This window comes from Epinephelus lanceolatus, chromosome 2 (genome assembly GCF_041903045.1).
Source record: "Epinephelus lanceolatus isolate andai-2023 chromosome 2, ASM4190304v1, whole genome shotgun sequence".
Taxonomy (NCBI): domain Eukaryota; kingdom Metazoa; phylum Chordata; class Actinopteri; order Perciformes; family Serranidae; genus Epinephelus; species Epinephelus lanceolatus.
In genome coordinates this window covers 50305967-50430000 of record NC_135735.1, presented here as the reverse complement: position 1 = coordinate 50430000, position 124034 = coordinate 50305967, and the positions used below count along the sequence as shown (strand labels likewise).

General features: G+C 40.1%; 5 protein-coding genes and 1 long non-coding RNA gene across 12 annotated transcripts in view; 3 read left to right on the top strand and 3 right to left on the bottom strand.

Annotated features, from left to right (window-relative positions):
- hypk (huntingtin interacting protein K) overlaps positions 1-2236 on the top strand; it is a 21531-nt gene extending 19295 nt beyond the window's left edge. The window contains exon 4 of the mRNA XM_033638377.2: positions 1943-2236. Coding sequence (XP_033494268.1) covers positions 1943-2038 — 96 coding nt within the window. The 3' untranslated portion in view covers positions 2039-2236. The remainder of the gene's footprint in view (positions 1-1942) is intronic.
- Positions 2237-2255: 19 nt separating this feature from the next.
- Positions 2256-14406, bottom strand: mfap1 (microfibril associated protein 1). Its single transcript, XM_033638367.2, has 8 exons — positions 14212-14406; positions 12310-12526; positions 12071-12209; positions 11742-11929; positions 6753-7022; positions 6499-6658; positions 5448-5537; positions 2256-2885 (listed from the first exon to the last, which is right to left on the bottom strand). Exons 1-8 carry the CDS (start codon positions 14291-14293, stop codon positions 2706-2708), a joined length of 1326 nt encoding a protein of 441 aa, XP_033494258.1. The 5' UTR covers positions 14294-14406; the 3' UTR covers positions 2256-2705.
- Positions 14407-33437: 19031 nt separating this feature from the next.
- On the bottom strand, positions 33438-45065 carry hddc3 (HD domain containing 3). 3 transcript variants are annotated; one of them, XM_078162369.1, is made up of 5 exons: positions 44926-45062; positions 43208-43291; positions 34242-34297; positions 33918-34158; positions 33438-33666 (listed from the first exon to the last, which is right to left on the bottom strand). In XM_078162369.1, the coding sequence occupies exons 1-5, from the start codon at positions 45035-45037 to the stop codon at positions 33536-33538; spliced, it is 624 nt and encodes a 207-aa protein (XP_078018495.1). In that variant the 5' UTR covers positions 45038-45062; the 3' UTR covers positions 33438-33535. The 3 variants fall into 3 exon arrangements, with proteins under 3 accessions (XP_078018495.1, XP_033499394.1, XP_078018500.1); XM_033643503.2 differs by lacking the exon at positions 43208-43291 and having other exon boundaries at positions 44926-45065; XM_078162374.1 differs by lacking the exon at positions 43208-43291 and having other exon boundaries at positions 44896-45037.
- Positions 45066-45109: 44 nt separating this feature from the next.
- vps33b (VPS33B late endosome and lysosome associated) lies at positions 45110-84767 on the top strand. Of its 2 annotated transcripts, XM_033643461.2 has the most exons (24): positions 45110-45247; positions 45556-45652; positions 50652-50732; positions 50851-50912; positions 51015-51064; positions 57217-57284; positions 57391-57436; positions 57528-57622; positions 64964-65068; positions 65186-65276; positions 65365-65442; positions 66344-66417; positions 72152-72238; positions 72326-72416; positions 72500-72574; positions 72709-72773; positions 72870-72924; positions 74428-74474; positions 77027-77159; positions 77308-77381; positions 77497-77598; positions 77704-77779; positions 83212-83331; positions 84518-84767. In XM_033643461.2, exons 2-24 carry the CDS (start codon positions 45557-45559, stop codon positions 84595-84597), a joined length of 1851 nt encoding a protein of 616 aa, XP_033499352.1. In that variant the 5' UTR covers positions 45110-45247; position 45556; the 3' UTR covers positions 84598-84767. The 2 variants fall into 2 exon arrangements, with proteins under 2 accessions (XP_033499352.1, XP_033499361.1); XM_033643470.2 differs by lacking the exon at positions 45110-45247 and having other exon boundaries at positions 45533-45652.
- Positions 84768-84895: 128 nt separating this feature from the next.
- On the top strand, positions 84896-123793 carry prc1b (protein regulator of cytokinesis 1b). Of its 4 annotated transcripts, none has more exons than XM_078162302.1 (15): positions 84896-85783; positions 86000-86132; positions 88777-88899; positions 89003-89236; positions 94921-95091; positions 95238-95387; positions 95516-95663; positions 98498-98634; positions 107303-107398; positions 107498-107644; positions 107731-107841; positions 107961-108074; positions 113715-113817; positions 114018-114048; positions 123053-123793. In XM_078162302.1, the coding sequence occupies exons 1-14, from the start codon at positions 85773-85775 to the stop codon at positions 114035-114037; spliced, it is 1698 nt and encodes a 565-aa protein (XP_078018428.1). In that variant the 5' UTR covers positions 84896-85772; the 3' UTR covers positions 114038-114048; positions 123053-123793. The 4 variants fall into 4 exon arrangements, with proteins under 4 accessions (XP_078018428.1, XP_078018420.1, XP_033499377.1 ...); XM_078162294.1 differs by having other exon boundaries at positions 113715-113894; XM_033643486.2 differs by lacking the exon at positions 114018-114048.
- Positions 89126-91159, bottom strand: LOC117267548 (uncharacterized). The gene is made up of 3 exons (XR_004502575.2): positions 90966-91159; positions 90507-90637; positions 89126-89264 (listed from the first exon to the last, which is right to left on the bottom strand). It is a non-coding gene; the product is annotated as an uncharacterized LOC117267548 (long non-coding RNA).
- Positions 123794-124034: the final 241 nt, after the last annotated feature.

Genomic DNA, 124034 nt, shown 5'->3' with positions numbered 1-124034 from the left:
GGGACCTGCTGCCCAATATTCATGGTCTCGATGTGTCCTGGGATGATACATAAACTACCAAACGCTGTGTAACTACGTTAGAGGATTTCCCCCCTCTGATCAACAGGACAGTGCTGAATACCTTTTTTCATGTGCCCAAAATAAATTGGAGGAGGCGGCCAAAACCACAGGGACCAAATGGTCAACTATCCATCAAGTACCATAAAACTTGGTGTATAAGTCGCACTTTTTTTCCCTCTTTTTTTCATCTAAAAAGTTGGGTGCGGGTTATAGACCGGTGCGACCTATAGACCAAGGTAAATGCTGACATAGGTAATTTGACCCACAAGATGGTGCTACGTTAGGCTGACCAAACGTCCTCTTTTGCCCGGACATGTCCCCTTTTCACGTCCCGTCCGGGGCGTCCGGGGGTCTTTTATAAACTGATGATAATGTCCGGTTTTCTGTGTGTTTGTGTGTGTGTGTGTTAGAGTGCGGCACAGGCAGCATATTTCTGCCCGAACCGAGCCCGACATTATTAAATGACCAAAGCACTGAGTTTGTGTCACACAGTGGTTACAGGCTATTTAACAGGCTGGGCGTGCGCCGTGGGTGCTCAGCTGCGGAGAGGGAGACCTCCATGTTTGAGACGGGAGCGGGAGGCGGGAGGTCCGACGCTTATAGCGAGAGGAGAAGGAGAAATAAAACAAAATAAGATAAAATAGGAAAAACTTGTCTCCCTCTTTTATTTTATTTTTAGCGTTTAATCAAGGCGGAGACGGGCGGCTGGAGGTCCGAGACTTTATACCGTAATTTTATTTCATGAAGAGGTTGTTTGGAAAATTGCAATCTGAAAAGTAACCAAAGCTGCTTAAGAGGTTATTGTGTTTTGAATGTGTTTCAAATTAAAAATAAAGGGAAACAGTGTAGGAATAACTTGTATAACGTTTTTATTAACAAACAGTAATATAAAACCTTGTTTTCCCTGTTTGAGACCTTAAAAAATAGACTGCGACTTATATGCCAGTGCGACTTATATTCCGAGTTTTAGGGTAAGTATAACTAATGTCTTTATGCATGTAATACTGATACCTAGAATTGTCTCCGAGACGCACATTTACGGTTGCATACTTTGCCCTCGTATATATCGTACCGTTTTCTTCCGGCAACAAGCAAAGCTCTCGCGAGATGATGTCACAGCCGGGAGGAGGTGAAGGGTCAGGGAAACGCTTAGTATGCTATTTACAGAGATAGCACTGGCGATCTGAACCGTCAGTGGCGAAAAAAGCACTTTTAATGCGCAAACTTATACGGGACGCATTTGCCCCCATATCTACCTCGCGGCTGCCAGCTGCATCCGTCTCCCTCAATACTGAACCAATTTTAAAAAAAGTTGTACCTATGAATCATATACACACATACACATGGGGAAATAGAGCCCAGGTTGAAAAATACCAAAGTTATCCTTTAAGGGTCAAACAATCAAGCGGAAGTTTACACATGGGTGTGAGGCAGCCGAAAAAATAGTTCCACAATTGAGATGAATAGCGAAAACACAGATGGAAACCACAGTTTGCTACGATTTTTATGTCAGAACATCAACGAACACCACTGACCATTCGGTGAGCTCATGGCTTTGAAAACGAACGTTTAGGGTGGTTTTAGGACAGCTTCACACATGACCATAGGCAGCAGTGTTAAGCCAGGCAGGGGAGAGCCAAATTCTTAGAAAATGAGCATTCATCAGTATTTTGATCTTAGCCATTCTATTTCATCATAAACAACCCAGAAACGGGGCTCAAAGTGCAAAAGACCAGACTTCTTCTTTAAATTTCTAATCTAGTGAAGTTGAACTGCATTTTTATAACCAACTAAATACTTGAGGCTTAGTGTTGTAGTTGAAGCTATAATCTGATTCTCTAACAGCACATGTGGTTCATACTGTGATGTTGTTGCTGTGCAGATGTCAGAGATGGAGATTTCAAGGGCCGTGGCAGAGCGCAGTCTAAGGGAACACATGGGGAACGTGGTGGAGGCTCTGGTGACACTGACCAATTGAACAAAGAGCATTTACACAATGGACTGCTTTAATTGCTTTTTGAAATACCAGAGTTCATCAAGACAGAAAGGCTGAACTGATAACTCAGTGGTTAAACTGTTGTGATGTACTCTTTACCCCAAACCCTCTTCCCCCATGTTAAAATAAATGTTGACCTGCTTCCCTCTGTGTTTGTGATTAAAGCAATTATAAAACTTGTTTTTCTCTCAGTGAAAGATTTTAAAATGACAAAAATACAACTTTTATTCATCACAAAGTCACAATACCTGTACTATTACAAAAAAGGTAATGCAGGAAATCAGTCTACTAAATGTTGTAACTAGCTGATTTCTAAAAAAAATACAACAGACTGCTTTAAAAAGACAATGTATGACAATATGCAGCATTCCTCAAATACTGTAGGAAATTTATGCTACATTGTATTTTTACAGCCAAGATCCCATGTTGAAGGGATATTTTATGTATTGACAAATTTAAAAATCATCTGCATTTTAGGTAACTTTAAGAAGCCAACATTAAATGAAGGATCATCAAAGTGGTGGAATCAGTTTGTACTTGCTCCTTTCCCTCCACAACCTAAAGTCAGGAAAGACTCAGTAGGATGCAGCTCTGTCTCTGAGCAGTCTCTAAAGCTGCGGCATGTCTGGTGAAGCCCATTCCACACATCTTAAGTCTTCCTCTTCTTCACTGTGGGTCGGTCAAACACGTCCCTGACACCTGCTGCCTTCTGCTTGAAGAACTTGCTGTTCTGAGCACTCTCCTGGGCCCAGGCTGAGTCAAACGACGTGGTGTCCTGGTCCACCAGATGGGTATACTTGGTGCGTCCAGACCGACCAAAGTTTTTGACCTTACAGGGTAAAATGAACCGTAACGGGTCAAATCAGAGAATTTAATAACTAAACCTTTATTGAGGGTAAACTGCATATCCAGTTGGAAAAATTCCACCAAACAGCATTCAAGTATGAACAGCAAAAGTTGCATCCATTTTCTTGGATTCAAGTGTTTTACTCAAAAATCTTACTATGGCCTCATTTAAACATTGAATTAAGAAGGTACAATATATGTACAGTACAGGCCAAAAGTTTGGACACACCTTCTCATTCAATGCGTTTTCTTTATTTTCATGACTATTTACATTGTAGATTCTCACTGAAGGCATCAAAACTACGAATGAACACATGTGGAGTTATGTACTTAACAAAAAAAGGTGAAATAACTGAAAACATGTTTTATATTCTAGTTTCTTCAAAATAGCCACCCTTTGCTCTGATTACTGCTTTGCACACTCTTGGCATTCTCTCGATGAGCTTCAAGAGGTAGTCTGGAATGGTTTCCACTTCACAGGTGTGCCTTATCAGGGTTAATTAGTGGAATTTCTTGCTTTATCAATGGGGTTGGGACCATCAGTTGTGTTGTGCAGAAGTCAGGTTAATACACAGCCGACAGCCCTATTGGACAACTGTTAAAATTCATATTATGGCAAGAACCAATCAGCTAACTAAAGAAAAACGAGTGGCCATCATTACTTTAAGAAATGAAGGTCAGTCAGTCCGGAAAATTGCAAAAACTTTAAATGTGTCCCCAAGTGGAGTCGCAAAAACCATCAAGCGCTACAACGAAACTGGCACACATGAGGACCGACCCAGGAAAGGAAGACCAAGAGTCACCTCTGCTTCTGAGGATAAGTTCATCCGAGTCACCTGCCTCAGAAATCGCAAGTTAACAGCAGCTCAGATCAGAGACCAGATGAATGCCACACAGAGTTCTAGCAGCAGACCCATCTCTAGAACAACTGGTAAGAGGAGACTGCGCGAATCAGGCCTTCATGGTCAAATAGCTGCTAGGAAACCACTGCTAAGGAGAGGCAACAAGCAGAAGAGATTTGTTTGGGCCAAGAAACACAAGGAATGGACATTAGACCAGTGGAAATTTGTGCTTTGGTCTGATGAGTCCAAATTTTCTTTGGTTCCAACTGCCGTGTCTTTGTGAGACGCAGAAAAGGTGAACGGATGGATTCCACATGCCTGGTTCCCACTGTGAAGCATGGAGGAGGAGGTGTGATGGTGTGGGGGTGTTTTGCTGGTGACACTGTTGGGGATTTATTCAAAATTGAAGGCACACTGAACCAGCATGGCTACCACAGCATCCTGCAGCAACATGCCATCCCATCCAATTTGCGTTTAGTTGGACGATCATTTATTTTTCAACAGGACAATGACCCCAAACACACCTCCAGGCTGTGTAAGGGCTATTTGACCAAGAAGGAGAGTGATGGAGTGCTGCGGCAGATGACCTGGCCTCCACAGTCACCGGACCTGAACCCAATCGAGATGGTTTGGGGTGAGCTGGACCACAGAGTGAAGGCAAAGGGGCCAACAAGTGCTAAACACCTCTGGGAACTCCTTCAAGACTGTTGGAAAACCATTTCAGGTGACTACCTCTTGAAGCTCATGGAGAGAATGCCAAGAGTGTGCAAAGCAGTAATCAGAGCAAAGGGTGGCTATTTTGAAGAACCTAGAATATAAAACATGTTTTCAGTTATTTCACCTTTTTTTGTTAAGTACATAACTCCACATGTGTTCATTCATAGTTTTGATGCCTTCAGTGAGAATCTACAATGTAAATAGTCATGAAAATAAAGAAAACGCATTGAATGAGAAGGTGTGTCCAAACTTTTGGCCTGTACTGTACATGCATCTGGTATTTAATTTGTAAATATCTTTTCCCCCTTTTTTCAGAATTCAAACACACTGAAAGGTTCTGTATGTAACTTTGAGGAAAATCCTTGTTTAGTGACCCCTTTCGCTGAGGCTGTAAGTCAACTGAAGTCACTCTGCATCCTCCATAGCCATGAGGGAGCACCTGCATCGGCCACAACAGTGACTAACAAGAGACTGACCGGCATCATGTTGATAGAATACTGGAATATAAATTAGAATCATATTTAGCGTAACATTACTATCTGTATGTTCCTGTATTTCATTTGGACCATTGACTCCTTGACACTAACAAGCTTACCATTTGCAAACTACATCATCAGCTGACATTACAAAGCAACTAATGGCAGACCCATGCAGTGTAGCTTTACAGTTAGCTGGCTAACCTTAGCTTACGGTCATTGGCTGCTCAGCTAGCCGTGACTTAGCCACACTGCACAGATCTAGCTTGGTTGCTTCTAAGCTAATAAAGCAATTTGTAGACCAGCTCCCGGAGGCTGAATGAAATAGCTGACGTTATCCACTCAATACAGTATTTTGCCACATTTGCTAGCTAGCATTTCATCTGTCTGACAAAGCAAGCCATGTGATGAATTGATCGCAGGTGAATGATTTAGCTATGATAAGTCTGTGTAACAGCGTAGGCTACAACAGTGTGTGTAACACATGTAACATGAGTAGAAGCTGCTAACCTGCATGACTTTGGGTAAGATGGTTTTGTTGAAGTGATCCTCCAGAGTAGGTGCGCTGAAATCTCTCTTGTAGACCTCCTCCTCCTCATCCTGTAACAGAAATCATGTCTACAGTCACAGACTGCTAATGATCCTACCCTTGTCTGCTGCTGATGCACACAGTGGGCGGCTGTGGCTCAGAAGGTAGAGTTGGTCATCCACTAATCAGAAGATCAGTGGTTTGACCCGGCTCCTCCAAACCGCATGCAGAAGCATCCTTGAGCAAGATACCGCACCCCAGATTGCTCCTGACGGCTGTTCCGACGGCATGTAAGTGTGTTAAAAACCGAGTTGCAGGTGGTACCTTGTATGGTAGCCTTTGCCACCAGTATATGAATGTGTGTGTCAATGGGTGAATGTAATTAGTAGTGTAAAAGCGCTTTGAGTGGTCAGAAGGCCAGGCATGGGCTATACAAATGCAGGTCCATTAAGCATTTAACATCAAATGATCATGCTCATTTCTACAGTGACGGACCGCTGAGGAACCTGCACCTGTCAGCAGCTAATGATTCACTGTAACACTACATCTGATGACTTTGTGAGCTTCTTTGTTGGGTAAAAACAACTGGCTGAAACAGATGGAGCCAGACATTTCACAGTTGTCTGCTCCCGGGTGGAGAATCTACACAACAGAGACTGTTTCTACATTTCAAACTTATATGGAGCATTTCTGTACTACAAACACATACACAGTATTTGTTATCATGCCATTTTAGTTATATGTAACTGAAAACAGAATTCAGATCATATTACAAGCAATATTAGAAGGGACTATGGTATATCAATGTAATATGCTTTTGCACAAAATTGGCAGAAAGTTCAGTCATCACAAAAGCAGCCCTACGCTTCTCTTCAAAGTCTCCATAGTGTTTGAAAGACGAGACTGACTAAACATCTTTAACTGTAAACTACAGTCACCCTGATGTTTCATGTGGACCTGATGAATCTGACAAAGCTACGGTCAGACCAAACTGCAGTCATGAATTAACTATTCACCTCTGTACTGACTTACCATGAAGAAGGCTCCTCTGTGGTAGTACTTCTGGAGGAACTTGTATTTGCCTTTGCTGGCTTTGTTGGTGACTTGTTTACCGCTGTTTCTGAGCTCAGCCCGACGCTCCTCCTCTGTCATGTTATGGAATCTCTCGATTTCAGCCTTCTCCTTCTCCATGCTGGGGACAGAACACCACACATTCAGTTCTAAATCCGTCAAGTTCATTTTTCGTGACATCAAGTCATTTCAGGGAGTCGTATCTGTTCACTCACACTTCTCGGGCCTCTCTGTCCCTCTTAATGCGTTTCAACTCTCTGACTTTCCAGGCTTCGTATTCCTCCTCCTCATTCTCTCCATCAGTGTCCAAAGCATCCAGAGCTGCCAATGTGCGCCGGTTCTCCTCAAACTCCTTCTTAGCCTCCTCCTCCACAATCTTGAGGGTGTAGCGCCGTCGCTCCTCTGCCTGCCTCTTGGCCTCAGCTTCCAGCTCTCTTTGCCTCTGCTCCTCTGCTTCACGCTCTGCCACTGTGACTCTGTCCTTTCTGTGGTGCACACAGAAAAAAAGGAATACAGGTTAAACATACCATGAAGTGACCATTTTTCTGTCAGTCAAATCAGATTCAGCCACTTAATACAATATTCAATGATTTGTTTTTATTTCCACATAAAGTTTTAAATGGGGCTCAGTGGGTTCAGTGTGAAAGCAGCACTCATGTATTAAAGCAAACAAGCTAAATACGTTAACAATAGGGTTGGGTATCGTTTGGGTTTTTTCCGATACCGGTGCCCTTAAACAGTGCCTGAACCATGTTTTTATTTATTTATTGCTGAGGAAAATTAGAAATACCTATAAATAAATAGGTATATGAACTCTATTAACAGTTTTAAAATATAATAAGAAACACTTAACAAATTAACATTACAATAATATTAACTTTATTAAAGTCCAGTCTCTGTAGGCAGCCCAGGCTCCGCAAATGGCAACAACAATATTTGGGTCCAGGCTATATCAACCAGCCAGCGCGAGACCAGCGAAAGTAAGCACACACACATGAAGCCCACGGCTAAAAACAGAATTCAAATGACGATTTTCCAAACAACTTTTTATGTCGGGGCTTCACTTGGATCACTACGGACGAGCAGTATGGAGATATTTTGTGGTTTCAATTATGTGTTTTTTGGATGTTTGAATCTGGGGGGCTGTAATCCTCCATTAGAGGGGTATTCCAGGTAGGAGGTTCAACAAATTCTGAATCTAACCCTGAACTCTGAGTTGATTTAACCTAAGATGGGAAACTCTGAGTTACCGGTTCCAGAACAGCTGATCTGAGTTAGTTCAGTCAACTCTGAATATGTTCACTCTGAGTTAAGCCGACAATAAAAAGCCATCATCAATGGAGCTCCGACTCCACGATTCACCATGGCAACAGGTAAATAAGACAGTGCCTCCATTTTAATCCAGTGGATGCAGAGATATCAATGCACGTGTAGCAGACAGTGCACGTTTAAAGAAGAGCCTGAGTCAGAGCGAGGAAAGTGTAAATAAGTTAACCATAAAGTTAATAAAGTTTTATTCAGTGTTGTCCGTTTATCCATCATTTATCAGACTTACATAATTCTTAATGAAGATAAAGTGGTGGAATCTGACTGTGTATCAGGCTGTAGATACATTAGGCTACATTATATTAATTATATACAATAATATATTTGTTCAGATTTAATCTGATGGGGAAAAACACAGGAGGCAGCAACTGAAAAATAGGAAGATTTAAAACATACAGGCTATAGATCAAAGCAATAAAGACATGACTGTAAACTCACAGTCTGACTCAGTAATAATATGTTTGGTAATTTGCACTTGAAAAGACGTTGAGGTTAAAATACAGTAGATTTTAAAATGTTGGACATCTATTTGTATCTTGACTCAACAGCATTCAGTGACTTTATTTTAGCTACAAATGTAGTAAATTTAAAGACACTGAAATGCTGCACCATTGCTCACTCAGAAATATGAACATGTAATCCCCAATATTAGGCTATAGGAATTATGTTCCATCAGTGCGACCAGTGACATTAGTGATAGAGATCATTAGTCATTGATACTATGTGTCTAAAGCTTCATACCGATTTTTAAAATTTAAATAATTAGACCTACACATTATGTGCAATAAACATTTTGGAGCTGCTCTAACAGACTAACTGACAGTCTGATCCTTGTGCAAAGTGTTATAAAAATAATACATATAAAAAGGACAGAGGTTTGATTCTGAGCTGAGGGTGAATTCTCGCTGTGTAATATTTGAATGTAAAGACAAAAACTGATGTCCAAAGAAGTGATTGATGTGCATAAATTCAGTAACTTAAGACAGTCCTGAGTAACAAACTAATATCCAGCAGGATTTAGACTGTGAGAGACGGTAAATCTCCACTAATTAATGTGCTTCGATACAAGCTTTGACATGGACTGAATAAATGAAGAAATGAAACAGCATGTAAGAGGGAGGAGACAGAGAAAAACTCAGGGTTTATTGAAGAAAACCAGCGAGCAGGTTATATTCATAGAGTCTGTTACCATGGTGACTGACTCAGAGTTTCAGTTACCTCTCTTTCTGGAACGGATAACTCAGAGTTTCCCTCATCTCAGGGTTAACTTACTCTGAGTTTTCACATAACCCACTTTCTGGAATACCCCCTAGGTGTTGTGTTGCTACCTCCTCTCCCCTTGGATCTCCTCAAGTGTTGTGAGGACTCTAAAACTTCACCTGAGCCTCCATCAGTATATGGGTGAGTAGATAATGGGTGCATTTTCATGTTCATGCTTCATGTATCCCTTGAACAGGTGTGTAAATCCTGGGTAACTAGCAGCCATTGCTTGTTTATGACAGAGTCACTGAGGCCGAGGGGCAAGCTAGCTCCGTTGTGTTTGATATCACTGTTGAATGTAAACAGAAGTGACGCTCAATGGTGCTTAGTGTGCCTTAAATAATAATATACACTCAGTAAGTGAACACATGAATGAATGAATGATTCTGTTACGTGTAACGTCCAATAGAGGGAGACATAGCATTAAAAAAAAGCACCAAAAGGAGGCCATGTAATGTGCATTTTGTTTCGGTCCGGTAGGTATCGGTTGTATAGGTACCGGTTCCATACACTAGATATCAAACGGAAACCACAGACTGTGTGGTATTAAGTATCAGTAAGCTGTAAATTCACCACTTCCAGGCAGAAGAGAAAACATTATGTTATCTCAGAGCCTTACAGTGGAACATTTCTCCTCCTCTGTGCTGCTGCATCATGTCCCCAGCTGACTGTACTAAAGAAATCCGTGTACCCTTTGTTCTTTTGTTTTTCCGTTTCAAAACCAAATCAGAAAAACAATCTCATTTTTCTGTTTATCTGATTTAAAACCAGAACAGAAAAACGGGAAAAAGATCTGCGGAGGAACTTTTGAGCTTCACAGAGGAGCGCTCCATTCTCAGCTACTTGTAGCCTAGTTATGGCTGCACTCCAGCCTTATGCAGACCTTACCTGTGAACTTTTTGAGAGTGGCAAGACACACGCAGAAATCAGTGACATTTTGCAGCGTTAAGGGGCCACGCAGTGTTCTATAATGAGCGTCAGGAGATTCTGCATGGACCACAACCTTTGTCAGAGAAGTGTTGTTTCAGAAGCCAAATTGAAAATGGCTGTGGTTTCTGCAATAACGGTGTGTGTGTGTGTGTGTGTCCGTCCATCCTTATAATACGGGATCATCCCTTACCTACTAAATCAATACGGGACACAGTTGGTGAGAGTAATTGATGCTGACTAGGTGTGTGCGATATCTAGGGCTGTAGTCAACCAAAGAATATCCTGGTCGACTGAAGTCGTACATAATCTTTAACTAATCCATTGGTCGTGAGGAAAAAATAATCTGCATGTTATTATATCTAGATTGACTAAATCAGCCACAGTGCGCTTGTTGCACTCTACCTGGTAGCCTTATTAGCCTGAATGAATTACAAATAAATATAAAAAGCTAGTATTTGCAGTATATTACATAATTTTTAACTTAATCATTTTATACTTAAATGATAACAACAGACAATTATTGAGGAATACACAAAAATAAATTTAAGATAAATGTTTTTGTTTTACTTTATTAAAATAAACAGGACCCTCCACTATTGTTCCAGCCCGCATTGTGTGATATCGGAACATAGAGCTGCGCAGGTGTGATCTGATCTCAAAAAGACAGTTGCGCCTGCAGTTATAAAACCATTATTTGACCAAACATTTTGAAATATGCCAGTGCTGATTGTGTTCACACTCAAAGCTCACGGAGCATCCTAACGCAGACAAGTTTGCCTACCATTTTTAGATGATACGCCATGTTGGATATTGAGCTGTGATATGTAAACTCCTGTTTGCAAAGTTTACACGACTTTTTTTGGTCATCTGTTTTAATAAAATGTAGCCATACCGAGGACTTCTTTGACATGGTCTAGCCAGCTCCAATTACACGTTCAGTAACACTCAGTCAACATGCAGTAATCAACCAGTCGACCAGGAGACTACAGCCCTAACGATATCATATCATTAACAGTAATACCTGCATAATTTTCAATGATAAAAAATGTATATAATGATAATGACAACATTTTGTTAAACCTAGTTCAGACCAGTGATTCCCACCAAGACAAAACCATTTTAGAACGTTGAAGAAAAGTTGCAGTGGTGTGAACTGGGTGGTCTGAGCTCGACTCAAGCCGGCTGAAGGTGACACCTGCAACTCACTTGTTTCTACAGCCAATTGGCTTGTAGTGAAGATCGCAGATAACGTGTTCCGCTGTCTGGTGTCGGAGGGTGAGTCACTTCTGCTCTCGGTATGCTCTCTTACACATAATAAAGTTCATTTTGTTCTCTGAATTTTCTACACTTTGGTCAAACTGCTCCCCTCTTTTTTTTTAGATCATTTTTGGGGTATTTTGCCCTCACTCAATATTGAAAGCTGAAGGGAGACTGGAAAAGGATAGTGAGGGGGATTACATTCAGCAAAAGGCCCAGGCTAGACTCGAACCGAGGCCACTGCAATTAGATCCGAGCCTCAATGGTATGCACTCTACTAGATAAACCACCAGGCACCCCAAATGCTTCTAAATGTTGTGCATACTGAGGCCATTAAACTTTGATTGGGGAGTGGGGGGTTAAAAGCCAGAAATGTGAGGAACCACTAAGCTACAGTTGTAAGGTAAGGAAACTGTTGCTTGAGTTCATACTTGCGAATGAAGACAGGTTTGAGCCGGGGCTCTGCTTCATCCTCGCTGTCTGTGTATTCTTCATATTCAGACTCTGACTCTGACTCCTCCCCTGACTTCCCTTCCTCCTCCAGCTCCATCACCTCCATCTCCTCATTCTTTCGTTCAGTGGCTCTCTGCCTCATCATTGCTCGTCTCCTCTCAATTTCCTGCACAGAAAGAGAAAGTCCGCCTTAAAAACTTTTCTTAATATAGCTTGGAAGGAAAAAAGAGAAACACTGTCATAACTTCTTCAGTGACTGGGAAAAGCCCAGATCACTGAGGTCAGATTAAACAGCATAGACAGTAACCTCATCATCCACTTCTTCCTCTTCCTCCTCCTCTTCCTCACTACTCTCCTCACGCTCTGGGTGCCATGTGCCTTCATCCGAGTCCTCGCTGCTCTCAGCCATAACCTCAGGCTCTGCAATCTGTCTGTGTCGTGCGAGCCTGAAGACAAGATAACAGGAAGCAACGGGGGCAAATTAACACTCTAGCACCACAAACTTAAATGATCATATCAGTCAACTCAAATCAAATAATGTGAAACCTCTCCTCCACGTCCTCAGACACACGGTTGAGCAAACGTTTGAGACGTGGATCAGAGACCTCCTCTTCTTCCATCTCGAGCTCTGCCTCCATTTCCTTTCCCTTCTTCACAAACTGGAAGTCTTCTTCTTCCTCATCAGAAGACTCCATTGGTGCGTAGTCAGGACGTTTACCTGACACATACCTCTTCACCTTCACCTTCTCCATGGAGAGCTCACCTGGAATATGCAGAGACAATGATGAGCTTAGTCAATCTAGGCTTTCACATCAGTGATGCTGAAGGTGTAGATGCTTGCTTGAATCCAGCTTTTATTACAATACTTTAACTATAAGTTAATTATTTAACAGCTTCCCAAAAGTTTAGAACTTATTTTTGCTAAGACTGAGACACAATGATGACAATTCAGTACTATTCACCTTGTTTTTTTTTATTTTTGGAATGCATTAGTTATGTTTTTAAAGCTGATGCTAAAATCCAACAGAATCAACAAAATGCCCCCAAAAACTGACAGTTCCAGTTCCAGCTTCTAAATATGAGGATTTGCAGTCTTTCTCTGTTTTACATTACTGTTCATTTGTCTTGTTCATATCTCTGGATTTTGAACGGTTGGTTCTTCAAAGCAAGCAATTAAGTGATGTTGCCTTGGCTTCCAGGAAAGTTACCGGTATTTGTGAAAAATAAATAAATATAATAATAAATAAAAATAAGCCCTAAAAATCCAATATTTTTCTGCCCATACCAGCTCATGATGACATGGGTTTTGTTGAGAGTCTTGGTACAAATTTGCTCAAACCCATAAGTAGGGTTTAAGCTCTAATATTGTAGATAAGCAAATGTAAATGGTATGATGACCATCAAGTTTTACATCACGGTATACCTTGAAGCCAGTATACCCATGGCACTGGATTATGATGATTTGCATTTAAGTACAGGTGTTTTTAGCGCTTGATGTTATTTACTCATCTACCTTTTTTTGTTTTGTTATTATGTTTGGTGTATAATGTTGATTTGTTTATGTACTATGTTGTATTTTTATGGCTGCAGTTTAGGTGAAGACCCCAAGACAAACTGCAAGTTTTTTGTGAATCTTAGTATTTAGATCCATCTCTTCAATAATAGTACTAATACTACACTATAGTATGTGTTTGAACTAAAATTCTGCATTGAAAATTTTAGGAGAATTTTCTCAACACAAAGGAAGTTTATCACAAACATTTACGATCATCATATCTGGAGATACACGATTTTTACTGCACAGGAAAAAGATTAAAAACTTTAGTAAGAAAAGCTGTCGGGCATGTGGTGCAGTAAAAGTACAATATTCACCTCTGAGCTGTAGTGGAGTATGAATAGTATGAAGTAGCATGGTAAAATGGAAATACAGAGGTAAACTGCAACTACGTTGACTTTATACTTGAGTAAAAAAAAAGCACTGAAGGCTTTTCAAGTTGTTGCTGAATCACTTTACAGGTATCCTGCATCGTACTTTAATTTTATTGATTAACTTGTAACACTCTGTGGTCACTTTTGAGGCCGTAATAAGTATTGATTAACTGGATTATATGTGATTATGTGATTACTGGAATAATGAAATTTTGCTCCGCTAGACTCCACTATATAGTCACACGTATGTTGGCACCCAGACATCACAAGCATGTGTGTGCTGAGCATCTCATTCTGAAATCACTGGTATTGATATACTGCTGCAGCCTGTAGGAATATGCCAATTTGGTCCCACTTATGTTAGTAACGTTAGTTAATTCTTTATTTAGTCAGCATAAAGTGGTGACTAATTTCAGACCGACCTAGCGTTATTTGTGTCAACAGTGAGGTTACGTTAAGATAGCTGGCTAACTTAGCACGCCGCTAGCCCCCTGCTTGCTAACCGCGAAAGCGTCTCACCTTTCTCGTTCCGGACCGGCACGGCTCCGGCCGTGGACTGGATCGGAGGGAGCTTCATGTTGAGGGCTTCACGACTAGACATCACTGCCTGGTCGATAGTTTTAACTAAATCAAATTTCAAATGAGTAGCTTAACGTTACTCAGACAAACTCAGCCTGTCATTGTCTCGATCAAACGGAAGTGAATTTGCTAAAGAACGAGGGGACCGGAAGTGGGAGGGACCTGGGAGCTAAATTTTTTATAAAAGGTTTATAGATGTCAAATCAATCATCAAAACATGTTAGCCAGAAAATGGTCACGGAACTGAGGTTCTGGACCCTACTATAATGTATTTGTCTGATTTGAAGGTTTATTCGGTGAACAGAAAACATGTTGTGTGACTGATGGTGAAGTTTAGTTGTCAGAGACTAAATACATTCATCATAAACTATAGGCTACAGAGTCTACTGTATATTAACACTGGAGTTTTTTAAATTATTGAAGTATTTAGCAACACAGAGACTTGTGGTCAGTGGGATGTGAGGATTCTTAACATCTGTACAGATGTGAAGCCCTGACTGTATCTGACTGAGCCTTAATGAAAGCTGTTGTCTAGTATTTTTTTTTCCCTCTGAAAATATGAAACGAAGAACAAACAACTCGCACACCACAGGGCTCCAATGCTGAAATGTTTATTATACAACAGTTAGTTCCGGCCCTGCAATCTGATTGGCCGAGAGACAGTAAAACCGTGACGATATTGGAGTACAACCAGAGATATTGGATGAAGCGAGATGCCCAACTCAGCTCATTTCCTGATTCAGTGACGTCAGCGCCACAGATGAAGCGAAAGTTAACTTTGTTTGAGCAGGCCTCAATCTGGAATTTCATTCCTCAGTACATCTTCTCTCGCTTTGGTGGTTTAAACTTTATTTTCAGCTGTAATTATAATGTAGACAAACTCCCTGTAAAATTGTCAGCTTTTCATAGGCAAGTTCTCCTATCCTGGTCCCTAATTTACAAACATAACTTCTCACCTCACAGGTACTTAATATGGAATAACAGAGACATTCTTTTCAAGAATAAATCACTTTTTATGGAAAGATGGGTTCAGAACAAAATTCTTCTGGTAAGTCAGCTGTTTAATGAAGAGGGACTTTTGCTTTCCTATAGAGAATTTTTATCTAAATATGATTTTCCTGTTACTCCTAAGGAATTTGCTATAGTGTTTGATGCTATCCCCTCAGGTACTCTAATACTTTTTAGAAATCTTCCTAACCCTCTCCCCTCAGTCTCCGTACCTAATCCAGTTGATTCTCATATAGGAAAAATCTGTTTTTCGACCCTTTCTCGTAATAACAATAGACATATACGTGCTTTATTCCAGAAAGATGTTGTCTCTGTTCCACATGTTATCTCATATTGGAATCGTTTTGTGAATGATATTGATTGGAACAAGGTTTGGATGATTCCAGACAAGTATCTCATCAGCAATAAGGTGAAGGAAGTTTCCTTCAGAATTATTCATAAATACTATCCTGCAAACCATTACATGGCAAAATTCAAAAGGGACATAAATGCAGACTGTTCTTCCTGTGAGGACCACCCAGAGACTTTGTTGCACCTATTTTGGCATTGCCCTCATACAAAAAAACTTTGGAAAGATTTCAGCAGATTCATTATAGACTATGTCTCCAAAGACTTTACCTTATCTTGGGAAAATGTTGTTTTCTGTTTTTACAAGTGCTCTAAGAAAGAGGAAAAGGTTTTTTTTCTTATAAACTTGTTAATAATTTTGGCTAAATTTTTTATTAACAAATGTAAATACAGCAGCAAAAAACCTAATTTTATTCATTTTCTCAAAGATGTCGAACAATACATACAGCTTATTGATAGCTCTGACAACAAAAAAGCTGTCAAGACCTTAAACATATGCTCTGCTCTAGATGTTTTTGTGTAATGTAAGGACATATGGACATATCCCCTGGCTACTCTGTTCTTGTTCACTGCTTGTATACTGTTATTGTATACTTTACTGTGTTTTTCAATAAATCTTTGGAAAAAAAAACAAAACTTTGTTTGAGCAGGCTCTGATTGGAGGGAGACCTAACCACGCCCACTTAGGAGACAGGAAGAGTAACCGTTTTCTTAACATTGGATAAGCATACAGTTGGGTATCTCCCTTCATCCAATATCTCTGGTACAACATCACGGTTATTTCACTGTGTATGTATCACTCCGCCTCACAGCTGATTGCAATCAATAATCAAATCAAAACTGACGGTTAGTGTCAGTTAGGTCAGCAGTTGCGTTGTAGGCTAATTAATTCATCCACTGTCAAACAGCCAAAAATATGGATTTATTTCCTAAAATAAGTTTTGAATTGAACTATGAATGGTCATCGGAGGGAGATGAGGGAGAGGAGAAGCTGAATCCATCTGAGCACACATCCAGGTTTGACAGTGTTTCATCAGCGGAGCTCAATGACTTGGAGAAAAGCAACATACTGTCAGATCAGAAGGCAGAGTCGGCTGTGCCTGTGAAGCGACAGTCCACCATGCAGTCACCAGAGACTTATTTCACCGGCTGCACAATTAATGGAAACATGCAGATAAATGTGTATAAAGAGTAAGTGCCTGGCGCACCATGTCTGCGTTATATAGCAACGGTGACAGCGGAGTCCTGAGGGAACTATTTTTGTTGGCGGAAGACAAATAAAATGCTTAAATTATCTATTTCGTCCTCATTTTTCAACATTTCTTAATCAGCCTTGCTTATTTAACTATTGTATAAAAGCAATATCACACTCGAGCTCGTGATGTTGTACTGTGATATCGTCACGGCTGTGATTTGGTCGTAGGCACGAGGTCGCAGGCCGAGTGCCTACGGAGCTTCGCCTCTTGGTCAAAGAACATGGATACCAAGAGGCGAAGCTCCGTTGAATTTTTGCCAACAGCCACTAGGGACGCTGCCGCCATTTTGGACTGTTGAGCTTGGACTGTTGCGCCCAGACAACATGCAAGATGTCAAGGAGAGAGGAGAAAAAAAGTAAAAGAAAACAGTCTAGTGCAATTAACTGCAACAACTATCAGTGGAACACCCCGCACCTGGCCTTCCACCGTTTCCCGAAGGATCCCGACAGGTAAGAACTCCTGAGGTGTACGTTTTAAAGTGTTTTAATATCAATTTAATATGCCAGTTTTGGAGGGAAGGTAACACACACACACACACACACACACACACACACACACACATATATACATATATGTATATATGTATATATATATGTGTATATATATATATATATATATGTATGTATGTTTGTGTGTGTGTGTGTGTGTGTATATATATGTATATGTGTGTATATATATATATATATATATATATATATATATATATATATATATATATATACATATATATATATATATATACATATATATATATATATACATATATATAGAAAACGCATTGAATGAGAAGGTGTGTCCAAACTTTTGGCCTGTACTGTATATACATATATATATATACATATATATACATATATATATATATACATATATATATATATATATACATATATATATATATATATATATATATATATATATGTATATATATATATATATATATATATATATATGTATATACAGTACAGGCCAAAAGTTTGGACACACCTTCTCATTCAATGCGTTTTCTTTATTTTCATGACTATTTACATTGTAGATTCTCACTGAAGGCATCAAAACTATGAATGAACACATGTGGAGTTATGTACTTAACAAAAAAAGGTGAAATAACTGAAAACATGTTTTATATTCTAGTTTTTTCAAAATAGCCACCCTATAGCCAGTTACAACGAAACTGGCACACATGAGGACCGACCCAGGAAAGGAAGACCAAGAGTCACCTCTGCTTCTGAGGATAAGTTCATCCGAGTCACCAGCAAGTCGCAATCGCAAGTTAACAGCAGCTCAGATCAGAGACCAGATGGATACCACACAGAATTCTAGCAGCAGACCCATCTCTAGAACAACTGTTAAGAGGAGACTGCGTGAATCAGGCCTTCATGGTCAAATAGCTGCTAGGAAACCACTGCTAAGGAGAGGCAACAAGCAGAAGAGATTTGTTTGGGCCAAGAAACACAAGGAATGGACATTAGACCAGTGGAAATCTGTGCTTTGGTCTGATGAGTCCAAATTTGAGATCTTTGGTTCCAACCGCTGTGTCTTTGTGAGACGCAGAAAAGGTGAACGGATGGATTCCACATGCCTGGTTCCCACTGTGAAGCATGGAGGAGGAGGTGTGATGGTGTGGGGGAATTTTGCTGGTGACACTGTTGGGGATTTATTCAAAACTGAAGGCACACTGAACCAGCATGGCTACCACAGCATCCTGCAGCGACATGCCATCCCATCCGGTTTGCGTTTAGTTGGACGATCATTTATTTTTCAACAGGACAATGACCCCAAACACACCTCCAGGCTGTGTAAGGGCTATTTGACCAAGAAGGAGAGTGATGGAGTGCTGCGGCAGATGACCTGGCCTCCACAGTCACCGGACCTGAACCCAATCGAGATGGTTTGGGGTGAGCTGGACCGCAGAGTGAAGGCAAAGGGGCCAACAAGTGCTAAACACCTCTGGGAACTCCTTCAAGACTGCTGGAAAACCATTTCAGGTGACTACCTCTTGAAGCTCATCGAGAGAATGCCAAGAGTGTGCAAAGCAGTAATCAGAGCAAAAGGTGGCTATTTTGAAGAAACTAGAATATAAAACATGTTTTCAGTTATTTCACCTTTTTTTGTTAAGTACATAACTCCACATGTGTTCATTCATAGTTTTGATGCCTTCAGTGAGAATCTACAATGTAAATAGTCATGAAAATAAAGAAAACGCATTGAATGAGAAGGTGTGTTCAAACTTTTGGCCTGTACTCTGTGTATATATATATATATATATATATATATATATATATATATATATATATATATATATATATGTATATACACATATATATGGGGCATTCGACTGATTTTGTGCAAAGTGCTGTCCCTTACCAAAAAAACAACAAAAATAATAAAATATCATAGATATTTACAAAGATTATGTTATGGCCTATTTAAACCCAGGACATTAAATGAGAAAGTGATAAGCTAAATATATACAAAATCACCATTTATAGGGTACTTTCTATTGGGAAGTAGCTGTCCCCAACCCTGACCTCTAAAATTCAATTGATGTAAATAACACTTAAAACATTTTTCATATTTTTTTCAAAAGTCTAATTTAAAACATCTTTGTGATTAAGTTTAAACAGAAGTTGAAAGATTTAGATGTATTGTGGGATTATTTTTTAAATTAAGAAACTATGCTAAAAAAACAGTGTCCCTTGTTTTCATGTCACTACCGAAACACAAGAGTTTTAATGCTCTGGTTGAGTCTGGATTTTAGCCACAACCCTGAATTTCTGAGAAGGGGGGTAGTACTGCACCCCCGTCCCAGATGGCTGCATGGTAAGTCGCTGACTCCCATCATTTTTTAAATAAATGTCTTCCAAAGTCTGAAAATCAGTGTGTAACTTTTAAAGTTGTCACTACCAAACACATGTTCTCTTCAATTATGTAAACATTTTTGGGGGTTATGCAAAATATTATGTTTTTCTGTGTGAACAACTCTTCAAACATGTGCTTGTTAGCCATGTGACTGCTAGCATTCTTTAGTTATCCTGAAAAATAGCTAGGAATGTCACTACCGAAACAGTCACTACTGAAACCTATGGTAAAGTTTCGTTAGTGAATATGCAGCATGCAGAATGGTATTGTGGTCTGTATCCTTGCGGAAGATTGTGGTGTGCAGATTCCCAGAGGATGATTTTGTTATTTTAAGAACTAAAAAGTTTATTTCACTCTGGCTGTACTCCAGTGAGAGTTCAACACTGTCACTGCTGGAGTAGAGGCGGCTGTGGAATTCCTGGAGATCGTGTAAGTCACCATTGTAGAAGAATATTAAGTCATCTATGTACCTACCATACCAGATGATCTTGTTGCGATGGGGGTTAAACACTAACTATCCTATGGCTGTTCACTATGATCAAGCAGGACATGGAAGTCCTTCCTCCCTAAAAGCAGTGGCTATTGATGTTATACCTAACCATATAAGAGGTGGTGACAGACTGAAAAAACTCCTTCAGCGAGAAACATTTTGGATTGTCACTTTAAAGGCCACTGAGACCCCTGGTCTTAATGATGAGATTGATTTTTTGCCATTTCTCTGATTCCCAGTATTGAAACTGATGTATTGTAATTTGTGTATTGAAAATCCTTGTCATATTTTGTACAGCAGCCTACATTAATGTATATAAGGTACGGTTAAAAAACACAACATTATTGCTTTGCTAAAATCACTTCTGGCAAAACATTATTCATGTAAGCCCATCTATTTGCTTTTTGGATATTAGACATTACTATTATTAGACATGATTTATTGATATGGGGGATCTTTATCTCCTTGTTGTGTTTTTTTTCCCTACATGCCTACATGTTTTCTGTGATTTTTGTTTTTTTTGACACACCTATATTGCCTACACCTTTGGCGCCCCCTGCTGTTTACATATTTGTGTCAAACAGAATGCCAATCTCACCTGTATATAATTGAGATTGATTAGTTGTTTGTCAGACCCTGAAGAAGACTTTGGTCGATACGCGTAGGTCTGTCTTGTTGCCTTTGCTCTAATAAAAGTTACTTTATATATATTTTTACCTGAAGACGGACTGCCTCAGTTTTTTTCCTTGGTTGTCTTTTTTCCTTGGGTTTTTTTTTTTTTTACAAACAGCAAGACTTCCTTGGTTTTTTGTTCAATATCAATTCACCTACTTCACTGAAGCGCACCTGTCAAGTCAGAGCCTTGTTTACCCAAGCAGCGCTTTCTTCTTTCTTTCTTTTTCAATAAAAGTTTCGTTAGTGACATGATCATTTCGGTAGTGACAAAATGGAATGGTCAGTAGTTAAACCCCATAATTTTGTGGTCCAAAGTCTTGCTGTTCTCTGCTCTGCTCTACTATACTATACTCTGCTTTACTCTGCTCTGTTCTGTTCTACTCTGCTCTACTATACTATACTATACTCTGCTCTACTCTGCTCTGTTCTGTTCTACTCTGCTCTACTTTGCACTAATCTGCTCTGCTCTACTATACCCTGTTCTACTATACTCTTCTCTACTCTACTCTACTATGCTCTACTCTACTCTGCTCTATTCTATAATCTGCTCTACTATGCTCTACTTTATTCTGCTCTGCTCTACTCTGGTCTACTCTATTCTGCTCTGCTCTGCTCTATTCTCTACTCTACTATGCTCTACTCTATTCTGCTCTGCTCTACTCTGGTCTACTCTATTCTATTCTGCTCTGCTCTACACTACTATACTCTGCTCTATTCTATACTCTACTCTACTATGCTCTACTCTATTCTGCTATGCTCTACTCTGGTCTACTCTATTCTATTCTGCTCTGCTCTACTCTACTATACTCTGCTCTATTCTATAATCTGCTCTACTCTATTCTGCTCTACTCTGCTCTACTCTACTATGCTCTGCTATACTCTATACTCTGTTCTACTCTGCTCTACTTTGCTCTACTCTCCTCTGTTCTACTCTGCTCTACTTTGCACTACTCTGCTCTACTATACTCTGCTCTACTCTACCCTTCTATACTCTATTCTACTCTGCTCTACTCCACTATGCTCTGCTCTACTCTGCTCTACTCTACTCTACTCTGCTCTGCTCTGCTCTGCTCTACTCTACTATACTCTGCTTTACTTTATTCTGCTCTACTCTGCTCTGTTCTGCTCTACTCTACTTTGCTCTACTCTATTCTCCTCTACTCTACTCTGCTCTGTTCTGCTCTACTCTGCTCTGTTCTACTCTGCTCTACTTTGTTCTACTCTTCGGTACTTTTTAACCCTATGGGCCCTAGGCCTTTTTGGGGTATTTTTATTGCCTTTACTTTTAAGCTCATATCACAGTCATTATAAAGGCTACATGCACATGCTATATTTTGTTTTTTTCAGGTCAATCAGGGCTAACCAGATTTGCCATCATTTCATGTTCTTCTATGTGCCTGTATTTTATATTAATTTTTATATCAATGAAAAAAACAAATCTGTGTGCCTAAATTCTTACATTTTTACATGTATCTCACCATAGCAAGTTGGAAAATGACATATTCTGCAATATATGAAGAGGGGAGACTCTCTGGAATCTGGCAATATAAGAACCATGATGCTGGGACATTCTGTCACTTCACAGTTGTCCAAAACATGTGGTTTGTGCCAGGCGTGATTGACAGTATTTTTTCATTATTGCAAGAAATTCCATTGACTCATTCACAAGTCAAAAATGTGTTTTATCTGAAAGAAACATGCAATATTTACATCTAAGGTCATAGAAAAATAGTCAACCAAGTGCAATGATGTCCTCCAAGATAATATTTGTTTCTCAGTTTCAGTTATATATTGGGGAGACATTTTGGGCATTGGTGGGGGGCACGTGTCCCCCTCAATGTATATGGTGACTACGGCCCTGTCAGCATGCATTAGGCTGCAGTTGTCTGGGTGCACAAAGGTGAAGTGGCTGGTCTTGTCATACAAAGTTTGATGGAGTGTCAGCTGGACAATATGGAGATATTTTCATCTTGAAAGCCGGACTACAAATGTGGATAGACAGGGAGAAACACACGCAAGCCTAAGACGTGGTAAGATACGATATTCCTCACTATATGAAGTGACTGATAACAAGATCTGTATAATGGATTGTAAAGAAATTCATCAGGTTTTTATTTTGTAGACAATTGATCTGTATTTATAGCATGATGGGATGACAGCACAATGATGTGTGTGGTCCTGCGCTTTCATGTGATGTGCATGGCATTTCTGTGCGAGCCTGCGTTCGCGAGTAATCCATCTAAGAGTAATGTGTGTGCAAAGCTGTATGAAAGCTCTGTTATACATCATTTTATTGTAATTTTTCGCTGTGAAAACATTGGATTACTGACATGGCCTTGTCGGAAAGCTACAATTCTGCTGTTTCCGCTGATATGCGTGGCTTCTCGCTATGACGCACAGTTGCGGAGAAAATCCACAGAGAAGAACGGGTGTGAATTTGGACGCACTATGCGTCGTTTGGGCCCATAGTCTAAACTTCTCAGTTTCAACATTTTATTGAGAACATTTAAGAACAGTGCTGCACGTTAACTTTTGTCTGCACATTGTTTTTGTCGCCATTGTTGCTGAGTCTGAGGTGTGAGTCATGCGCTCTCGCTCCGCCTCCACCTCAGGTACCGAAATTTGGCACTGTTTCATTTTAAGTGAATCGGTACTCGGTAGTACCGACGTGAATCGGTACCAAGTACAAAAAGTACCGAGTTTCGGTACCCAACCCTAATAATCTGCTCTACTGTACTCTACTATGCTCTGCTCTACTCTCTAATCTGTTCTACTCTGCTCTACTCTACTGTGCCGTGCTCTACTCTATACTCTGCTCTACTCTACTCTACTCTGGTCTACTCTGTAATCTATTCTTCTCTACCCTACTCTGCTCTACTCTATACTCTACTCTTCTCTACTCTATTCTGCTCTACTCTGCTCTACTATACTCTGCTCTACTCTACTCTACTTTGCTCTTCTCTGCTCTATTCTGCTCTACTCTGCTCTACTTTGCTCTACTCTGCTCTGCCCTCTCAAAAATTAAACTGTTTTATTGACCACAAAACATTTGTCTTTGAATTTGTAATTCCCACCATAAGGCATACATTTGAGGAAATACGATGCAACCTTAAAAACATTATAATGGTCACTACCGAAACAGGACAGTCACTACCGAAACAGTGCAGTCACTACCGAAACACTGGGTGTTTTGTAAAAAATAAAGTATACTGAGTTATCAACTAAAGTATTATGATGCTAATCGGTTACATTTATGTTCTGTTTCATCAATTATTAACTCTGAAATCAATCTGATCAGCGTTATGCATTTTACAAAGAAAGATTGCATTTAGATTTTGAAGAATTCTATAATTTGAACTTCGAAATTTGTTAAAATATTATTTTTTTATAGATTTAACTGTGAAAACCTTCAGCCAAAATTTGTAAAAATTTAAATCTTTAAACAAGGGAAGGAACAAGCATAACAGGTTGATAAATATTTTTTTGTGTAATATTATACTATATGTTTCAGTAGTGACAAATTTTGGGAGAGGAAAAACATTCCAAAACAGTCTGAAAATACACACATTCGGTAGAATGCCCCATATATATGTATATATATATATATATATATATATATATATATATATATATATATATATATATATATATATATATATATATGGCCTCTTGGACCATTTATATCAGAACTGATTACTGCTTTAGCATTAAAATATATCATATAAAAATAGCCTATATAGTATTATTAATATTATTATTATTATTATTACTGTTCCCTTACTATACAAACTGTAAATAAATCTTTATTCCTGACTATGTGACGTCGCCATTAATGTGTTTCTAGTTAAAATATTGATTTTTTTATTTATTTTTTGGTAGATTGGCTTATGGGGTGATTTTGAAGGAGTAATTAAGTTAATCTTCTCATAAGTGGATGTAATATGTAGAGATGCCATCTAGGCCGTTTTTCTTAGTTTTTTTTTTTTTTTGAAAAAGTCTATATTTTGCTTTACAAAAACGTGAAAAAGCAGCTGTGACCAAGCTATCACAAGGTGAGTAGCACTGTAAGCATAATTAATAGCGCTATACTTAAGTTTGTCTGTGTGTTTTTGTATGCAAGCGGGTCTGCTGCGGTCTGCTGACAGTCCGAAATAGTGGTGGTAGGACGAAACCATGGGCGAGTCTGTTGCTATGGGGCGTTCTATAGAGTGTGCCAGGGCTGACATCAAAACCCGGAAGTTCAGCATCGCGCTGGTTCCCAGAAGAGAAAGTGAATGTGATTTTTGCATTGCGCTTTGGATTATGTCAGAAAATAAGATCTGTGGCTAACACAAGTTTATGATACTTACAGGTTTTGTTCAGCGAGATAATCTTCACATATGAACACCTTTCATCCCACATTTGAAGCTTAAAGGCGATCGCTAGAAGTAAAAAGCTAAGGTTAGGCTTTAACGGACTACATGACTACTCCACGGTCGCATGACTCTTGATGTCACCGCCACTAAGCTTTCAACTGATTTCGGAAGCTTTATTTTAAAAACATTGTATAATGGGGAAATCGGACTGTTTAAGCTAAATAAGAAGCTGTAATAGCGGACTGCCAGCACTCTCGCCTGTTCGGGGGTGATGACATTTAATGTCCCTGACAGGGTTTGTAGTCGTATTGAGCAACTTGTTAGCAACTGCCTTTTTTACGACACGTAAAAGCTTCAAAATTCACAAGGGTATTTACTGACGTGTTTTATGTCGTAGAACAAAACCTGAAACTCGCTTAAGCTTTTGTTAACCACAGACCTTATTTGAGGCATTTTACCAAAATCCCATTCAAAAAACGTACTGACTTTTAGACGAGAGAACCGGAAGTGCTAAAAGCACTAACGGAGTTCCGGGTTTACTGGCACACTCTATTGAGCTTCGTCTCTTGGGGTCCGTCCCAAGTCTCTTAAATTACTAATGGTGAGAGCCAGGCGGTGCAGTTGGTGGAGAGCAACTGCAGCGCCTGGCTCTAAAAACTGCGGCCGCCTCGCTCTCGCGGTTTTATCACCGTCCACTTTTGTAATACGTAAGAGCAAGTTGGGATGAAGTCGGACACAAAACTAACCGGCATGCATTGTGCACCGATCTCCGGTGATCGAATCTGCGCAGGCCTGGCTCATCTCCAGGCTTTTTTTTTTTTTTTTTTAACCTTTATTTACATATTAAGGTACAAACAAAAACTATTTGTACAAAACAAAAAGCAAAAACAAAACTAACAAATGAAAGGATATTCAATACCATTCAATACAGTCATCAATCTTTACAATACTTATCGAAAATAGAGTCAGTTTTAAGTGCCTTCTTGCTCTTAAGGCCTTCAATAGTTGTGCAATATTGTTTCAGATCATGCAGAAAATGTTCAAAGCTTGGTTTGGATTCTGCCCATTCCTTCTTATGAATGTGAAATTTTCCTAGAAAAAGAAGAAGCTGTACAAAAAAAAATAAAGTCTTTCTCTTTCTCCTTGTCTTCAAAACAAATAAAAATGTCCTTTTCTTTTAAGTGGATTGCTTGTCCAGTTTTTCTGTTGATGTAATTTTGAACATCCATCCAGAATATTCTAGTGTATACACAATGATAAAACAGATGACAAATTGTTTCGTCCTCATTTCCACAAAAAACACAAGAATATTCAATATCGATCTTAAATCTCTCTAAAGTTTTCTTTGCTGGATATATTTTATGCAATATTTTAAAAGAGACCTCTTTAACTTTATTATTCAGACAGAATTTATTACCAACTAGCCACATTTTTTCCCAATCAATTTCACCATAAAGCGAGGTCCAAAAGAATTTTGCTGAAGGCAGAGATATTGTATGCATGTGATTCCTGATGAATTTATTCGAACATTTATTCTTAGTAATGTCATTTACTCCGAGGAACAAACCACTACTGAGTGGAATAGTCATAGAGATCTCACTTGTAGAACCTCTAAGCAGCTGCAGTACACTCCTCGGTAGAGCATCAAAGACAAAGCAGCCTGAACTTAGAGAGGAATTCATCATACAATAGTAGCTGTCCCTCAGCATTCAAAAGTTGTTTAACTAATACAATACCATTTTCAACCCACATTTTATAATAGAGTGATTTATTTTTATATTGAATATTCTTGTTATTCCAGATGTAATATCTCGTTGGCGAGAAATTATGTATGTACACCATTTTCCAGGACAGCAGCTCTTGTTTATGAAAGTTTGCTAATTTTACAGGTAATTTTTCAATCTTATAATCACATTTTAACAGAAATTTAAGACCACCAACTGAGTTAAATATATGTTTAGGGAAAGCATTCCAAATATTGTCTTTTTCTTTAATCAGATTAGTTAACCATTTTACTTTGAAAGTACTATTTAATGTTTCAAAACTTACGACCTCAAGACGACCATCTCTTCTTGTATTACATAGAATATCTTTTCTTAAATAATGACATTTGTTCCTCCAAATAGTTTTATCTAATTTTTTGTATATTGCCGCAGGCATTTCAAGTGCTAAAGACACATAGACAGCTCGAGATATCCCCTCAGCTTTAGACAACAAGACCCGACCATTCAATGAGAGATCTCTCATCAGCCACATATTGAACTTTTTTGTTATTTGTTCCACTATAGGGTCAAAATTTAAGTTACTGCAAAGTTTTTCATTTTTATCAATGACAACACCTAAATATGTGACCGTATTCTTCACAGGAATACCATTCACTTCAGATTGATCACAGTCCTTTAGTGGAAATAACACAGATTTGTTCAAATTCATTTTTAAACCTGACACAGCAGAGAACTCCTCAATACAATTAACAGCTTTGATCACCTCATGCCTATTAGACAACAAAACAGTGGTATCATCGGCCAGTTGTGCTAATTTAAATTCTCTAAGGCCTTTATACCTTGAAATAAACCTTTCTTAATATGCACAGCCATAATTTGAGTTACAAGAAGGAATAAAAAAGGACTCAGGGGACATCCTTGTCTTATTCCCCTACAGATGTCAAATCTAGGAGTAGTACTGTAGGCTATCTTAACAGAGCTGTTACATCCACTATACAATGTTTTAACCCCGTTCAAAAAATGGCTTCCAAAATCAAAACATTTGATAGTTTTAAACATAAATTGGTGACTTATTGTATCAAATGCTTTGTAAAAATCAACAAATAAAAATCCATTATATATTCATTATAATCAACCATATCTAATATTAATCGTACATTGTTACATATGATTCTTCCAGGCATAAAGCCAGACTGTTCTTCGTCAATAATATCATCTAATCCTGATTTTAATCTTTTAGCAAAGACCATGGCAAATATCTTTGCATCGTTATTTAACAGACTAATTGGTCTCTAATTCTCAATACTTAATTTATCTTTTTTTGGTTTAGGGATCAATTTGATAAGACCTTGACGAAGAGTTGGCGGAAGTTCTTCTTTTTCTATGGCTTCTTCAAATACAGCAACTAAAAATGGGGCTAATGTCTCACTAAAATCTTTATAGAATTCACATATTAACCCATCAATACCAGGATATTTGTTATCCTTTAGAGAGCCAATACATTTTTGTACCTCTAATAAGCTAACCTTCAGGTCACACACAGTTTTAAAACCGTCATCAATACATTTAATGTACTTTTCAATACTTTTAAGAAATAAATCAATGTTGTCTTCATTTTCACTGTCAGCAGCATATAATTTCTGGTAGAAATCAGCTACATATTGGGAAATATATCTTTCATCTTCACATACCTGGTTATTAATTTTAAGTTTACATAGAGATGATAGCTCAAAATTCCTTTTTTCCAAATCAAAAAAGTATTTGGTGCACTTTTCCCCTTGTTCTAGCCATTTCCTTCGAGACCTAACAAAGGCCCCTCTGGCCTTTTCCTCATACATTTTGTCCAATTCAAGTTGTAACGCTGACAAATCTTTCAGTTCTTCTCCAGACAAGCTTAATTTCTCTGATAGTCTTACTATTTTTGTAATTATCTGATCCTCTCTTTCTCTATTTGCTTTAGCAATTTTTCCCCAGATGCAATAGCTGACTTTCTAATGTCATATTTCATCAACTCCCAATAGTTTCCAAAACTGTTAAGTGAATTTGCTTGCCTCCAATATTTTTCAATTATTTTTTGGACTTCATTTTTAAATTGCTTATTTTGTAATAATGTTCTATTCAATTTCCAGTACTCTCTATTAGAGTTATATCTAGTTGCTGCTGCCATATTGTAACAGCCTGATGATCTGTAAAAACTGTAGGTTCTATTAGCACAGACTCCACCTTATCATCTATGTCTGAGGAGATCAGCCAGAAGTCTATACGAGATTGTTTAGATCTGTCCTTATTACTCCAGGTATATATTTTTTGGTTTGGATTTCTCTGCCTCCAGATATCAATAAGACCCATCCTGCCACAAATATTCTCTAATTCATTCATTACTCTGTCCTTAGGAGGCCATCTATCCAAATTTTCATCCATCACTGTATTAAAGTCTCCTCCTCATAATACTTTGGCTGTAGGAAATGTTAGTAACAACTGGTTAATTTTGTTTTCTATTGTTGAGAATATAACAGCATTATTTTGTTTATTGTTGGAGGCATATGTATTTACAATGATAAACTGAGAATGGTCAACATCTACCAGAAGGATTATCCATCTACCATTTGTATCTGAGAAGTGATTGATAATATTACCTTTAAATTTTCCCTGTAATATAGCGACCCCTGCTGACCTGTTACTACTGAAGGAAAACCATACATTTTTCCCCCAGTGACTCCTCCAAAATGACACATCTGCTTCTGAAGCATGAGTTTCTTGGATAAAATAAAAATCTGCACTTTTATTCTGGCAATATAAAAATAAACATTTTCTCTTCAGTTGATTTCTTATACCCCTGGCATTGACAGATAGAACACAAATTGACATAAAAAATAACTAAGAATGAAAAATAAAGACACTCAGAATCCTCTTTTAGGATTTGAGTAGTACTGTTGCGTCTGCGACAGACCAGTACATTTATATTTTAAAGGGCTTATTGGAAGTTTAATTTAAATTTTTGATGTCGGCTGGACTACCCAGGCTTTACCAGATATCATAACAAGAGACAAGTTATTATCATAACAGAAAGCATACCTCTTAATTCAATTAACCCTTCTAAACCATATTAATTTTAAAGCCTTTGCCTAATAAGCCGACACAGTCTGGTGTAACAGAATAAACGGCCTGATACAGCAGATGTTTTATCACCTATGTGTTGTTCACTGTCACTTTTTTCCCCTCAATGTAAGCAGCTGGACCTCTGAAGCCTGCTCTCTTCCCCTCCTTCCTCGCCTGCTCGACCATCGGCCACAGTTTGTTCTGGGCGTCCTTGGCTTCTTGGGTCAGGTCTTCCATTATTCTTATTTTTCTTTCATTGAGCAAGGCAGAGGATTTTGCATCCCTTCAGATCTTGTCCCGGTGAGACCGCGACAAGAACAGGAAGATGATCCGGCGGCTGGACCTCACCTCCCCGGAGCGGGGACCCAGTCAGTGAGTGATGTCCACAGAGATGTTCAGTTGGTCGGTGATGTCGGGGGAGACCTGGCTGAAAAGGTTGATGATGATCCTCTTGATGTCTTCTCCTGGTCGTTCAGGGATCCAGGGCACTCGGAGATTCCATCTTCTCTTGTAGGTGTCCATGTCGTTGCACTTTTCACGGAGCACAGTGTTCTCTTTCTCCAGGGTTTTGACTCTGGTTTGGAGAGTCTCAACTTGTTTGGTTACATTTTCTATCTGTTTCCCCAGGATTCAAGAGAGTCCATGACACTTTTTAAGGTGTCTGTGTTCTCTTTAACTGTTACTTCCACTGACTGGAGCCATCTAAGAGACTCTTCTTGCATCTTCTCAATTCTTTCCATGACTGACAACAGATGTGAATTAGTCACCAACTGCTCGTCCCGCTCCTCAGTCAGTGTCTTTGGTTTCTTACTTGGTCTCTTTAAAGTTTCTGGAGAAGACTCTGAGGATGGCTCTTGATTGAGTAGCTCATCCATGAGTTCCAGATGGGTCTCCAAAGATTTGCGTGCATATGCATGCTCCATGTTCATGACCATAAAATAGTCCAACGCACACACAAAGAGGTTCGACCTCGTGGTCAGTTATCTGGGTGTTAGCTCGGTGAAGGTGGAAAGGTGAGGAAGACGCCACTCTTAATCAATCCTTTCCTTTCTTCACTGTTTGGGTAGGTGTATCAAGCCCTTAGGTGAGTTTAGCCGCTCAAAAATGTTCAGAAAACTGTTCAAAAACTGAACTTCTGCTCGTCATGTCGCAGAGCTGCACGCTACCGTCTCACCTGTAAAACGCCATTTCTGAACTACGGAAACCAGGATCTTGGCCGTACGTGAGGAGCCTGGTGACACGAGGCTAGCTCAGGCAGCAGAGCCACGCCTCAGCTCTGAGCCCTGGAATACAGAGGATGCTGCTCCAGGTGGACAACAGGAGGAATGACACAACCTGGAAGTGTCAGACCTGTGATATGCCCCTCTGTGTTGTGGTGGAGGGGCACAGGAACTGTTTTTCAGAGTGGCACAAATAATTTGTGTGGCATCTGTTTGTTTTGTAAATAATTGTTCAAAAAACGCCTGAGGCATTGCATGCATTTTAATGTAAATAGTTATATAACTTTGTTGTTTGCTAAATTAGGACATAAGTTTTTGAAGTTTACAATTTATATTTCCATCCTAAGTTACAAAAATGGTTCGTTAGATATGTTTGTGGTTTTCACAGTAAAAAATCAAACTTTTTCCTCCTCGGATTTTATGTTTTTTGTGTGATTTTAGGTCCAGTGTATTAATACAGTATGTCAAAATGAAAAAATAACTGTAAAGTCACACAGGTGAGGTTGTGCTGAAAAGAATGATACCAAACAAGGCAAGGTAAACAGTTTTTTAAGGTGAAATTTAAAGGTAAAGTCAAAAGTAGTCTAAAACGGCCAATTATCCCCTAGACCCCAGAGGGTTTTTAATATTGCACAAGAGTGAATGAATACCTCTGCTACGTCAAGACCATAGGTCAAGACCTCCGAAATCCTTCAGCCTTTACTATTAATATAGTAATTTGGTTATAGTTATTAATTTAATTATCAATCAAAATTCCAAATTGACAGTTTAGTAAACTGTATGAGACTGATATCTTTAACTGGCTATCATTTTTCCCTTTTCGGGAATGGTGCCCCACGAAGTGATTTAATGTAAATTAAGTCACATTGTTTAACATAATTAATAATTATTAAGAATTATAAATGATTTCAGATAGCCAATTTGATACTTTAAATGGAGATCTATTATGAGGTCAGGCCTGTGTTAAGGCTTAAGTCCCAACAAATGGTGCAGCCATGTAAACAAAACACTGGTACCTAGATCACAACATTTTGGGCGGGTGATCCAAAGGTGGGATTAGGGGTGATGCCAAGTCTTATCGACTCCACCTTACCAGCACAGTGCAATAGAAAGTTCTCGCGGTCAGCATCAGAGTCTAGTATCAGAGTCAGCGGGGGCAGAAGGATAGGCTGGGTTTACTAACTGGTCAACAGTCTTGAATATGAATCTAGGGTTGTGTTGATTGGCAGCAATTAGTTCAGAGTAGTACTGAATTTTTGCATTTTTCACCATCCTATTGTTAAAGAGTAGTTGCTCTTTCATAGCAGCAAAGTGAACCTGGAGACCTGACTAGATCTTGTACTTCAGGATTAATAGATGTCACTTTAGTAAAAGTAAACATAATCAGAAAAAAAATTCTCTAAGTACTAAGGTAAAAGAAATCAATGCAGAGAAGATGTCCCCTGTGACTGTTATGCTATTATATAGGCTATCATAAGATTATTATTATTATTATGAATGGTGAAAGATGCTGTAGATGACGCTGAGAGCAGCCAGGACAATGTTCTGAGTATATGGGGACTTTTTCTATTTCAGTACGTAGGACACTACAATAGAATAAAGCTCATTTTGGTTAAAAAATAAATAAATAAAAAAAGAGTGGTTTAGTGGTGTTCCCCTTTAAAGTAGGATTTAACTGTGACGTTTGTTAGGGTGAATCTAATTTTGAACTATTGACTGATACTTTCACTACAGATTAATCTGCTGATTATTTTCTCAATGCCACAATGCTACCACAATTACCCAGAACCCAAAGCAACACCGTGGCCAATAATAATACACTGTGCATTGTCATATCTTCTAACATCCTTGTCTTCTGACCAAATAATAACTGACATATATCTTGGTGTTAAAACAGTAATGGATCTAATGCAATCTATTTATTGTAGCTACCTCCTCATCAGTGCTAAACTTCTGAGCATCATGCTGTATGTCACGCCTTTCAATCCTGCAAACAGGAGCTTTTTTGTTTTTGCTTCCGCAATGTCAGAAAAAGAATCAGTGTTTAACCCTGTGTGTGTTTCTATAGAAGTTATAGGCAGCAAACCCATCAGCATCACATCCTTTAACTGATACATAAATGGAAGACCACATATGTGAAATATGATTTATTTCCATATTTACAAATGAAAATGCATGTCATTTGCAATCTGAACAGCCTGCTCTCTGCTGTTGTGTTGCATCCATGTTGTCAGAGCTGGACCCCTTTCTGTTTAAACAGCTCCTCCAGCTTCTCCTCCAGGGCCAAGTTGGTTCCTTTAAGGCCTTTCACCACCTCACAGGCCCATGCAAAATACTCCTGCACACGCTCTTCTGTCCAACCTGCACACACAGAGAGAAGATATGTAGTTAGTAAATGTGGCTTTTGTCAAGTATTGACACCTGTGTAATTACATTTGGTGAGACAGTACTTTACTGGGATGTGTTTTAAGTTTTACTCCACTACATTTGTCCAACAACTGCAGCTTCTAGTCTCGGAGATCATGCCATTTGTTATCCTCCTTGTCCCCCCACCCCCACCAAGCGACTCATTTACAGTATGAGAGCAGTGACAGTGAGAGAGAGGCGCTAACCGGCAGGGGTGCAGCGGTTCAGATCCCTCAGGTTGTAGAGTTTATCAGCCAGTTTGACCAGTTTGGCTTGGCGGCTGCAGTGAGGTGCATGTTCCACCTGCAGACGCTTCCTCTCCTGTTTGGGCAGGCTCTTGTCATCCGTCACCTCCTGAACAATATGGGCCACAATTGGTCCAAAATTTGCTTCAAGCTCTGCAGTAGAGGTGTCCGTGTCCTCCACTGTGTCATGAAGCAGAGCAGCCTGCAGGGAAACACCACACAGGCTCGGTAATACAAGAAACACTGCAATTGACAGTAGCCAACTGATAACAACTGATAACATACTTGCAAAACCTCAATGTCTGTGATGCCTCCCTCATGACTTAGGATTCTCGCCACTCCTTAAAAGTACACACACACACACAGCTGTGAGTATCAGTCAACAAGAGGTGCTGCTGCCAGAAATATCAGGAATATAAACTGAGTGTTGACGGAACATTCAACAAATTCATTAATGCAATGAGGAAAGTGCCTGTCATGTTATACTCATACTACCCTCAGCTGTCTATTAACTGCAGACAGTCACCACATTTAATATAAAGATGTTCAACAATTTTTAAATATAACTCTTTAGCCCACACTTTATTATAATTTATAACAACTCCTTTCAGTTACTTCTGTTCTCATCCGCCAATATGTCCAGAAAACGTGTGTGAAACTTTGGAGGTTTCTGTTCCACAGACAACTGAGCATCATTCTCTACAAATGCTCTGTGTATTCCTGCAAGTACAATGAAATTTTAACATAAACTTATTTTTATTTTATAAAAGCTTATAAAAAGCTCATTAAGTTGAATGCATCTTGCAATGAAAACTATTCCTTGATTAGCACTTTTTTATTAAAGTCACTTGTGATAAAATCATTTTGGTATCATCAGAAAATAAACTGGGAAAAGAAGATTGATATAAATAAGAAATAATTAATGTACTTATGGTAGAACAAGTGTTATTTGTCTTTGTTATAAGCACTACCTTTAATAGGTAAACACTAGTTTTTATTTTAGATGAGTCAATTCGAAATGCTGTGCAATGTTGCTTTATTACATAAACAAGATTACTATAGCCCAACCAATTATGCATTTTTTAAGTGCAATACAATATCAATATTCGAGTTTTAAAAATCTGACAATGATATACAGTGCCCTCCAAAAGTATTGGAACAGTGAGTTCAATTCATTTACTTTTGTTGTAGACTGAAAACATTTGGGTTTGACATCAAAAGATGAATATGAGACAAGAGATCAACATTTCAGCTTTTATTTCCAGGTATTTACATCTGGATCTGATACACAACTTAGAAGATAGCATTATTTGTAATGGAACACAAAATTTTTAGGTGAGCAAAAGTATTGGAACGTATAAACTTAAAATAGATTAAAGTGAATGAGACTTAATATTTAGTTGCAAATCCTTTGCTTTCAATAACTGCATCAAGCCTGTGACCCATTGACATCACCAAACATTTGCATTCTTCTTTTGTGATGCTTTTCCAGGCTTTCACCGCAGCCTTTTTCAGTTGTTGTTTGTTTTGGGGGGTTACTCCCTTCAGTCTCCTCTTCAGCAGGTAAAATGCATGCTCTATTGGGTTTAAGTCTGGAGACTGACTTGGCCAGTCTAAAACCTTCCACTTCTTGCCCCTGATGAACTCCTTTGTTGTTTTGGCAGTGTGTTTTGGGTCGTTATCTTGCTGCATGATGAAGGATCTCCCAATCAGTTTGGTTGCATCTTTCTTTAAATTAGCAGACAAAATGTTTCTGTAGACTTCTGAGTTCATTTTGCTGCTGCCATCATGTGTTACATCATCAATGAAGATGAAAGAGCCCGTCCCAGAAGAAGCCATGCAAGCCCAAGCCATGACATTACCTCCACCGTGTTTCACAGATGAGCTTGTATGTTTGGGATCATGAGCAGATCCTTTCTTTCTCCAAACTTTCGCCTTTCCATCACTTTGGAAAAAGTTAATCTTTGTCTCATCAGTCCATAAAACTTTTTCCCAGATTTTTTGAGGCTCATCTCTGTACCTTTTGGCAAATTCCAGCCTGGCCTTCCTATTCTTCTTGCTAATGAGTGGTTTGCATCTTCTGGTGTAGCCTCTGTACTTTTGTTCATGAAGTCTTCTGCGAACAGTAGATTGTGATACCTTCACTCCTGCCCTCTGGAGGTTGTTGCTGATGTCACTAACAGTTGTTTTAGGGTCTTTCTTTACAGCTCTCACAATGTTTCTGTCATCAACTGCTGATGTTTTCCTTGGTCTACCTGTTCGACATCTGTTGCTTAGTACACCAGTGGTTTCTTTCTTCTTCAGGACATTCTAAATGGTTGTACTGGCTATGGGCAATGTTTGTGCAATGGCTCTGATTGATTGTCCATCTTCTCTCAGATTCACAATTGCTTGTTTTTCACCCATAGACAGCTCTCTGGTTTTCATGTTGGTTCCACCTCTAAATGCAGTCTGCACAGGCAAAACCTATCGTACCCAATCTGAAACTGAGCTCAGACATTCAGTGCTATTTATTGTTTGAATAATCAATGTAATTGGGAGACACCTGGGCAACAAAACACACCTGTCAGTCACATGTTCCAATACTTTTGCTCTCATGAAAAATGGGTGGGTTCAAACAAAAGGTGCTATCTTCTAAGTTGTGTATCAGATCCAGATGTAAATACCTGGAAATAAAAGCTGAAATGTTGATCTCTTGTCCCATATTCATCTTTTGATGTCAAACCCAAATATTTTCAGTCTACAACAAAAATAAAGGAATTGGCCTCACTGTTCCAATACTTTTGGAGGGCACTGTATCATTCACTGGTTACTTGGTTACACTGGTTAGAGATTCAGATCCCTTGGATTTCTTTTAAGACTTATGCCAAGATATACTGTATGCTGAGTGGGACATTTTACAGTGGAAAAATAAACATATTGATTTAACCAACTGGCTGACAAATTATAATAAACAGTGGCATGCAAAAGTTTGGGCACCCCTGGTCAAAACTTTGTTTACTGCGAGTAGTTAAGCAAGTAGAAGATGAACTGATCTCCAAAAGGCATGAAGTTAAAGATGACAAATTTCTTCAATAGTTTGCGCAAAATTACTTTTGAATTTCCATCTTTTACAGTTTCAAAATAACAAAAAGGGAAAAGGGCCCGAAGCAAAAGTTTGGGCACCCTGCATGGTCAGTACTTAGTAGCTTAGTAGCGGGTCTTTCATTTCTTGTTTGGGGAATTTTCTATCATTCTTCCTGTAAAAGGCTTCTAGCTCTGTCAGATTCTTGGGCCATCTTACATGTGCTGCTCTTTTGAGGTCCATCCACAGATTTTTAATGATGTTAAGGCCATGGCAAAACCTTCACTTGCTCCTCTTGAGGTAGTCCATTATAGATTTCAAGGTGTGTTTAGGATCATTGCCCTGTTATAGAGACCATTCTCTCTTCATCTTCAGTTTGTTTGCAGATGGTGTGATGTTTGCTCCCAGAATTTGCTGGAGTTTGACTGAATCCATTGTTCCCTCTACCTGTGAAATGTTCCCTGTGCTGTGCCACTGGCTGCAACACAAGCTTAAAGCATGATCAATCCTCTCCCGTGTTTAATAGTTGGACAGGTGTTCTTTTCATGAAATTCTGCACCATTTTTTCTCCAAACATACCTTTGCTCACTGTGTCCACACAGTTCAATTTTAACTTTATCAGTCCACAGAACTTGTTTCAAAAAAACATCAGGCTTGTTTAGATGTTCCTTTGCAAACATCTGATGCTGAATTTTGTGGTGAGGACACAGGAAACGGTTTCTTCCAATGACTCTTCCATGAAGGTCATTTTTGTGCAAGTGTCACTGCACAGTAGAACAGTGCACCATCACTCCAGAGTCTGATAAATCTTACTGCAGGTCTTTTGCAGTCAAATGGGGGTTTTGTTTTGCCTTTCTAACAATCTTACAAGCAGCTCTCTCAGAAAGTTTTCTTGGACTTCTAGACCTCAACTTGATCTCCACAGTTCATGTTAACTGCCATTTCTTAATTACATTACAAACTGAGGAAACAGCTACCTGAAAACACTTTGCTATCTTCCTATAGCCTTCTCCTACATTATGGGCATCAGTTAATTTAGTTTTCAGAGTGCTAGGCAGCTGGTTTAAAGGAGCCCATAGCTGCCGATTGTTGGGACAAGGTTTCAGGAGTCAGAATATTTATACAGCTTTGAAATCTGCATCACCCGACCTTTCCTAATGATGTAAAAACAGGTTTTATGGCAGTAAGGGAGGAAAATGATCAAATTCATAAAAAATCTATTTAGAAATGTACGTTAATTTTAAACCTTTCAAAATACACATTTAAATTCTTGTCCTTTGTGGGGGACAGTGGGACTTACTTCTCATTTTCAACCATTTTCAGTAAACAGAGTACTGAGAAACGCAAAAAAGATTTTGTTGAAAATTACTGAGCAAGAGACATAGATCAGACATAGATTATTTGTCTTGTACACACAAGCAAACATGTATGACCTGTCAGTGCACAAAGTGAATCTAATTATATAATGTAAATGTACTGTATTTTCTGTAGAAAAGAACGACACGCTGTCCACTACAAGGGACATGTTATAAAAATGAAATACAATTTTACAGAAAAAAATAAATAAATTGTTATATGTTTTAGCATCCCAATTACTTAAATAATGTAAAAATAAAAATAAAAAATTAATTCAATTTCCATCACTGCTTATCCTGTCAGGGGTCGCGGGGGGCTGGAGCCTGTCCTGGCTGTCACTGGGGAGAAGTGGGGTAAACTCTGGACAGGTCGCCAGACTATCACAGGGCTGAAACATAGTTTCCAGTTAACCTGCATGTCTTTGGACTGAGGGAGGAAGCTAGAGAGCCTGGAGAAAACCCACACTGATACAGGGAGAACATGCAGGCTCCACACAGGGGGAACCCAGCCTGCCAGTGGATTTGAACCCAGAGCACTTTTGCTGTGAGGTGACAGTGCTAACCACTACACCACTGTGCTGCCCCTTCCCTCCCCCCAAAAAATCAAAAATTTTAAAAAATAAACGTAAACGTGGGATTAGTCAATGGTGCTCTATTTTGACATTTTTGTTTCTAATTGCAGCTGAACTTCTTAATTTCTTTATTGTCCATTGTGTAAATGTAGAGGGAATTAAGATAGGTAACAATGTTCTAACCATAAGCCAGCTGGCTGAAGATACCTGTTTGTTTTTCAAAAGGAAGTTCAACTACCCGCTACTGCTCCAATTGATTCTCAAACCTTTCAGGAGCAATGGGATTCCGTCCTGGTCGTGGAACAGTGAACCAGCTCTTCACCCTTGTGGGGCTGCTGGAGGGGTTGTGGGAGTTTGCCCATCCAGTCTACATGTGTATGTCTTCTTCTTTCGGCTGTTCCCTTGAGGGGTCGCCACAGCGAATCATCTGCCTCCATCTAACCCTATCCTCTGCATTCTCTTCTTTCACACCAACTGACTTCATGTCCTTTTTCACTACAACCATAAATCTCCGTCCCTCTGGTGTACTCATTCTTGATCCTATCCATCCTCATCACTCCCAAAGAGAACCTCAACATCTTCATCTCTGCTACCTCCAGCTCTGCCTCCTGTCTTTTCCTCAGTGCCACTGTCTCTAAACCAAACAACATCACTGGTCTCACCACTGTCTTGTACACCTTTCCTTTTAATCTTGCTGGTACTCTTCTATCACACATCACACCTGACGCTTTTCTCCACCCGTTCCAACCTGCTCGCACACGTTTCTTCACCTCTTTTCCACACTCTCCATTGCTCTGGACTGTTGATCCTAAGTACTTAAAATCTGCCACCTTCTTTATTTCTACTCCCTGTAACCTCACTGTTCCACTTGGGTCCTTCTCATTTACACACATGTATTCTGTCTTGCTACGGCTAACCTTCATTCCTCTCCTTTCCAGGGCATACCTCCACCTCTCTAGATTTTCCTCCACCTGCTCCCTGCTCTCACTGCAGATCACAATGTCATCTGCAAACATCATAGTCCATGGAGATTCCTGTCTAACCTCATCTGTCAACCTGTCCATCACCATAGCAAACAAGAAGGGGCTCAGAGCTGATCCTTGACGCATTTCCCACTTCCACCTTAAACTCCTCTGTCACACCTACAGCATACCTCACCACTGTCCGACAGCTCTCATACATATCCTGCACCACTCTAACATACTTCTCTGCCACTCCAGATTTCCTCATACAATACCACAGCTCCTCTCTCGGCACCCTGTCATATGCTTTCTCTAGATCTACAAAAACACACTGCAGTTCCCTCTGACCTTCTCTGTACTTCTCCATCAACATCCTCAAAGCAAATACTGCATCAGTAGTACTTTTTCTTGGCATGAAACCATACTGCTGCTCACAGATGCTCACTTCTGGTCTTAGTCTAGCTTTCACTACTCTTTCCCATAGCTTCATTGTACGGCTCATCAACTTTATCCCTCTGTAGTTGCCACAACTCTGTACGTCTCCCTTGTTCTTAAAAATCGGCACCAGCAGACATCCTCTCACTCTCTAACACCTTGTTGAAAAACCTAGTCAAAAACTCTACTGCCACCTCTCCTAGACACTTCCGTACCTCCACAGGTATATCATCAGGACCAACCGCCTTTCCACTCTTAATCTTCTTCAATGCCCTCCTCACTTCATCCTTACTAATCTTTGATACTTCCTGCTGCACAATGGTCACCTCTTCTACTCTTTGCTCTCTCTCATTTTCCTCATTCATCAACTCTTCAAAGTGCTCTTTCCATCTTCCCATCACCTGTCAATACATTTTCATCTCTATCCTTAATCACCCTAACCTGCTGCATGTCCTTCCCATCTCTATCTCTCTGCCTCGCCAACCTGTATAAATCAGTCTCTCCCTTCTTACTGTCCAACCTATCATACAAGTCGGCGTACACCCTTTTTTGGCCTTTGTCTTCATTTACAGTCTGTATGTGTAGGTGAATTTGAAAAAAGCTTACAACTGTCCCCCACATGTAGTCCTATGTGGGGATACTGTGGGAATACAGTGTACCAGAATTGTTGCTACGAGCCATCCAGTCCTTGTATAACCAAATGAGATGTGTGTCCCCATAGTTGGCACAAAGTCAAACACATTTTCTGTGGGTGCTGGCCACTGCAGATGATGTGATTCTGTGGGGTAATTTTACGGGGCCAGGGCCGTTGGTGCGTGTCTCCACCGCAGGAACCACCCCCAAAGGACAGAGTTCCGGAACTTTTACAGGGGCTAAACAAGTCCCTGCCTCAGAGTAGGTACTCAGAACGGCCCCGAGAGACTCCTGGCTGGGGCTTGGGGATTACTTGGTGCTAATTGGATATACTCAAGGCGGGATGTGACGTTTTGTAAATAACAACATGGTTATCGTAGTTTAGCTAGGCTAACCGTTAGCTGTTAACGGTGTCTGTAATAACTCAATAAACGGTCCGTGAAAAAAATATTTTTTCCAGCGGATATCTTAGTTACAACATGATTGAGCTAGCAAAGCAGTTTTGTGTTGCTGTGTGTGGTATTTATTCAGTTTTGGGAAATCATGATGTCAGGAAAGCATCAGCTGACAGGGACAGCTAACAGCAGCAGCAAAGCTAACATCAGGACGTCATCTGTTAAAAGCCTCCCGTTGTCGGATACGACATGAAACTACTCCAGTTAGCTCAATTTTGTTGTAACTAAGACATCCGCTGCAAAAATTTTTTTTTTTCACGGACCGTGACCGGAGTTATTACAGACACCACTAACGGCTAACGGCATCCCTACGCCCTCACGTCGCCCCGGTCAAAATGGTCGCGCAACGATTACATCACATACAGAGCCCAGTAACTTTACAGGAACCTTCCTCCTACTCCGCTCTCTCAGTGGAGACACGGCGGTTTAGAGGGCCGAGTGAGAGGACGTTCCTGTAGTAGTTCCTGTCCCCCAAATACTACCAGGAACTTCTTCAGTGGAAACGGGCCTTTAGAGATAGGGTGAGGAGGTTGGACATCTGGAGGGAGCTTGGAGTGGAGCCGCTGCTCCTTCGCATTAAATAGGGGGTTGCTGAGTGCGGGCATATGATCAGGATACCTCCTGGGACCTTCCTGTTAAAAGTGTTTCAGGCATGTTCAACTGATAGGTAGGGATGGGTACCGAACCCCAGTATTGAACGAGCCCCGGGGCTACATTCTTCAAGACTGCAGTATTGATAAGCTCTGACCTTAACGGTTCTGCTATCGGTAATGGAGCAGTCGCGTTTTTTTTTTTTTTTTTTTTTTTTTTCTTAAATACAAGTTAAACCTTATCATGCACATTTATCTCACCAACTCTGTCAATTATCCGTCATTGTATCATAATTTTCGCTATTCTCCCTGAAGCTCACCCTGGCTGCCTGCTGTGTGTGAGTGGAGAGCAGGGGGGCGGGGCTGTTGTTCCAGTGACACACACACACACACACACACACACACACACACACACACACGACAGCGCATACACCAACTCAAGCTCGTAGCCTATCTTTAGATAGATAACGATGGTGGAGAGAGCCAAACATTCAAAAGTGTGGCTTTACATGACAAGAGTTGATGCAGACACAGCGCGTTGTCACAAGTGTGACAAATGTTTTTCATGTAAGGGCAACAACACTAGTAATTTGTCAAAACACCTTGCGAAAGTGCATTATATTCAGACAGAAAGATGTACAGTTTTGACTGCCCTAGCACAGCTAGTTCATCTGCGTCCAGTCCAGGTTTGTAACATTATGCTAGCAGCCAACACGTGGAGTTAATAACCATTACCATTACCACCCTAAATAGGGTTTCAGATTTGGGACTTTATTTGTGTATTTTTCAGATACTTTTAAATACATGAATATAACCATAATTATAGCCTGGGCTGGGTGCGTGGGATTCCCCCCCCTCTGGTCTAGCCATAGTGATTAATGTTACATCACCATATAAAATACCTAGAATACCTAACATACCTAGAATACCTAATATTTTTACTTGTAGGCTAGATTTGTTTATATATGCTACAGTGATTTGTTTTCGGTACGGTGCGAGCATTTTACTGCATTTGCGACTAAAAATAGTGTTGTGCAAGTAAAAGAAATCATTCAGGAGCACACTGTGCGAGTACAGATTTCAACCAGCAGCACAATTGAACAGGGGTCACAGACACAGACAGGAACACGTATTCCTGTCAAATACGGCGGCCATAGTGTTCCGCGGAGCAAGATAACGGCTTACCGGCGATGGAGAAGCCTGGCTCCAGGTCCAATATTTTCCTCTTTGTTGATGTCATGACTGCCCAGAAATACCTGAACAGCCGAGCTGTGGCGGCACACAGGTATGTGACGTGTCAGAGGAGAAACGAGCTGTTCACATTTCTCTCTTTGTGGCAGGTAACGGTCTACAAACCTGAGCACACTTTAGGGACTGTTCTTTACTTGTCAGGGGAGGAGGGTGGCTGGTTGATTTTTATTTTATGTATTTATTTTATTTTGATCCCCCCTATGTTAATCACTTATTGATACCGTTTTTGAAGTATGAATAAGTCAATAAGTAATTTATTCCATTGAAATATCATTGATGTATTATAGAAAAGTGATTTATCTTTTAATACATGACAAAAGGCACATCTGCCTAATTTTTGCTGTGGTATTGTGATACTACTCAGAACCGTGATACTTTCACTGGTATCGTACCGTGGGTCCCAATTTTGGTACTGTGACAACACTATTATTTTATGTATTTTACATTTCAAGTTGTAAAAAGTAAAATGTTTTGTTAAAAAACTATTTTGTTGCATAATGAGAATTGAGAAAATAAAGCAATTTATGTTCTTGATTTGTTTTTTCTTCCTCAAAAAGTATCGATAAGAGTACCTTTAAAATACCGGATCGATAAGCAGTACCGATAAGAGTAGTAGTACCGTTAAAATCTTAACGATACCCATCCCTACTGATAGGAGACCCCGGGGCAGACCCAGAACATAATGGAGGGATTATATATCTTATCTGGCCTTGGAACGCCTCGAGATCCCCCAGGAAAAGCTGGAAAGTAGGGAGAGGGACATCTGGAGTACTTTGCTAAGACTTCTGGCTCCTCGACACAGCCTTGAATAAGCAGAGTAAAATGGATGGGTTTTGGGCAAGTATGTCCATAAGGCCGGATTTCTTGAGATTCATCCTAATAAAAACATGTTTTATGCTGAATTACAGACATTCCATGATTCTGTCTGTAGAGTATGTAAAAACAATAAAGCTTTAAAAGCATCCCATATTAGGAGACAGTGTGTCCAGTATTAGGGACAATATTGCCAGATGATTTAAGATGGCTTGCAATTTTGCTTAAAGCACCTTGTTTTTAAAAGTGTTACTTTTTTTCTCCTTTCCTATTATTTTGTGTATTAAGGCTGGGTATCGCTTCTGATTTCCTGAATCGATTCAATTTCAATTCACAAGGTCCCAGTTTGGTTCGATTTCCAATTTAATTCAATTGGATTGGGGATATTTTGTTACAATACCAATTTTTGCTGGAATGTGAAAGAGATTCTCAGAGAACTAACACTGTGAATTTTACAAGGAATTTTTCCTTTAAAAGAACAAATTCAGAGCAGGATTAAAACTGAATATTTTATACCTCACTGGAAACCATTCTTAAATGTCAATAAAATAAATCATATTCCATCACAATATGTTCTTTTAAAAAAAAAAAAAAAATTAATGTAGCATCATTTTTTTTTCTACTTGTTGCTTTAGGTGTGTTAATTTTCCTTCTATACTCCCTGTACTGTAATTGTTTTGTGTTATATTATTTCTGTGCTGTTAATAAAGTGTTTTTGGAAAAAAATATACACATATTATTATAAATGTACTATTTAGTTTGGTCTCACCACTTGTCAAATTCCTACATGACAGATTTAAGAGCAGCACCTGAAGGCATCACAACAAAAGGACTCCTACCGACGGGGTGATTAATGTAAGGCGTTCCCTCTGGGTCTTTACGACGCTGGTTACGATGTTTCTCTGCGGCAAAATTAACTGTCTCTAACAATAAAACTGCGTCTGAATTCATGGTGGAAAAATATCATGTAGTGAAAGAAAACGGGGTCAAGTGACTTCAACGGCGCTCGTCTACGCTACGCTCAACACAGTCCGTTTGCTCTTGTGTCCGGGGGGAAACAGCGGATGAGTATGATGGGATCAATTCCGCTTTTTCTTGGTACGGAAGGAAGGAGTTTGGTTTAATTATCAGCGAAACGCCCTTTTGCCGATGTTCTGACAGGTATTCCCTGCTTGAGTTCTGTTGTTTACTAAATGTGTTTGTGAAATTATATCTATTCAGCGCTTGGCATTTTGACGCTAGTCTTTAAAATGGTGTGTTGTGAAAGGTGTGTTTTTAGCCTACAAGCTAACCTAGCTGGTAGATCAACCACAGCACATAGTTTTTATTTCTGTGTGTTTCTGTTGCTTGTAGCCTTTCTGTCATGACGTGTTCGGTTTCTGAAATAGTAACGTTAGCGTTATAGTAGTATTGTTTCATCTGTGCAGTGGATGAGTGATAATTGTCTTGTCGCCATTGTCGTGGCCCAGCATGGCTCATAGTGGCAGGAGAGATTCCCCAGAGCTTCCTGACTTCTCTCTGCTCAAGAGGCTGGCCAGAGATCAGCTCATCTACCTGCTGGAACAGGTACAAACAAGTCACAGCATGTACAGTTTTAGGCTGCAGCTGCACACTATACCACCACTAATTAGAATCGGAATCTATTTTATTAGCCCAGTTAGTGTGTAACGTTACATGAACAATTTGATGCTGTTTTTTATTGTTCTCAATGTGCATACTTTGGCATTGACAAAACAGCTAAAAACAAGAACAACAAAGCTGAAGGAATCTCTTGCGCTTCAGCCGCTCCACAAGCAGAGGTCGGTGGGTCACTTCACAAGGACTGCATGGTGCACCCAAATTAAAGATTGGAGCACATAGTTCACTTAGATGATTCAATACAACAAAGTTTCAACACACACTGAATCTTAATCAGAGTCAAACAGTCATAGTACAGATGGAAAAAACTCAAATAACCTCCTCTATACAAAGAACAATGTCTCAATTGGAAAATCAAGATGGGGGTACTCAATCAATAAGATAAGATACATCTTTACTGATCCCACAATTGAGAAATTCCAGTGTTACAGCAGTCAAGGGAAAAGAGTCAGATTAAAGATTTAAATATTTAAAAACTTCAAAAACTAGGCATGCAAAAAAGTACAAAAAATACAAGAAACAGCAATAAATAATAATAATAATAATAATGATAATAATAATAATAATAACAAAAATAATAATGAACAGTGGATAAAAAGTGAGCAATGGATTAAAATGAACATATTTAGTGCAAATAAACAACAACAAGGGGGGACAGCAATGCTTATAGTGGTGTTTATAAAGTGTCCATAGTGCAGTTTATTGTGAGCAGTGCTGGTTATGTAGCCTGACAGCAGCAGGCAGGAAGGACCTGCGATAGCGTTCCTTCACACACTTTGGGTGAATCAGTCTATCACTGAAGGAGCCTATATAAGAACAGCACTCAGTAAACAGAGAGGTGTGATATTATGAAACAATCAAATATATATTGCCTAAGAACAACAAAGCTGAACAAGGTTAACATTTAACTGATAGTATGCAGCACTGTATAACTGTATGAATATAGTGTTATATAAAAAAGTATACAGTGGGTAAAGAAGTATTCAGACTTTTTACTTCAGTGAAGTTGTAATACCACAATGTAGAAATACTTTATTACAGGTTTAAGTCCTGCATTCAAAATCAAAAGTGCTGCGTCTAACTCTGGAGAAAGAAGTCTCTAGTGAGGTCCTCAAACACAGACACTCTGGATTGGTGTTAAGTAAAAGTACACTAGTGTTGATATCAATATACTAATAGGATAACTTAGGTATTTTTCAACCTGGACTCTTTTTCCCAACATTTGTGTCTAAGTGACTCAAGGGAACAGCGATTTCATTGAAGAGGCCCCACCCTCACTTCCAGCAAATAGTGTACTGTGCAAAGCATTGTGGGGATTTTATACCTGCAGAGGATCCACACATGCATCCTTAGAATTTCTCTGAAAGAACGACTCAGTCCTTCGTGAAACTCGGAAGGATCCTTGACATTGGCACAGTCCTTCGGCGGGGTTTGATGATGTAACGTCCTTCAAATTTGGCTGTTTGAGGATCCTTCCTTGACACTGAGAAACACCTACTGAACCCCAAAATACTCCCGATGGCTGTTCCATTGGTGTGTAACTGTGTGTGAGTGCTTACTGGGTAGCAGGTGGCACAGGGTATGGTAGCCTCGGCCACCAGTGTGTGTTTGAATGGGTGAATGTGACATAGTGTAAAAGTGCTTTGAGTGGTTGAAAGACGAGAGGGGCACTATATACAAATGCAGTCTGTTTACCATTTACAGCTGCAGCGTTCTCACTCAATACTGGACCAATTTAAAAAAAAAAGTTGTTTCTTTTAGTCACTTAGACACAAAAACATGGGAAATTAGGGTGCAGGTTCAAAACTACTAAAGTTATCTCAAACAAACCACTTACCTAGCAGCTGAGGTCCCAGATTTACTTGAAAGATGGGTGAGTATGTTTCCTTATTGTTCATATTCACAACACTACTATAGCAGGTAACTTATAGTTATTGTTGTAGATACCATGCTATATCAAACCATCATCTAAACTTTGTAATACAAGCCAGCTTGCTAACATCCCACACAATTCTTACCAAAAATGTACATCTCCCTCCAGCCAGATGCTAACTTAGGTAGATTATTGTAGTGAAATAAGATGGGATCCTGTAGGTAATTCCTCATTTAAACCTCATGAATCAGCTGTTCCTCATCCATTGTGACACACACAAGCGACAGAATAAAAACGGGAGCGGGGTGTTTCACAAGTTCAGCTCAAAACGGCACACTGCGGTGAGTCGTCTCGCTTGTGGGCAGTTAGGGCAGTCCAACAGAAAACAATGCAATCAAACTGATTTAGTTGCTGATCACTTGCCTCGCATCCAGTTAGGACATGGTGTTATGCAGAATATCATGTTTTGGAATAATATATATTACTGAATTCTAATTAGTGATGCATTATTGTGTTCATCACTTGAGTGTTGCAGGTGGTAAAGGTGGAGCTCAATTTCATCTATAATAATACATTAGTTGGTGATGATTTATATTACTTATCTAAATCTTCAAAGTAACTAAAAACTGTCAAATAAGTGTAGTGCAGTAAAAAGTACAAAATCTATATAGATATAAATCTAAACATAGAGTTCATAAACAACAGCTCTGGTGGACATTCCTGCAGTTAGCATGCCAATGGCATGCTCCCTCAAAACTTGCAAGATCTGTGGCATTGTGTTGTGTGATCAAACTGCACATTTTAGAGTGTCCCTTTTATTTATTGTGTTGGCACACCTGTGTTGTAATGATGCTATTTAATTAGCATCTTAATATGTCACACCTGTCAGGTGGATGGATTATCTTGGGAAAGGAGAAGTGCCCACTTATGTAGATTTTAACAACTTCACCACCAAAATTTGAGACAAATAAGTGTTTGGTGTACATAACAAATTCTTAGATCTTTAACTTAAACCTGTGAAAAATTGGAGAAAAACAATGTGTTGCAATTACATTTTTGTTGAGTGTACAGAAAAACATCCCAATGAAATTTGTAGACAGTAAGGCAGTAGAGTTGGCCGGTATACAAATTTTGTTACCGTTAAACCTTCCCCACATTTTCCCGGGGTATACGGTATTATCGTGACTAATTAAAAATCACTTTGAAGGGCTCAGAGGGAGTCGCCAAAATGTCTGCTTGTGCTTATACTGATCAGAAACAGAATAGCAAACATTACATAGGCCTAAGAATACTGAAAAATAACAACAAAGCATATACAACATTAACAACTTTTATTAACAAATATTTAAAAAAGTGCAAATGCAGCAGTCAACCAAACAGAATGAAATAACAACAAATTGTTAAAAAACAAGGCATAACTGAAAATGGGCTTATATAATCCTATCAACGGGAAATACTGTTCATTAGTTTATTTTTTTGAATCTACCTTTAGTTTGAAAACTTCACCCTCTCCAAGTCCCAACCTTTCTGTCCGTCAGAACAGGCTACTCCTCATTGAAAATGACAAATAAACAAACTATAATGATAACTATAACAGCATCCTATGCTTCAAAACTATTCAAGGTTTTCAAGGTTTACTTTTTCCAGCTGGAGCAGGGCACATAGTGGATTGACAACTTTGGCCATGGTGCTAAACACCCGCTCTGATGGAGAGCTTGTGGCACAAATGCACAGGTACTTTTGGGCAACCCTCGACATCAGAGGAAAACGCCTGGCTCCATCACATTTCCACCAGAGAAGGGGATCTTCGTCTCCCTGAATAACAGGCTCTGCTCCTGCTCGCTCCTGTATGGTACGGACCTGCCACCACATCGGCTTTTCTTTGAAGGAGACTGCCCAAAGTCATCTGTTTTTGGGTGGTTCGGGTTGCGCTTCTCCCTCCTCCACTCTGATGGCCACTGGACCTGCTGCTGCTGCTGTTTGCAGAAGTTGTAAAGTTGTGTTTATTTTGCAACCAACTGGCTTGATGTGTGGCTTGCCATCTTTTCTTCTCTTTCTCACGTCTGAGCTGTCATGTGACGATGTCACATCCAAACACTTTATCAAATGTCATCTCCCGACAACAGTTAAGGGCAGTTATAAGAGAAACATTATAGCCTACTGTTAGTTTTAAATTGTAATTAGTATTAAATTGAAACTCAACCACACATACATAGGTGCTGGACAAACACTCATTATTTAGGCATTAAATAAATTATATTTAATATTATATCAGGCCCCTATAGGTCTATATGGGCAGCAGATTTTTTTAATGACGGTAATGAAACTGATACCGTTGCTATTTTTAGATACCGCGGGATACCTTATTACTGTATTATTGCCCAACCCTATAAGGCAGTAGTGTAATGCTGCAGAGTTCAAATGGTGCTGGAACAGATATAGAGTCATTAATGTAAAAGGTTGCTGTATGTACATGAGGTTGTTGGATTTGGCAGTACAGTATATATACAGTATTCTTACATTCATATTGACAGTGACGGTATTTACATGTTAATAAACACTGTGTTTAAACTGTAAAAATCTATTATTTCCAGGCAGAGTGAAGTACAGTGGATGTTATGTGTTACAGAGTTATTGACAGTGTATGACTGATGCTATCGGTTTGTCAGAGTGACGGCCTGCTGCGGGGAGAAACTCTTCTGTTAATGTTTTTGTTAGAGGATGTTAACTGAAAATACAATTCTCCAAGTATTGCTGGGTGCAATTACAAAGCAGCTGTTGCAAAGCAAACATTGCACTTCTATACACACCCTATCTGTGATGTCACAAAAGGTGCTGGACAGGAGAGAAATATTTAGCTTTGAGTTTTTAAAAAAAATGTTAGAGTGCCTTATTGTCAATAAATCCAATGGAAACACTAAAACCAACAATAAGTTGCTAACAAGTTTTTACTCTGCAATTTTGCCAAATAGTTCATTTTAATAGGCAGAGAATCACGTCTGTGTTGTGAACAACAGCAAGCATTTCTTCCATCTTCCTGTCTTTGTCACACAGCTGCCGGGGAAGAAGGACCTCTTCATTGAGGCAGACTTGATGAGCCCGCTTGATCGTATTGCTAATGTATCAACACTAAAGGTCAATCTTATCAGATGTTACTCCTCTGACTCCTGACATTAAAACATGCTTGGAATTATTCCAGTATCTTTTTCCAAAACTTTTGTCCTCTTTTTTTTCCTTTTTTCTTTTTTCACAGCAACATGAAGTCGACAAACTCTACAAAGTGGAATACAAACCTATTATCAGCACGTCAGATCAGTGAGTCCTGCGCCCTCTGTCTTCCTGTCATTATTTTATACACACACACAAACACACACATATGATGTGACTGCCTGGCATTGTGACGTTACTCTCTTCTAGGCTCTGTTTTCTGATACGGCCAAGAATACAAACTGTCAAATGGATATGTGGTGAGTAGAGCTGGCTGGATCAACAGTTATTGTTTAAAGTGGAAATAGACAAGTTTTCTGCTTTAACTTATCATTATGGGGGAAATGTTGATTGCACAGTGTAATGGCCATGGAATAATGACACCACTGGCATTTAGATTGGTTTCCTTCCTTCCTAAGCGTCGCTTTCACTGCGCAATTCTGTCTGCCAATGGGTACAATCTTCCATGAAAAAGAAGGCTTGATTTTAGGCACAGAGGAAGTGTTTCAACCAGGAGGAGGATAGTGCTTTCTTTTCCCCACCAGCTATGGGTACCATCCTCAGTTACCAAAGAAAATCAGTTTAAGTTCCTTGCAGTTACTATCCCCAGTAGCAGAAATGACGGACAGTGGAACAACCAAAGTAATTGTGGAAAACAAAATGTAGTGTGTGTCCTATGTTATAAGTAGTTGCTAGTCTCTAAAGAAAATAGAAAGCAGCCTGGTTGTCTTTGCACCAACAGTAGTACCAACTGGAAATGCAAAGGGGGGTGGGAGAAATTGTCTGTTTCCGCTTCACAGATAAAGCTGAAGCCAGACTAGAAAAAACAGTGCTTCACATTGATTCTTAGATGCAATGCATCACAATGCGATTCTGCATCGGTTCACAAATGTCAAAAAAATGATTGTTAATAACGTGATACTGACAGAACAAAAGATGCAGTATTCGACCACCAGGGCAGTGCAGTACATGGACAGTCTACAGTGCGGACACGCTAGAGTTAGCTTATGTAACTTAGTCATTTATCCTCACAAAAGGCAGCCGTTGCAAGCATGTTTTAATTTAATGTCTAAATGATAACATTTGCGAGATGAACGTGAAATCTTTTGTAAATATTAGGCCTTGTTGTTTTGGTTGTTTGATCTGTACCATGGTTTGATTGACAGCTTATTTTATTTTTTGTATTTTTCATTAGTTTTTATTTTGTTTTAATTTAGTTTAGTTTCAGTTAGTTTCCAGAGTGGGTGTGCTTATTTAATTTTAGATTTTATTATATAAAAATGTTTAGTTTTAGTTTAGTTTTTATTATTTTAAGTATTAGTTTTAGTTTTCCTTTTAATCATTATTATTACCTGGGAATATTTTGTCAAGGGCAAGATTTACATTAGAAGTTCAGAGAAGGTATTACATAACAAACATAACACTTTGTGAAGGAAGTTGACTTACAGTCATGTAGACATTCCAGTCTCAATCAACACACACACCAATGCCTTCTCTTTCTTGTTGTGTTGCCAAATTTGGCCAGATTGACGGACTAAAACTAAAAGACATATCCTGTATTTTTTTTTTTTTAAATTTTATCTTAAGTTAGTTTACACAATATTGTTGCAGTTAGTTATGTTTTTTTTTTCTTTTTTCTGTTTTTTATTTTTGTGTCAGTTAACTAAATGTTTTTTTACACCTAGTTTTAGTTTTTAGTTGAGTTTTAGCTGACAATAATAACCTTGTTTCACAGCAGCCTGAATGAACTGCACCAAGCTGGCAGACAGACCTGAGTTTGTTTTAACTGAACCAAATGGGTTGGGTATGAAATAGTCTTGGGCGGTATCCAGGCCTGGAATTTCGTCATTTTAGGGGCAAGGCCACTTGGCCTTTCGCGTTGTCAATTTTTTGAGGGCACAAAGGCCAAAAGCCAGGGCAGCAAGGCCATACAATAAAACAATGATTTTAAGTCCACATCCATAATGAATTTAATTTAAGGACTAAGGATGTATAACTATCTGTGAAATGAATAAATAAAACAAGCTCAAGTAATAATAATGAGTATAATAAGTAATAATGTGATTTATTTAATAGCACTAATAAACCCAATGTGTTTTAAATATAGAACAACCAGGTTCATGTATTTATAAGCAAACAATCTTAAATATTAGGCCTAAATATTTTTTGAGTGTACATGATAAACTGATTCACTGAACAAGACTGGCTTACAATTAGCCTATTTTTGATGTGTTGTTAGATAGCTAACAGACAAACTACAGCAGGGCTATTCAGTTACTATTTCAACTGGGCCGCATTTCAAAACCAGATCATGTCGATGGGCCACATTTTTAGCAGCAAGCAACCGATCCACTTTTTTTTTTGCATACATATATATATTTATACTGCACAGAAGCATAATAAGTGACATTAACAGTATCTAATAACACCCACTATCTCTCCTCCAGCATCTCCCTCTCTCCTCTCCTCCACACATACACATGCACACACCTCACCTCCTGATGCTTTCTTTACAGGTCAGTTACACAGAATATAGTTTTATACAGTCCATGGCAGCAACAGTCATGTTTACAACAACAAAGTCACTATTTAAAACCCAATAATATCTCACTGGAATATAAATATTCATCTGATCACATCAGTGTCAGTCATTCATCCTGCTCTCTGTCCCTCCTCTACTGAGGACACTCACTGTGTGCAGGTCAGCTGCCTCAGGTACATCTTCAGATAAAGTGTTAGCCTACATACAGACAGCTTTCATTTTAGTTTGTCTTTAACACTTTGCTGTTAGCACTGCGAGCGCGATGTGCTTGTGTCGACCGCGATCATAAATCATAATAGCGGTGAATGAGAGACTGCGGACAGAGCAGATTGAAAAATGGCTTTCTACATGCTGATCACATGTATTGATAAAGTATTGGCTTGGCTGGCAGAGGTTTTATTGCACTTACTCACAGTAACAAGTGTAGCTGTCGTTAACTAGAGTAATCTTGAAGTTATATTGTCTTCATCTGCGCTGCGGTTTGTGTGTCTGTGTGTGTGTGCGCGCTGTGAGGGATGACATGCAGAGAGCAGGAGAGAGGCTACAGAATGATGATGAAACCGAAACTTTAAAAAGTAACGCCGATAATGGCGGAGCTTACTGTTATTACTGTGTTACGAGAGCTATGGCCCTCGTGGCCCTCGTGAAATTCCTGCCCTGGCGGTATCTAATTTTTCATGCCTTTATACCTTCCTGAATTGTCACCATGTCATACAGTTTAATGACGGTACAAGTGTGCGGTGCTACAACCAAACCGTCTCCTCCTATTACTCAAACAGTTAGTTAGTCCACTACCAATAAACCTTTAATTCGCTGAGTTAGATTGTTCATTTTTTGTTTATATAAAAGTAACAAATTATAGTTTCAGTACAAATCACTATATAGAGAGTGGGTTACAGAATGTGCAGGTGAGGTCAGAAACCCAAGGAGGGCTTATAAATTGACCCCACATTGACCTTGTTTAGTCAAGGAAAATGAATATTTTACATCTTATTGGGTAACAAGAAAATAAATAATAAATAAAATAAAGTTAAATAAGAGAAACAAAAATGAAATAGGAAAGAAGGAATGAAAAATAAAAATCAAACAGAACAAAATAATTTATACAAGATAATTGTACCACAATCGACTAGTCCTAGTAAACTATTAAAAATAGTGTTAAAATAGTTTCATCAATAATCTCTTTTTAAATAAAGACAAGGAGGCAGTAATATCAGCAAGATTATGATGTTCATTCCACAATGTGATTCCTTTATATTTAATAGTGAATTGCCCTCTGCTAGTATGGCAGTGGGGGAGATGCAGGTGTCCTGCTTGTCTTGTGTATATTGGAATTCATGCGAAAATATTGCTGAAAGTGGTTGGGTAATTCATGACTTTGGTGAATTGCCTTATAGATGAAAATGCAGATTTACATTATGATTTATGGTCCTGTGTGCTGGATGGGCGCTGAAAAAAACGAACGAGGTTCTGTGACACACGCATGCTGCTCAGGCAGGGAGTCGCTGTGTCTTTTAGCTCAGCTGCCTGTTCCCTCAGTAGAGACTGGCAGTGTAGGGATGGGTACCGAACCCAAGTATTGAACGAGCCCCGGGGCTACATTCTTCAAGACTGCAGTATTGATAAGCTCTGACCTTAACGGTTCTGCTATCGGTACTGGAGCAGTCGCATTTTTTTTTTTAACAAGGTAAACCTTATCTTGCACATTTATCTCACCAACTCTGTCAATTATCCGTCATTGTATCATAATTTTCGCTATTCTCCCTGAAGCTCACCCTGGCTGCCTGCTGTGTGTGAGTGGAGAGCAGGGGGGCGTGGCTGTTGTTCCAGTGACACACACACACACACACACACACACACAAGACAGCACATACACCAACTCAAGCTCGTAGCCTACCTTTAGATAGATAACGATGGTGGAGAGAGCCAAACGGTCAAAAGTGTGGCTTTACATGACAAGAGTTGATGCAGACACAGCGCGTTGTCACAAGTGTGACAAATGTTTTGCGTGTAAGGGCGGCAACACTAGTAATTTGTCAAAACACCTTGCGAAAGTGCATCATATTCAGACAGAAAGATGTACAGTGTTTGACTGCCCTAGCACAGCTAGTTCATCTACGTCCAGTCCAGGTTTGTAATATTATGCTAGCAGCCAACACGTGGAGTTAATAACCATTAGCTATTTTGTGACCCTATTTACTAAATAGGGTTTCAGATTTTGGATTTTATTTGTGTATTTTTCAGATACTTCTAAATACATGAATATAACCATAATTATAGCCTGGGCTGGGTGCGTGGGATTTCCCCCCCTCTGGTCTAGCCATAGTGATTAATGTTACATCACCATATAAAATACCTAGAATACCTAACATACCTAGAATACCTAATATTGTAACTTGTAGGCTAGAGTTGTTTATATATGCTACAGTGATTTGTTTTCGGTACGGTGCGAGGATTTCCCCCCCTCTGGTCTAGCCATAGTGATTAATGTTACATCACCATATAAAATACCTAGAATACCTAACATACCTAGAATACCTAATATTGTAACTTGTAGGCTAGAGTTGTTTATATATGCTACAGTGATTTGTTTTCGGTACGGTGCGAGGATTCCCCCCCCTCTGGTCTAGCCATAGTGATTAATGTTACATCACCATATAAATTACCTAGAATACCTAACATACCTAGAATACCTAATACTGTTACTTGTAGGCTAGAGTTGTTTATATATGCTACAGTGATTTGTTTTCGGTACAGTGCGAGCATTTTACTGCATTTGCGACTAAAAATAGTGTTGTGCAAGTAAAAGAAATCATTCAGGAGCACACTGTGCGAGTACAGATTTCAACCAGCAGCCGAATCCTGTCGGTTGTGGGTTGAACAGGGGTCACAGACACATCCATCCACAGGAATATGTATTCCTGTCAAATACGGCGGCCATAGTGTTCCGCAGAGCAAGATAATGGCTTACCAGCGACGGAGAAGCCTGGCTCCAGGTCCAATATTTTCCTCTTTGTTGATGTCATGACTGCCCAGAAATACCTGAACAGCCGAGCTGTGGCGGCACACAGGTATGTGACGTGTCAGAGGAGAAACGAGCTGTTCACATTTCTCTCTTTGTGGCAGGTAACGGTCTACAAACCTGAGCGCACTTTAGGGACTGTTCTTTACTTGTCAGGGGAGGAGGGTGGCTGGTTGATTTTTATTTTATGTATTTATTTTATTTTGATCCCCCCTATGTTAATCACTTATTGATACCGTTTTTGAAGTATGAATAAGTCAATAAGTAATTTATTCCATTGAAATATCATTGATGTATTATAGAAAAGTGATTTATCTTTTAATACATGACAAAAGGCACATCTGCCTAAGCTTTGCTGTGGTATTGTGATACTACTCAGAACCGTGATACTTTCACTGGTATCGTACTGTGGGTCCCAATTTTGGTACTGTGACAACACTATTGTTTTATGTATTTTACATTTCAAGTTGTAAAAAGTAAAATGTTTTGTTAAAAAACTATTTTGTTGCATAATGAGAATTGAGAAAATAAAGCAATTTATGCTCTTGATTTGTTTTTTTCTTTCTCAAAAAGTATCGATAAGAGTACCTTTAAAATACCGGATCGATAAGCAGTACCGATAAGAGTAGTAGTACCGTTAAAATCTTAACGATACCCATCCCTAGTGCAGTGTGTGTGTATTATACCGTCAGGATTACTTCATACCCTGGTATACTATAATACTGTGATACTGCCCAAGCCTAGTGTGAAAGCACCCTCAGTTAGAACATTGTTCCTGCATTCCTCGAATACTATACAATGATAATAAATAATTTAAGGTGTTTTTCATTCCATATTCCTTGTTCCAGATGTGGCCAATGCAGACAAGGCAGCAGGAAAATTTAGAAGATACAAAATCATCTTTGTCCCTCAGAAGGTATTTCCCGCTCTGCTGTTGTGCATAGGCTTTGCTTTGATTTATTTTGGTTTGGTTTGGTTTGGAGCTGTTGATATTAACCTGCTGACCCTTCTGTTTCCTCTAGTTCTATGCATGTGAGGTGATGATGGAGGAGCAGGGGATCTTTGGTGGTAAGCATCCCTCCGTCCTAACTTCCTGTTTTAGCAACATAGATCAGTGTTGGTGAGAGGAAGTGTGAAACTGGCTTTTGTCCTACCACAGATGTGACTACTGATGAGTGGTCTTTCTATCTCCTTCCACTTGACGATGACATCATCAGTATGGAGCTGCCAGAGTTCTTTCGAGACAACTTCCTGGTAAGTTATGTGCACAGAAATGATTGCTTGATTAGTCAGTTAACTGATCATTTTAATAAGTGATTAATCTTTTAAGTATTCCATCTTTTATAATGTGAATAGTTGAATATTTGAATATTTTGACTTTTGAACTGTTGGTGCAATTTAAATATATCAACTTGGGCTCCAGGAAATTGTGAGTTCAATTTTCTTTTCACTATTTTTCTGACTTTTCAATCAAGAGAATAATGGCAGGTTACTTATTAATGAAAATACTTGGTAGTTGCAGCTTAGAATCAGCGTCCAACCTGTTAAGTAGCTAATGTTTAAAATTTGAATTACAAATCAGTATGGAAAAGAGTAAGTAATAATTATAAATATAGAAAAAAAAATGCTCATTACGGAAAAGAGGTAGGCAATATATGGAGACAGGAAAGGTAAAGAAAGGAAAGGAGTAATGCTCCTTTGGTAAGAGGTTAGGACTTCGGCCTACCTTATTTAATAATAATAATAATAATAATAATAATAAATTTTATTTAAAAGCGCCTTTCTTGACACCCAAGGACACTTTACAATCAAATACAATAAAACATCAACAGTGTTCAATCAAGATAACAACATAACAGCACAAAATAAAAGTATAAAACACTGAGTTAACAATAAAATTACAAAACAGGGAAGGCTAATTTAAAAAGGTGCGTTTTCAGTTGACATTTAAAAGAAACCAGGGAAGTGCACTGGCGCAGGACAAGGGGCAGAGCATTCCAGAGATGGGGGCCAGCAACACTGAATGCCCTGCCACCCATAGTGCGGAGTCTGGAGGGGGGAATGGCGAGAAGATGTGTATCTGAGGAACGGAGTGAGCGGGAAGAAGTGTGTGGAAGAAGACCGGACAGATAAGGAGGGGCCAAGCCGTGGACAGATTTGAAAACCAGAAGGAGTAGTTTGAAATGGATGCGATATTTTATTGGGAGCAATGCAGTTGTTGAAGAGTAGTTGAAATGTGATCCCAGGGCCGTGTGTGGCAAAGAAGTCTGGTGGCTGAATTCTGAACATACTGAAGTATGTTTAACCTGTGGGTGGGTAGACCAATGAAAAGTGAATTGCAATAATCTAACCGGGATGTAACAAATTAATGGATGAGAGTTTCTGCAACAGATTGGGAGAGAGAGAGGGACGGAGATGAGAAATGTTTTTCAGGTGAAAGAAAGCAGTTATGGTGATGTTCTTGATGTGTCTGTCGAAGGAGAGGGTGGAGTCGAACATGACACCAAGATTTCTGACTTCAGTGACAGAGGAAGTGATGAACCCAGGGATGTTAAAGTTGAGGTGGGAGACCTTATGGAGTGTAGATGGGGAGGCAATGATGATGGCTTCTCATTTATCCTGGTTAAGTTTGAGGTAGTTGCAGGTCATCCAAGTGTTTATGTCATTTAAGCAGTCTATCAGGTTGGATGGTGGGAGTGTGTCTGATGGCTTGGAATGAATGTAGAGTTGTGTGACGTCAGCATAACAGTGAAAATTAAGACCATGCTGACGGATGATGTGACCAAGAGGAAGAATATAGATGATGAATAGCAGAGGACCGAGAACTGAACCTTGGGGCACACCGTGGGTGGGTGGGGATGTGGGGGATCTAAATTTGTCTATGGATACAAACTGTTCTCTGTTAGTGAGATATGACCCAGTGATACCAAGAAGTGTTTGTAGTTGGTGAAGCAGGAGATTATGGCAGACAGTGTCAAAAGCAGCAGTGAGGTCTAACAGAATCAGTATGTTGAGATGGCCAGAGTCAGCAGCTAGGAGCAGATCATTTGTGACTTTTGTGAGAGCTGTCTCAGTACTGTGTCTAGACCTAAATCCAGATTGAAACTCTTCGCAATGGTCATTGGTGGACATGTGGGCCTGGATCTGACTGACTACAATCCGCTCAAGGAGTTTGGTTAAAAATGGAAGATTGGAGATGGGTCTGTAGTTATTGAGGTCATCATTGTCTGAGCCAGATTTCTTGAGAATGGGGGTGATAGCAGCAAGTTTTAACATAGAGGGAATACAGCCAGACAGAAGAGACGTGTTAATGATTTGTGACAGCAGGGCACAGAGAGCAGACAGACAGGTTTTGATCAGAGGAGTGGGCATAGGGTCAAGTAGGCAAGTGGTGGACCTTGACTATAAAACAAGTTCTATTACAATGTGCTTAGTGACAGGAAAGAAAGCTGAAAAAGAGCTGATATTGGTAGGAGGAGGGGTGGTGATAGGATGATTTTGTGTAGCTGAGTGTTGTAGAAGCTGATGAATACAAGAGATTTTATTCTGGAAAAAGTCCATAAAATCACAGCAGTTTAGTGGAGGGAGACATAGGAAACTGATTAGCTGGTTGAAGTAGCTTATTGGCGGTGTTAAAAAGGGCTCTGGGGTTATCATGGACTTTCAGCATGACATTGGAGTAGTAGGTGTTCTTAACTCTGTTTAAGGCTTCTTTATAGGCAATGATGTGTTCATTAAGCTTGCTAAGGCGCTCAAGTCGACGACCAGCAGCCTTCATTTTACGTAGCTCAGGAGTGAACCATGGAGCAGAGTGCTTGAAGTACACCGAGCGTGTTTTGAGTGGCGCAAAAATATTCAGTGAATCAGCAAGGAGTCGATTGTACGAGGAGACAAGTTCATCAGGTGATGAGTTACTGTAGTCAATGGAAAGTTGAGTGTCCAGCATGTTATTTACAGCAGGTATATTAATGTTCTTTAGATTCCGGTAAGTGATAGTGAGAGAGGCGCATATTCGATGTGAAGGGGCAGGGATTCTAGCATTGAAGAAGACAGCTTTGTGGTCTGATATAGATAAATCAGAGCCACATAGGTTGGAGGGGGAAATGCCAGAGGAACAGACGAGATCCAAAATATCACCTTTAGCGTGCGTAGGAAAGTTAACATGCTGAGAAAATTCAAGTGAGGGGAGCGGGTTTAAAAATTCAGCAGCAAATGAACATTTTGTGGAGTTAACATGTATGTTGAGGTCACCAAGGAGTAGAATGGATGGATACATAAGACATACAGAGGTGAGTAGCTCAGACAGCTCCCTGATGAAAACAGTGGATGCTCTGGGAGGGCGGTAAAAAAGCAAAAGTAACAGGGGCTGTGAACCAGTGAATTTTAAAGCAAGACATTCAAAAGATGTCATTTGCTGTACAGGCACAGTTAAAACCTTATAGGAGGAGCGATGGAGCACCGCAATACCACCACCCCGCCCAGTTGTACATGGCTTGTCAATGTACATATAGCCAGGGGGGGTAGCTAGCTAGGTTAAGGGCTACATACTCATTCGGCTGCTGCCAGGTTTCAGTCAGACATAAGAAGTCAATATTGTGCTCAGTAATAAAATCATTTATGAGAGGTGCTTTGTTATTTAATGATTGTGTTTTTAAGACAGCAAATTTTGTGTCAATAGTGTCATGGTGACTGGAAGACTTGGGTGTATGACAGTCTATAGTGAAGAGAAGCTCACATTGACGGCCTTTCTGGGATGCAAACAGGTTAATCACCAAGTCATTGAAGTCCGATGATTTTTGGATGAGGTCCTGCTCGATAGACAACATTTAAAATAATCCACCTTGTTCAGCATGATGCTAACGCTCGACATTGTCGCAATTCGCAAGACTCAATGCTCACTCTCCCACTACACTAACAGCAGGCAGGCCCTCACTGTACTTCCACGCACTGTCATTGGCCAAAAGTCAGTGGCCTGGGCTGAATTAATTTAGCCCAACTGGACAGTAAATCAAGGGGGCTTGTCACAACACCTGTCACTCACAATGTGACAACAATGATTGGAAGCTGATTCTAGGAGTATGGGCTGTAAAAAATCAGCCCATTTAGATAAATCCTGCGTTTTTGTGACTATTTTAGTGCTGTTGCTGCTATAGGCTCCACCAAAAACAATCAGTTCTAAGGTTCAGTAACTAATATTTTCTTTAATTTAATAATTTTCTCATCTTTATTGTAAAAGATAGGCAGGGCTTAGCCCTGCTAGCCCATTTATACCAGCCGTCTCTGGGTATATTGTCAAATATGTTGGTGACATTTGGTTAAAAATTAGATGACATGGAAAATATTGTGCATACAATACAAATTACATCAAGATAATGAATATCACTGTGAGCTAACCGTTAAACCGATCTGAACACCATTTAAAACATGTGACATCTAGTATCCAAAGAATGTGTGTGTCAACTGTGGTTGCATTTAGATGAAGACTTTTGAAGATACCGATATTAATTAATTTTGCATATTCTTGAAAATATAGAGTGATGGACTTCTGAATTGACTATAGGTTGCAGCGCTGCATTGACGTTTATTTGAAGTTTTATGATATAATTTTTCAATAAATTTTGACTTCTGGGGACTTTCTGAAGTTACTGGAAATGTTTAGATCACACGAGTCAAAAACAAACCAATGTAGCCACCTCTGGAACCTAATTCTCCAAATAGTACAATACTATTTTTTTTTTTTTTTATTAAAGATATTTTTTGGGCATTTTGCCTTTAATGGACAGGACAGCCAAGTGTGAAAGGGGGAGAGAGAGAGAGGGGGGATGACATGCAGCAAAGGGCCACAGGCTGGACTCGAACTCACTGTGTGTAGTAGTCCAGCCTGTGTATACTTGTTGCAGCAGCAAGTCCTCACAGGCTATTCTCGAACTCGCTGTGTGTACTTGCTGCGGCAACAGCCTTGTACATGGGGCACCTGCTGTATCCACTAAGCCACCGACGCCCCGTACAATACTGTTAATGTGAGCGTACCTTAACCTTCATCTGCAACTGTGCAGAAATACTGGGTTCAAACCATGAAAAAAAATAAAAGCTGTGAAGCATTTGAATGTTAATTTAGAATTTGAACATCAATGTTTTGATGCAGCTTGGAACTATTAGGTACAGCAATGTATTCATGGGTACCAGTGACGTCACGTCGACGAGACCGCCGCCATATTTGTGTCCGATTTGACTGTACCCCTCAGTTTTGCTATGGCAGTACACACCTCACACTTAAACGAGACGGAAAGACAACGATATTTGTTAAAAATTTCCATAATTGGTTGCGACCCATATTTAGTACCCTCAACAGTATTTTGTCCGCTAACCTCTGCAACACGGTGTGTGTGTGTGTGTGTGTGTGTCCGTCGGTCCGTCCACTGGCCACTTCATTAGGTCCACCCGTGCTATCTAATCCAACAGCTCTGTCATACATTCTACTTTATGAAGCTTTTTACATTTTCAGTTTTTGTTGGCAAAATTGTGAGAACACCACACAATATAATGCACTCCAGTACACCAGCACCATCCACTATGACCTCTATAATAAACATAATGTATAATTATCACCTTTTTGACAATGTCAACAAAAACCCAAAATGTATAAGCTTTGTAAAAATAGCATTTATGGCATAACCATTGGATTGGATTGCATTAGACCGCACAAGTGTTACCTAATGAAGTGGCCGGTGAGTGTGTATTATATTTAAGGACCCACACCACGACAAGTGTAGGTATGAAAAATAGTTAATTAGTGACTGACATCAGCTCAAACCACAAGCTTTTGAGTGTACTGTAATCAGATAAAGTTAGCTAACGTTAGCATAAGACAATGTGAATCTCCACTGAGGTAGCTAACATCACGTTAGGTAACGTAGTGTCGGGCTGTCGGCGTTAATCATATGGCATCTTAAGTTAATCATGTTTCGCGTGTTTTGTAAGGGGTTTTCAAAGACTAAAATAAAAATTAGAGTTGAGGACTTACCGGACACAAAGTGTTGACTGCACAACCTGGAGTTAACGTTAGCTGCGCAACAGTGCAACATATTCCTGGCATCCTTCAAGTAACATAAATTTTTGGTCTCTCGCTGATTTTCCTTCTACTCTACTTGTTTTGGTAACGTGACAACGCTGTGACCTGTGACCTTACTGCTGTGAGTGGACACAAATATGGCGGCATGAAAACACTGTGACGTCATGTGGTCTTGATGAATAGCGTACTAGTCCATACCCATTGAGTACACAGTTGCCCACAAACACTTTCACATGATGCGTGTTTGGGATACAGGTCATAGGAAATTGCAGATTAAATAGTCAACTGAACCCATTAAGAAGAGCAATGTATTCAGACAGAGTGTTTGTGAATTTGATAGTATGATTGCTTTATTGAAAGTACAGTAGTACCATTGCCAATAGTGGGATAGATAGTGGGCTAAAACTGTACATTAGTAGTTGAGGTAGCACGTTGAAGGGCAGATAGTTAAAGTGTTTATATGTTGTATTGACTTAAAAGTGGGGCGCACTGGTAGTTCACATGGGAAAGATGCGGCTAGCCCTTGTTGCAGCAGCATACCGTACCATGACTTAGTCATACCAAAAATTAGAAAACAAACCCAACATTCGGCCACAGGGGGAGCCACGGCAATCGGTCACATTTTAGCCATTTTCTGTTGTTATAGCGCCACCCAGTTGCCAATTAGAGTTAAATTTCTCCAGTCACCTTGAGGAGTCCTGTAGTAAAGATCAATTTGGCAGTTAGGCCTAGATAAGAAATTAGCTCTCTAGCGCCCCCATTTTGTTTAATTGGGTCAATAATGGAGGGGTCCCCTCAGATTATGTGTGGTCATATGCCTACAAAGTTGCGTGGTGATCGGTGAAACCCTTGAGATGTTATACACCTTTATGCGATGAGCCACGCCCTCCGCAATATTTATTGCCTTATAGAAGCTCAGTTTTAGTAAGAGTTCCAACTTTTGCCAAGAGGGAACTTTAAATATTGGTCCCTAGATTATGTTCACCATGTTTCATGCAGATCGGTCAAACTTCCTAGGAAGAGATCGATTTGAAGTGTTTTTCAAAAGATTCAAACTGGCGGAAAATCTACATAACCAAAAGTTATAGGTTCTTGAGGAGAGGCATCTCTGTGCAAAGTTTCATGTCTCTACGACATACGGGGCATGAGATATGCCCATTCAAAGTTTGCAATTTCAATCGGTTGCAATAGCGCCCCCCTTTGGCCAATTGATGTAATATTGCTACATTCGCATCCTCCCATGACCCTCTACCACTTTGCCAAATTTCACATGGATTGACCAAGTCAGTGAGGAGAAAAACGTGAAACAGACACACACACAGACACTCCCACAGACAAGAATTTTCGTCATTATATAGTAAGATAAGCATTAGAAAACTGTAAATAAACAACAAAAACTGATGAATTGTTTCAGCATTGGAAGCAATTTGAACCATTGTATTAATAAGTAAAACATAATTGTAGCACATACTGTAGTAATAAAGTACCAGCACAGATTCATTGGGTTGTATTTGATCCCTCAGGCTGGGGACCAGCGCTGGGTAAGGACAGCTGGCAGCGCTCTGCACCTCCTTCACTCCCTTTACGGCCCTTTCTCAAAGCTCTACGGGATTGGACGATGTTCCAAGGTGCAGTATGATGGGAGACCAAAAATCTCATTTAATCTAGTTGAATTCTCAGATCCACTGTGATGTGTTTGAGGTTTATGTGAGACAATGTGTCTGCTGTGAACTGTCTGGTACCAGATGGCATATGAGTCGTGGAGGGAGCAGGTGGAAGAGGGAGAACAAAAAGCTCGTATAGCTGAAATAGGAAAGGTTTTTCTCATTGACAGAGGTGAGAAGACACATATCTGTAATATATCAGTGGATAACATGCTGAGCTGTTCTGTCTGTCCTCCCTAACACTGTCATTGTGTTTGCAGATGTGGACTTTGTCACTCCTCTGTGCTCACAAGTTGTCTATGAGGGACTCGTGGATGATATTTTTAGAATCAAATGTGGTGGGTATCAAAGCAAACTATGGAATGTCTGTCTGCTGAGACTTTGTCCACATTATGCCGGTCTTACACTAAACCACTTCTCAAGTGAGTTCACTGTCACAGATGGATTTCTAATGTTGGGATAGATTCTGAGAGTTTTGTTAGTTGTGGCACACTCCCACAATCTCAATCATGTGGTGTGAGGGTGGTCACAAAACGCAGTCTGGGCTGTCTTAGTTGCGTTTTTCTCTTGTCATGACCATAGACTGCATATAAAGAGGGTTAGGGTCTCCACTTACTCTGTGTACAAAATTGAACCCAAAATATCCTAGAAACAGCTGCTGCCATCTTGTGCTGGTGACATCATTTGCTGCTAGAGAATGTGCTGTGAGATCTCTGTGGTATCAAGTTTCCCCCTTCCCATACTCATCCCACCAATCACGAGCAGCACCATTGAACACAGGCACACATTTTGCTACGTTACAGGTATAAAATAATCATTGGATTGCATGCCATAAATACAGGCCATTAACCAGGCTGTAGTCAATCAGATCACAAAATATGAAATCATGAATATCATATGACAAAATTATATTTTGGCATTGCTATTGTATTTTTTTTTTAAAATGCTTATTTTATAGATTGTCAGATGCTGTTTTTGGCTTGCATTTTGTCCATGATGCACTATTACAAAGTCAGTATATTATTTGGATTTTTGTCAGACAGAGTAAGACACTTGAAGACATTGTTTTAGAGCTGGTCTTTTGTGGAATTTAAAAATAAAATTAGTGAGTTAATACTCACAGCTCTGGCTGTGTTGATTTCTTGTAGAATAAAACATTCCAGTTGTGTAGTGACACTGGTGCAGATTTGCTGTGTACTGTCAACATGTCGCTGTCTCATCACAGCATCTGTCCTGCAGGATGTGTGGAGTTTGGACCTGATGTTTCGTCTTCTGACAAAAGTATTAAGGTCATGCTGAACTCTCAGGATAAGGTAGGTTGGTGCTGACATTAGTGCGAGTTTCGGGTAAGGTGGTACTCATAACCTTTCTTCAAGGTTGGCAGGTCTGCAACAGAAACAAGTTCCTTTCCGGTTCCCGCATCTAATTTTGAACTGTTCAGAGCATTTCGACCAAAAATAATTAGGGCCCGAGCAACGACGAAGTCGTCCGTGAGGACCCTATTGTAATCGCGCTGTTTATTATTATTAGGGCCCGAGCACCTAGTGGTGCGAGGACCCTATTGAAATGCAAGGATTTTTTATTATTAGGGCCTGAGCACCTAGCGGTGCGAGGACCCTATTGAAATGCAAGGATTTTTTATTAGGGCCCGAGCGACGACGAAGTCGTCCGTAGGACCCTATTGTAATCGCGCTATTTATTATTATTATTATTATTCCGACATTTCGTGTCCCAATTTCGCCCCTTTCCCAAATTTCAAAATGCTTCTAACTTTCCACATTCGTCCGGCTGGATCCGAAATTCGATATTTTTGGGTGGTTGCACGTGGTCACCACTAGGTGGCGCTATAATCAAGGAAAGTGCGTTTTGGGTCATAACTCCCATATACTTTGTGGCACATTCAAAAACCTTATATCCCCGCGTTCAGTCAATTGTGCTGAATCTCGTGTATAGGCCATGGCCATTTCCGCCTACCGTTTTTTTTTTTTTTTCCCGCAAATTCGCAAAATGTCGCAAACTTACTTTTTCGAACTCCTCCTCGGCAATTTCACCGATTTGCACGAAACTTTGCACACAGCATCTGTGGAGTCTCCTGACAAAAAGTTATTAAAAGAATTTCGATATTCCAAAGAATACTTAAGTTATTATTTAGTAACTTCCTGCAGATTTAGTACAAAACAGGAAGCGTTGCATATCTCCACATTGGTGTGTCCGAATGACATGAAACTCAGTTTACTACTTCCTGATGAGGCCCTGAGGCTCAGTGCAAAATTTCGGGTGATGACCACAAGGTGGTGCTCATTAAATTGAAGTATTTTATATCTCAACATCGGTTGGGTGGATTAACATGAAACTTGGTATAATTATTGTCAATGCCCTCCTGAGGATATGTGACGAAGGACTTACCGATCCGCCACTAGGTGGCGCTCAGGTGGCCGTCTAATTTAATATTTGGCACTGTGCCAACACCATAACACTCATGGAAATAAAATTGATAGGGGTGGTATAGACTGGCCCCTGTAACTCGTACACCAAAAATGACCAGCAGGTGGTGCTATTTTCAATGCAAAAGCGTTTTTGGCTAATAACTCCCACATAATATGTCGCACATTGTTAAACCTTCTATTTACGTGTTCTCTGAATTCAGCTGAATTGTGTGGTGTAAGCCACGCCCACTTTCGCGGTAACTTTCCATTTGCTAAATCGCAACAAATGAAAAACCTACTTTTTCGAACTCCTCCTAGACAATTTCACCGATTTGCATGGAACTTTGCACACAGCATCTGTGGACTCTCCTGACAAAAAGTTATTAAAAGATTTTTGATGTTCCAAAGAATATTGAAGTTATTAAATAGCAGCTTCCTGCAGATTTGGTACAAAACAGGAAGTGTTGCATATCTCCCCATTGGTGTGTCTGAATGACATGAAACTCAGTTTACTACTTCCCCATGAGTCCCTGAGGTTCTGTGCAAAATGTCAGGCGATTACCATCAGGTGGCACTCTTTAAATTGAAATATTTTATATCTCAACATCAGTTGCTCGGATTAACACGAAACTTAGAACAATTATTGTCAATGCCCTCCTGAGCATATCTGACAAAGGAGTTACCGATCTGCCATTAGGTGGCGCTGTGGTGGCAGTCTAATTTAATATTTGGCACTGTGCCAACACCATAACACTTGTGGAAATGAAATTGATAGGGGTGGTGTAGACTGGCCCCTGTTACTCGCACACCAAATATGACCAGCAGGTGGCACTATTTTCAATGCAAAAGCGTTTTTGGCCCACAACTCCCATGTAACATGTCGAACGTTTTGAAACTTTATATCTCAGTGTTCCCTGAATTCAGCTGAATTGTGTGATGGAAGGCACGCCCACTTTTGCATTAAATTTCCATTTGCAAAATCGCAAACAATGAAAAACCTACTATTTCGAACTCCTCCTAGGCGATTTCACTGATTTGCACCAAACTTTGCATGAAGCATCTGTTGACCCTCCTGACAAAAGGTTTTTAAAAGAATTTTGATAGTCCAAAAAACGCCCAAAATATAAAACAACAAATTCCTGCACATTGTTTTCAAAACAGACAGTCTTTCATATCTTGACCAAATACATTCCGATTACCACAATACTTTTGCTGATTGTGTTCCATGGCCCGATGAGGGTTTGTGCAAAATTCGGTGCAAATCGGCCAATAGGTGGCGCTCTGGTGGCAGTCTAATTAGTGTGAATGGAAGTAAATTGGAAAATCTTCAAATCCTCTTCAAAACTCATCGACTTTCAACCTCTTCTTGTCCCTCATACTTTGAGCTAGAGACACCATGTCAACTTTTAAAGAGTCAGAAGACCTTGAATGCATTAACTGTACATAATTATCTATCTTTATCTTGGCCATGACCAATATTCTTTTGTTTATGAATACTGGTAGATAACTATCTTGCCACCAGGTGATCTTTGGCTGTTCCTAAAAACAAGAGACCGCACATGCGCAGTTGCACACTCTCAGCTGATTGTAAACAGATAAGATGGCGACAAGACGCAACTTCAGTGTTCATTTAAAGCTAGACATTTTGAAATATTCCGAACAAATGTCGGGGGAATATGCCGCGGGGCATATGACGCCTGGTATGCACAGGACGGCAACAAGACCTTCACAAAAGGAGGGAACATGAGAGCAGCTGACAAAGGCAAGATAACGGCTTACCGTTTCCAGGTCCAGTAATTTTCTCTTTGGTTGGTGTCATGACTGCCCAGTACCTGGACAACCGAGCAGTGGCGGAACACAGGTATGTGGCGTGTCAGAGGAGAAACGAGCCGTTAACATTTCTCTTTGTGTTAGGTAACGTTAACGGCGTTAGGCTGACCAAACGTCCTCTTTTGCCCGCACATGTCCACTTTTCACGTCCCGTCCGAGGTGTCCGGGTCTTTTTTTATAAACTGATAATGTCCGGTTTTCCGTGTGTTTGTGTGTGTGTGTGTGTGTGTTAGAGTGCGGCACAGCCGCATATTTCTGTTCGAACCCGAACCGAGCCCGACATTATTTATAACCAAAGCACTGAGTTTGTGCCACACAGTTGTTACGGTTACAGGCTCTTTAACCCTATGGGCCCGAACGACGCATAGTCCGTCCAAATTCACACCTGTTCTTCTCTGTGGATTTTCTCCGCGACCAGACAAGACCAAGCACTTGACGGTAGTCCAATGTTTTCACAGTGAAAAAAATGATAAAGATACACTAAAATTATGTATAACAGAGCTTTCATACAGCTCTGCACACACATTATTGTTGGATGGATTACTCGCGAATGCAGCATCACACAGAAATACCATGCATATCACATGAAAGCGCAGGAGCAGAGCTTTCCAATGATACCACACATCATTGTGCTGTCATCCCATCATGCTATAAATACAGATTAATTGTCTACAAAATAAAAACCTGACGAATTTCTTTACAGCCCATTATACCGATCTTGTTATCAGTCACTTCATATAGTGAGGAATATCGTATCTTACCACGTCTTAGGCTTGCGTGTGTTTCTCCCTGTCTATCCACACTTGTAGTCCAGCTTTCAAGATGCAAATATCTCCATATTGTCCAGTTGACACTCCATCAGTCTCCCCTCTTCAGATATGGCAGAATATGTCATTTTCCAACTTGCTATGCTGAGATACATGTAAAAATGTAAGAATTTAGTAACACAAATTTGTTTTTTTCATTGATATAAAAATTTATATAAAATACAGGCACATAGAAGGACATAAAAGGATGGCAAATGGATAGCCCACATTGTCCTGAAAAAAACAAGATATAGCATGTGTTGGGGGGGGCGGGGGGGTGCGCCGAGGGATGGTTTGCCCAGGGCGTAAAACTAGCCAGCACTGATATTTTTACCGTAACCATCTTTTTATCTATGGAAGCCCATTTTTGCCATAATTATGAATGTAGCCTTGTTTTCAAATTAATTTGTGGCATGTGTGTGGCATCACGGTGGCTGCAGATGGGACAGAGGATGAGATGATTCACTGTTTCAAGGCAGGACAACTAGTACACTGTGCTGTAGTAAATAGTAAATAGTGGTGATTTACAAAAACACCAAAAACTATTTTTACTGTTAAAGTAAAGTTTGTTACTGTAAATAATACATTACTTTATTTGTAATACTAGAAAAAAATGTTTTTTACTGTAAAGACAAGTTTACATAAATATTTCTGCTGTTTCAATTTAAAAAAAAATACAGTATTTGTATTTTCAAATTTGGCTGTGATTTTTTTTTTCTTTTATTAAAAGCCTCCTTCAAACAGTAGCCTGCCCCTATTTGTAGCCTGGTCCCAAATTATTTTTTTGTGAATAGTGGCCCCGGCTACTATTTGAGGAAATACTGTATGTATGTAACATACAGTCACTGGCCACTTTGTGTACACCTGTCTAATCTAATGCAATCCAGTAGAACGACTATACCATGATTTTTTTCCCCGAAGCTTATACATTTTCGGTTATTGTTGACATTGTCTAGAAAGTGGTGATTCTAATTTGTTTATTATTGAGGTCATAGTGAATGGTGGTGGTGTACTGGGGTGGTCTCCTAATTTTGTCTAATTGAGGGGGACAAATATTAGGAACACTTTTAAATATATTGCACTCCAGTACACCAACACCACCCACTACGACCTCAATAATAAAGTAGAATAATCACTTTTCTGACAAAAGCTGAAAAAGTAAAAGCTTTGTAAACGTAGAATGTGTGGCAGAGCTGTTGTATTGGATTGTATTAGATTGCACAAGTGTACCTAATAAAGTGGCCAGCAAGCCCCACATTTACACCACCAATCCATGCCTGCTCTGGGTCTCCCCACAGCCCCTGGTTGCTCGGCAGCCTCAGCCCCTGAGACCATGCTGATCAAAAGTTATTAAAAGCTTTTCTCTATGTCAAGGGGTGTGGCGGCTATGACGCCGCCCTTGCCACCAAATCAGTTGGCTTTTTGATGGCTTCAGCGACCTCATATCCTCACAAAATTGATACACAGGCCAAGAATGGCGAGCTCTTACATCTGATAGGGCCGTTGCCCATGGGGGGGGACAAAATGCCTCTATAGTCCCCCTTGAAATTTTCAAAAAACCCTCCCCATAGGGATTTTCTTGGAGTACGAAGATGAAACGTCACACCACGTCCGGGTTAAGTTACTCTGAGTTTTCACATACCTGCTTCAGTGATGCGTGCTGCTGGCCCCCCGCGATAGCGCGGGAGAGCGAGGGCCCGGTCAAAGCGGCTTGCAGCTTTAATTTAGTTTGTAACCTGAAAAGTTGGTTCCCAGTTGGTGTATACGTGTGTATATATACTAGCAGCTCCCGTGTTCTGCAAGATAAAATGACAGATGTTTTTGTCAAAGAAGAGAGCAGAGATAACAGCTTCAGTTCCCTCATGGAAAGGTAAAGCAGTGAGAATATACCTACCTCATACATCCCCACTTCACAATCTTTGAGAGGAACACAGACGGAGTCGACCTTTAAGATAAACATCTGTTTGAACTCTCATGTCTTGTAGGTCTTCAGTGAAATTAGAAATGAGCATTTCTCCAACGTCTTTGGGTTCCTCAGTCAGAAAGCCAGGAATCTCCAGACTGCGTATGATGTGAGTAAATGTGTCTTACCCTCATCAGTCACTATAACTAAGCTGGCTGACAGAGCTAACAGTTTTTCTTCTTTATTAATTCTACAGAAGCGTCAGGGGATGGACATAAAGCAGATGAAGACGTTTGTTGCAGAAGAACTAAAAGGGTTAAAACAGGAACATCGCCTACTTAGCCTACGTGAGCGTTGCTGCAGTATACTGTATATCACATTGATTGTCACGTCTCAGGTAGTATATGCTGAAAAGCACATTCTCTTTTAGACATTGGTGCTAGTGAATCAATAATGAAGAAGAAAACGAAGCAGGATTTTCAGGAGCTGTTGAAGACAGAACACTGTAAGAATAATCTACACTTTCCTTTAATTAGATTCAGGTTTATAGTTAAATGTGATAATTGATGTTGCTTTTGCATATTTTTGTAGGTGTTGCTATTGATACAAATCTTGATGGAGATTTGTTTTCTGTTCCAGCTTTACTTGATGGATTTGAAATCCGTGAGAGCATCTCCTTCATAGAGGAGCATATCAACAGACAGGTGTGTTTAAACACAGAGTCACAATCTGATACAGTGACAGGTAAAATACAAATAATATTGTGCTTGAAAAATATTTAATCTTTTAAATTTCTCAAGGTCTCCATGGTAGAAAGTCTGAGGCTGCTTTGTCTTCTGTCTATCACGGAAAATGGTCAGTTTTCCTTATTCATTCAAACTGAATAGAAATTTTAAATGCAAGACTTGTTTTTACTCCCATTTTTTTCAGGTACAAGTTAAAGATCTAAGACCTTTTTCTGCGCTCAATAGATACTCGTCTCTCTCTAATGGTTGGTTGCCAATTGGATGAAATACATGTTAGTGTGCACTTTTCCTTTTCTAAGATAATCCATCCACCTGACAGGTGTGGCATATCAAGATGCAGATTAAACAGCATCATTACTACACAGGTGTGCCTTGGGATGGTCACAATAAAAGGACACTCTAAAATGTGCAGTTTGAAAAGATATTTATTAGGATTTCATAGGACTAGCGTTACAGAAATGCATTTGTTGGTCACAGTCAGTATCTGGTGTGACATAATTTGTCTCACACAGTGTGACACATCTCCTTCACATAGAGTTGATCACATTGTTGATTGTGGCCTGTGGAATATTGGTCCACTCCTCTTCAATGGCTGTCTGAAGTTGCTGGATATTGGCAGAAAGCGGAACACATTGTCATACACACCGATACAAAACATGTTTGGTGAGTATGCAGGCCATGCAACATGTTTTCAGCTTCTAAGAATTGTGTACAGATCTTTGCAACATGTAGCTATGCATTATCATGCTGGAACATGAGGTCGTGGCAGCGGATGTATGGTATCTCTGTGCATACAAACTACCATCAGTGAAATGCACCTGTGTTTGTTGTCCGTATGTCAGCCCATACCATAACCCCACCGCCACCATGGAATACTCTGTTCACAACATTGGCCGTAGCAAACCGCTTGCCTACACAGTGCTATACACACCATCTGCCATCTGCCCAGTACAGTTGTAAACCAGAATTCACCTGTGTAGAGAACACTTTTCCATAGTGCCAGATGCCATCAATGGTCAGCAGTTGCCCTCTCTCGGTCAAGACCCTGGTGAGGACGACGAACATGCAGTTGAGCTTCCCTGAGATGCTTATGGAAGTCCTGGGCTGGTGTGGTTACACATGGGCAGTTGAATGTACTGCCAAATTCACAGGGGACGTCTTATAGTAGTGAAATGAGCATTCAGTTCATGGGCAACAGCTTTGGTGGACATTCCTGCAGTCCGCCTGCCAATGGCACACTCCATCTGTGGCTTTGTGTTGTTTGATAAACCTGCACATTTTAGAATGTCCATCTATTGTGACCACCCCAAGGCACACCTGTGTAGTTATGATGCTGTTTAATCAGCATCTTGATATGACACACCTGTGAGGTGTGGTAAGGAGGAGTGCTCACTAACATGGATTTTACCAAATATTTGTGACCAAAATTTGAGAGAGATGTACCTCATAAGTCCATAAGAAAGTCTTAGATCTTCAATTTAAACCTATGAAAAATGGGAGCAAATACAGAAGTGGTTCACTGAATTTTCTGTTCTGTGTAATTTTATATGTAAGACAGGCTGAAATTATTTTTATGCTGTATTAGTAACTGTTTGATGGTGTTTTCTCACAGGACTTCTGCCAAAAGACTACCGCTCATTAAAAGCACAATATCTACAGGTGAGATTTAACGTGTCTGAGAATGGTTCATTACTTCACCATTTCTGGGATTCCTGTGTTCCCAGGGGATATCCAGATAACAGATATCCGGGCCAATTGTGCGCTGGTCATTGTTTACAATCTGATTAGCAACTAGAGACACGAACATAGATACTTTTTGTTGTAGGTCCAGATGTGATTTCAGCTAATCTCTATTAACAGATATCTGAACGTAGATAAAATAGAAAAATTCTGTTTAAAAGTTAGGACTTCAGCAGATGATAGCCCTTGAGATAAAAGATTTCAGCTCAGCCAATGCGTTCCGCCTCTTTTACTCTCCACACAGACTGTTTACCTGCATGCAACCAAAGCCTGCTCAAACGTGATTTGACTTGGACTACAAAGGGAAACCAGTATGCTTCCAGTACCAAAATCTTGTCCAGTTGCCTTCAGATTCTTCATTCATATGCAGAAATCTGTTAATAGATTTTAGGTAATAAGTAAATACTCACTAGAGCATGAAACATGAATTAAACCTCAGTTGAAATTAGTAGTCAGTAATGCGCTAGGCCATTTGCTCCTGTTTGAGTAAGTTTTGCAAAAAAATCCTCATTTTAATGTTAACCCCAGTTAAAGAGCCACTGGTGTCAACCAAGCGCCAGGGGTGATGAATGAAGCCAATACAGGAGTGCTAAAAACCGCAGTTCTTTGAATGACCACTTGAGGCTGGCTGCAGAAGCCAGTCAGTCCCCATAGATCTCTGTGTTAAAATGTCCAACTTTACAGTTGAAATAAACATGTTTACAGCCTGATACAAAAAAAAAAAAAAAAAAAGGTTTTGGTCTCTAATTTCAGCATTAGTGACAACTATACAGGGGCTGAATTTTTCTATATCTCAACTGGTTACAGGCTTAGAATTAGGTATCAAACAATGTTCAAAACAGGATCGCTTCGTGGACTCATCCTTGGTTAGAGGTGCTCTTTGGACACAAAAGACACAAAATGCATACAAAAAACACAGAAAAGTCCAAGGCACTCTCTTTAAATCTATAAAATGCCTTTATTCACATGGCATTGTCACAGTGACATTAAAAACCAAACTCCGACGCGTTTCGGCATATAGCCTTCGTCAGGGAGTCAAACAGAGTTATGAGGAAACACCTTATTCTTTTGTAGTGGTGTTCCACCAATGAAAATCTTCCACCTGGTCCCAGTGACACAGAGAGAGTGTGGAAATCAGCCAACCCCTGTAAAGACCCACCTTAAAATAAGATAAAACTGAAGAAAAAGGGCAAAATCATCAGTATTGACAATCATCAGAGAAGTTAAAGGAACATGCAGCGATTTATACAATAACAGTGGTTGTCCAAACAAACAAATATTGACAACTTAAAAAAAATAATGAATTCAGAGAAACACTGTAAAATCTAGGTCTTCATTAAGGCCAGGATGTCTGGTAGCCTGTAATTTGTGTATCCAAAAAGCTTCCCGTCGGTTCAGTGTTTTTAGTCTGTCACCTTTACGTGTGGAGGATGGAATGTGGTCAATACCAAAGGCTTGTAAAGTGGATGGATTACTGTTATGGAAGTCCAAATAATGTTTTGCCATAGGGTATTACTTATTATTACATTACCAGTGCGGATGGCATATTTGTGTTCTGCTAACCTGTCTTGAAGATGTCTTTTTGTTCTTCCAATGTAGAACACTTTACAACTGGGACACTCCAACCTATAGATGACAAAAGTAGTTTTACAGTTTATGAAATGATTGATAGTAAACTCTTTCTGAGATGTGAAATCTATAAATGTTTTATAGATTTCCTTCCTTTGCCTTAATGAAGACCTAGATTTTACAGTGTTTATCTGAATTCATTATTTTTTCTAAGTTGCCAATATTTGTTTGTTTGGACAACCACTGTTATTGTATATATCGCTGCATGTTCCTTTAACTTCTCTGATGATTGTCAATACTGATGATTTTGCCCTTTTTCTTCAGTTTTATCTTATTTTAAGGTGGGTCTTTACAGAGGTTGGCTGTTTCCCACACCCTCACTGTGTCCACCTGTAGAGGCCACACCCTCTACAGGGGTTGGCTGATTTCCACACTCTCTCTGTGTCACTGGGACCAGGTGGAAGATTTTCATTGGTGGAACACCACTACAAAAGAATAAGGTGTTTCCTCATAACTCTGTTTGACTCCCTGACGAAGGCTATATGCCGAAACGCGTCGGAGTTTGGTTTTTAATGTCACTGTGACAATGCCATGTGAATAAAGGCATTTTATAGATTTAAAGAGAGTGCCTTGGACTTTTCTGTGTTTTTTGTTAGAATTAGGTATAATTGATTGACAGGCTGTCCCATTCTACACTCACTTGGAAACAAGACCCTGAGATACTTGAACTCTTTCTCTTGGGGCAGTAACTCAAAAGTGCACAAAGACTAAATGTAGTATGATAAGGAGAAACTCCATTTTTAGTGTGTAGTGAGCCTCGAGAACTCTTCCTCCCAATTCAAAGTTTCAATTGTAAGTACAGATGGGTATTGTGGAACATTTTCTCTGCTTGACCTCATCAGAGCTATGGGGTGGACCACCTGCTCACATTTGCCAACCTGAGACAGTTAGGGCTGTTGGTGGAGCAACAGCAGGGAGAAACGCTGACCGTAATGGAGAGCAAAGTGGGCAAACTAGTTAACGACAAAACTGCAGGTAAAACAGGCTTCATTTTGTGTATTTAACCTCATAATCACAGTCTGCGCTGTCTCTCTCTATATGCACAAACCTATCGAGTTATTTTAAAAATGTTAAAGGACAGATTTTCTCATTTCTCTTTTTTTATTTTGTTGTTCATCTTCAGGAAAACTGACGGACGCCTTTTCTTCTCTAGCCAAGAAGAGTAATTTCAGAGCCCTGAGCAGAAAGCTCAGTCTGGTATCATCAATCATCTTTACTATTGAGCTCTAAAAGTCATTTTCATCAAGTCACAGAATACCAGAATGGTGATTAATTTTTACCACACTGAACAGTTATTGTATTTTGTGCAAAGGTGCCAAAGTCAGATGCAGAGTATGACCTGCGTGTCCCACGAGACATGGCCTACATCTTCAGCGGCGCCTACGTCCCTTTGAGCTGCAAACTTATCGAGCAGGTGAGTAAACCAGTAGGATTCATGTATTCCACAAGATCTGACTTCGTCTCTGTGTAGAAGATCGTGAGTCATGATGAAACTTTATTCTGGTGTGGTCATGTGCAGGTGTTGGAGCGAGACGGTTGGACGGGGCTTGAAGAAGTCGCCAGGCTGCTAAATGGGCATGAATTTGCTGTTACAGGTAAGTTTACAAGGAGATATTAATATTAAGTCCATTAACGTACCTGGATGACTGTCAGTTTTCTGCAGTAATTTGAGGATATGTAACCAACAAACCAGTTTTTATGCCTCCACGCCAGCGATAGCCCTAGCTGGAGGAATTACGTTTTAGGGTCGCCCATCCGTCCTATTCTCAGGAACACCTTGAGGAAATTGTCTTAAATTTTGGCACAAATGTCCACTTGGACTCAAGAATAAACTGATCAGAATCTGTTGGTTCAAAGGTTCAATGGTCAAAGTCAGTGTGACCTCATAAAACGGAAGAATTCATACACTAATTATGACAGAACTTCACACAAATGTATAATAGGATATAATGAAGAAGTGATGACATCGAAGACCGTTAATAAACCGAACGGCCCACTTTGAATACATTTTCTGAATCTGTGTCATTTGGGTTTTGCCACTGCCCTGCCCTTTTAGGAGACCAGTGGCAGCCTTCAATCCATTCACTCCAATGAGAGAAGTGAACATGAGTACAGATTATGACTGTTCCCTTCACCCCATAGTGACTTAAGTAAACACTGGACCCTTCTAAACATTCTTACATTGAAGCGGTGTACCTACACCAGTCCAAGGAAATAATGGCCATGCATCATACAAATGTCTTTTAAAGTTCTATTTCCATCCTTGAATCCTCCGCAGACACTGTGAAAATGTGTGCGCCTCTTGGACCATGCAGAATATTATTATTTTGGGCTGTGTGTACTTCCTTTGCAACCATGTTGGCTCTCTGTTCTGTAGCCATGATGGCGTTCTCTGCCGCCGTACTGCTTCAGCCCATAATGCCACCAGTGTGACCCCCCTGAACTCTAGTCATGTGACATAAAAAGGAATGCATTTTTCTTTAACTGAACAATTTTTTTAAAGGTGGTGTATTTTAAATAATTTTTAAATTAAAGTTACCTTTATAACTACCTATTTCTTACATTTTTAATTAGTTTTTATTGACAATGAATTTTAATGTTAATGAAATTATGACAGAAAATATGAAAAGCATTTCAATTAAATTTCAGTAAAAAGTGTCTCTCAAACAGGGACGTGATATTCTCAGGGACAAAATTTGTCCCTTGATCTGACCTGATTTGTCTTACAGCTCCACAGATTGCTGTAAAACGCCGCAGTGCATTGATGAATGTGTCAGTTGTTAGCACTTCCAACATTTCGATGTGGATTGCTCTAAAAGATAAGCAGGTTAATATAAGCCCATACCTTTTGTACTCTTTACCACCCTGCGTAGTGAGAAAGGGTCCAAAAATGGTGGTGAGAGATCAACACAGCTAGCAGGGAGATCTGCCATTTTTGTGTCTTGTTGGTCTGCAAGCTCTCCTGCATGTGAAGCATTGTTTGATGTAGTTCACCACAACTTTGCTACCACCAACTACCCAGTAACCATTTGCTCTGAGCTCTTTGAGGGTCTGGCCTCTTCCTTGGTGCTGAGTTTTTTCATGACTTCCCACCCTGAGAACACTATATTGCAAAATTAGGTCAAGCTGAAACAACTGATGGTTTTGTGGCAGTTTGCCATGACTCAGTATTTGTGTTTCCTCTTTTTGCTAGTTTTTCCGTTTCCTCTGTTTGCTAGTTTCTGGATCCGAGCAACAACATTCAGTGCTGTATGCCATCTTGAAAAAACGCTCAAATCTCCCCAATAAACTGTTTTCTTCAACTAGATTTGTTTCGTTTTGCCTTCTGGATCTCCCACCTGTGGGAGCCCCAAAGCTGTGGAGTTCGTTTTGGTGTCGCAATCCCTCTTTCCCACAGGAATTTTGGTCCAGTAAGCCAAGTTTAACTAATGAACTCTGGCATCTTGAGGCTGTTGGAGGCGTGATCCGCTGGGTTTTGGTCAGTCTTGATATAGTACTATTGTGTTGGGTCTGTTGTTTCTCTGATTCTTTGGACTTGATTGGAAATGAAGACATGAACTCTTTGGGCTTCATTTTTAATGAATCTGTCCAAAAGTATTCTTGGTTGATTTTGAGCTCCAGCTCCTCCTTTAACGTACTGCTGACTGCTGAGGAGACCACTGCAGCTGTTAACTCCAGTATGGTTACAACTTTGGTGGGTGCAATCCTTGCCTTACCTATGACTAAAGAGTAATGCACTTTGTCTTCTGTTACCACTTGGGTATATGAACACTGACCGTACCCATATTCCTTGGTAAGGAATATACCAAATATTCTTGGGACAGTTCTCTCTGTGTCTCTATCCTGACAGTCACCGTCCATGAACTTAATATGTCATCCTTGAATTTGGGATTTTTCTCAGATTTCCCTTTCAGCTGCTTCAGCCACACAAGAGCCAGCCGCTTATTGTTTAGCAGTTGTGGGCGTGTCTTAAAGGGGAGAGGCATTTCTAGGTGCCCATCCCCATTCTGGTGTATCCTTTCATTCAGTAACTGCATGAGCTGTATATCATTATGTGATATGCTCTTTTTCCCAGGATTAGTATCTCTGAAGTCAGCTTCAAGGGCTCTGATTACAGTGGCTGGTGTCAGTGGTGGTCTTTCTTTGTCAGCTACACGATGGCACAGACCTGTCACTTCTGTTGACTTGCAACCTCTGGTGAGCTGCTGACAGTGCTCCAACCCAGGTCAGTCTTGATGCCATACAAGTCATCGTCATGTCCTGTGATGACTTGTTGTGGAGCCAAGGCTTTGGGGCAGTCATAGTCTATGAGGTGTCCAACCTCATACTCCATCAGCTGTGGTATTTTCTGTGCTATTCTGTTCAGATGTTTTCACCTTTTGTCAGTTTCAGTAGTAGGAATGTGAGAACGCTCAAGTGGGATGAAATCTCTGGTATAAGCAGGTGGCAAGTTGACAAAGCTTTGTGAGGAAAATCCTCTAACTCTAAGACCATTGACTCTGAAAAAAGGAATCTTTTCCCATCAAAGCGGTAAGCTTCAACTTGACTGGCCCTGATCCCACCCCCATCTTCTCACATATCTCTTGGTCTACAAAAGTGTTGCTACTCTGTGTATCTAACAGGGCATACACTAAGGTCTCTGTTTCAGGGGTGGTGGTTGAAGACATCCCTATAGGCACTATTATGGATGTGCTCCTACCATCACACAGCAAGACAGGGAGGATGTGTTTTCCTCTGCTTGTTTAGCATGAGAAGAGGATGTGTTTGTAGCAGCAGGACGATCTTCATGAAGTGCTGTTGGTTGAGGTTTCATACATATGCCACAAGTAGCTTTATTTTTGTAGTCCTTGGAGTCATGGCCTTCCCTTAAGACAGCCAAAGTACAGGTTGTTGTCCAATATGAACCTTTTCTTTTCCTGTAGGGGTTTACTGGCGAGCTTCTGGCATTTGTGGATAGAGTGATCTCCTCCAGAGAACATGCATGGGACTGGGTTTGGAGATGGAAATGAGGTGCTCGCTTTCTTTGATCCCCTTGAGTCCTTTGAGCTGTTCTCCACAGCACTGTATGTTTTCATAACTGTAGTTCATTTATCTGATGCTTTCATGTTTGTGATGAATGCATTAGCTTTTGGGCACTTTATGTCTCTAGTTGGCTTTTCTTCAACATGTTTCAAAGCATGAAACAGTGTCACAGGATTGCATCCAATATCTGCTTCTTTGGCCACAACATCAGCAAACTCCTTGAAACTGGGGTATTCCTCTGTTTGTTGTAGCTGCTTTGTATCGTGTTGATTCTGGTGAGAGGTCAGCCAGGGAACCTCTGGAGCATCTTTTGATTTTCCTCAGTCATTTGGCACCTGGAGCCCCTTGATGTGTGGCACAGTGTTGCTGCAGGCTGACAGAAAATCACTGAATGAATTGAATCAGTCTTTGGCCATTTATTCAGTTTCTCGCTTAATACCCGCTGGATTACAAAAGGATGGCCGTACCATACCCTTTGTTGGTGCTTTAAGTATAACACAGTTTGTTCTTGTCTTTTTTATGCAGCTTAAGTGGCCACAAAAGCCGCACAATCCTGCTGTGAATTTCTGCAAGACTGGTTGAAACAGGGGCTCTCAACCTTTATAACTTAAGGCCCACTTCTGATTGTTCAATACTTTCCAAGGGCCGCGTCCCCAAATAACATGATCAAAAAAAGAAGAAAAAATAAACTGGCCTGTAAATACATGATATGCCACTGTCAGCTGTTAATGTTGTGTTGTATTTAAGTGTCTCTGGAGCTTTGATGGTTTTAGCGCCACGTTTGACAGGATTTCACTACATTGAACACACAGTGTGCTTACAGTTCAGCATCACTAACTGCCATTATGGATCCAAATTTCATGTATTCAGGGTCACACTCCCTCATCACACACTGTGGAACTTTAACTGGCGCAGGCTTGTCTCCCACATTACTTTACCGTTTCAAAAACAGACTCTTTTTGCCACACTTCATCTGAGGGAATGTTAGTGAGCTAACAGTAGAATGGTTTGTTTCTACCAGATAATGTGTCATGATTGGCGTGATGATATTCAAATGTGACTGGTCAGTGAAATTATGTATTTTTATTTATGAGCAAATATAGATATAAAAATAACTAGCTTTGTAAATTACAAAAAAAATTGATTTTTTATTTAATCTAACCACTACTCACTGGATGGCACTCACCCACTAGTGTGCCGCTGCCAATTGTTTGAGAATCGCTGGTTTAAAGCAGTGGATCCCAACTGGTCCAGTCACAGGGTCCAGATTTCTCTTTAGTCATTTATTCAAGGTCCTAACACTTTAATACATTCAGTGTCATGCTTGCGTGTCTTCAAGCTACTTTGCTGTGTCTCTCTCAAGTAGCTGTCTGTTAGTCACTCACTCTACAACAGGAAATGTCACTTCAAAATAAAAGCTCTGTGACAGAAATTCACTGTACTAATAAAAGAATTAAGTGTGTTTTTTTTACAAACATGACACATTTTTAGGTCACTTGCTGTCCATTCAGAATGGACTCGTGACCCACCTTTGGACCACGACTGACCAGTTGGGAACCACTGGTGGGTTAGCATGCTACCTTAATTTTGTGAAAACAAACGTTTTCTCGCATGCACCCACAGTAAACAAAGAATCCAAAAAAGGTGAACATGCTAAATGTGTTGAAGTAAATGGGAACCATGATTAACAACAGCAGGATTATATCAAAATGTCCTCTTACAAACTCTCACACAACTCCTGCAGTATGATCCAAATCTCTTTTATTCAGTTTTCGCAAACATGCATTTTCACTATACACATTACAATTTAAAACACACCAATACAAACACTTTCATGCTTGGCCTGGGCATACCTGGGCACACATGTGCATGTGAACTCTGCTTAAGCGGAGCTCATATACACGTGCATGCTGAGTTAGCTCAGGGTACGCTAGTCACACGCGGAAGTGTGTTATATTCTAAATGTTTTGAATAGATTAATGCTTGAAGTTTTGTGTCTCATTAGGCAGCAATGGAGCTGATTTAAAAGTCAGGAACGATGCTCAGCGCATCATCCTCGTCATGTTCCTTGGTGGCTGCACCTTTTCTGAGATTTCAGCCCTGCGGTTCCTCGGCAGAGAGAGAGGTAAACATGGGCTGGATGCTGATGTTACAGGAGAATAACATTCATGCACTTTCACTGATATTCACCAGCACTGTTTTGCTGCCATAACTCCTGGAAATCACCCAACATCCAAAGGAAGAAAACATCTCATGTTACTTTCAGCAACAATAGTTATTCAAAACTAGGTTTTACACCCTTATGTATTTGTGTAAGACAAAAAAAATTAAACCTACTTACATTCAGTAGCTGTGAAGAATGTGTACAGCGTGGCTGGGCTTTAAAGGAAATGATCATTTGGAATTCAGTTAGTCACAACATGTTATCCTGGATTTGTGGAGAAAACTGTTTTTCACAACCGCAAAACTATATTGAAACATCTTATTACAAACTCTTTCACAACTTGTGCAGTATGATCCAAGTCTCATTTATCCAGTGGTAGGCTCAGTTCTGGAAACTGCAATGCATGACTAACGCCTTAGTTCCACTTATGTATGTATTATGTATGTACGGAGATGAGTCAACCGGAAGTCCATTCATTGCTATGGGAATCTCCGTGACATCTGATATGCCTGCAAAACTCCTACCCTCTGTAATATTTCGGTCTGGAATTTGCCTCGAGTACGTTTAAAAAAAAAACAAACTTTTGCGGTGGATTTCAGAGAGACTGTATGGCAGTGTGCTAGCTTAGCTAACAGGCTGCTAACTAGCTCACAGGCTAGCCTTCAATTCACTTGCCTGTGTTGATTTTCAAGAGAATTGTATGATTAAAAAGAACTTGTTCTCTAGCTAGTTTTAAGATGTTTTGAATCTGAGTAATGTTATTCTGCTAAAATATAGTTATACATGATATACAGTCAGTTTGTCATTATCAGTTTGATATGAAATAGGGTCAGATTTATCAGTCTGATGTGATATACAGTCATCTTTATCAGTTTGATATGAAAGTGCAGGCATATGATCCGTTCAGCCGTTCATACATTTTTTTTTTTAAATTCATTTTAGCCTGTACAGCTGATCAAAAGACTAGGTTACACTAACAACAGACATTGATAAACTGGAAGTGTACAAATGCCATGAATTCCTTTTCATAAAACAAGCTGGATGTCTTTTGTAACTTATGCCCTTGTTGCTTTGTGTCAGAAGACCAAGAAGAAGAAGAAGTAGGTTCAAAATGATATTAATAAACATTATTCTTTTCTGTTTTCAGGTTATAAATTCATTGTGGTAACAACTGCAATAACAAACAGTTCAAGACTCATTGAGGCATTGCTAGACAACCGTGTATGAAGCCTGTCACCACATCACCATGGACAGATACTGAGACATTCCTGCAGCCACTTGTCATGCATTCCCTTGAGCAAACTGATGTCAACAGATGGAAAATGTTCACTTCTGCTCTGTGTCTGACAATGAAGGCACTGTAAAGATGTATAAAGCTAATACATGTTTTTAACACACTTGTTGCTTCTTTACTTTATTTGTAGTTTTGCAGAGGTGAAATGTAAGTTTGTAAGTACAGATTTGAGGTACTTGAGTATTTCCATTTTAAATTAATGTTACTTGATACTACACTCCATTACATCTCAGAGGGAAATATTATACCTTTTACTACACTATATTTGTCTGACAATTTTAGTTACTGTACAGATTACAGTTTTTACCCCCTTCCTACACAAAACCACGTATCTCCAGATGTGTTGATGGTGAATGTTTGTGATAAATTGAAAGATGAGGTGTTCCTTTATGTGTTGAGAACATTTTCCTTCTTAAGCTTAATTAACTCTTAAAAACCCTCTTGGATCAGTTGGAAAATACATGGTCCTCACAGGACAGCCACGCAATGATTTTATAGATTATGATGCACTGCTGTAGATTAAACTACCCAACAGTATATAAAGGTGAGCACATCCTTAAACATCTACAGCGGTAAAATGACAAGCACACTTGAATGTAAGGTTTCGAGTAAGCAGAGTATTTTCACAGTGTGGTATTATTATTTTACTGCAGTAAAATGATCTAAATACTTGTTTCGCCACTGGTCTGCCGCATAGATTTTAAAAATAAGGTCTGCCCTGAATTTTTAAGTCTATTATTAACAACAGCGCAGTTGTTACATCAAGTGTCAAACTGCTGCAGAACATTGCCACACCCCCCATGACACCAGAATGTTTGTTTTTAGTCACGAGTTCTTCGGCGGTGGGCGGTTGATTCATAATTAACTGCCGAAGCTCCCAGTCAGGGGCTTCTCGAAGCTCCCGGCAGCCGGCATTGGTTTCATACAACATTCGCACCAACAGAAGGAGCCAATCACAGAACAGATCACCGCAGACTGCGTATTTTGAACTGTGTACAAACGGACAGGACTGAGAACAGGCAGAGAGGTGATGCTTCGCTCCTCTCTGTTATGAATTTTGGTTGTTTGAAGCTATCCAGAAATAATCGCGACAAAGAGGAATTTTACGATGAGAAAGAGGTAAGGTTAAAACTTTCTCTAGCGATAAAGTCAGTTTATTTAACATAACGTTATGTATGAGATAATTCGATAGCAAGTTGATCAGATTACATTAACATTAGCTAACACCAATGTCGGCTAACTCGTTCGGATGAGTGAATTCTGTGTCCTCTTTGGTTTAAATTAAATGTCTTTTGAAACGATTTATCGATAACCGAGTAGTGGTCGTCTCTGTAGCGAGGTGCTGGCAGCAGAGGCTGTGTCATGCCTGAATAAAGCCCTGTGCCACCTGAAGGACATCTGGGAGAAAATCGGTATCCCCGAGGATCAGAGACTGCAGAGAACTAATGTTGTCAAGAACCACATAAAGGTGAGAGACATCAGCAGCATGTGTCTACAGTAGCATTTTTTTTGTTTGGCTGAGAAGCTCTGGGAGTATTCTCAGAATGTTTTATTTATTTATTTATTTATTTATTTAAGTTAGAAGGGACAGTGCACATTAATTAACATTTGCATGTAAATATGCCGGATTATAGCCCCTGGCTAATTTTCATCCGTAGTCCCTTGGCAGGTTGATTTTACAAAGTAGTAAAAACGTTAGAAGAAAGGAAAGGAAGAAGAACGTGATAGTGAATACAGTAGATCACCGAGGACAAAAGGAGAAAAAAATTCATACCTTATAAGAGAAAACATAATAACATGGTGTACAAACATCAAAAACTGGGGCCATTGAATTGAATGCCTGTTTGTAAATACGGCCTCTGGTTTATTGGCAAGTAGTTTTCACCTAATACAACGAATGTGTTTTGGTGTTTTTATGCATAAGAATTTCAGGGTTCCCAAGGTCATAGATAACCAAGAAAAAAAACGTGATGGAATTTCACAATCACAATTCCAGGCCAGGAAAAGCAATGGAATTGGTAAAATCATTGACAATTTTGGAAAAGTCATGGAATTTTGTTGTGTGTAATGAAATTGTTATAGTAGCCTTTTGTGAATAACCTTCCATGTAATGTAACAACAGCAAGTTTATTTTCTGTAGCTGTCATTGTAACGTACCTCTAATATGCGTCGCTGTGTGACGTTTTGTTTATCATCACATATGCCTACACGTGTTCACTTTCTCCCGGCTTTCCATCTCACCCTTTAGGTATGCCCACCAGCTGAAATTATGTTCCAATAGAGTTTAAGTCGAGTTTTGCGGAAAAAAAAAAAAAAAAAAATGGAAATTTTGTCCATGAAATGTGTGGGACCCCGGCAGTTAATATAGTAAGAGAAAATAAAACAAAACATAAAGCCATTACTGCAAAGTCAAGAAACATAAATATAGAATGAAAACCTTTACAATTAGCCTAAAGACGTGTCTCAGGCGTGTGTTAAGGTGTTACATACCTTTTTAAGGCTTCTTGACATGTTTTGGCAGAAACTTCCGCCTTCCTCAGAAGTGTCACTTGGTGGTGGTTGTAACGCATCTTTATCAGCTGATCTGTCAATCAGCTGATGTTAGGGAGGATGACCATCCTGTCAGTTTTGTCAAAACTGAAGTTTCTGCCGAAACATGTCAAGAAGCCTAAAAAAGGTAATGTAACACCTTAACACTTGTCTGAGATAAAAGAGCAACTAAAGTGAAGGTCAGTAACATGACAGGGTTTAAAGGGAGCATTTCAGAGAGGCAGATTCTCTCAGAAGTAAAGATGGGCAGAGGTTCACCACCCTGCAAAAAACTGTCTAAAAATTGTGGAACAATTTCAAAAAATAAGACTTTGAATATCCCACCATCTACAGTACATTATATCATCAAAAGAGTCAGAGAATCTGGAGATATCTCTGTTCGCAAGGGACAAGGCCGAAGGTCAATACTGGATCCTTGAGATCTTCGGGCCCTCAGGCAGCACTGCATTAGAAATAAAACAAATGCAAGGTAAAGTTGTATCATGCAAAGAAGAAACCATATGTGAACACTATCCAGAAACACCACCATCTTCTCTGGGCCAAAGCTCATTTAAAATGGTCTGAGGCAAAATGGAAAACTGTTCTGTGGTCAGATAAATCAAAGTTCTTTTTGGAAACCACGAACACCGTGTCCTGCGGACTAAGGAAGAGAGGGACCATCCAGCTTGTTATCAGTGCAAGCTTCAAAAGCCTGCATCTCTGATGGTATGGGGTTGCATTAGTGCCTATGTTGTGGGCAGCTTTCACATCTGGAAAGGCACTATCAATGCTGAAAAGTACATAGAGGTTTTAGAGCAACATATGCTCCCATCCAAACGACGTGTCTTTTAGGGAAGGCCTTGCATATTTCAGCAAGACAATGCTAAACCCCATACCGCATCATCACAACAGCATTGCTTCACAGTAGAAGAGTCCGGGTGCTGGACTGGCCTGTTTTATTTTGTTTTTTATTTCCTCCAACTACAGGCTTTCATTTCCTTCTTGTTATCAGCATTAGGACTAATCAGAGTGATGGCTCATTCATCACAAATGTGAAGTGATGTGTGAATGATTAATCAATCATCAGTTAACCTCAGGTGCATTAAGTTTGTCTTTTTATTACTACAGCCACAGCAGGCTATTTCTATTCAAATTATTACTGTTGCATTTACAAGCCGATGCTAGATTAATAACGCTAATACCAAACTTTCTTATTTTCACTTGAGGCAGCAGTGAGACAATGAGGAAGCTCCACAAATTGTTGAAGGAAAAACTGCAAGATAAAAGGATGTAATAATGTTATGCAGCAATTAACATGTCATGTATACCTCAGTTGACGTGCTTTGTGCTTACTTCCTGCTGTGTTTGCGGACATAAGTAGTGTATATTAATAAGGACTGGTACTAATAAAGCAGCATTTTTTTAACACCTGTGTCTGTAGCAGGGACCAGTATTAATGAATAATAGATTAACAACATGGCTGAAACTAGATATATGGTTGCAACCTAGTAGCTGGATACTGGTAAGAATTTCAATACCCACAAATATATGGAATACTGATTTATTTTTTATGTGTCCATCAGAACTTACTAGATATGATGATCAAAGAAGAGGAATCTCTGAAGAAGAGGCTCATAAACAGCATTCAGATATGCAGGACAGAAATGGAAAAACTCTGCCTGGAGCTTCAACTGCCTGTGTTTGAGGTAACAACAACTGTAACATCTTCAATGTTCAAAGCACTGTTACAGCACAGCTTGAGAAACCCTTTGTAAAGTGACTTTGTTGTTATCTCCTCTGTGTGTTCAGGAGGAGAATGGGATCAGCATGCTGCAGCAGGAGAAGAACATCCGCACACAGGTGGAGGCTCTAATGAAGGAGAAGACTCAGCGGAAGCAGCAGCTGAAGGTTCTTCTGGAGCAGGACCAGGACCTGTGTGATGTCCTGTGCTCCATGCCTTATGGCATCGCTCCAGACTCTGTCCCCACACCGGATCAACTGGAGAGCTTCAGCCAGCATATTGTTAACCAGAACGCAGAGAAGGTGGGAGCTTGCTGCTCAGATGTTTTGCCTGCATGAAAAGACAAGCAAATTTCTGCCAGGGTTGCAGGTTAAACTGTAGGTGAAGGTGGCAGATGGGCACCAACTGTACTCGGAAATTGTTTGTTTTTTGTCTGTGCAGCACAGTAATCACCTGTGTTTCAGTGTCTCTGTAAGGTGAAAGCCTCATTTTAGCAATTTACTTAGTTGATGTGCTCCCCTAGGTTGATAAAATTCAAACCCCACCTTTTTAAAGTATATTTTTTTATGAAACCATAAAAAGAAGAAACATTAGTGGGTGCTCTCAGGTAAACTCCAGGTAAACACGAGGTGCTCTTGAAGTTGAATATTAACTGTTCAAAATATATTTTTTTTTATCTGACTAGTGATATCCATCCATCCACTATCTGTAACCTCTAATCAAATTCAGAGTCATAAGCAAGTAAGATTTAAGAAAAAAAGAACTTAAAGTCTGGGTTTCAACAGAAGGTCCACGAACTCCAGAGGGTCCTCAGAGTTACTTAAAATGATTTAATTCAAATAAAATTTTAAGAAATTATATAATTAAAATATGTCTGAAAATGCACATTAATATGAATCCAACATTCAGATTCAGATTCAGAATACTTTATTAGTCCCAGAAGGGCAATTCATTTTTACAGTCATATCAGGAAAGATAAATCAACCTATTCATTAAAAAATAATACTAATAATTTACAGTACTCAACGTTAATGCAAGTAGTAGACTAACTGTTACAAGGGGTGGGGGGGAAATCAATACAGCCTAGTATAGCAATATTTTTGTGTGGCAAAATCGTATTGATGCACAGACGCCAAGTATTGACTTTTTTATTATATAAATTATTAATATTACATATACAAAGGTAACTTTTAGTAGCCCTCTAGAATAATAAAATCAATTGCTTTTCAGTCCACTAGATACATTTAGCTGCTACAAGAAGCGCTGAAGTGAGATGAACAGACTGAAAACTTTATCTTATTTGATAAAACAGATGTTGACAAAGTTTCCTTTTAAAACATAATTTACAGATGTAAAAGGGTAATAAATCGCAATACATGTTATCACAATATGTTATCGCAATAGGCCGTGTATCATAACATGTTTAAAATCACAATAATATTGTTTTGTGACTTAAGTATCGTGATAATGTTGAATCGTGGGGCCTCTGGTGATTCCCTCTCCTGTTACCTAAGAATGCTTGTGCAATCATGTGAGCTAGCCATAGACTCTAAAAATAATAGATGCAGCTACCGTGATTGTCCTGTCCTCTTCATACGTCTTGCATAAATTCACAGGCAGATAAACTCCATCCCCAATTATCACGCAGACAGTGATGTATCAAGTTGACTGTCTTTAATGAGGTAACTGGCAGTAGGGTAAAACTGACAAAGAAAAGGCATACAATTAACAAAGTGTCCAAATTCCTACTACAATATATGTAAGAGAAGCATTAAGTACCTTAACCTAAAAAAAATACAGTGCATTAAACAATACAACTAATTTCCAATTATACCATAAGTTGACAACTGGAAGCATAATGTTGCTAGATACAATATATCTTATGCACATTTCCTTACTGAGAGCTAGTCAGAACATGTGGCTGCAATGAATACACTATCAACATTTTTATCTTTATATAAACCTTACAAACATCTCAAATCTATAAAAATATACAAATAAATGATAAACCCAAGGTTTATTTTTACATACCAACGATGCTTTCAAACGCCCGAACACCAGAATGATGTCCGATAAAAAAGGGCATGAGCTCTCCCCTGGCTCTGACATGGAGAACTGATCAGTCGCCTACTGATGATGTCATCAGCCAGAGACACACACTATGTGATTTAAATGACTGCTATAAAAATCCACCAGCAGGGGGTGCTAAGTGACAACTAAACATACTGACTAATAAAATAACCCTGGTAAGGCAGAACAGTGATGCCACCCATTGGTTTGTGGACTCCTGCTTTGAAACCTTGATTTTGGCATTTTTGCTGTCGCCATCTTGATTTTTGGAGCCAGAAGTGATCATATGGATCAGAGGCTGGAACTGTGGAGGAGTGAGGGGTGGGTCTGAGTGCAGTGACGCCACACAGACAGCGTCACTCAAGCGTACCTACCCTAGATTATGCATAACTTTGTAAATGGGTGGCAGCACTTATCCATAATGGTGGGCTGAAGTAGTTGGCAAAAATGTACATTCTTTCAAAACGTATTGGCCAGTTAGCTGCACTATTATTCCAAGTACACAGACACTCTTGTGCGCCACAATGGATCGCTTAGTACATTTTCGAGCAAGAGACTTTGACATACCATCTACCTAAGAAACCACATAGACATGCTATAACTGCTGCTGACTTAAGGTGCTCACAGACTCAGGTGTACTATAAGTGGAGCGGACTCTGCGAGGAATGTCCGCAGTCATTCGGGCTTTCATAGTTGAGCGCACTTCCGCGTTGTAGTTTCCTGTAAAATTGTGAAAAATCCCCGCGATGTGAAAAATATTTGACAAGCAGTCACTGGTGTGCGGAGCGGAGTCCGCGTGGACGTAAAATCTGAGCTTTGAGCGCACAGGGCTTGTGGACGTCTGCTTTTAGTCTGGGCGGACCTCCGCGGAGTCCGCTCCGCGTACGTTCCACCTGAGTATGTTTGGGCCTTAACGCACATAGACATGCTATAACTGCACACAAGCCCGAAAATGTTCAAAAATTATCTCAAGTGCAACTTGAATTTCATACGGTATATGTAGCAGGGGGTCTCTGCTCCATATCTCTTGAAGTAAGGGGTTCTTGGCCAGAAAAACTTGGAAGACCCTTGATTTTAAGTTTTATCAAATGTCTTTAAGGTTCTCGTCTTTGTTTGACATGTTTTCACATGAATCTGAACATTGTTGTAATCATCTTGCAATCATCTTACTGGAACTGTCATATTTACTGTCTACTTGTAAATGGTAACATTTAGACCTGTTATCACATCACTTTAGGAAATCTGTAAAGTGTATTTTTGCAACCTGACATTTCGTAGTCTGCTGCTACTAAGAGTTAATTTACAGCTAAAGTCTGATGGTCATAAAATAAAAAATGTAGGTTCGATTGCCACAAAATCTGTTTTTGCATTGGTTGAAAATTTTATACACACTCGTCAATGCTAGATGCCTCTGAGTACATATATATTATATTCTAATATATTATTTGACATTTCACGAAAAAGAGATGTGATTGGTTTAAATTAGTGTTGCACGGTATACTGGTACCAACGGTAGACCGCGGTACTAAAACACCACGGTACATATGACACCATAATGTTGGAGTATCGTAGTACCATGGTCCCTCATGGTACCACTACTGTGGGATAAGTTCAAAGTCCAATCGCAAGAGGGTGAGTGTCCATGCGCCAACCAATAACGGCACGCGCTGGCCACCTGGCACTCAATATGCTGCTGCAGTGGTTTGTTTTCCAGTGACATTTCAGGTATTAGCTGAGCTATTGAGTATCTTTAAGCAGTGAAAGTTATTATTTATTTCTTTTTACTTGTAGGCTAGATTTGTTTATATATCAGGGTTCAACGCTAAGGTTTTTTTTCCACTTGCCTGGTCGGGCAAGTTGGTCAGAGATCTACTTGCCCAAAGTCAGTTTTTACTTGCCCTGTAAAAACTGTTTAATTTAAGTGGCTATCAATTAACAAAGACTGCAGTTATTTTTATGTTATGTAATCTTTATTCACACTGTATTTATTAATTAAAACAACATATGTCATGTATTGTAGCTTAATTCCTACACAAAAATGACAGTGTCAGGGCTTAAAGTGAAAAATTTGTCAGTCGTTCTCTGTCTATAATTTTGCGCCCTACTTGAGCCATGCCCACCTCTATTTATTTTTCACCCCTCTCTCCAGTTCTGCTGTATTAACACCAGGTTTAATATATTTTGCTTCCATCTCTCTGCCCTGCTCTACTCTACTTCAACGCTACTTAGCTCTCTCCCTACTCTACCAGTAGACTACCACATCCACCTGTTGCACAAAACGCACACAGCAGTGTTTCCCCTAGGATGGAGTTGTAGCAGCGGAGCTGAAGCACACACATGAAAAATAATTTTCACATGCGTGAAACTTTTTTGTATGCTTGCAAAGCACAGCCTGCTGGGAGGTTTCTATGTATCTACTGGCACCAGAAGGGCTCTTTAGGACTAAGTACATACAGTACATGTGTGCACAGTAATGAGCAGGTGAAATGTCTGTCTAGCTTACATATGAGGTGTCTCAAGATTTAGGAACATACAATTTTATTGAATATAATAAAGTAAAAAGTCACATGACATGCTGCTGTTTTGTGCTGTGACCTATTTAAGTGTTGGAAGTTGTTATTTACGTGACAACGCCTGAACGCAACACAAGCTCAGCACGAGTGCCATGCTACGCTGCTGTGCGAGCAGCTGTTTGTCTGTGCGTAACAGCAGTCTGTTGGTTATTTACACAGTGTCCATAACAATAACTTTGTCAGCTGACAAACTGCACCGGGCCCGGGGTCAGGTTTGGTCAGGAAAACGCGGCCCGAGCCGCTCTAGCGTGATCACCTGTGTGTGTGGTGGAACTCCGCCGTGCGCGATACAGAGAGCAGAGGAGAACTGTTAACGCGTGAACATGTAGAGACAGAAATGACACAATGATGTAACACCATAAATAGTATATTGTTCTGTTATTATATGAAGCGTCCGTCGCGCAAAATAATATCAATGGGGGCAGTGGGCAGGACATTGTTACACAGCTGTGCCTGTGACTTCAGGCAGAGAGACCGCTGCATCAGAGCCGAAGGAGCACGTTTTAAAATACGTTTATTTTATCAATTAGCTGCTGTAAAAATAGACTAAAAATAATTTCGTGCGAGCAAAAGAAATAATTCAAGAGCACACTGTGCGAGTACAGATTTCAACCAGCAGCAGAAACGAAAGGTGAATCCTGCCAGTTGTGGGTTGAACGGGGGTCACAGACAGGAATACGGCAGAGCACTATGGCCACCGCAAGATAGTGCTTTACCGGTGACCGAGAAGCCCGGCTCCAGGTCCAATAATTTCCTCTTCGTTGGTGTCATGACTGCTCAGAAGTACCTGAACAGCTGAGCCGTGGCGGCACATAGGTATGTGACGTGTCAGAGGAGAAACGAGCCGTTCACATTTCTTTTTGTGGCAGGTAACGGTCCACAAACCTCACCGCACTGAAGGGACTATTCTTTACTTGTCAGGGGAGGAGGGTGGCTAGTTGATTTATATTTTATTTATTTATTTTATTTTTATCCCACCTATGTTAATCACTTATTGATGCTGCTTTTGAAGTATGAATAAGTCACTAAGTTATTTATTCCATTGAAATATCATTGATGTATTATAGAAAAGTGATTTATCTTTTTCTAAATGACAAAAGGCATGTCTGCCTAATTCTTGCTGTGGTATCATGATACTACTCAGAACTGTGATACTTTCACTGGTATCGTACTGTGGGTCCCAATTTTGGTACCGTGACAACACTAGTTTAAATATTTAAATACATATCTGGCATAAATATAGCAGGTCACTACAACGGTCACTACAACACCTCACAACAACTTCTGTCATAAACAACCTAATGTGTACTCAACAAAATGGTGCACTGCTGTCATGTTTTCAGGTGAGGCGGTATGCTGAGTTCATGGACCTCAAAAGGCAGATCACCTTGCACATGGAGGAGCTGGACTACATCCCAGAGACCAGCTTTGAGAATGACGTCATCTGTGAGGATGAGGACTCTTTTTGCCTTTCCAGAGACAATATTGCGGCACTCAAACTGCTGGTTTGTCAGGTAAGATGCTGTTTATAATACTGCATTTAGTGAAGCTTTAAACCAGTTGGGCAGGGCTGTTCACAATGGACATCAGACCAACCCATAATTGATGCATAGCAGCCGAGTTTGTAACTGATACTCCTTTGTTTTTGTTGATGTTGCAGCTTGAGGAACGTAAGGCAGAGAATGAAGCGATGTGTGAGGCTCACAGAGAGAAGATCCAGCGGTTGTGGGACAGACTGCAGGTGCCCCAGGAGGAGAGGGACGCCTTCAACGAACACATGGTCATGTCCAAAAAGAGGAACCTGGAGGCGGTGAGAAGATTTGAGTGTAACTTCCTAGTACATCTAATATTAGTTTTCTTTTTTCCTGTTATTCATGGTCTGACTGTCAGTACTGTGACTGTTTTTTTTGCCCTGCTCACTTTGTTTCTCTTCTTCAGTTGCAAGCAGAAATTCAACGTCTGGAGGAGCTCAAACTACTAAACGTCCGCAATGTCACAGATGCCCTCCGCTCCGAGATTGCTGTGTTTTGGGAAAAGTGCTTCTTCAGCACTGACCAGCGGCAGGCATTTTCTCCGTATTTCAGTGGTAGGTTCGCTTGTGTAACATCTCAGTTGTCTTAATCAGAACAGTACTGGGGCTGTATTCACAAAGCTTCTGAGAATACTCTCAGAGAGCTGCTAACGTAGCCTAAATTTTTTTAGTAAGGAGTCTTAGCCTAGGAGTGATTTAGGAAAGTTTTCAGAGCATCTCTGAGCGAGGAAGGGACAGAAACGTTTATCTTAGTGAGGAGGTATGTTTGACCCCTTTTGTTAGGTATGACACTCTTTTAACAGATGTGATTGGTTGTCACAGACACGCCCTGTTGTGAGCCTGCAAGGTGTGGACACCCAGTGGAAATGAAATGAACTGCTGACTGTGAAAATGTTATTATTAGTGTGATCTCTGCCCCAGGTCATCACTGCTGCACTGTCGCATTTTCTAGTTTTTCAGATATCTTAGTAGTGATAATTTTATTTCTGGTGTTATGGCGTTAGGTGTGAAATGTATATGTACTCCTAATGAGATCAACCACACATATTATCCATGCACGATCTAATCTGTGGCATTTCATTTACTCACTGCCATGCATTGTTTGGAGAATATTTCTTGTACTCCTTTGTGTCTCTGCCATTTTCTCCTCTGCTTAAGAAACTCTTAAACATCTTTAAAGTCCTCCCTGCTGCACTTAACAGTTTTCACCTTAGGAGCTCTTTTAAGGACTAAGATTCTCTGTGAATAATTTATCTTTACAAGGACCTAGTCTTAACTTTGAGGGGAAATTCTAACAAAACGTCACAATTCTAAGAATTTTCTTAGAATTTCGTCACTGGGAGCAATCTTAGCACCAGGAAGCTTTGTGAATAAGGCCCCTGGGCCCGTATTCACAAAGATTCTCAGAGTCCTCTCAGAGAGCTCCTAACTTAGCCTAAAAATTCCTAGCAAGGAATCTTAGCTCAAGGGTGATTCAGGAAGTTTCTAAAAGCAACTCTGAGCAAGGAGGGGACAGAAACGTTTATCTTAGTGAGGAGGTGTGGTTGACCCCGTTGCTAGGTATGACGCAGTCTTCTAAAAGCTGTGACTGGTTGCTACAAAAAGAAAAGAAAAAAATGCGCTCCTAGTAATGAATGGACAGTGAAATCAACCGATCATACTGTAGAACTTAGACTGTAGGCTATTAAGAAATGTGTAATCGTGAAAATAATTTTGTCATGATGATGAAACTCAGCAAAATTAAATTAATTGTTACACAGCTTCAAAATGTTAGAACGTACCTCATTCACATGCCGATTATTATATTGATTTGCTTATTGTTATGTTTACTCGCCATGCTGGTAATTTTACTACTTAAAGGAGCTATATGTAAGAAATCTAAAGCAAATAGTTGTAAAATCATCCTAATATGTCACAGAGACTAAGGAATAATGTTCATATAACATACTGATCTCACCGACAACAATAGCACAGCCAGAATATTCGCGTTTAAAAAACATTTTTACAGTCCGCAAATCATGTTTATGTTTTGAATTTGTGTTTTGCGCCACCCACCGCTGTCTACCAGTCACACAGTCAGTAGAGTCTCAGCATCAGTTATAGTTACGACTGAGCTACAGCAGCATGGCAAGCAGCATTAGCAGTGTCCCGGTACATAGCATTAGCAGCCGGCTCCTCCACCGCTGTATCCTGGCAGCAGCGTTAGCAGTGTCCTGGTACATAGCATTAGCAGCCGACTCCTCCTCAGCTGTATCCTGGCAGCAGCGTTAGCAGTGTCCCAGTACATAGTATTAGCAGCCGGCTCCTCCTCAGCTGTATCCTGGCAACAGCGTTAGCAGTGCCCCGGTACATAGCATTAGCAGCCAGCTCCTCCACCGTTGTATCCTGGCAGCAGCATTAGCAGCAGAGAAGCCGGACTTGCTCGAACGGTCCGCTGGAAAACTGAAGATCAAGGACGCGGCAACGCGGTGCCCGTGGGCAAACAAATCAGTCTCCAGTGTGCCGCCGTCCAGCAACCTCGAAACTGTAGGGGAGGGGGGGTGGACACGACTTGCAGCAGTATTTTGAATTTGAGTGCAGTGCAGTAACAGTTTTGGCCACATTCTTACATACAGCGCCTTTAATCTATTTGATATTAATGGTGGACGCAGACTCACCTGTCAGCAATTACTGTGATTGCTGGCCTCCTTGTAAAAAGCGGTTTGATTTGGCAGAATGGCCAAAACAACGAACGAAATGGAGAAAAAAAAAAGAACGAGAAAGCCAAACTGGACAGAAGAGCAGTGCCTGCTGTTGGCCCAGCTCATGGAAGAGAACAAATGAGTTTTGAGAGGGAAATTCGGTCCCAGGATCACGGCACAAGGGAAGAGGTAGACTTGGGAGCACATTGCCCAACAAATGAATGCGTCGTTCCTTCTCCTTTTACGCACAAGTGATGAGTGTGAGAAGTGCTGCTACGTGCTGCAATCCAAAGCGAGCATTATTGCATTACTACGCTGGGTGGCAAAAGAAAGCTCAACCCTGATGAGGTTAACCACAAACATTCTCCCTGCACGATCAAGCCGGTAGCGTCTTATTAAATCACTGTCGTTCAATATACGGAGAATATCTCTCCTTCCTCTCTGTCCTTCTGCCATCTTCTCTGTTTAAGACAATCTTAGGCTTCTTAAAAGTCCTCCTCCCTCCTCTTAACAATTTTTCACCTTAGGAGCTTTCTTAAGGCCTAAGATGCTTTGTGAATAACTTTTATCTTGCCAAGGGAAAATTCTAAGAAAAATCTTAGATTTTTCTTAGAATGACGTCATAAGAGCTACTTTTAGTCTTAGGATTCTTTGTGAATACAGGCCCTGGAGTTTTAAAAGTGCTAAGACTTTAAGTGATTATTTTAGAGGCTTTTACCGAAGAGCTGCTGAGTCTGCATGATGCTGAGATCCAGAGGCTGAAGCAGCATTATGAGGATCACAAAGAGCTTTTTGATGGAGTTCACCAGTGGGAAGAAAGCTGGAGACTCTTCCTCGAGCTGGAGGTGAGTACACTCTTATGATATCATATGGTCCTTTCCTTGTTAAGGCCTAGTAGGGATGTCAGAAGAGGGGGGGGGGGGGGGGGGGGGGCCTGCAGGCCAAGGACCGATTTTAAGGGGTGGGGGAAAAATAGATTCTTAGATCTTAGATGCATTGCTATGCGGACGTGATTCGGCATTGATTGGCAAATGTTAATAATCGATTATGTTAATATACTTCATGTTTGCAAGGCACTTATGCCATCACACAGAGACTAACATTAACAAGAGGAGCAGCGATTGGCATGTAATCCGGCTGAATCACACACACTGCAGCATTAACCAAATTTAAAGACCTCTGTGGTGAAGACAGTAGCCATGTCAGCCTGTTTAGATGTGCATCTAGAAGTACCGCATTGGAAAATTATGATGGAAACGCCAAAATTCGAATTAAAATCCCCTGATTCACACAAACTAAAATACGCTCGCTTTAGCCGGGGTTGGTTGATTTGAAAAAATGTTGATTCGCAAAACGGGGGATGGAAACAGTTATGTTCGAATTAAGTCTGATATAACGCACCTCTCTTCATGGTGATATCCACACTCCGGGTCGGGAAGGCGGTAATGCATTTACAAGCTGGTTGCCAACCGCCAGAAAACGTAGAAGAAGAAGAATGCAAGACTTGTTTTGTTTCCGGTTCTGCGGAAAATTCGCGCGAGTTCATAGTTTTCACCAAAGTCCGTACATTTAATGGAAACACACAGGATTCGTATCTTTTAATGCGCATTTCCCAATGATTCGAATCACTTTTGGATGGAAACATAGCTAATAAGGACACATTTACACTGACACTATTTGGTCCGCTTCCACAGAAAGTTCGGTTCGTTTGGAGTGGTGTGAACGCTCATTCAAACTCTGGTGCAGACCAAACGATCAAACCATGGTCTGCTTGAAACCTGGGGGTCTCAATTCACTCACAAGTGAACCCTGTTGCGGTTTCCTTACAGTGGGAAATGCAAACGGACTATCCAGCTAACCAAAGAGAGGAAGTGACGTAGAGTGCAGTGCATTTTGGGCAGAAAAAAAACAAAGCCAACAGCGCAAACTGGGAAAAGCAGAGGTAAAAAAAGAAAAGGTTGGAAAATGTCTCGTGGGCAGACGTGGAGTAGTGAGGAGGTGCAGGCAGGATTTCCGTTTTCGGTCCTGGCCAATCAATGAGCCAGGTTTTCTTCTTCCTCATGCCTTTTTTACTTGCTGGTCAGTGGTTTTGGGCAATACCGTCTCCAAACGAGCAGCTGTTGTAACTGCGCAACGTTGTTCAGGCGGTTTGGTCCGCTTTAAAAAGTGCAGTGTGAAAGTGAACCGAACCAAATGAAGGTGTGAAATTTTTTGGCATTACCTGCCCAATCGAACAGAGTCCCTCGGACTACAGTAGGATAGTCCACAAAAACAATGGAGCAACACCAATAGTCAGGGCTTGACGCTAACTTTTTTCCCAAGGAGCACATGTGCTCCTAAGTTGAAAAAGTAAGGAGCGCACAAAGAACTTTAGGGGCACAATGTAAATTGATCAAATAATGTGTTTTCCGTAATAAACGTGATGCAAATAGACATTTACAATGTGAGAGACATCCCTCAGTTGGGACCCATGGTACAATACCAGTGAAAGTATCATGGTTCTGAGGCAGATGTGCCTTTGTCATTTATAAAAAAAAATAAATCACTTTTCTATAATACATCAATGATATATTTCAATGGAATAAATTACTTATTGACTTATTCATACTTCAAAAACAGCATCAATAAGTGATTAACATGGGGGGGATCAAAATAAAATAAATGAAATAAAAATCAACCAGCCACCCTCCTCCCCTGACAAGTTCCTTCATAAGTAACGAACAGTCCCTAAAGTTTCTCCTCTGATACGACACATACTGTGTGCCGCCATGGCTCAGCTGTTCAGGTACTTTTGGGCAGTCCTGACAACAAGTTATTCACCTGGAGCTGGAATTCTTTGCCTGTAAGCCGTTATAATGTGCTGCCGTATTTGACAGGAATACGTATTCCTGTCCGTGTCTGTGACCCCGTTCAACCCACAACCGGCGGGATTCGCCGTTATTGTTTATCGCCACACTGCCGACATTTTACTCTGTCCATCACCGCACGCTGTTTGATTGCGTTATCAAAACACGTCACTATTATTCGGCCTTGCTTTTCACTTATTCCACCGAATACCGAATGTGTGTTTTTTTTTTTTTTTTTACAATACGCGGCCGAATATATTCGGTGCATCCCTAAATAGGAGCCTTCCCCCACTCCCCACTCCCCTCACCGCTGCTCTCCTCACTATACTGGCTGCTGCGCTGTGCAAGTGCACAGATGTCTCAGAGGGGTGGTGCATTTGCAAAAATGTTTTGAAGGAGCAGCAGCGGCGGTCCCTGACTGCAGGGAGAACGGAGCAGGCCTCCCCGGAGGTCCGCCGCTTTTCCCGGTCCATCTCCTCCACACTTTTACTTATTTCCACCCTGCCGACAGTGGGACTTATATTCACTGTGCCGACAGTGGCTTGGAAAACCGCCCATAACACCAGGGCCTGCCCTGCCTGCGAAGCGCAGCGCACCGAAATTCTCCCGCGAGCCAGAGCACTTCCGTTCACATCAGACGCGCCTTTCTCCACACTGGTCGACAAGCGGTTCTGCTCCCAGCTGTTGTCTCCGTCACATTTGGGGCTGTTTTTCCATCATGGGTAACTACCCAGCTTGACACATTAGCTCGCAGCTCGCGCAGAAAATAGACCAGACGCCGAAATGATCACTACAGGGCCGGCGGCGGAGCTGCGCGGTGCGGCCGGTGTGGATTACACAATCGGTTAACATGGGCGCCGAAAGGAAACTGGCTTCACTTCTCGGCGCTTTGAGGCTATTCGCGGCTCTTCCGCGGGCGGTGTGGTTCTTAACCGTGTCACATGGGGAAGAGGGAAGAGGGAAGGTAGCTGGAGTTCCTCCAACATTTGCGGTTAGATTATCATATTTTTTTATTGACAAAAATATAGGCTGCTTCGGCTGATTTTTTATGCGCACATGTGCCCCTAAATATTTTTTACAGTTCGCACACACCTATTTTTAGTCGCAAATGCGAGTGAAACGCTTGCACTGCCGAGCCCTGCTTGTTATTGAAATAGTAATCTTTGTTCAATCATTGTGTTTATAGACTTTACAAACATCAGATTGGTCTAAATGGTGATATAGTGACGTGAAAAATGTGTCATATATATATATATATATATATATATATATATATATATAGATATATATATAGATGGACTAAGAGTCTCATCCTACTCTCTAATGTGCTATGTGTGAGCTCAGTCCTGCGTGTTCTTTAATGAAGCAATAGGAGAAGATATTCGGTCTCAGTTAATGTAGTTTATTAAGCAGTAAAGGAATAAAATTACAGAGCTCTGGGTCTCAACTTCACGTCCCTGACGAACAACAAAGGTGTGTCAGTTCACGAAGTCTGACCTCCTGTCCTTTCCCTGACCCAGTATATTTGAGCGTAACAGAGTGTCATTGTGCACGCAAGGCGTTGTCCTCCTCTCATTGGCAGTTCCACTTCCTCCTTCACCACACCACGCCCCTGCCTCGTGTTAATCTGACTCCTTCCCGCTGGCGGTGGGGGCGTGGTTCCTGTTTTGAAAGACAAGAGACAACACAACTCCCTACACGTGCTGTACCTTACTATCTGTATAATCACTTTCTATTCTTTTTACCATATATGAAACTAATTATCTAAGCATTGCGGTATGTGCTCCTCAGACTTCATGTCTCTTCCTCTCCTGTACTTCTCCACTTCTGCAAAGCAAACACATTCAGATCAGCTGAAATCATCTCAGTATTCTCATTGTTCACACATCTAAAACTTATATAGTGAAACACAACTTATAGTAAAACACATAACATCATTCTATTCCCAACAATATATATATATATATATATATATGATAGATAGATAGATAGATAGATAGATAGATAGATATAGCTAAACTCTGCTGGTTTTCTACCCGGAAGTATTTGTTAACAACAAGACAATTCCCTATATAGTCTGGCCGGACAGATGAGTCATGGCCTTGTAAAAGATTATGTTTGTTTCTTTTAGTTGGCGAGAGTCGCCGCAAACGCGACAAACATCCACTAACTTTGATTTTGTGCTGCTACACGTGTTTGTAGTTGGACTATGTTTACGAGCACAAGAGTTCAGCAAGCCACCGAAGGACCGCCCTGCGGATTTACTATTGGTTCTGCAAAGTAGGGAGTTTTTTTAAACTCTGAAATTGTATCCACCCATCTAAACACAAAATCAGGGAGAAAGTCATCAGTCTTTAGTTAAGCAAAGCGTCTAAAGACTGACTTGTGAGTCTAAGGTCCCCCCAAAAAAACGGGAGAAAAAAAGGCCGAATATTCGGGAAAAAAAATTCACAATCGAATCCCGTGCCATCGAACGAAGCTTCGAAGCTTCGAATTTTTTGGGTCAGCCCTAAATCCCACATGCAAGGGGCTAGCCATAAGGTTGTTGTTTTCAGCAAGTTGGCCTTGAATAGCTGATGTTGAGCTGTAGAGCTGTGTTACTTGTTATGACCTAAGGTGTATTTTAATAAACCTGCCTTTGGTTTAATTTATTCTTTCAAGCTTTATTCCTTGAAAGATGCGTTGCTGCTAACAACAGCTTGAAGTGGTGATGAGGTCTTAAAGTTTTTTTTGGAAGGTCTTAAAAAAGTCTTAAAAAGGTATTGAAATTAACCTCAGGATTCCTGCATATACCCTGGTACTGGCTTGAGAGAGAAACGGTCGACATCTGGCAGTATTTTTTAAATGAGAAAATGCAGTCTTGATGACATTTCTAAGGTAGAGTTCAAAACTTAGATTTGAATCAAAGATGACTCCCACAGGGTTCCTATGCAAGTATGGAAAGTATGGAAATAAATTTGATCAATTTCCAGGTATTAAAAAGTATGGAAAATGAACAATAAAGTATGGAAAAATATTTATGTTTCCAGACTATTACCACTGTTCTAAAGTACTTTCATTCATTCATCTACTAACCGCTTCATCCTCTTGAGGGTCGCGGGGGGGCTGGAGCCTATCCCAGCTGACATCGGGCGAGAGGCAGGGTACACCCTGGACAGGTTGCCAGACTTTCGCAGGGCTGACACATAGAGACAAACAACCATTCATGCTCACATTCACACCTACGGACAATTTAGAGTTATCAATTAACCTTGTCCCCAATCTGCATGTCTTTGGACTGTGGGAGAAAGCTGGAGTGCCCGGAGAGAACCCACGCTGACACGGGGAGAACATGCAAACTCCGCACAGAAGGGCTCCCACGCCCGGGATCGAACTGGCAACCCTCTTGCTGTGAGGCGAGAGTGCTAACCACCACACCATCGTGCCGCCCTTGTTCTAAAATACTGTTTTCTAAAATAGAAAATTAGGTATTTCCAAAAATAATTTAATCAATCTGGATCGTGTTTTATGCCGGGCCAAGCACAGTCTGTGTGAGCGCAAACATCTCAGACCGCCCCTTTTACCTGATTGACAAGTGGTATGTCCAGTCCGCTGCCCCATGACCCTCCTCCAACCCTCCAGGTATCAAGTTTCATTCCAACACTGCACCTTCGACAAGAAGACGAGTTTCACGTGGTTCACAATGGGTAGATGCAAGTTTTTGGATGGATGGCTTGACAATACCGTATATAAATACTGGTTGGCCAAGGATTCCCAATTCACACGCAGTGCTAGATGCAAGCTTTGTGTGAAATCGTTTGACATCACCAACATGGGGTAGAAGGCGATTCTGAGTCACATGAAAGGAAAAAACACTCGTTACTGCATCGCTTGCACCCAACCTTTTTGCCTCAGCCCAGACATTGAACTTACCTGAGTTTTTATTTGCATGCCGTTATGGTACTTGGCTACAATCGCCTATTAAGAATAATTAAATATGATGTGAAATATGATACACTGATATATTTACTCAGATGTCGCATATTCTCTGGGAAAAAAAAAAAGAAAAAAAAGAATGCCGAGTCTGGAAATTAGGGTCTGGAAAAGTATGGAATTTTGAAATTCTAAATGTGTAGGAACCCTGCTCCCAGGTTTTTCACCTGTTGACAAGGGTTCAGTGCCAGTGCATGCCATCTCTCATTGAGATTCTCTCTCTGGGCTTCAGTACTAAATGACCAAAATTTCAGATTTGTCCTGGTTGAGCTGTAGAAAATTCTTAGCCATCCATAATTTAATATCTAAGATACAGTTAAAAAGGACATCTATTGGCCCTGGGACATCAGGAGACACAGCAATGTAAAGCTGTGTGTTTTGTAGCTTTTTGATGAACATTCATCAATATTTACAAAAAATACTAGTACAAGAGATGCCAATCACACTCCGGAGTCTGTCTAGAAGGACTGAGTGGTCTACTGTATCGAATGCTTTTAACCAGTGCTGTGATTAGTCCGAAAACCGGATTGATATTTTTCATAAATATTGTGAGAGCTCATAAAATCATTTAACTGGTTAAAAACGAGTTTCTCTAAAATTTTGCTTAAAAATGGTAAATTGGATATTGGTCTGTAGTTATTAAGTATAGAAGCATCCAGATTGTTTCGTGACATGGTTTAACCATAGCAGTCTTACTGACTCACCCATATGCCGAGGGAGGCTCAGGTGAAGCTTTAGAGTCCTCACATCCCTTGCGGAGATCCCAGGGGAGAGTGGGTAGCAGCACAACTCCACCTAATGCAGGCTGACGGCGCCCCAGATTAAAACGTCCAAAAAACACATAATTGAAACCACAAAATATCTCCATACTGCTCCTTCGTAGTGATCTAAGTGTCCTGAAGCCCCGACATAAAAAGTTGTTTGGAAAAACATAATTTAAACTCCGTTTTTAGCCTCATTGTAGCCTGTGGCTCTAACTGCCTCTCTGTACACTGCGCTCACGTGTGTGACACCAGCGAAAGCACGTGAACACACATGAAGGCGGTGCAGAGAGAGAGGCAGTTAGAGTCTTCTTTTAAAAAGCTATAAAATGATTTAAAAAAGGATGTGGGGATTGGATCTAAAATAAAGGTTGTTGGTTTTAATTGAGAAACAACCTTTGCAATCATCTCAGCACCAACCAGGACAAATTTCTTTCATGTTTCCTCGTGCACAAACAAAGGTTCTTGGATATTAAAACTCACAGAATGCGACTGAGGTAGATTTGATCTGATAGAGTCTATTTTACTTCTGAAGTGGACTGCAAATTCTTCACACATTGAGTTTGTAGACATACTGCCAGGCTTTGTAAAAACAGGGTTAATTAGATGGCCAGTGGTTGAGAAGAGGATCTTGTGGTTGGTTATTAATTCTGAAAAGTGAGCTTGTCTTGCCTGTTTGATTGCTTTATTGTACATAGTTAGGTGCTCACAGAAAATGTGATAATTGACAGTTAATTTATTATTTCTCCATCTTCTTTCTGCTGTACAACATTTTCTTTTTAATTCCTTGATGTTTTGGTTTCTCCAGGGAGGATGTTGGATTAGTGGAAATCTTTTTCAGTTTTAGTGGTGCTATTGTATCAAGGATTAGGACAAGGAAATTGTCTACAATAAAATCACAAGATGAGGGTAAAATGTCTGCAGGAGTATCACATAAAATTTGCAGCCACTTCAGCAGTGGTAGGAGCCACAGGCAGAGGTCACAAGCACTAACAATGAGTCCAAAGGGTTGTCAGCAAAGTGCCAATAGCCAGGGAAATTCACACAAGACACAAAGTATTAAAACTTACTGACATGGGTCCAACTAGTGGACCTGCTGCGGTGATAAGGCTTCAGTGTGCCGTCTGTAGGTCATCTCAATACCCGGCAGGTCCACTGCTGCTAGGTTAGCACTCGGTGTTAGTAATGCTGAAAACAAACCGGCGTCGGCAGTCAGGACGTGTAGTTAAAAAACCAAGCATCTAATGACTAAAAACCTTACACCGGATAAAAAAAAAAAACACTAAGGTAAAACGTCACAATTCTGAAAAGTATGTCATAAAATTGTGGCTTAAAACTGAATAAAATGTCACTTTGTGACAGAAACTCTGACAGAAAAATACGCCAGCACGCACGCAAGCAACTTCGGCTTCCGGAATGCATAAGAATGGGACAGTGTGTACCAAATCTTGTTGGTAACACAATATATTACTTAGGTATTGCTAAAACGTATATTACTGTCACCCCAACACTGTTTGTACACACTTTGTTGCTTTTTATTCCATGTTACCTGACTTTCTGGTGTAAATCTGTGACTTTTTTCTCCTAAAAGTTTTATCTCATGATGTTTTGATTTTATTCACATATTTCGACATTTTTCTTGTAGATTTACAACTGTATTTCTTGAAATCTAAGATTTTTTTTACTTTATCATTTACTTTATCCTCCTTTGTACAAATGAGACTATGCATGTACATGTACTAAAAATGTAACAAGAACAGCTTTCAGTTTACTTTGGGTATACGTTGGATAGGTTATAGGTTTACAGGATTCTTAAAACTGTAACTCTATCATTACACCCCCGGATTTATTTATTTTAGCTGGTCACACTGCTGTATGCTAACGAGTTGTTTACCAGGGTCATAATCTGTCTTTTTAATCTTTCTCATTCACAGAATAAAGCCACAGATCCGACAAGATTCACTAACAGAGGAGGGAACCTTCTCAAAGAGCAGAAACAGAGGTCTGAGCTGCAGAAAAGTCTGCCCAAGGTAAGACATGAAGGCTGCCTATTATTTTCTAAACTGAACATCTTGTAACAATTCTTAAGCATTTGACAGTAACTTGACATCATGTGGGGTTTTTTTTAGCTTGAAAAGAAACTAAAAGCCCAGACTGATGCATGGGAAAGTGAACAGAATCAGGAGTTTTTGGTAAATGGTCAGAGGTTTCTACAGTATGTGGAGGAACAGTGGGAGCTGCACCGAACAGAGAAGGAGAAGGAGAAACAAGAGAGGGTAAACAAGCTGCCTTTTTGAATTGTAGGGTTATAGCCCATATGTTTGCTGGGAAATTGGTTGACACTTTTACAAACTCTTAACAGCATCTAAAAAAAAGCAAACAGACCGAGGAGGACATGCTGTATGGGACAACAGTGCGAACCCCCACCAAACGCAGATTCCTTTGCACTACTACCCCAAATAAATCCAGAAAGGTAGCATACCCAGTTAACTTTAATAGTTTTACTATAAATGCTTGCTTTATTACAAATTTGGTGTCTTTAGTCATCTGGCTGTGTCAGCACTGACCCACCCGCTCTACCTCTCTCATCAGCTCAACGTGACTTCTAGCATTTCCAGTGCCACCTCTTACAGCAACAGCCGCTCTGTCTATGGTGGAACTGTGTGTCGCTCACCTGTGTCCCGCCCACCTCTCTCAGCAAACAAGGTTGGTCTCATTTCAAGATGAAGGAAGTAGAAGTTACACACACGTTAAAGCTGAGGAAAAATAATGAGGTGGATGGACAACTGACATCAAAATCACAGGCGGGACAATGAACTAGATTTTTAGAATATTCACTTTTTCTGCTCCTTGATAAAATATGACCTATTTTCAGAGAATAAGGTTGCACCACACTACATTAGACCCAAGCACAAAACGGGTGGGTAGTAACCCCTTAAAAATAATTGAGAGAAGTAAGTAACAGTAAATATATTCTTTAAGGAACAAGTACTTTTCATGTTCCTTTTTTAAACTGTACTACTCTTTACTTGAGTATATTTTTGAGCCAATAATCTACTTTTTACTTCACTACATTTGCTATTTATACCTTCATTACGACGAGTCTGCTCTAAATGCAATATAGTGGGGGGAGAGCACGCAAGGAGCACCTCCCTGCCCAAGTTGACCTCCCGCCTGGACCAAAGCATTGTGGGTTTTTCAAAAATGTACTTCTCAGATTTTTTTAAAACTACAGTAGCCTAGCGGGTCAAGAAAAACACTCTGCTAATATTACAATGAACAGCAATGGAAATACAACTGACTGCACACATACACACAGCACAGACTACCCAGCCTCTGATCTCAATACAGTTGCAGCAAACAGTAAATTCAACCCAAGTCAGTGAAAAAAAGCCTGCTGGTATTAATGTTAACATTACCAGTTAGCCAAGTTAGACTGTTTGATTTTAATGGTACCGTTACAGTTAACGAGTTTGCATTTTCAGTGAGTGAGCTGCCATGACCATATTGTTAGCTGTCAAAACTCCAAAACAAATCATGTTACTAACATTAACCACTTACTTACTTACTGACTGACTCCTCTTCATCCCCTGTGGGACTGAAGGCTGCAGTGAGATCTCTCCATCATATTTTATCCTTGTCAACATGCTGCTCCTCTCCCAATGCTGCATCCTGTCCAGCAGACACACCAGCTAGCAGGGCAATTTCTAGCTCACCAAGTCTGCATCATATTCCATATGCATATGAGACTAAATGCTACGTTCTACACATAAAAAGACACTTGTCTGCCAGGCCCCGTCCAAAGATACTTGCCATCTGGCCCAACAACTTTTCTGGAGGGAAACCCTGTATTGAAATAAGTTGTTGGTGAAAATGAGTTAGCTAGCTAACGTTAGCTATGTTAATTTTTCATGTGTGAAGTTAATCGTAGATGTCATGATAAGGAAGAGATGGGTAGAGAGGAAGAGGTGGAGAGAAAGGGTGGGAGATTGTTCATATCTCAGTTGTATAGACTGTCTTTATTTGTTAGATTAGCCGACCTACTCATCAAAACAAGTACTACTTTTTTTTGTTTTGTTTTGTTCTGCACTAGACCGCACGGAAAGTAACTTTGAGTAATTTATTACTAGGTACTTTTTTACTTTTATTTGAGTGATTTTTTTTTAATGGGAGTAATTGGATTGTTGAGTATAGTTTTTCAGTACTCAGAAGCCCCATTTCCACCAAGAAATATGGTACGGTACGGTATGGTTCAGTTAAGTATTTCTTTTTTTTTTTTTTTTTTTTGGTCTCCACTGCAAAAAGTTGTGGATGGTACCAATGGAACTGCTCCGTACCTTTACCATTTTTGGTACCCCTTCTGTTGGGGTACCTGGCACACAGATCTGTTACTAAAAGGTGGAGTTGTGAACACTGAAGTCCGTTGATTGGTCAATAGAGGATGGTCACTCTGCTCAGGGCTGAGTTGTGGCTGGTCTTGAGGCAGAAGCTACTGTTCATATCGTAGAGAGTTTAATTAATAGACTGTAACTATAAAATATAAGGACGTTTTACTGCCTCTTGCAGCAGCCGGAGTCAGAGAAAAAAATAACTTAATTCAGTGGGCCTACTGCCGGGATTTTTAAGGTGGAACGTTAACTTGTAATGTTACTCAATGCACAAGCTATTACTCAAGTTTTTATATGACATACACTTTTAGTAATGAGTGGATCTTCATGCTTTTATATGTATTATTTTCGGCCAGGTTATGTGAACTGCATATATTCTAATCCTCACTCAGAGAAAAAAAAAGGGTCACATGGCGTCGAGCTACAGCAACATTAAACCCCCAACTAAATGCACAAACCCGCTATTTTTGAATATCCCATGGAGAGAGACTGTTCTATTTTTTTCTGAAAATGTTGGCGTGTAGCCTCGTTCTGTGGACGATAAACGAGGTGCAGACTTTTATCTGTGTCACCGATAATGAGGAAATACAGTGAGTGCTGGACGGAGCAGTGACAATAACCCCGCCCACATTTAAGGGTATGGTTTGTAGTGGAAATGCCAAGGTCTAGGTACCATGTCTGAAGGGTACTTTTGGTTCCAAAGGTATCATACCAAAAGTGTTGTTTAGAAACAGGGTATAAACACCACTGTCAAAAAACACATATAGGTATTCCGAGGTATTCATAACCTCAGTCAAAGTGTTTTCTGTCATTTCCTTCTCATTTGTACAGAAAGTTTACCTAAAATGTCTCCTGAATGTGACATAGCGAATATTTTATTTCCTATGCTGCACTCACTTTGACTAATTAGTTCATTCTGATCATATGGGACATGGAGTGTTGGTTCCTGTCTTCCTCCATTTTAATACTGTAGGCCTACCTGCCATGTCCTGTGCGCAATTTGTGGTTGACACGATTTCTCACTTGGACTGAGTCAAGGGGTCCCTAGACATGAAAAATCACGGAGGTACTTGTCCGCCACAGTGGGCAAATGGCCGCTGTGGCCAAAACAAAAATGGCTGCCATGGTGAATAGGGTAAAAAATTTAACCATCAGATATCACTATGAAATTTACGGAGTTGATTACTCACATTAAGACAAACAAAAAATGTATTGGAAGTTTACAAGGGCAAATGGTGCATAATCTAATTAAGTGTGCGCTAATTAGCATAAATTCCACAGATCTAAACACCGGATAGAGACAGGTGAAAATGTTTTTTCTTGACATATAGAGTCAATACTTTGACTTTGACAGTGCAACAAGCACCCACAGAAGACACCAGAAACCATTCTGAAGGAGCAGGGGATACTTTCATCCAAGGACATGGCCGAGGCACATAGGAACATGGACATTGCTAAGGAGCATGTTATGAACATCAGGCAGATACTTAGTCACAATGTGCTCACAGCGTCTCCCCTGTTTGAAGGTGACCTTCCAGCTCATGTCAACAAGTCTAAACTGGTTAGTGAGATTGTGCCTGGACTTGACCTTACCCAATGGAGTCCAAAGTCTACTCTTACCACTCATGTTGTGGTAGACTTCATGTCGAAGATGCGCCAGATGCCATTGGCACGATTCCCCACTCTAGGTGCTGCCATCAACACCATCATCAGTTCAACATCATCCCTCTGTGAAGAGCCAGAGTTCATCCATATCATACTGGATTCCTACATTGAGATGTCTCTGAAGGAGGGGGAGTGCATGCGGCGTACAGATTCAACAACTGGCATTGACATCATCAGCATGAACAGAGACACACCCATCCCTCAACAACTAGACAAGTTCTGGGCATCTGAGGAGAGCAAGCGAAATCTCCAGCTGTTAGTTCGGGACATGGTGTGCAATCGAACCTGTGGCGATGCTACCATCCTTGTCAGCTCTGTTGTCTCCCATGATGAGGTGCTTCCAGGAAAGGCGGCTGGTGGTGAGTTCCCAGACCTGTTGAACTGGATCGAGGAGGCTGACACCAGGCTGGTGGTGCACGTGGAGTGGGCTGTCTGTGTGAAACAGTGCAAGAGAGTAGTTGTAGTGTCCAATGATACAGACACCTTCGCATTGCTGCTACACTTCACCCCATACTTCCAAGCACTGGGAATGGAGAAAATCTGGCAGCAGTATGGCACTGGTGAGAAACGACGGATGCTTCCGCTGCAACAAGCAGTTTCCAGACTAGGAGTATCACTGGCCAAGACCGTGATCAAGGCACATATACTGACTGGAGATGACTGCATGAGTAAGGTGGGGACCAAACATGCAGCATTGGCCTCTGACCCAGTGCAGTATCAGACCAACTTTGGGGAAGCGGACACCTTGTCAGAGCAGGACACAGAACTAGCCGAGAAGTACTTAGTACAAGTTTGGGCAGGGGCCAGGTCAAGTATGGCTGCTGAGACGTTTGATGATCTCAGGGTAGAGATCTATACTAGTGACACTGCTGGGATTGATGCCCTCCCTCCTACAACTAGTGTTATCAGAGGCCATATCCAACGAGGTGCCTTTCTGGTGCACAGGGCATGCAAATTGCTTACAACAGCCAAAGAACGTGGGGAAAGAGAAGAACCTCTGGAACATGGATGGGAGGAGAACCTTGGCACACTCCTGCCATCAAAATGTATGAAGCCCTTACCACCGAGTCTACTCACAACATGCAAATGTACAGGCAAGTGTGACACCCGACGCTGTGGCTGCCGTGCTACAGGAGTTTGCTGCACTATATTCTGCCACGGAAAAATAGACAGTCCATCTTGTAAAAATGCATCACACTAACTTGTACACAATTACAATATAGTGCACTTAATTGACACTTTTGTTTGATTTTGTGTCATAATTTAATTTTATATCACATTTTTCTCGAGATGCTCTTTGCAAAGTTTAACAGCTCATTATAATATGACAATAAAAGTAAAAGAGGGGAAGCAAATGTTTATAATTTCTATAATACCTATGCTCATGTCTCTGAGAAATTGTTATGAAAAATGTGAATAAAAGTGAAAGTACAGAACAAAATCTTAATTGATTTATTGACAGATGACATAGGCATGGGCATGTGATGTGGGTATGTTATTTTTGTCTTTTTCAAAAATAGGGCTGCCATCTATGAGGTTAGAGGGAGTTTGGTATAGCAGAGGGAGATTGGTATGGTGTGCAGAGGGAGGTCCACATTGTAAAAGTCTTGACTCTAATATGTCAAGATAGAAAATACTTTTTTTTTTTCTTTAAAGATATGTTTTTGGGCATTTTGGATAGGATAGCCAAGTGTGAAAGGGGGACAGAGAGAGAGGGGATGACACGCAGCAAAGGGCCACAGGCTGGACTTGAACCCGGGCCGCTGTGGCAACAGCCTTGTACATGGGATGCCTGCTCTATCCACTAAGCCACCGACGCCCCAGAAATACATTTTCACCTGTCTCTATCCAGTGTTTAGATCTGTGGAATTTTTGCTAATTAGCACATACTTAATTAGATTATGCACCATTTGCTCTTGTACACAAACAATTTAAAAAAAACTTCCAATACATTTTTTGTTTGTCATAATGTGAGTAATCAACTCTGTAAATTTCACTGTGATATCTGTTGGTTAAATTTTTTACCTCATTCACCATGGCAGCCATTTTTGTTTTGGCCACGGCAGCCATTTGCCCACTGTGGCGGACAAGCACCCCCATGATTTTTCATGTCTAGGGACCCCTTGACTTAGTCCAAGTGAGAAATCGTGTCAACCACAAATTGTGCACAGGACGACATGGCAGGTACAGGACTATTTCATTTATTTTTTAAAATCCATTTAACTCTAAAAACGAATTACTTTATTGTTAAAGATGACCGTTAGTCTCACTTTTCTGTCATTCTCCCCTCCAGGTGCCAGTAGCACTGACGCCAGGTGGCAGTAAATCCCCCCACCCACGACTGCATGGCTGTAACAAGGAGAACAAAGCCCAGCTGAAGGGGAGCCCTCTGAGTGGTGCGTTGCTGACCCCTGCAGGTCCACAGCATAACTTCAGCATAGCCTCTGTTGCCAGCACATATTCAGAGTTTGTGGTAATTTACGCTTTTGTCTCTAATCCACTTTCTCTGTGTCTTTTTTCTCCTTTCTGTGCAGTAACACAGTTATGTGTGTTGTAGAGATTTTACAAATGCTAATGATGCAAATTTATATTTTAGAGGAACTTGGTCAACCCTGAATCTGTTCAAGGTGTGTTTGGAATCCTTAAACCGTGTAAAACTAATCCCTTTCATGTGGTAATTGCATACCTCTAATCAAATAGAAAAATAACCATTAAAGAATAACTTAACATGCTGCTTTAGGGGCGTCGGTGGCTTAGTGGTAGAGCAGGTGCCCCATGTACAAGGCTGTTGCCGCAGCAGCCCGGGTTCGAGTCCAGCCTGTGGCCCTTTGCTGCATGTCATCCCCTCTCTCTCACCCCCTTTCACACTTAACTGTCCTGTCCATTAAAGGCAAAAAATATCTTTAAAAAAAAACCAAAACAAAAACATGCTGCTTTAGCTTTAACATGCATAGTCAACAGGCTTCCAGGCCAAAATTAGACCTGTGAGAAACACACTGGGGGCTGTGTCGGTGGGGATGGGCTTCTTTGGGTACCGCTAAAGTCCACTTTGAGTAACAGATTCATGAATCTGGGGGCCTCTTAGACACCAAAACTCTGAGGCGCTGGAAACTTCTCATGGTGGCAGCTATTTTATTTTTCTTCTTGACAATGCTGATGTAAACAGTAGAAATGTGACATGGGTTACACAGTAATCACCACCTGGCATGTGTGCTTGCACATACTTACTTTATTAGCCAACACACTGCATCACACTGAGTTGCAGCAAAAGTTTAGCCAAGTTTCACTTATTTGCTGGACCCCCCTGCATTAGCCTCGAGAAATGAATGAGAAGGATGCGCGGTTTTTTTTTTTTATTGTTTGTTTGTTTTTCCCACACAGGGCTCAAGTTGGTCTGAATTCAGCCTACCCCCACAACCACTGACACTCCCACCGCCTTCAACGCCCTGACATATCACTGTTCCTACATCTCTGTCTCTGTAACCATAGACTGGATAAATTAGTGGATGTAGCCAACTGGGTCATCAATTAGCTAATTTTGACTGGCCAAAAACAGGCTTAGAACATAAGGTACTTAGCAGAAAAAATGAACAGCCAACTCCTTAGAGTGCTTTTTAGTTGAACCAAATGCTGAACAAGACCAAAATCTTGAAACTAACTTTTACACCCAAAAACAACAAAAATATATATATATATACTGTGCTAGGGATACACATAGTTACTAGGGTTGCCCCCTGAAAGTCCCCTGATTCAAATCATCAGTTGGAGACCCCTTAGTTCACATTACACGATTTTTACCGCGATTTTGACATTGCAGAGGATCTTGAGAGCAACCTTGGATGGGAGTTGAGTTGGAAAATAGTCTGCTACGACGAGTCCTCATGTGTGAACAAGCCTACGAGCAAGTCACCCCTTCTTCTGAGACTGGGACTGGATATCCAGAAAACTGGAGAAGGCTGACAGAACTGACAAAGAGCATCAGCCAATGACAGATGGGATACGTCCCACGCCAGCACGCAGGAGGGCGGAATAAATAGGTTCGTTCGAGATGAGCCAGGCCTGCGCAGATTAGATCACCGGCGATCGGCGCACAATGCGTGCCGGTTAGTTTTGTGTCCGACTTCATCCCGACTTGCTCTGACGTATTACAAAAGTGGACGGCGATAAAACCGCGAGAGCGAGGCAGCCGCAGTTTTTAGAGCCAGGCGCTGCAGTTGCTCTCCACCGACTGCACCGCCTGGCTCTCACCTGATCTAACAGCTAATTGGTTAAGATGTCGACTCAACAATATGACGTTTTAGATAAACTACTCATTATTGTTAAATTTTAGAGATTAAGATTGTATTTGTCTGATCTGGAGGTTTATTCTGTGAACAGAAAACATGTGTGACTGATGATGAAGTTTAGTTGTCAGAGACTGAATACATTAATCATAAACTATACAGAGTCTACTGTACTATATTAATATTGGATGGCTTAATTATTGAAGTATTTAGCAACACAGAGACTTGTGGTCAGTGGGATGTGAGGATTCTTAAAATAACATCTGTACAGATGTGAAGCCCTGACTGTATCTGACTGAGCCTTAATGAAAGCTGTTGTCTTGTATTTTTTTTCCTCTGAAAATATTAACCTTATAGTCAAACACAGTTTATTCAGCCTGTGTAGTTGAGGGGACAGGTGAAACTGATATGATGCTGATTTACAGGAGAATTCATATCAAATGGAGGATAAACCATGAACATAAACTACAGATCACCTGTAAAGCATTTTAATAAATTAATCTATCATAATTAAAACGACTGGAGACTGAAACAAACTGACATATGGGTCTGATCACTTTTTTTAATGAATTGACATCATTCCAGACAGGATGTTAGTGAGTCTGTGAATTCCTGTACGGACTGAAGGCTGCTGGAAACTGTCGGGAAACTGTCCGACTTCACCGCAACTTTTTGTCACTGCCCCCTGCTGCGTCCGCCTGCTCTCGTCTACTTTTCAGGCGAGGCGCAGTTCATCTCGAACGAGCCTATTGTGAGGAGGACAAGCCGGCAAGCAACAACAACAATGGCGGCGTTCACAGGATCACGGGGAGCGCATTGTGTTTGGACCCAGGCCCTGGAGGCAGATCTGATTCAACACTGGGAAGAATATCCATGCCTTTATGATGTGTAGTCTCCAAGTTAAAGAACATAGTTTGGTGACGTCACTGCATTATCTGGGGCTCTGTCGGTGAGGGCTCGGTGGAGAAATCTTCTTCGTAACACAGTTGGCGAGACTCCCGATGACAAAAACACACATCGCAAGGTATGGACACTCAAAAGATTACGATAGTCTCTGCGACGCAAAATCAGGGTTTGCTGCGGAGTGAGCGCTCTTCACGTTCATGCTGCCACCAAGCTGGACAACGGACTGCCAGACGTTGTCCTTTAATTCGTTGTTCATAAAATCATCCCGTCTTTTATCAAAAAGGACGGGGTGCTGTGAAACGAGGTTTATCAACCTTTCTCCCATACTGTCCTGCCTGACTGGATTTTGGACTCTCCCGGGTCTGCGCGACTTCACTGAGATGACCTTTTGTCTTCTGCTTAGATGTGCTGAATTTACAGCTCACAGCAGCTTCAGAGAGTTCAGTCTCTAGCTTTTGATGTCTAGTGTCGGCAAAAAGTGTTATTGTACATTTCTGATCCCTTGTTAGCGCAGTTAGCTTGTTTATTGTATTACCTGAATGTCACTGCAACACTGAACGTCCCCCTGAACCCCATTCAAACTCTCCAACTCTCTATATATGAATTAGACCCCTAAACCCCTTTCTACGCCTGACCTCTCTTAGTTGTCAGCTTCATATATGTCAGTTGGAATAGAGACTCCTAAGTTTTAATGAGTACAGCTTCACTCACACTCTACTGTGACCTGATGCATTGTTTTTTTTTAACATGACATGGAAGACAGTGACTCTACTGCTGCATCCATCCAGACTTAACTGAGACTCTCCTGAGCCTCCAACCTTCACTGTCCAGTTCCAGAGAAGTACTTGTTTAAACAAGCAGCTACAGTAACATTATGCAGCAGAGGCAATGGAGAGTGACGGCACAAGGAATGTGTCGGAAGTGGTCTGCAAAGTACTACTCACCTCTGTCACCTGCTCTTGACCTCTAGATCTCTTTTCACATTACAAGCCCAAACTCTCCAAATTCTGCAACTTAAGATTTTTAAAAATTTATTATTGATTAATCTGACAATGATTTTTGTCGAAGAATGGTTTTGTCAATAAAATGTCAGAAAATAGTGAAACATGCCCTGAGTCTGTGGTGACCTCTTCAAATGGTATGGTCCATCCAACCAACAGTCCAAAAATCTACAGCTTTCCAGTTTATTATCATGTATGACAAAAAAAATCATCAAGTTGTCAAATTTAAGGAAAATAAAACCAGCAAATATTTGGCTTGTTTGCTTAAAGTCCAGGTAAAGCAAAAATAAAATATGTGTGAGTGTGTCATACCACTGAAAAATGTGTTATTAATCACCTAGCCAAATTTGAATGATTAAAAAATTGCAAAGTATATAAAATTAGGTTTCAAAATCATGAAAAAAATTTGCAGCATTCTCTGCTGTGAGACACTGGGGCGTGTCCACTGCAGGAGCTGATATGTCTGTTGAATGCCTGCAAAAAAAGAATAAATTATATAAAGACTTTATCAAGCACAGAACTGAGGAAAAATAAATTAAATATAAGACATATAAAAATAAACTAATGGATATTCTAAGAAAATGTAAGAAAGATTATTATAGTAAATTGTTGGAAACCAATAAAAATAACATAAAGGGCACCTGGAATATTTTAAATTCAATTATTAGAAGAAAAAAAACAAGTGCTGGATTTCCAAATGAATTTCTTGATAATGGTAAGATAATTAAAAACAGTGATGAAGTGGTGGCAGGCTTCAACAGATTCTTTGTAAATGTCGGGCCCAAGCTGGCCGATGAGATAATCCCTCCACAAGGGCGAGGTGTCTCACAAATTTTTGAAGAAAGAAACTCAGCTACTATTTTTCTGAGAGATAGATAAAACCGAAATAATTGACATTGTTAATAATTTTAAGAACAAGACATCAAGGGATTGTGATGATATTGATCTATTCTTAATTAAACAAGTAATTGTAGCTATAGCAGATCCCATTGCACATATCTGCAATCTCTCACTGAAACTGGGCACCTTTCCCATTAAGATGAAAATAGCTAAAGTCATTCCCATCTTTAAAGCTGGTGAGCAGAATCTTTATACTAACTACAGGCCAATTTCATTGCTTCCCCAATTTTCTAAAATCTTGGAGAAGATATTTGCCACCAGATTGGACAGTTTTATTGATAAGCATGAGATCTTAACTGATAGTCAATATGGTTTTAGACCAAATCGATCTACATCTTTGGCTCTAATTGACCTTGTGGAAGAACTAACTACCAGCATTGATGACAAGAAGTTCGCCATAGGGGTATTTATTGACCTTAAAAAGGCCTTTGACACAATTAATCATCATATTTTGCTTCAAAAACTGGAAAGATATGGGATTAGGGGTGTGGGGCTCAGTTGGATAAAAAGTTATTTAGAACATAGACAACAGTTTGTGCAGATGGGAGAGGAAAAGTCAATGCTCCTAAATATAACTTGCGGTGTACCACAAGGATCAATAATGGGACCAAAATTATTTATATTATACATAAATGATATTATTAATACTTCTAATATTTTGAAATTTGTGATTTTTGCAGATGACACAAATATCTTTTGTAAAGGAGAGAACCTCCAACAGCTGTTAAAGATCGTCTCTGAAGAGCTAGCCAAGCTAAAACTGTGGTTTGATACAAATAAATTATTTCTCAATATAAAGAAAACCAAATATATGATTTTTGGGAAACGCAAAATTCCAGAAGACTTAACCATTGAAGTACTGTGTGATAACACCAGATTAGAAAGAGTTTATGAAAATTCCTTCCTGGGAGTAATAATTGATCACAATCTCAGCTGGAAACCGCAAGTCAAACACATTTGCTCTAAATTGGCAAAGACTAATGGTATACTTTGTAAAGTCAGACACATACTGAATCAGAAAACAATGTACATTCTATACTGCTCGCTTTTTCTTCCTTATCTGTCCTATTGTGCTGAGGTGTGGGGTAATACCTACAAATCCACCCTAAAGACAATATGCACCATGCAGAAAAAGGCAATGAGAATAGTTAGCAATGTTGGCTATAATGCACAAACAAATGATTTATTTTTAAAATTACAAACATTAAAATTTATGGATATAGTGGATTTCAAGACCACACAAATTATTTACAAAGCCAAAAACAACTTACTCCCTAATAACATACAAAAATGGTTTAAAGAAACAGAAAGTGGTTATAATTTAAGAAGGAGAGGGAATCTCTTACAATCCAAGGTGCGTACCACACTCAAAAGCATGTGCATATCTGTCAATGGGGTGAGGTTGTGGAATAATTTACCTGTAATGATCAAAGAAAGTAAACACATTGCTCAATTCAAAAGACAGACAAATTCTCACATTAGAAAACTATAACAATTGAGGTGAAGATGGGCCAAATGTTTCATTTCCACTTTAAGAGGTTGTACTGAATTGTTTAGCCATAAAGTCTGCATTTTTTTCCTTTTTTTCAAATATTCTCTTGTATTATATTTTCAGTATATATTGTTTTTTATTTCCAGAACTAACTACCTCAGATGAATCAAGAGTTTCTCATTTGGACAAATGGCGGTACTTTGATAAAATAAACAGTAGCCGTGTTAGAAAATTAAGATGTATAAAAGGGGAAGGTAAACATAAGTTAGCTTCTTCCTTCTCCTTTTTTGAACATGTAGAGACCTTTAATTTATTTATTTTCTGTGAGAAATGTCATGTGAAAAATGCTTCCTTGTTGATTCTCATGTTCAAAAATAAATTTCATTTCATTCATTCATTCAAGATAGCGCGGCTGTGAAGCGACAGACATTCAGCAGCTAAGCCTGTAGCAACTTAATGCCAGGGCCACACCGCCCGCGGAAGCGCCGCGAATAGCCTTGAAGCGCCGAGAAGTGAAGGCAGTTTCCTTTCGGTGCCCATGTTAACCGACTGTGTCATCCACACTGGCCGGCGCCGCGCCGGGAAGCTCCGCGGCAGGCTCTCAATTTGCAGCGATCAGTTCGGCGTCTGGTCTATTTTCTGCGCGAGCCACGAGCAAATGTGTCAAGCCAGGCAGTGAAAAACAACAGCTGGGAGCAGAATCGCTTGTCGACGGCGTGGAGAAATGCGCGTCTGATGTGAACGGAGGTTCTCCGGCGCACGCGAGAATTTCGGTGTGCTGCGCTTCGCAGGCAGTGTGGCCCTGGCGTAACATCCCTTAGCTGAACAACAAGCTGCCTCATGACGACAGCCTCTCCTTAGCAGCTAACGCAGTAGCACACAAAGCCTATAGTAACACAGCACAGCACAGTACAACACACTCACACACTGAGCCAAAGAACTAATGCTGCATCGTAGCTAAGCCAGTAGAAGAGCCACACAGGAACTGCGCATTGGTTCGACAGCCCATTGGTTCGACATCCCATTGTTCCTCCGACCATATTAAACTCATTGTTACGAAGTCCGTTCCGAAATCATCATGATGCCCTGTGGTTAAGATCTGGTTAGGTTTAGGCACAAAAACCACTTGGTTAGGGTTAGGAAAAGATCATGGTGTGGGTTAAAATGAAAAAGAAATGACAAACACATAAACCGTGAGCCTGCTCCGCCTCAAGCCAGTTGCGGCGCACCATACGCCCGTCGCGAGCCATTCAGCACCGTGGACAGTCGGACTAATGGGATGTCGAACCAGTGGGCTGTCGAACCAATGACATGGACCCAGAACACACATACACACCCAGAATCAGGGTACAAAAGCTGTTGCGCGGCTATAGCCTTTCGCTCAGCCGCAAACGTTAGCACAAAGCACACACACCAACAGCAGTGTGCATGAACTGCTAGTAGGGGTGGGGGGAAAAAAATCAGTACAGCAAAGTATTGCGATATTTTTGTGTGGCAATATTGTATCGTCACACAATGCAAAGTATAGATTTTTTAATTATATAAACTATTGATATGACAAATACAAATTAAACTTTAGGTAGCCTACTTGAATAATAAAATCAGTAGTTTCATCAGTTTACTACATACATTTCACTGCAAATAAAATGATCAAAGTGAGATGAACAGATTGAAAACTTTTTCCTATTAGATAAAACAGATGTTGACAGAGGGTTTTTTTGGGGGGGATGTAATTTACTTTTGAAAAAAGGTAATTAATTAATTGCAATATATCGCAATATATTTCATCACAATACACAGCATATCGCTACACATTTGAAATCGCAGTAATATTGTATTGTGTATTCTCACACCTAACTGCCAGCAGGTTGGGTAGCTGATTTTGGATTGATAGACTGAAATGCACGTTAGTGATGGATACTTAACTTGTACTCAAATGACTGTTGGCTTTTAAATGGAGATGTTTATATATGTATTTATTAGACTCAAAGAGCTCAGAGAGCTCACGGAACATAGCAAACTTGCCACTCACACACGGGCTGAATGAAATGACACTGATGCTATGCTCTGTGCTGTGTTGCACTCTAAGTTAACGCTGGTAGTAACATATAGTATGGGTATGGGATGGCTCCAGTGTGTCATCAAGCAGGCTTTTAGGCCCACCCAAAAAATCCTGATCAGAAATGTTGAAGAACAGTGTTACGGTCTAACTCCACAATTCAGCACTTCATAGTTCCCAGTCTTTTCACATGTTTTCTGACATGTATGTGTTCAGAAAGAAATCACTGATTTTGCTTTAAAAAAATCCTAAAACGATTATTCAGTTATCAAAACAGTTGGTAGTTAATTTTCTGCTGATCACTTAATGGACTAGAGGATGTGGCTCTATTCTCTACACCACCAAGAGCTCGATCAATCAATCAATTTTATTTATAAAGCCCAATATCACAAATCACAATTTGCCTCACAGGGCTTTACAGCATACGACATCCCTCTGTCTGTCCCTCTGCTTTTACATAAAGAATAAAAAAGGCACATTAGAGTCAGCATGGCAATGACAAGTTATTTTGTGGCATGAAGTAGAAGGCAATGTCACCGTATTATTTGTTTTATTATTATTATTATTATTATTATTATTATTATTACTATTATTATTATTAAACACAGAAGTACTATGATTACTTACTCTAGTGAATGTAGGAATGGCTAAGTAAAAGTAAACCGTATATGTTTAGGCAAAATGGTTCCACGGGAATTGAATTACACTTCACAAAATAGCTTGAAGTGAATAACTTGCTGCAACTTCATAGTTTTTAAACAAAAGGTTGGATTTCTGCTGTGAAAAGGTTGTCTCATGGTTCAGAGTCTTAAACCGTGTTAGTCTGTCTTTGTCTTCTCTCTCACACTAACAGCCTTCAGTGTGTCATTTCCAAACAGTAAGAAAATGTCAAGTTGCTGTTTGTTGATAACAAGTTTGTTTCTGACTGTGTTGTCTTTTCCTCATGTCGTCACATAACGTACGATCATTCATGCTTTTCTGTCTCCACAGCGAGACCTGTCCAAGGCCTCTAACGCCAAGATCCAGCACAACATCCTGAACTCCACCTCCACCAACCTTTGACCTCTCCACTCTGTGGGGGACTGCGTCAGATATCACAGTAGTCCTTTCAACGAAGTTCTGATCTCCTTTAAAATAGATCATTGGCTTTCACTGCCATCTACTTTTATATGTAAATGAAGGTCATAATATATTGAGTGTTAAAACAGTGATAAACGAGTACGATCACTGTAAGAGGAAAAATCTGTTTGTATCAGCAGTTAAACTAACACTACTTGGGCTCTAAATTTTTGAGATGTAATAAATGTCTGCATTTTATACAGCACATTTAAAAAAAGAGAGAGAGAGAGAAAAGAAAGAATGAAAGAATTTTAAGCTTTCTGATGTTATGCAATTTGGGTTACAGGCCAAATGTATTATGAATACTTTGCACTTTTTTTAGTTAATATATTGCAATGCATTATATAATTTTACACACACTCACACTGTTCCATTCAAATCTGTTTTTATACATGTATGTACTTGTGTATATATTTCTGTATCTGCTGTTTGACCAAGACGTTAGTTGTATAGACAGGATGTTAAGACTGTTAAAGCCCATCAAATATTGGTGTTACGTAACAGTTTAAATATAATTCAATTACATGGATTTAACAAACTATCATGGCTGATTTGGAAAGGCTTGTCAAAATATAATTAATGCATTTTCATTAAAAGCACCGACTGATAAGATTTTTTGAGATATTTTTTAAAGAGTTTATATTCTAGACTCATAGTAGTGTTGTCACACAAAATATCAAAATTCACAATATTGTCACATAAGGATAGTCTCCACAAAGAATTGGCAAATTCAGTGGAATGTAAAGATTTGCACTTCTTACAATATGTCTAAAGATATGAGTCCAATTCATCAAAACTTAAGCTGTTTGAAGTTTATCGGTTGTGAATAAATCTGATTCATCTGTTGATGCAA

Excerpts from the sequence above, each read along its gene's own strand:
- vps33b (XM_033643461.2), top strand. The coding sequence starts at position 45,557 with ATGGCTCATAGTGGCAGGAGAGATTCCCCAGAGCTTCCTGACTTCTCT. Across the intron at positions 65,069-65,185 it reads GGATTGGACGATGTTCCAAG|ATGGCATATGAGTCGTGGAG; the intron begins GTGCAGTATGAT and ends GTCTGGTACCAG. Across the intron at positions 65,277-65,364 it reads GGTTTTTCTCATTGACAGAG|ATGTGGACTTTGTCACTCCT; the intron begins GTGAGAAGACAC and ends TTGTGTTTGCAG.
- prc1b (XM_033643480.2), top strand. Across the intron at positions 107,399-107,497 it reads TGCAGAAAAGTCTGCCCAAG|CTTGAAAAGAAACTAAAAGC; the intron begins GTAAGACATGAA and ends GGTTTTTTTTAG. Across the intron at positions 108,075-113,714 it reads CACCTCTCTCAGCAAACAAG|GTGCCAGTAGCACTGACGCC; the intron begins GTTGGTCTCATT and ends TCTCCCCTCCAG.
- hddc3 (XM_078162369.1), bottom strand. The coding sequence starts at position 45,037 with ATGAATTCAGACGCAGTTTTATTGTTAGAGACAGTTAATTTTGCCGCA. Across the intron at positions 43,292-44,925 it reads TTACATTAATCACCCCGTCG|CTCGGCTGTTCAGGTATTTC; the intron begins GTAGGAGTCCTT and ends GTGCCGCCACAG. Across the intron at positions 34,159-34,241 it reads CAGACATTGAGGTTTTGCAA|GCTGCTCTGCTTCATGACAC; the intron begins GTATGTTATCAG and ends GTTTCCCTGCAG.
- mfap1 (XM_033638367.2), bottom strand. The coding sequence starts at position 14,293 with ATGTCTAGTCGTGAAGCCCTCAACATGAAGCTCCCTCCGATCCAGTCC. Across the intron at positions 7,023-11,741 it reads AAACCTGTCTTCATTCGCAA|AAAGGACAGAGTCACAGTGG; the intron begins GTATGAACTCAA and ends TGTGCACCACAG. Across the intron at positions 6,659-6,752 it reads GACAGAGAGGCCCGAGAAGT|CATGGAGAAGGAGAAGGCTG; the intron begins GTGAGTGAACAG and ends TTCTGTCCCCAG.